At 41.6% G+C, this 144,179-nt stretch overlaps 5 protein-coding genes across 10 annotated transcripts in view; 2 read left to right on the forward strand and 3 right to left on the reverse strand.

The window, feature by feature from the left end:
- The first annotated feature begins 13,422 nt into the window (after positions 1 to 13,422).
- On the forward strand, positions 13,423 to 43,876 carry rint1 (RAD50 interactor 1). Of its 2 annotated transcripts, XR_009651012.1 has the most exons (14): positions 13,423 to 13,683; positions 16,308 to 16,549; positions 16,685 to 16,858; positions 19,092 to 19,232; positions 21,136 to 21,292; positions 24,438 to 24,548; positions 25,407 to 25,632; positions 25,725 to 25,862; positions 27,895 to 28,094; positions 28,195 to 28,412; positions 28,808 to 28,988; positions 30,425 to 30,543; positions 30,757 to 31,035; positions 43,627 to 43,876. XR_009651012.1 is itself a non-coding variant. In XM_060903237.1 (13 exons), the coding sequence occupies exons 1-13, from the start codon at positions 13,423 to 13,425 to the stop codon at positions 30,974 to 30,976; spliced, it is 2,388 nt and encodes a 795-aa protein (XP_060759220.1). In that variant the 3' UTR covers positions 30,977 to 31,304. The 2 variants fall into 2 exon arrangements, 1 of the variants encoding a protein (XP_060759220.1); XM_060903237.1 differs by lacking the exon at positions 43,627 to 43,876 and having other exon boundaries at positions 30,757 to 31,304.
- Positions 35,712 to 105,413, reverse strand: cfap54 (cilia and flagella associated protein 54). Its single transcript, XM_060903236.1, has 69 exons — positions 105,265 to 105,413; positions 105,005 to 105,110; positions 101,332 to 101,475; positions 101,050 to 101,218; positions 100,901 to 100,959; positions 100,659 to 100,802; positions 96,161 to 96,274; positions 95,630 to 95,731; positions 94,663 to 94,855; positions 94,479 to 94,577; positions 94,277 to 94,389; positions 93,000 to 93,126; positions 92,077 to 92,168; positions 91,834 to 91,971; positions 88,481 to 88,631; positions 88,269 to 88,321; positions 88,013 to 88,141; positions 85,977 to 86,124; positions 85,780 to 85,869; positions 85,501 to 85,622; positions 83,854 to 84,036; positions 82,959 to 83,051; positions 82,484 to 82,669; positions 82,265 to 82,410; positions 82,018 to 82,165; positions 81,693 to 81,848; positions 81,316 to 81,438; positions 78,352 to 78,453; positions 76,555 to 76,693; positions 75,414 to 75,512; positions 75,193 to 75,319; positions 75,018 to 75,114; positions 74,861 to 74,916; positions 74,586 to 74,780; positions 73,129 to 73,274; positions 72,566 to 72,750; positions 72,264 to 72,473; positions 71,971 to 72,149; positions 69,092 to 69,227; positions 68,898 to 68,997; positions 68,374 to 68,529; positions 64,866 to 65,066; positions 64,687 to 64,774; positions 64,401 to 64,571; positions 64,246 to 64,312; positions 62,648 to 62,833; positions 62,073 to 62,159; positions 61,521 to 61,640; positions 61,333 to 61,386; positions 61,097 to 61,244; positions 60,816 to 60,970; positions 58,982 to 59,133; positions 58,766 to 58,901; positions 55,905 to 56,061; positions 48,842 to 49,002; positions 48,579 to 48,725; positions 48,372 to 48,498; positions 47,905 to 48,069; positions 46,675 to 46,783; positions 46,406 to 46,520; positions 46,208 to 46,270; positions 45,990 to 46,116; positions 45,570 to 45,722; positions 44,463 to 44,632; positions 41,649 to 41,750; positions 41,380 to 41,489; positions 37,269 to 37,431; positions 36,114 to 36,197; positions 35,712 to 36,003 (listed from the first exon to the last, which is right to left on the reverse strand). Exons 1-69 carry the CDS (start codon positions 105,411 to 105,413, stop codon positions 35,884 to 35,886), a joined length of 9,042 nt encoding a protein of 3,013 aa, XP_060759219.1. The 3' UTR covers positions 35,712 to 35,883.
- A 9,852-nt stretch (positions 105,414 to 115,265) lies between these two features.
- bik (BCL2 interacting killer) lies at positions 115,266 to 118,916 on the forward strand. The gene is made up of 6 exons (XM_060903239.1): positions 115,266 to 115,342; positions 115,440 to 115,468; positions 117,571 to 117,674; positions 117,853 to 117,993; positions 118,126 to 118,240; positions 118,478 to 118,916. Exons 3-6 carry the CDS (start codon positions 117,580 to 117,582, stop codon positions 118,577 to 118,579), a joined length of 453 nt encoding a protein of 150 aa, XP_060759222.1. The 5' UTR covers positions 115,266 to 115,342; positions 115,440 to 115,468; positions 117,571 to 117,579; the 3' UTR covers positions 118,580 to 118,916.
- A 45-nt stretch (positions 118,917 to 118,961) lies between these two features.
- Positions 118,962 to 125,408, reverse strand: mcat (malonyl CoA:ACP acyltransferase (mitochondrial)). Its single transcript, XM_060903238.1, has 4 exons — positions 124,738 to 125,408; positions 120,272 to 120,359; positions 119,939 to 120,156; positions 118,962 to 119,834 (listed from the first exon to the last, which is right to left on the reverse strand). The coding sequence occupies exons 1-4, from the start codon at positions 125,170 to 125,172 to the stop codon at positions 119,421 to 119,423; spliced, it is 1,155 nt and encodes a 384-aa protein (XP_060759221.1). The 5' UTR covers positions 125,173 to 125,408; the 3' UTR covers positions 118,962 to 119,420.
- Positions 125,409 to 142,993: 17,585 nt separating this feature from the next.
- Positions 142,994 to 144,179, reverse strand: part of rap1b (RAP1B, member of RAS oncogene family) — a 441,802-nt gene continuing 440,616 nt past the window's right edge. For all 5 annotated transcript variants that reach the window (XM_060903253.1, XM_060903254.1, XM_060903251.1 and 2 more), the window contains exons 7-8: positions 143,933 to 144,048; positions 142,994 to 143,694 (exon numbers count right to left, since the gene is read on the reverse strand). In XM_060903253.1, coding sequence (XP_060759236.1) covers positions 143,962 to 144,048 — 87 coding nt within the window. In that variant the 3' untranslated portion in view covers positions 142,994 to 143,694; positions 143,933 to 143,961. The remainder of the gene's footprint in view (positions 143,695 to 143,932; positions 144,049 to 144,179) is intronic.

Here is a 144,179-nt window from a genome sequence, read left to right on the forward strand (position 1 = left end):
CAACCCTGTAGAAGGATAAAGCGGCTAGAGATAATGAGATGAGATGAGGTCCATACCATGACTGAGGTCAGTATTCAAGGCCGAGGTCATGGTATGTCACCATACGGACCGACCTTAAGCTGTTAAATAATATATTTATTTTTTTCTTTACCAAATTCTAACAGAAAACAAGCGTGCCCGAAAGGGAAAACCAAGCCGAGGCGAGCCGCCATTTTGAATCCTCATTCACGGCTGTAATGCAAATTTCTTCCTCCTCAGTATACAAGTGCACTTACATGGCAGGAAAAAACTACATTTTGCCGCCTATGTAGTCCCCTATTTATACAAAATTGAGTCGTTCAGGATTCAGCCATGTTTTTGCTCGGCGTTAGCAACAGTTGGAGGTTTTTAGCTTTCTCCTGAAATGTTTTCTTTTATTTCATCTTCATCAGGGTAGTAAAACTCGCTTTCACTGTGAACACTGTCGTTATCGCTATCCATGCTGTAAAATTAATGCTATTCTCCTGAGAAATGTGAAAATAAATGTTGACAAAAATTGCTACTATGTTTGTTGTTGTTGTGAATGTGCAAGTCACCAGAGGTTCATATCCGGGGTCTGTAACTGGGGTCCGTATCGTAGGATACGGACCCGCTCGCCAGCCAGAGCGCAGGATTTGATGGAAACCGGACCGTGAAAAAAATATATAATACATACGGGCCACTTTTTCCATGGAATAAAAACATTTCCATTCCCTTCTAGTGGGTTTATTGATAGCATGGAATGTTGTTATCATATCACTTATCCTCCATGTATTACGCCACTCTCCCCAATAGAGAATGAGAGTGCAATATTGTTATAATATTGCATGCTGTCAAAACAACACGATGTGACACATCAGCGCTCATGCGACTATCCAATGGTAAAACTTTTCTGCTGCGCATGCACACAATCATTTCTTTGTCGGCTGGAAAAGAGAGAAGACGAGGCTAATCCAGCGCTAGGTTTAAGCACTAAATAAATAAACTGAAAACTGTATGTACGGTGGGCAGCCATGCTAACAGTGCCCGGGGAGCAGTTGGGAGTTAGGTGCCTCGCTCAATTAACCTAACCTGCATGTCTTTGGATTGTGGGGGAAACCGGAGCACCCAGAGGAAACCCACGCAGATATAAAAACACAGATAGATACAAAGAACTTGTAAGAAAAAAAAAAACATGAAAGGCCCTCACCAGCCACTGGGCTCAAACCCAGAACCTTCTTGCTGTGAGGCAACTGTGCTAACCACTTACACCACTGTGCCGCCCACGATGATGGACAACAGATAACAGCTAATCAGTAAAAATCAATCAATCACTTATATGAAAGTAGCAGAAAAGCAAGAATGTGAGCCGATATAAAAACACAGATAGATACAAAGAACTATCAAAAGGAACAATCTTTTGAGAAATATGTAGCTATTTAAAAAAAAAAATTCTGGTGGTGCTGACAGATATTAAGCCATATTGCTGCAAAGTTTTTTGTACATTTCTTGTGACACTTTACTGCAGAAACTTATCTGATGATGGGGAATTTTGTGCTAATGTGGTTTTCACAGCCACTCATCTGAAAGACCAGCTCTACGCCCACATACAGCATGGGCGTATGCTAAGCATGCTCCTGACTGCTGCTGCTCTGAATGCACAGCATAAAGCCTCTGAACAAAGCATTATCATTGCTCAGGAACTCACGCTAGGAGAGGAAAATAATAAGATCAAGGCCATCATCATTCAGTGGCTGTTGTATAACAGACTCATTATTCATTGTTTTGACAGTTTTATGGTGCAAGCAGGTGAGAGAGGCAGAGAAGCTGTTGATATATTATGCAGCCCAAATGGCAGCCTGTTCGTAAAATCATCAGTGCATAGTGCTAAAGCAACAGGAAATAAAACCCTCCCTGAACTTGTGCACAAGACAAGGGAGCCTGTAATGTACCATTTTGGTTCTGCTGTGGACCCAAAGGGTGGGAGTATCATGGTGTGACAGCTTATGGATTTCTCTACAGCTGTTGCTGCAGACTAGGTTTACTTTGGCAAGCACACTATAAGCCAAACATCCTCCAGGACTTACATTCTTCTTCGTGCCATCCAAAGCAAGCAGAGCCCTGTAATATGCACATCAGCCAACCTGAAATCTGTTAGGTAGTCTACAGAGCAGGTAGGTAAGAAAGGAAGAAAACACAGCAAGTAATAAACACAAAGTGATGAATAAAATCAGAGAGAGAAAAATCTCCTAAATTTTGAAGTGTATATTTGTGCCTTGCACATCCCTTGCTCTCCCATTTCCCATCAAAAAGAAGATACAAACTTTCAGCAGTCATGATTCAGGGACAGTTTGTACCCGCAAGCCATAAAGTGTCTCAGTAACCTCATTAGGAACACTTTGAACACTTACTGTAGTGCAATATTAGATACTTTACCACTGTACACTTTCTAAACTGCACACTATACATGCTATTATATTTCCCCCTTTACAGTCACAGTACATGTCTTCTATGGATGCTGCATTGTTGTTGTTGTTTAAGTTTGTATATGGGACACAGTCAGTAAATATACCTATACTATGCATTAGTCCACACCACTTTTTAAAAAGTATACTTAAGCAGAAGTAAGCTGCATGTGTTAAAAAAAAAACCTACTTATTCATATATCTGCAATGACCTGGCGACTTGTCCAGGGTATACCACGCCTCTCACCCGTAATCAGCTGGGATAGGCTCCAGCTTGCCTGCAACCCTGTAGAACAGGATAAGCGGCTACATATAATGGATTTTATATATATATATATATATATATATATATATATATATATATATATATATATATATAAAAACCCAATTCCAAAAAAGTTGGGACAAAGTACAAATTGTAAATAAAAACGGAATGCAATAATTTACAAATCTCAAAAACTGATATTGTATTCATAATAGAACATAGACAACATATCAAATGTCGAAAGTGAGACATTTTGAAATTTCATGCCAAATATTGGCTCATTTGAAATTTCATGACAGCAACACATCTCAAAAAAGTTGGGACAGGGGCAATAAGAGGCTGGAAAAGTTAAAGGTACAAAAAAGGAACAGCTGGAGGACCAAATTGCAACTCATTAGGTCAATTGGCAATAGGTCATTAACATGACTGGGTATAAAAAGAGCATCTTGGAGTGGCAGCGGCTCTCAGAAGTAAAGATGGGAAGAGGATCACCAATCCCCCTAATTCTGCGCCAACAAATAGTGGAGCAATATCAGAAAGGAGTTCGACAGTGTAAAATTGCAAAGAGTTTGAACACATCATCATCATCTACAGTGCATAATATCATCAAAAGATTCAGAGAATCTGGAAGAATCTCTGTGCGTAAGGGTCAAGGCCAGAAAACCATACTGGGTGCCTGTGATCTTCAGGCCCTTAGATGGCACTGCATCACATACAGGCATGCTTCTGTATTGGAAATCACAAAATGGGCTCAGGAATATTTCCAGAGAACATTATCTGTGAACACAATTCACCGTGTCATCTGCCGTTGCCAGCTAAAACTCTATAGTTCAAAGAAGAAGCCGTATCTAAACATGATCCAGAAGCGCAGACATCTTCTCTGGGCCAAGGCTCATTTAAAATGGACTGTGGCAAAGTAGAAAACTGTTCTGTGGTCAGACGAATCAAAATTTGAAGTTCTTTATGGAAATCAGGGACGCCTGTCATTCGGACTAAAGAGGAGAAGGACGACCCAAGTTGTTATCGGCACTCAGTTCAGAAGCCTGCATCTCTGATGGTATGGGGTTGCGTTAGTGCGTGTGGCATGGGCAGCTTACACATCTGGAAAGACACCATCGATGCTGAAAGGTATATCCAGGTTCTAGAGCAACATATGCTCCCATCCAGACGACGTCTCTTTCAGGGAAGACCTTGCATTTTCCAACATGACAATGCCAAACCACATACTGCATCAATTACAGCATCATGGCTGCGTAGAAGAAGGGTCCGGGTACTGAACTGGCCAGCCTGCAGTCCAGATCTTTCACCCATAGAAAATATTTGGAGCATCATAAAATGGAAAATATGACAAAAAAGACCTAAGACAGTTGAGCAACTAGAATCCTACATTGGACAAGAATGGGTTAACATTCCTATCCCTAAACTTGAGCAACTTGTCTCCTCAGTCCCCAGACGTTTACAGACTGTTGTAAAGAGAAAAGGGGATGTCTCACAGTGGTAAACATGGCCTTGTCCCAACTTTTTTGAGATGTGTTGTTGTCATGAAATTTAAAAATCACCTAATTTTTATCTTTAAATTATACATTTTCTCAGTTTAAACATTTGATATGTTCTCTATGTTCTATTCTGAATAAAATATGGAATTTTGAAACTTCCACATCATTGCATTCTGTTTTTATTTACAATTTGTACTTTGTCCCAACTTTTTTGGAATCGGGGTTGTATATATATATATAGAGAGAGAGAGAGAGAGAGGCGGCACGGTGGTGTAGTGGTTAGCGCTGTCGCCTCACAGCAAGAAGGTCCTGGGTTTGAGCCCCGGGGCCGGCGAGGGCCTTTCTGTGTGGAGTTTGCATGTTCTCCGCGTGGGTTTCCTCCGGGTGCTCCGGTTTCCCCCACAGTCCAAAGACATGCAGGTTAGGTTAACTGGTGACTCTAAATTGACCGTAGGTGTGAATGGTTGTCTGTGTCTATGTGTCAGCCCTGTGATGACCTGGCGACTTGTCCAGGGTGTACCCCGCCTTTTGCCCGTAGTCAGCTGGGATAGGCTCCAGCTTGCCTGCAACCCTGTAGAAGGATAAAGCGGCTAGAGATAATGAGATGAGATATATATATATATACACACACACACAGGTAGTCGTCGACTTACGACTGCATTTGTTTACGACTGACCGGTCGTAAACCGATCTGGTCGTAAGTCGGCTTATGTTAAATGAACGTAAGTATATTGTGATGTGTAATGATATTGTAATCATCTTAAAGTCTTATTTCATCAACATTTTCTTATTTCATTACCTTGACTCATTATGTGGTTTAAGTCAAATACTGCATACTACACTGCGTACAGTACAATTCGTTTAATATGTGCAAAACAAAAAAATACAATATACAGGTGTGAAAAATAGAAAAAAATTACTTTGAAACATACCAAAATACAAATGTAAAACATAGCAAAATACAAAATTTAGTGACCGCTGGCATCACTGGTGCTTGGCTGTGGGTCGTCTACGTCATCATCAGCTGTTGCAACGCTCAGGCTGGCGGGAGCATTTGCTCGTTTCATAAACCAGGAGCTGGGGCGGAAACTGTATGACGGAGTGCACGAGGGAGCATGAGAGAGACTGCTAATATGCCTGGAGCTGGGGCGGAAACTGTATGACAGAGTGCGCGAGGGAGCGCAAGAGAGACTGCGAATGTGCCTGGAGCTGGGGCGGAAACTGTATGACGGCGCGTGCGATGGAGCGCAAGAGAGACTGAGAATGTGCCTGGAGCTGGGGCGGAAACTGTTGTACGCGGCGAGAGGCACTGCCGGGAGCTGGGGCGGAAACTGTCGTACGCTCAGCTAGCTCAGCTGGGAAACACTTGCCAGTCATAACCAGACGGTTGTAAAGTCGATCGGTCGTAAGTCGCATAGGTCGTAAGTCGACGACTACCTGTATATATATCTGCGATGACCTAGCAACTTGTCCGCCTCTTACCCATAGTCAGCTGGGATAGGCTCCAGCTTGCCTGAGACTACACAGGATAAGCAGTTACAGATAATGGGTGGAGATATATATATATATATATATATATATATATATATATATATATATATATATATATATATATATATATATATATATATATATATATATATATATATAGGCGGCACGGTGGTGTAGTGGTTAGCGCTGTCACCTCACAGCAAGAAGGTCCAGGTTTGAGCCCCGTGGCCAGCGAGGGCCTTTCTGTGCAGGGTTTGCATGTTCTGTCCGTGTGGGTTTGCGCCGGGTTCCCCCACAGTCCAAAGACATGCAGGTTAGGTTAACTGGTGACTCTAAATTGAACGTAGGTGTGAATGGTTGTCTGTGTCTATGTGTCAGCCCTGTGATGACCTGGCGACTTGTCCAGGGTGTACCCTGCCTTTTGCCCGTAGTCAGCTGGGATAGGCTCCAGCTTGCCTGCGACCCTGTAGAACAGGATAAAGCGGCTACAGATAATGAGATGAGACTTTTTGAAACCACGCAGGCTATGCATATGCATAGTGTCTAATTCAGCCATCATCAGTTCCAGTCCAAGAAGACCAGAGTCCAGCAAAGTTTAGTGATTTCTCTTCTCAAAACCACCTGATTCGCCTTACCTACCTGAATTAGTGCAAATAAAGGCATCTCAGTCTAGTCTTTAGGGACTATCCTCAAGTGAACACTTTCACTGTGTTTCACTTCCAGAGAAACCATGGGATTTTTTTTTTAAATAAATAATTGCTCACATGTATTAGTCACTACCAAATAGAAGTCCATGACCAAATTGCAGTTCCTCTTGCTTGGTAGTATAAGCAATTATTTTTAAACAATTATTTAACTAAAAAGTAGAAAGACATCTTGTCTGTACAGAATACTGTACACCATATACAGTGTATGGGATGGGGGGATACAAGAAACAAAAACAAATTCTGTAATAGAAAAGTGAATTTGATCATTTCCATCTTTTCTCTGTGGTTCCGGTAATATTTAATAATGTAGGAGGGAAATGATTTACTGAAAACCAATGTGTAATGAGCAGTCAGATAGGAAAATGTAAATCTGTCTCATGCAAATGCATGTTTTCTTACCTGTTTCCTTATAAGCTCAAGCCTTCCATAGAGATCATCCAAAAAATTAAATTAGGCACTCTGTACTGGAGTGCATGATTGCCAGTATGATATTCCTGCACACACTGTGCTGTTGGTACCTCTCAGACTGAGAACATTGACTGTGGCTCTTTTATGGTTTTGATTTATTTCAGTATCCCTGCTACCAGCTGCCAAAACACAGGCTGAGCTGGTCAAACTGGTAGACAAGCTGGTAAGTATTGGTAAATGGAAACAGCTTCTCAATTCATTCATTCATCTCCAGTACCTCATTTGCAGTGAATCAGGAGACTATCCCAGGAACACAGGGTCTGAGACAGGAATATACCCGGAATGGAACAGCAATCAATCACAGGGCATCATAAACACACACACACACACGCTGAGGGCCAATTAATCTGCCTACTTAGGAGATTGAAGAAAACCCAGAGGAAACCCACCAGGCTGTGAGGCAGCAACACGTCTGGCTACCACCATGACTCCCCCTAGACAAGTTTGTTTTTAAGAAAATAACACAAGCGTGAAGCAATCTCAAACATTTATTGATTAAATTAGTCAAGTTACAAGGAAGCCTGAAAATAAGTTTCAAGCTGCCAAAGGTGGTCTACCATAATTCAGATCAGTCTCCAGCTCAGCCTGTGTTCACAACAGGGAGCTGATTTTTCCAGCAGGAGATATTTAAATAATATTGCCTGGCTTTTTTTCCATGGTATATCAGATATATTCAGGCTTGTAGTACTCGAGTCCAGGACTTGGACTCGAGTCTGACTTGTGCCCTAATTTTAAGGACTCGTGACTCAACTCGGACTTGAGCACTGATGACTCGGACTTGTGCATTAACTGCATTAGGACTCGGAAAATGGAGACGAGGACTCTGATTTTTTCTTTATTTTTTTGGTAACATGCCATAATAATTTCATCTCATCTCATTATCTCTAGCCGCTTTATCCTTCTACAGGGTTGCAGGCAAGCTGGAGCCTATCCCAGCTGACTACGGGCGAAAGGCGGGGTACACCCTGGACAAGTCGCCAGGTCATCACAGGGCTGACACATAGACACAGACAACCATTCACACTCACATTCACACCTATGGTCAATTTAGAGTCACCAGTTAACCTAACCTGCATGTCTTTGGACTGTGGGGGAAACCGGAGCACCCAGAGGAAACCCACGCGGACACGGGGAGAACATGCAAACTCCACACGGAAAGGCCCTCGCCGGCCACGGGGCTCGAACCTGGACCTTCTTGCTGTGAGGTGACAGTGCTAACCACTACACCACCGTGCCGCCCGCCATAATAATTTGGCATAAAATATTTATATCGACTTTAATTTTGTACTAATTTAGTGTAAGAGTGCCACACCTGCGCGCCTTGGCGCCTGCATCAGATAGACTCTCAGGCGCACTCGGGACAGTGTGCATGCCAAGCAGACTCTCTCGCACGCCGTAAACGACTCGCACCTGAACAGGATTAAGGTGCAAACAGTGCACCCATATAAAAACTGTGAAAACACACTTACTTTGTAAAGTATTGAGTTGTATTGCTGACACATTACTGAGCCTTATTTCCTTGTTTGGTTTTCTGATCCCTGATTTCCTGTTTCTTGTCTTTGATTCTTCCGAGTCTATGATAGACTGTTTGTGCCTCGCTCGACCTATTGCCTGTTTCACAGTTTTACAATTTTGCCTGCCATTCTGCATGTTTACGTGTCTTCACTTGCACTGTAAAACCCAATAAGTTATTTTAACTCAATTTTTTTTAAACTGATTACATCAAAAATTTTGAGTAGTTGTATTTTAGTAAACTATGATTTTTTAAGTAATATTTTAAGTACGTGTTCAAGTACTTTTTACTCAATAATTTTAAGTGACAGTTACTCAATTTTTTAAATTACAATAACATTCTAAATTAAGTTACTTTTAGTAAGTATTTTTGTTTTCAGAGTACTAATAAAAATCAAGTACAGCTAACTGTAAAATTTAATTACCTTTAACAAAAAACACTTAATTTCAATAAACACACCTTATGGGGGTGGCACGGTGGTGTAGTGGTTAGCGCTGTCGCCTCACAGCAAGAAGGTCCGGGTTCGAGCCCCGTGCCCGACGAGGGCCTTTCTGTGCAGAGTTTGCATGTTGTCCGTGTGGGTTTCCTCCGGGTGCTCCGGTTTCCCCACAATCCAAAGACATGCAGGTTAGGTTAACTGGTGACTCTAAATTGACCGTAGGTGTGAATGTGAGTGTGAATGGTTGTCTGTGTCTATGTGTCAGCCCTGTGATGACCTGGCGACTTGTCCAGGGTGTACCCCGCCTTTCACCCGTAGTCAGCTGGGATAGGCTCGGGGAGAACATGCAAACTCCACACAGAAAGGCCCTCGCCGGCCCCAGGGCTCGAACCTAGACCTTCTTGCTGTGAGGCGACAGCGCTAACCACTATGCCGCCATAGTGCAAAATAAAAGCAAAAAAATCCCACCAGTATAGTACAAAATAAAGATAATGTAGTGCAAAATAGGCAGTATAAGACAAAAATAAGGCAATGATAGAATGTAGCAGCGAAAAAGGGGTGACATCTTGACAACCATGCAATATCATAAACCATATTCAACGCTCATTCTCCATTGGGTAGAGTGGCGTAATACATGTAGGATAAGTGATATGTTAAAAATATTGCATGCTATTAAACTAAAGGAATAAAACCTGCTAGAAGGGATTAGAATCCATGTTTTTATTCCATGGAGAAAAGTGTCTGTATGTATAATAATATTTGTTATTCTCTAACTGCTATTCATTTGACATCCAACTTGAATGTAATCAGAGGTGGACAGTAACGAAGTACATTTACTTGAGTACTGTACTTAAGTACACTTTTTGAGTATCTGCACTTTACTTGAGGTTTTCTTTTTTTTTGGAAACTTATGACTTTAACTTCACTACATTTGAAAGACAAATATCGTACTTTTCACTCCACTACATTTCTGTCAAGGTCCTTGTTACTTGTTACTATGAAGCAGCTTTGAAAGTGGATGGTTTTTGTTTTCTTTTCTAAAACATGATGGTTTTTTTCACAGGCGACACAGAGACAGTTTATCAGTAATCACTAGGGTCACATCACGTCCATAGACTGTATAAAATCAAGTTCAGTTTCTCAGCAGCATTATTTAACATGATCAATTGATGGCAGAATGGAAGGTGGCGGCTCTTCTGGAGAATGCACGCACTCATGGCTTTACCTAGAACCCATGTTTCAGTTTTCAGAAAGGATTAAAGATTTGTTTCATTTTAAATGTTTGCTTTGTTTGCCTAAAACGAACCACATCATGGCCTACAAAAACTCGCCGTCCAACCTGCAGAAGCATATTGAGGTCTGTAAATGTTTTATTCCAAGAGAAAGCTTGTAATGAAGTTGTCTGTGCTTTTAGAGCTAGTGATAATGTTGCAATAGCTATTCAGTCTGGTTAGTCAAATGACTTTCTATGGATTTGCCCGCCAAGTTGCTACAGCCTTGTCCACGGCTAACGTTAATACATAGCTAGTTAACTTGGACACTGTTAGCATGTAAAATCAGAGTTACACTAAACACAACTTTATTCATCACACACTTGTGAAATTTCCTCTCCGCATTTAACCCATCTGAAGCAGCGAACACACACACACACACAATGAGCACACATACATACCCAGAGCAGTTGGCAGCCATGCTAACAGCATCCGGGGAGCAGTTGGGAATTAGATGCCTTGCTCAAGGGCACCTCAGCCCAAGGCCGTCCCATGTTAACCTAACCGCATGTCTTTGGACTGTGGGGGAAACCGGAGTACCCAGAGGAAACCCACACAGACACGGGGAGAACATGCAAACTCCACACAGAAAGGCCCTCGCAGGTTGCTGGGCTCGAACCGTGCTAACCACTTACACCACTGTGCTGCCGGTGAATAACGTGAATAATGTTAACTTTAGCATAATCTTTCCAAATAAACAGAATGTAAAAATCTTTCTTTTCTAGTAACATTAGCTACCCAATATGATTTTGAGCTTGAAAAGAGTTTGCTAGCATGTCAGGTGGAACTTCAGCTCTACAGGTTCTACAAACTAGTCAGAAAATCCAGTCGGTTGCTTCACAGGCATTTGGTTTTGTAAGCGTTATGGCAATAATACAATGGTGCGTTGACAGAAAATGTACTTTTAATACTTAAGTTTTTTTAAAAGCAAATACTTCAATACTTAAGGGGCGGCACGGTGGTGTAAGTGGTTAGCACAGTCGCCTCACAGCAAGAAGGTTCTGGGTTTGAGCCCAGTGGCTGACGAGGGTCTTTCTGTGTGGAGTTTGCATGTGTCTGCGTGGGTTTCCCCCCAAGGACATGCGGTTAGGTTAATATGGGACGGCCTTGGGCTGAGTTGCCCTTGAGTGAGGCACCGAACTCCCAACTGCTTCCTGGGCGCTGTTAGCATGGCTGCCCACTGCTCTGGGTATGCATGTGTGTTCACTGCCAGGGCTGTAGCCAGTATTTTTAAATCACCGAGGTCTGTGATGCGCGCGCAAAGTGTGTGCTGAAAAATGTTCAACATATTTAAATGAGAGGGGTGAATTACACGTTACACAAGAGATCTATTCCTGAAATAACTTTTAATGGTGTTTGAACTGAATATCATCAGTTTTGAAAACAAAAAATCATGTACCGTATGTGGCAAGAGTAAGAATAATTTAAGCTTGTTTAATGGTTTGATCTGGCCCAAGCAATGAGGACAAAACTGTGCTGCTTCAAAAATGTAAATGTAACAGCTTGATGAAAGTGCGCTGATGGTTACCATGAAAAAAATGTGTCTACTGCACTGCGTTCCTTCCCCGAGTCATGCGCTCATTTGGTTTTGTGTTCTTGGTCTCAGAGCCGCACGAAACAGACACAGAAGACAGAATCAACATTTAACATGATTAACAATGCACCTTTTAGGGAGACGTTTTAATGTTATTCTTTATTTTTTTATCCAGATGAATATTTAGCGTACAAATGTATTTTCAGCTCTTAAAAATGACCGAGGTCTGGACCTCGGTGGCCTCATAGCTGGCTACGGCCATTTTCACTGCTTCAGATGGGTTAAATGCAGAGAGAATTTCAGAAGTGTGTGATGAATAAAGTTGTGCTTTCTTAAGTAAAAAATTTGACTGTACAACTTTCACTTGTATCGGAGGAACATTTGACCTGTGGGATCTGTACTTTGACTTAAGTAATAAACTTGGGATGGGCGGCACGGTGGTGTAGTGGTTAGCGCTGTCGCCTCACAGCAAGAAGGTTCGGGTTCGAGCCCAGTGCATACATGTCAACCTATACGGAATGTCCATATTTTATACGGATTTGATTCAATAAACGTAGTATACGGGCGTATAAATAAAGTTATACGGATTCTTTAAAAAAACTTCAATATTTATTTAGAGCTATAATCAATTCCCACGATAATAAAAGAACGCATAACATTTACAAACGTACTGTACACCACAGACAGCCAGTAAAGAGTCTTATGAAATCGCACGTCATCTTGCGGTAGCGAGACTTCGTTCCACTTTTGATCATGCGCACACCGCATTGCGAGAATCCCGCCCATAGACATATAAACATAGACGCCGCCTTCTGCGTAGAATCATACGTCATCCTCGCCGCCATATTGGATGTGGCAAAGTGGAGATCCTTCAGCCGTCTCTGGTATAGCGTCTAGACAGTAGCCGAGAATAAAGATGCCTCATTCATGTGCTGCGTTTAACTGTACCAACAGGTTTACCGTCCAAACGAGATCACATGGGATTACCTTTCACAGGTGAGACTGGAAAAATACTTTTCATTGTATTTGGTCATTATAACGTAATTTTACGAACAGATTTTCCTGACTTTGTGGCTAATATGAAGTCTCGTGCATAATAGCCGCTCGGTGAAACCTGTCTCCAAACAACGAAGTATTTCCTTCGTAACTATGCTGATAACACTTTGTGTTTTTGTCAAACATTGGAGCTTTGTATTCATTCTGAAGGTTTATTGTTATTAATATTGAATAAAAAGTAACTGGGATATATCATTGTTAATTATCATTCAAATTTTAGGTAAATTATTTTAATTGGCATCTTATACGGATTTTATAAGGGAAATACGGATTTTGGAGGTTGGTTATACAGGTTTGATTGACCAAAGGTTGACATGTATGCCAGTGGCCGGCGAGGGCCTTTCTGTGTGGAGTTTGCATGTTCTCCCCGTGTCCGCGTGGGTTTCCTCCGGGTGCTCCGGTTTCCCCCACAGTCCAAAGACATGCAGGTTAGGTTAACTGGTGACTCTAAATTGAGCGTAGGTGTGAATGTGAGTGTGAATGGTTGTCTGTGTCTCTGTGTCAGCCCTGTGATGACCTGGCGACTTGTCCAGGGTGTACCCCGCCTCTCGCCCGTAGTCAGCTGGGATAGGCTCCAGCTTGCCTGCAACCCTGTAGAACAGGATAAAGCGGCTAGAGATAATGAGATGAGATGAGATGAGACGAGGCGCTTAATTTGGAGCAGGAATACACTACGGCCTCATGGCCAGCAGAGGGCGCGCGTGGGCTTACTGTCAGCTGATGACGTGGCCCGTTAAGGGGGGAAAAAACATGGCGGCGCCCGTAAATGAGCACAATAACAGTAATAGCATTGACGTTTGTAAGCCCAGGTTAATAAATGATAATGATCCTGATACCGAACATGCATCAGAGCACAGAAGCTGTATGGATCATGTGGGTGAAGTGGTGGAGAAAGAAATTGGTGACGATCTGAAGTCACTGAGAAAAGTCAAGGGGCTTCTTGAGAAACTGACAGCAGAGAACAAAGTGTTAGAGGAGCAGGTAAGAGCAGGGTACAGTTCTTCTGCAGCACACTTGGCATGAAACGGTTGTGTATTTGTTTTAGAAGTTTAATTATTAAGCAATAAATCAATAAAATCTGTTATTTGTGCCTTTTTCGAGTCGTCTCACAATGTATTGCTCCATACTAATATATAGTGCACTAAGTAGGGTAGGCAGCATGATTTGGAACTATTACAGTATACTAGAGCTGTCTAATATACAGGTGTTCAATCATAATATATTGGCTTAACTTACCTGTTGTCAGTGCTGAGACTATTTTGATGAATTACAGAAATATAATCTGATTATTATCTCATCTCATTATCTCTAGCCGCTTTATCCTGTTCTACAGGGTCACGGGCAAGCTGGAGCCTATCCCAGCTGACTACGGGCGAAAGGCGGGGTACACCCTGGGCAAGTCACCAGGTCATCACAGGGCTGACACATAGACACAGACAACCATTCACACTCACATTCACACCTACGGTCAATTTAGAGTCACCAGTTAACCTAACCTGCATGTCTTTGGACTGTGGGGGAAACCGGAGCACCCGGAGGAAACCCACGCGGACACGGGGAGAACATGCAAACTCCGCACAGAAAGGCCCTCGCCGGCCACGGGGCTCGAACCCGGACCTTCTTGCTGTGAGGCGACAGCGCTAACGTCACATCCATAACGGAATTTCGTCACATCCATAACGCTGACTTTTCCTTCCGAAACTCTGCATGAAATACAAAATATTTTAAACAAAAATTTTTTAATATTCACCTTGGACCCCTCTATCAAATGGATATCTCCATTTCGACATTAGGTTTACAATTTCACAGAGTTTAATAAAAATGTACAGTAACCCAAGAAAAGTGATACTTTTTCTGTCACATCCATAACGCATCTTTTATTGGCATTTTCTGGCATGCCCTAGATGTACTATGGGAATTGTTCTTGTTCTATCACTTCTCCAGTATGGTACAGCCTTAAAATATGCAACACCTGTTTAAATACTGGGAGACAATAAAACATGCACTGGGTCATTTGTTGCCATTTTGAGTTCAAGTGTCACGTCCATAACGCTGGAATTGCTCCTAACCACTACACCACCGTGCCGCCCCTGATTATTATTATTATTATTACAATACACTGAGATCCTTGCACAGTGCCAGATCACCTCCACCGAGGTTCTACTCACTCGCACTTAGCTGCAATGGTGTGGTCATGTTGCTCGCATGGGAGAAGAACAACTTCCCAAAGCCCTTTTGGAGAACTGTGCAAAGGTAAGGGTTCCAAAGGTGGACAGCGGAAACACTATAAAGACGTTCCGAAGGCCACACTCAAGCAGTACGATATAAACCCAGACACTTGGGAGAGGACTGCTCAAGATCAGAGCCAATGGCACCACCTGTGCCACACTCGCTATCCGGCCTTTGAGGTACAGAGAGGCTTGTGGAGAAGTGGCAACGTAGGCATGCTGCCCAAACCTGGAACACCCAACCTCATGCACCACCATTCACCTGCAACAAGATCTTTTCATCTCGCATCAGACTCATCAGTCATCAACGCCATCGTCACTGAAGGCTCTGAGGAGGACGTTTGTCGCAAGGAGGAGGACATTGGTCGCATGCGACGAGTCAGACCATCATTATTATTATTATTATTTAACAATCAGTTATTCATCAGTGTGTTTTATTTGACTGTGAACTATATCACACAATCATGATCTGTATGGTTATATGTAATGATAAGTTTATTATCATGCATCCATTATCTGTAACCACTTATCCTGTGCAGGGTCGCGGGCAAGCTGGAGCCTATCCCAGAGACAAACAATCGTTCACATTCACGCGTACGGTCAATTTAGAGCCACCAATTAACTTAACCTGCATGTCTTTGGACTGTGGGGAAATCGGAGCACCCGGAGGAAACCCACACAGACACGGGAGAACATGCAAACTCTACACAGAAAGGTCCCCATCGACCACTTGGCTTGAACCCAGAACCTTCTTGCTGTGAGGCGACAGTGCTAACCACTACACCACTGTGCCGCTGAGTTCATTATCAGTAACTGCTTTATCCTGGTTAGGGTAACTATACATCTGGAGCCTATCCAAGGAGCACTGGGTATGAGGGAATACACCATGGCTGGGATGCCAGTCCATTGCAGCACTCCATGCACACACACACACACACACACACGCCTATTTACACCTGGGACCATGCAGATGCAGAGAGAACATGCAAAGCACCGAACAAACAGTAGCCCAAGCTCAGGAACTATCATACAGAAAATATGAATTAAATAAATCCAAAATGGGTTAAATTTAGGATTCAAATATTATTTACAGTCCAGAGAAATACAATGAGCCAGCACTGTGTCTGGTGTACACTGACTGTAGATGTACCATCTCGTACTGAGTATCAGATCAGACTTTATATATGGCATGAATGTGTGTTATGAGAGTTGATACAATACTGATTATGCAACTTGTTACAGATCAGTCAGTATTGAATTAGTATCTCATATCGCCTGACTCTCAAGTCTCTGATATCACGATCATATAAAAAAATGGGGGGAAAAAAGTAGAAATTGTGCATCTTTAATATTAGTGGTGCTTATCTGTACATGTAGGTGATGACTGTGTCCAGCTCAGTGCCTTTGCGTGTATCAGCTGCACTCGCTGCTGCAGAGGAGTCCCGGTCCAAACTGCAGACTTTACTTCAGGGAGAAAGAGTCCTGTCCAACACCCTGCAGCAGCATCTTCAGGGAGCACAGAGCTGGGCTGATCGCCTCAGACAAACCCTGGGAGAGCTAGACACGTTGGAGAGACACATGAAGTATCTCCAGTGTTTGTCTCGGATTGAAGAGCTCAGGTAAGAGGCTAGTATGTTTCCCAGAATTAGTCTACACTTTCTTCTGCATCACAATTTCAGCTGTCTGAATTGCATAGTTACCGTATGTGATTTTTTTTTGTGTGTGTGTGTGGTCTTTATTTGTGTTTAAAACAGTGACAGCATTCAGCAGTTCCTGATGACTAACAGTGTCTGGGAGGCAATCGGTGCAGTAGGCAACATGGCCACTCTGGACATGGGTCTAAAAGAGTCAGGTTGCACACACCTCCGAGCATTCCTCAGAGAAACATTGCACTTCTGGCATAAGATCCTGAAAGACAAACTCTCAAAGTATGAATAATTTTTTAAAATATCATAATAAATGTCAAATTTGTTTTAAAGCAGAATTTATGTTAAAGATATATTCCGCTTGGAATTTTTCTCCACTTTTGGACATTTTGACTAGCCTGGCAAGCCAGACTAAATGTGAATATTTAGTCTGGCCTCGATCCGTAGACATTTCCGACGGGGGTAGGAGGAACAAACCGCTGTCTTTCAAACTGTCTCTGTGCGTATAGGCCAACGCTCTGACCAATCAGCGCAACAGTGACTGTGACGTAGTCAGAGCGACAGAAAGCAGTGGGGGAGGCCTTGAAATAATTTTTCAAAATGCGTATTAATTAATAAACAGGTTCTAGATATTAAGAAGTTTGGAGATAATGACCACAAGTTTGGAGTCTGTACCACATACTTAACATACACTCTTATTTTTTTCAAGTGTTTTTCAAGGGTTTGCTTAAACTGTTTTTGAGAGTTTTTATTTAGTGGTGTTTGGTGAAATAATTTCCCTTAAATTTAAAATAACGGGAAAATAAGAAACAATCAAAAAGTATTGTTTCAAAGCTGTTTATTAATTCTTCGTACTGCACAAACTAGCCCCATCCTTTTGGCTACGAGCGGAGCCAGCTGGTAGATCAGACTTTTGCCATAGCCGGTCGGCAAAACAGCGAAAACGTCCTTCTTGAAAAGGAATGAGCGGAGAGCCTCTTCCTGCTCATGTTTCAACGAAAACTCCAAGTCTAATTCTTCTAAAACTGATTCCAAAGCGGAGTCAAACTAGCGCTGTTCACTAGCCGTAGCCATCTTTCCTGTTGTGCTTTCTCCAGCGTCGCGCAGCCTTGTCGTCACTCCTGCAAAAGCCCGCCCAAAGAATCCAAACAAAAACCTTGCGTTGTGATTGGCGGGCACGATTTGATGCCCGGGGTGTTTTTGTTTATATGGTGCGAGGCTAGACCCACTCGCTAGGCAAAAATATTTTTGGCCGCTAGGCGGGTGGGTCTAGTTTACTAGGCTACATTTTGACCCCAGGAAATTAGAAATGTGCTTTTGTCAAATGTTCCAGGTAAACTGATATGGTATTGTTGCTGATTGTATGTGCACATATTGTGTGGCAAAACCAGTGACTTATTTCTTTATTTATTTTTAAAACTCCCCACTCACAGCCAAATCCAAAACTTGCTCACTTTTTGTTGGGGGCATGGACATGACATGCTACATTAAAAACTTTATTATACCAGGACAATAAGGTCATGTACCTCTTCATTTTCCTTAGCCTATATTAATGCACTTTACTAAATTTAAAAAAAAAAAAACGAAATGCCATGTGTTATTATATTACTTTAACTATAACTTTTAGCCTGTGCATTTTCCGGGCAGCCAAACCAAGGGATTGGGCAGCACGTTGCAGCTTTTCCTTTTCTGGTGGATGAGCTACAGTAATAACTATATAATCTGTGCACATCTGGGGTCACTACTGCAATGGTTGTGCCATTCAGTACAACATTATGGCATTTCATTTCTCAACCTGCAAAAATGTTGAGATTTATTTGATTATATAAAAATGTACCAGGCCAAGCACTGATCTTTACAGTACAAACACAACCCAAATGAACAGATTTCCGTTCAAGTTCATTTAGGGTTTCAGAAAGTTCATGACAAATCAACATCACGGTGTTGATTTAAAACCGCAAGTTGGCCTAGTGGTTAGCGTGTCCGCCTCTCAACCGGGAGATCGCAAGTTCTACTCGCGGTCGGGTCATACCAAAGACCATCATAAAAATGGTACCTACTGCCATCTGGCAAGGCATGCTGCAATACGGATGTGAGTAGGGAAGTCAAACTCTCGTGGTTACCAGAGGACAAGCCCTCCACTGTAACCCTAGCTGTATAGGCGAGAGGCCGAGGGCTATCGAAATGGAGATCGGCGCCGCACCCATACATCTTAAAGAGTTGGTTAGTACTGGGACAGGAGACTGTCTGGGAAGACCAGATTCTGGCGTGAGAGGGACTTTGACTTGACTTGACGGTGTGGATTTGTGTTTGGTTGTTATTGCTGATAAAATTTAAAAACTCCAGTCAAACCAAGTTGAACTGAACAGTGTTGCTGAGTTCCATGAGGGTACAGTCAGTTGTACTTGAGTCACTGTGTCTGTTTAACAGAACCATAACTAGAGCGCTTGTTGTGTCCAGGGCCAGTTCTTGTTTTGCATTGGATGTCCTAACTCTCTGTTTCCCTTAATTTCAGTGATTTTGAGGAGGTGCTGACGCAGCTGCACTGGCCAACAGTGTCTCCCCCGATGCAGTCTCTCACTCCGCTGGCCAACGCTCAGGAGCTCAACAGCCAATTGGAGCTGCTTGTTTCTCAGCTCATCTCCCTGCAGACATCGTATCCTCTGTACTACATGTACACACACTCAACACACAGTCAGCATACCTATGCCACCAATTAGTCTACGGTCAGCTGTTCAGCGTTTTTGAATGTTAGCTAATTTTTAGACCAGGTGTTTTCATACTTTTGCAGCCAGGGGTTAGCCTGGCAAGCCAGACTAAATGTGAATATTTAGTCTGGCCTCGATCCGTAGACATTTCTGAAGGGTGGGGGAGGAACAAACCACTGTCTTTCAAACTGTCTCTGTGCGTATAGGCCAACGCTCTGACCAATCAGTGCAACAGTGACTGTGACGTAGTCAGAGCGCGCAGTGGGGGAGACCTTGAAATAAATAATTTTTCAAAATGCGTATTAATTAATAAACAGGTTCTAGATATTAAGAAGTTTGGAGTCTGTACCACATACTTAACATACACTCTTATTTTTTTTCAAGGGTTTGCTTAAACTGTTTGAGAGTTTTTATTTAGTGGTGTTTGGTGAAATAATTTCCCTTAAATTTAAAATAACGGGAAAATAAGAAACAATCAAAAAGTAATGTTTCAAAGCTGTTTATTAATTCTTCGTACTACACAAACTAGCCCCATCCTTTTGGCTACCAGCGGAGCCAGCTGGTAGATTAGACTTTTGCCATAGCCGGTCGGCAAAACAGCGAAAACGTCCTTCTTGAAAAGGAATGAGCGGAGAGCCTCTTCCTGCTTATGTTTCAACGAAAACTCCAAGTCTAATTCTTCTAAAACTGATTCCAAAGCGGAGTCAAACGCGCGCTGTTCACTAGCCGTAGCCATCTTTCCTGTTGTGCTTTCTCCAGCGTCGCGCAGCCTTGTCGTCACTCCTGCAAAAGCCCGGCCAAAGAATCCAAACAAAAACCTTGCGTTGTGATTGGCGGGCACGATTTGATGCCCGGGGTGTTTTTGTTTATATGGTGCGAGGCTAGACCCACTCGCTAGGCAAAAATATTTTTGGCCGCTAGGCGGGTGGGTCTAGTTTACTAGGCTAGCCAGGGGTGCCTTTAGCTATAAAAAAAAAATCCATGGTCCACAGCGTATTTTTTGTTTTACCGTAATCCAAAAATATTTGGCTCATTATTTGATGCTGTTTGGATTAAACACATTGAAGTGGCCAGACAAACATCTAATACCTTGTGGCAGTGGGGGCGTGGTCAAGCGTCGGTCTGTGACCGGAGGGTGTATGGCTAGGAGAGTGTACGTGTGTCACTGAAAAGTGCAAAAATAAAGAGTTTTTGGAACTCAGTTCTGGCCTGCCGTCCTTCTGTGCTCCACCCACCCACTCTGAAGTCTACAGTGGTGCCGAAACCCGGGAGCGGGTGGGTGGAGCACAGAAGGATGGCAGGCCAGAACGGAGTTCCAAAAACTCTTTATTTTTGCACTTTTCAGTGACACACGTACACTCTCCCAGCCACACGCATACACACGCATTAGACATCTGGTTCGGGAGAGAGCTCCCTTCCTCTGCCCTCTCTCTCCTTATATAGGGCGTGGTTGCTGGGAAGACACACAAACACAGGTTAATTCACATCAGGTGTAGTGATTCTGCCGCTTACCTTCCCTGACTCCGCCCTCCGGTCACAGACCGATGCTTGACCACGCCCCCACTGCCACATACCTTTAAAACCTCAATATAATAACTTGGATAATGGTGGGTTGTGATCTTTACCAACATAATTTTTAAAAATCCCATTCTGAGAACAGCTATCCAAGGAAATTTGACAATATGAATATATGTATCGATGAAGAAGAATGAGAAATAACTCATTTATTTTTCTTATGGAAATCAAAAGATGTACAGTATAAGTAATTGTGAAGACAAAGTAAAAACAATATTGAAATGTTCCAGACAAGGAGAAAGCGGTGTCAGTGTTATTGCCTTTAACCCATCACAGCGATGACCTTATATCAGAGAAGAAGGAGGCACCCAGTCGGCCTGGCCTGCCTCAGACCCCCCCACTCTCACTTCCTGTTCAGATCATGCTGCAGCCTCTCAGTAAGCGGTTTAGGTATCACTTCACTGGGAACCGGCAGACCAACTCGCTAAGCAAGGTGAGAATATGTACTCCTTTAAAACCTATGGTATGAATGTATAGTGGGACTGGACATCTCATCTTATCTCATTATCTCTAGCCGCTTTATCCTGTTCTACAGGGTCGCAGGCAAGCTGGAGCCTATCCCAGCTGACTACGGGCGAAAGGCGGGGTACACCCTGGACAAGTCGCCAGGTCATCACAGGGCTGGGACTGGACATGTGTTATGATATTGAATGTATTTAAAGTCTTATCATGTAAAACAGAATTTTTTCTAATAATTTACAGAGACTTTAAAATGAACTCGGTTTGTGATGTTAGGACAAGAGCGTCAGGGCTTCGAATAGAACGCATTTGATGTACGAATTATTAAAGGATGATCTGGTACCTGCAGAATCTGTGTACAAAGCTGAATAGTCAGTCTGAGATAACGTCATGGAAAAGTATGTATCAGGATTTGTATTTTAAAAAAAGAAGTCCTGAATTTTGAACATCCCACAGAGAAACATTTAAAGCTAGACTGCCTTTCAGATTTTTCAAGTGTAGGTCATAAAAAGAATTTTCCCTGACACCCAGTTATTTTTATTGAGTGGACCAAAAGCTACTGAATTCGAATCACAGACTTCCAATTTCATTAGTTTTTTTTAATAGAACAATTAATAAATTTAGGGCCACGTGACCCTAAATTCTCCGTTATTTTTTTCCTGCTTCACCATGATCCAGTTCAAGATACTACATCATGCATCGCATGGTGAGCTTTCCCCATTTGCACAAGGCATTGTGGGATACACATTTGAAACAGGACAGAACAATGGAGGATGCGAATGAAACGTGAAAGACCGACTACAGTAACGGAAAGCGAGAAGAAAAGACGTTATGTTGCGAAGGAAAGGAAACGCAGGACCAAACAAATAAATATCGGCGGTCAGCGAGCACCTCGGTGTGATCAGCTGTTCGTTTAGCAACAGAATGATGTAACTGTCAGTGCACGGTCAAAGTTAAACCTGTAGATGGCAGTAATGCAACACTGGATGCCAGCTGCCGTAAAACCCAAAAGAAGAAGAAGGTAAACCTGCGCATGTGCACACAGGCTTCCTCTGTCTGCTTGACTGCGCGAAGCAAGTGATTTCATGCACATTATTTGCTAGGGAGTCTCCTCAAATTAAATAATTTCCCAGCCACAGAATGGCCTGTTTTTTGAGACATTACAGAAATAAACAAATAATGACCAAATTTCAGAGGGAACTAAATTTCACCAATTTTATGAAATCGAAAGGCCGTCTAGTTTTAAATCCATTATTATTACATTGAAAGAATTTGGCACAAACACAAGCTCTGTTTAGAGCAGGCCAATGACCAAAAATCAGTGACTGGGTAAAGAGGGGGATTATTCAGAGTCGGAACAAAGAGCTAAATCATGGTTGTAATAGTAATATATTTTAACAGATTGTCTACTGGTTTATAAAGCGCTGAGAATACTACAGTGCAACTTCTAGCTATAGTTCTAATTTGTACATTATGGCTTTCTTTACGGCACGGTGGTGTAGTGGTTAGCGCTGTCGCCTCACAGCAAGAAGGTCCGGGTTCGAGCCCCGTGGCCGGCGAGGGCCTTTCTGCGTGGAGTTTGCATGTTCTCCCCGTGTCCGCGTGGGTTTCCTCCGGGTGCTCCGGTTTCCCCCACAGTCCAAAGACATGCAGGTTAGGTTAACTGGTGACTCTAAATTGACCGTAGGTGTGAATGTGAGTGTGAATGGTTGTCTGTGTCTATGTGTCAGCCCTGTGATGACCTGGCGACTTGTCCAGGGTGTACCCCGCCTTTCGCCCGTAGTCAGCTGGGATAGGCTCCAGCTTGCCTGCGACCATGTAGAAGGATAAAGCGGCTACAGATAATGAGATGAGATGGCTTTCTTTATAATGTTAAAGATGTAGGCCTTTACAAGCTTAAAAATAAAGCAGTTTATTATTATAGATACACTACCGTTCAAAAGTTTGGGGTCACCCAGACAATTTTGTGTTTTCCATGAAAAGTCACACTTTTATTTACCATCATAAGTTGTAAAATGAATAGAAAATATAGTCAAGACATTTTTCTGGCCATTTTGAGCATTTAATCGACCCCACAAATGTGATGCTCCAGAAACTCAATCTGCTCAAAGGAAGGTCAGTTTTGTAGCTTCTCTAAAGAGCTAAACTGTTTTCAGCTGTGCTAACATGATTGTACAAGGGTTTTCTAATCATCCATTAGCCTTCTGAGGCAATGAGCAAACACATTGTACCATTAGAACACTGGAGTGAGAGTTGCTGGAAATGGGCCTCTATACACCTATGGAGATATTGCACCAAAAACCAGACATTTGCAGCTAGAATAGTCATTTACCACATTAGCAATGTATAGAGTGGATTTCTGATTAGTTTAAAGTGATCTTCATTGAAAAGAACAGTGCTTTTCTTTCAAAAATAAGGACATTTCAAAGTGACCCCCAAACTTTTGAACGGTAGTGTATATTTTTTAATTATGGTGTACAGTGCTGTCCACAATTATTAGCACCCCTTGTAAAGATTAGTAAAAAGGGTTGGGGGAAAAATCCACAGTTTGGTCAAGTCACTTCCTTTCTCTTCATCATTCAGAGGATTTGGCCTCTGTGTCACCTCATGTTTGTTCTCCAGTTAATCAAGAAATCATGGATTATAGCTTGAAAGTTCGTATACACTCCAGTCAAGTCAAAAATGTACAATTTTAATGGGAAACATCCTTCAGTTACATTGTGTTCACTATAATTTCCAGGGGTGCCAATAAGAGTGGCACATATGTTTTTGTTGAAAATAATTATTTCTTGATAAGGGAGTTGTTTTTCTGTGAATAAATTTATTTCAATTAAAGATTGGATTTTTCTCAGTGTGAGATGAAGCTACTTTACGAAAAGGTGGCTTTTATTCTAACCCTTTTTACGAATCTTACCGTAACAAGGGGTGCCAATAATTGTAGAGGGCACTGTAAATTACACACGGAGAGATAAAGTAAGCACAATCTGAGTCACCTTATGTCCCCTGGTATTAGCCGCATTACCTGGATTGAAAATCGTTATACTTTTGCTCTGATAAAGAAAAGGAAAGACAAACATGGTGTGATAAAATATTAACTGTAGTCCTCTGTCCCCTTATAGCCAGAGTGGTATCTGACCCAGGTCCTCATGTGGATGGGCTACAATTCCAGCTTCATGGAGGAGAAGATTCAGCCCATTTTTGACCGTGCCGCTGCCAAAGTCAATGCAAAAGTAAGAAAGATTAGATTAGATTAGATTCAACTTTGTCATTACTCAGTATAAATACAGGGTAACGAAATGCAGTTAGCATCTAATCAGAAGTGCAAATAGCAGAAATGCAGTATAATACAAATAAATACAGTATGTGCAGATAAGCAATATGTATAGATGAATGCAGCTATGTACAGCTAGTGCAAATGAGACGGTTATAGTGAGTAGAGAATGTACAGATAAATAAATAAATAGGATGTTCAGTAGTTCTGTGCAGTATATGTACGGTAGTTAAGGGAGAAGTAACTACAGGTAGGGCTATAAAAAAGGGTGGTTATAATTATAATTATCCTTTAAAGCTGTATACAGAAGTAGCTAACTTGCTATGCAGATGTCTTGTGAATATAAAAGAATAAGAGTTGAATAGGCATACAGAATATACACATATACATCTGTGCAGTATATGTACAAAAGTTATGGGAGAAGTATGTACAGGTAGGGCTATAAAAAAGGGGTGGTTATAATTATCCTTAAGGCTATATACTGAAGAATTAACTTGCAATACAGATGTCTAGTGAATATACAAACAATAGAAGTTAAATAGGTATTCAGAATATACACACACACATACATACATACATACATACATACATACATATATACACCTATACATGCACACCTAAACTCAAGTGTGGATGTAAGCATATACATATATACACACATATGCAAGACTGGCTGTGTAAATAGATCCAACAGTAGAGAATATGTACAGCTATGGAACCAGATGTGCAGTTAAAAATCAAATACGTTATGTCTCACTCACCAGCATGGTACCCTGTGAGGGTCAGATACATGTGTAGTCCTGCCTGTGTTCATTAGGTCGAGCTGTGCAGAGGGCTTCTAACTCTGGCACATGAGAAACTGGCCCATGATGCCCCAAGGCTGCTCTATGATGACACTCTCTTCTGCCACCTGGTGGATGAAGTGCTGCAGTTTGAGAAGGAGCTGCGCTCTACACATGCCTACCCCAGCACCTACCCTGGAGCCCTGCACATACTGCTGGAGGAGAACGTGTTTCAGAAGTGGCTCAGTGTGGAGAGAAAGAGTGAGTCCTCGGAAAGCCAGGCTTAATTGTACTGGAGTAATTGGAGTATAAAAAAAAAAAAAAAGAGTAACTGAACGTGTGTTGGTATTTAGTGGCACTGGAGAAGGTGGACGCCATGTTGTCTACAGAGGGGGCCTGGAGCTCTCAGTACAAAGACATCACTGATATGGATGAACTGAAAGCACCAGACTGTGCAGAGACCTTTATGACTTTACTGCTGGTCATCACAGGTACAAGCCATTTATTTTTATTTACGTTATTGTGTTAAATATTATTGTTGTATTTAGGACAGCACGGTGGTGTAGTGGTTAGCACGGTCGCCTCACAGCAAGAAGGTTCTGGGTTCGAGCCCAGCGGCCGGCGAGGGCTTTTCTGTGTGGAGTTTGCATGTTCTCCCCGTGTCTGTGTGGATTTCCTCCGGGTGCTCTGGTTTCCCACATGCAGTTAGGTTAATATGGGACAGCCTTGAGCGAGGCACCTAACTCTCAACTGCTCCCTGGGCGCTGTTAGCATGGCTGCCCACTGCTCTAGGTATGTGTGTATGCTCATTGCTCACGTGTGTGTGTGTTCACTGCTTCAGATGGGTTAAATGCAGAGAGGAATTTCACAAGTGTGTGGTGAATAAAATTGTTGTTGTTCTAAAACCTCAAATAACAATTTATTCTGGTTTTAGGATGCTTTATCATTGAGGAATAAATTAAAATACACGTTAGTGCACCTTTGATTACAGTTTTCTGCCATGCAGAAATAAAGGCCCCTTCCAAAAAAATTCTGCGTAGAACCTTTCTAATAGGTAAATCCAGTATCGTAGGGTTCTACGCAGAACTGTTAAGTATAGCCATGAAACAAACTAAAGAATACTTTGTACTAGTTGGAGCCTTTTTCTAACACGATGCTGTTTTCCTCATGCTATGTATTAATTGTTTATTAAATAATTTATCTTTTATGTCGTGCATGCTTTTATTTGGCTATGTAAAGCACACTAAAGTATCTCTGTGTATCAAATAATACACAAACCTCATCTTGCCTTGTACAGTAGCACAAAATAATCTGAAGTGATATTAATGCCACTGCTTTAATTCTCATGCGTATACTATTTTATTTTTTGTGCTGCCTACACTTAATCTCTAAACCAAGCACACGTTCATTCATCTTCAGTAACTGTGGTCAGGACCTGGAGTACTGGAAGTGGGAATTCACCCTGGATGGGATGCTTGTCCATATAGGGGTATATTGTTTTTTATTCTATGCACATTCACTGGATATGAGCAGTTGCGTGCTCTGATTGGCTACTCTATTACGAGGCTATCAGCTCATAATACCGTGAATAGAGAGAAACAAAATGGCGGAGCGTGTTGCTGAACTAACCGAGGATGAAATAAAAACTCGCAAACAAAGCACCAGAAAGTACAAAAAAAGCAACAAAATATGGAATAAAAGTATTTGATGGTAAGAACGTATATTTTATTGGTTTTGTTTTTCAAGAATTATTATTATAGCATTTTTCACAAGTTGCTCCTGTTATTTCGCTGGCTTGTTTACATTCTATGCAGAAGTGATTTTGTCAGACGTGTTGTATAAAGTTTTTATTTATCGAATTTGCAAAAAATAAAAATGCTCTGTTTCTCAAAATCCAGTGAATGTGGATAGAATAAAACAGTTATTCCACTCAGTCTCGTCGTACATGGCTTTATAGCCAACTCGGTGCTACGCACTTCATCGGCTATCAGCTCATGTACGACTCGATTTCGTGGAATAACTATTTAATATAGCTTTAGCCTATGGGCATGTTTTTGGGAGGCCGGATAAAACTGGAGAACCCAGAGGAAACCCATGCAGATGCGGAGAACATGCAAAACTCTGCACTGACAGAAACCTGAGCTCAGGATCTACCTGGGGACCCTGAAGCTGTGAGGCAGCAACACTACCAGCCCTGCCATCATGACACCCTAAAACAAGAAATATATATATATATATATATATATATATATATATATATATATATATATATATATATATATATATAACTTTAAACATAAATATTGCTTTAAGGGCTATTAATCAAATAGTCTAGGTACCTGTATGTCTGTCTCATTATCTGTTCCTGTTTCATCATTAGGTTCTCACGCACACCCCACCTTTCTCCATTTTGGAAATGATACTGATATTTTAGTGGATTGGATCAGGAAACTCTGATCCAAGCTTGTCATGCCAGAATCAGTACATCAGTTTCTCTAACTCCTATGCATCTGTCTTTTTCAGATCGATATCGTTCCTTGCCATGCCCTCGAGCTCAGCTCAGCTTTCTGGCACTACAAAGAGAACTGGTCGATGATTTCCGCATCCGTCTCACTCAAGTGATGAAGGAAGAGTCCCGACAGCCATTGGGTGCCCGTTATTGTGCCATCCTGAATGCTGCCAACTATATATCTACAGTTCTGAGCGATTGGGCTGACAATGTGGTTAGTGTTTCTCATACCCGTTTTTGAAAAACGGAAAAAGACTCTGTAATGGAATAAGAAATTGGAATGTAAAATGGTTTAATTTCTGTTGCTTTCTCAGTTCTTCCTGCAGTTGCAGCAGGCAGCCGTGTCGGTCGGAGATGAGGTGCTGGGGCCTCTCGGGGCCACGGAGAGTGGGCGCCTGGCCTCCCTGGAGGGCTCCCTGTTTGAAGGGTTGCTTGCACTACTTGAGAGACTGAGAGGAGACATGTTAGGCCGTCTGCTGGATGCAGTTATGAGAGATGTGAAGGAGAAAGCCCAGCCTTATTGCAGGGACAGGTACTGTACAGCATACAGCTAGAACATGAGCAGAGGGGCTTTGGCTGAATATGAATAAATTATGTAATAAATAATCATTGAAAACCAAATCACATGTAGTGACCATTAAAACCATTTTGCACTGCGCTGCCCCCATTTACTACAAAAAGTATTATTAATATTCACTGAAACTCTTTCTTTCTTTCATAATGCTGATTCAGTTTTGTTGTGTTGTCACACCTTAGATTTGATTGTGAAATGTGAATGATTGACTAACTTGTTTGTATTACTATTGAGAGATCATCGCTATATCTAACTGTGGAGGCCTGAGAGTGCACAAAGTGATGACTGCCAAGTCTCTATATATAAATATCGAGCAGATATCCCAAGATGTATCGTGTGTGTGTGTGTTGCAGGTGGATTTCTTTGCCGTCGCAGTGTGACCAGGCTACCATGTCACTGTCCAGCTCTGCATGTCCCATGCTGCTGTGCCTGACTGATCACCTGTTCCAGCTGCAGCAGCTGCTATGCCTGCCTCTGTTCCAGATGTTCTGGCAGGGCCTGGCTGAAAGGCTTGACCTCTTCCTCTATCAGGATGTCAGTTTCACTCTGCAGCATCTCAGAATCTATATCAGCATGCTTTTTACGAACAGTTTAATGGCATAGGTCTGATTTATCTCGCATGCAAAAATTACAAATTTGGCCCCTGTTAGAGTCTGGGGCTTGTGACCAGTAGCACTCTGATAAAGAGGAGAAAGTGATTCTGGCTTTAGGATCATTTGGGGATGGCGACGACAGCTTTTTTTTTAACTCTGTGTACTTTTGGTTTTTTTTTTTCTCTCCAATAACTGTATCATAAAGTGTCAGAACGAATTAATTACGTTATGAAATTATTTAATTCAGGAAGTGTGTGTGTGTGTGGTCTAGGCGTGTGGTTTGCTGAAGTAGCAGCTATAAGCTTCCCTTGCTTCCCAGCAACGTCTGACATGCCGGCAATACAAAAGACACCTGAAAATTATGGGTTTCTGCTCCTGCTATGGTTTTCCTGCTACGGGCAGTGGAGCAGAACTTTAAAGACACACATTTGTTTCTAATAGAGTCTACTTTCACTTCAAACTCATGAGCACAAAGAGGCTTTGAGTTCTGCGTTGTCTTTCCCAGTAAAATGGAAGAGCTGCCGGTTATTAAGGAGTGGTCACACCACACTTTTACTTCGCTGTATACTTACTGTTGCCCGGCACATATCTGAACAGCACTTAGCCATTTTGTCCTCTGACATCAACTAGAATTTCTGTAATAATAATCTGGGGTTTTTTTCCCTCTCTGTCTCTCTGCTTGCAAGGTTTTTCTTGTTAGCAATACTGGTACCTCTGCTATATCAGCCTTATAACTGAACTAAAGAAAACTTTCAAATACCAGCCATATCTTAGAATTTGGAGTAAAAGGAAATTGTGTAAATTTCATGCTTGGCCAAGCTATTCCTCAAAACCTTCTGATGTAAAATATACTTAAGAATTTCTCATCTCATCTCATTATCTGTAGCCGCTTTATCCTGTTCTACAGGGTTGCAGGCAAGCTGGAGCCTATCCCAGCTGACTACGGGCGAAAGGCGGGGTACACCCTGGACAAGTCGCCAGGTCATCACAGGGCTGACACATAGACACAGACAACCATTCACACTCACATTCACACCTACGGTCAATTTAGAGTCACCAGTTAACCTAACCTGCATGTCTTTGGACTGTGGGGGAAACCAGAGCACCCGGAGGAAACCCACGCGGACACGGGGAGAACATGCAAACTCCACACAGAAAGGCCCTCGCCGGCCACGGGGCTTGAACCCGGACCTTCTTGCTGTGAGGCGACAGTGCTAACCACTACACCACCGTGCCGCCCACTACTTAAGAATTTATTTTATTTTTATTTTTTTGTCAAACTCTGACGCTGGAGGGCCTTGTGCATTGTATACCGTAGCAAAATAGTGCAGAAACTGTTATTTCCTCTTAAGAGTATACTTGTTTCTCTGTTCATAGGTGATCCTGTACAACCACTTCAATGAAGGTGGTGCTACACAGCTCCAGTTTGACATGACGAGAAATTTGTTTCCATTATTTGGACACTACTGCAAGAGACCTGAGAACTTCTTCAAACAGTGAGTGTGGCGTAACATGTAGGGGGGAATCACATTCTCTTTAATGAGAAGGAATGAGCACAGCGTTTTCAGAGTGCCTTTATAATTCAGGCAAAGAAGCCAATTTATTTAGTTATGTTTAAAATGTCAGTGGTCCAGTTTAGTTTGTATTAAAATAAACAAAGCCAGCTGTTTTACTGAAGACTCCTTACAAAAATAATCTCTTGCTGCCAGCGTGAAGGAGGCCTGCATCATCCTGAACCTGAAGGTCGGACCAGCTCTGTTGCTGTGTGACGTGCTGAAGCAGGAGGAGGAACCAGAAGAGGGAGAGGCTGCTCTGAGACCCCAGCAGCCCACGCCTGAGTCAGCTCTGAATGAGTTGGGAGTGTATAAACTGGCCCCAAGTGATGCACAGATCCTCCTGAATCTGCGCTCTGCCTGGCTTAACCACTGAGGGATGAATTCTGACTAAATCAGCATCACTGACCCGTCAGCGCTAAGACACACATCTGGGTAAACATCTTTCTTACATGCACTCTACTTCTGACGGTGCAGAATTCACATAAACTACAGTATGAAATGAAGCAGTTCTAATATGAATGGGGTGGCGCAGTGTTTGACAGAATGCTCCACCTTGATTGCATCTTTCCACCCAGTCTAATTATTAAAAAACTGGATATTTTGAGATTGCTGTTTTAAGCAATCCAAATAACCTGTAATCTGTATAGCTGTGTAATCAGAGTGTCTTTTGAAACGCTAATAAATTCAGTTGTTGTGAACAACTTCCTGTTTATTTGGCATTAGAAGCAGAACATTAAATTTCAGGGTATATTATGTGAGATTATTTTTAAAAGGAATACTCCAGAATTTTTTAAATGATATAAATGGTGGGCGGCACAGTGGTGTAGTGGTTAGCGCTGTCGCCTCACAGCAAGAAGGTCCTGGGTTCGAGCCCCGGGGCTGGCGAGGGCCTTTCTGTGCGGAGTTTGCATGTTCTCCCCGTGTCCGCGTGGGTTTCCTCTGGGTGCTCCGGTTTCCCCCACAGTCCAAAGACATGCAGGTTAGGTTAACTGGTGACTCTAAATTGACCGTAGGTGTGAATGTGAGTGTGAATGGTTGTGTCTATGTGTCAGCCCTGTGATGACCTGGCGACTTGTCCAGGGTGTACCCCGCCTTTCGCCCATAGTCAGCTGGGATAGGCTCCAGCTTGCCTGCAACCCTGTAGAAGGATAAAGCGGCTACAGATAATGAGATGAGATGAGATATAAATGGTGACCACATACAAAAATTTTGATGCCCCCCCCAGTGTAGGGAAATGTATTGAATATCTCTGATAAATCACACACATGCTACTGATCCAGTCGATGGAGACAGGGTTCCTACGCGTTTTCCATTTCAGAATTCTATACTTTTTCCATACTCAAATTCCCAGACTCCACAGTCCATTTTTCAGACCATATTTGACACCAGAGAACAAATAGCTAGATGTTTATTATTTGAATAAATGATTTTAAAAGCCAACTGTTAATATGTATGTTACATTGTGAGTATGTAAGCTAGTATGTTGTCAAATAATTGCCAGGAGTAAGCAAGTAATTGCTGATGATGTATTCTTTCACAGGGCCCAAAATTTCTAGCGGCTCCCTGTGGCATGGTACTGTCGCTCATACAGATCTATTAAAACCAAACCCAGACAAGTTTAATGCACAGCATTTTATTCAAGCTGCAATGTTAAAATAATGCAGTGTTCTTCTGTTTTTGCCGTGTAAATTTGAAATTTGAACATAGAACCGGGAATAAAATGTAAAATCGTTGGTCACAGAAAGTTTGGAACACTCCCCCTTTGTCTTTTTAGGTCTGTCCTTCTGTCAGAAGCATATACACACACCATCACTCAAGTACACACACACACGTACGTCAACCCTCAGAGAATTAAAAGTGGTAGGTCAGACTGTGGGATGCAGTTGTGTCCTTTTAGGGGGGGTCTGGGGGCATGCTCTCTCTGAAATTTTTGAGGAAGAAAAAAAAACTGTAAAATGGTGCATTCTGGGCGGCACGGTGGTGTAGTGGTTAGCGCTGTCGCCTCACAGCAAGAAGGTCCGGGTTCGAGCCCCGGGGCCGGCGAGGGCCTTTCTGTGTGGAGTTTGCATGTTCTCCCCGTGTCCGCGTGGGTTTCCTCCAGGTGCTCCGGTTTCCCCCACAGTCCAAAGACATGCAGGTTAGGTTAACTGGTGACTCTAAACTGACCGTAGGTGTGAATGTGAGTGTGTAAATGGTTGTCTGTGTCTATGTGTCAGCCCTGTGATGACCTGGCGACTTGTCCAGGGTGTACCCCGCCTTTCGCCCGTAGTCAGCTGAGATAGGCTCCAGCTTGCCTGCGACCCTGTAGAAGGATAAAGCGGCTAGAGATAATGAGATGAGATGAGATGGTGCATTCTCCTGCATTCCGAGTGCCATATTTGAAGAAAATTGATTGATTGGGAAGTCAGACTAACATACTTTACAAAATGCTTCTCACTGTGATGCTTTGATGCTGGATGATCCAACATCCAAGTTGCCTTGAACTTGTCGTAGCAGATCCCTTTTCTTTGGATAATTCATTATTCATGATCACCGAAGTGTTTTTTTTCTTTTTTTTTTTTTCTTCAACAAACACTGGCACAGTTTGTTGTAATATGTGACCTCATTGCCAATTGGCTAGAACCATAACGAGAACCAACAGAATGGCACAATAGAGCGATACGATTTAGATTCAACAGCCATTATCGCACCGTTCCATTGGCTCTCGGCTTCACTTAATATAACTGTTTGATGCTATATACTTATATCCCATGTGCTGAAAACAGCTGAAGCGAGATCAGAAGAGCAAATTCAGTAGTGTTCACAGATTATTTTGTAATGCGGTAGTTTTTAGAACTAAAAGCAGTCGATGATATTCACTGGTCAAAATCGGTAGACTACTGCGTGAATCTGTAGAGTTGGCAAGTATGTAAGCAATGGAAACACAGAGGAAGCCAGTTGCATCCTGCTGCAAAGACTGGTGGAGTGACAGAGACATCCATACACACATGTTCAAGTATGAAAATAAAGCATGGTCATAAGATAGATATCAGGATAAGAAGTCTTGTGCGAGTGCACCACACACAAATAAGTAAGGGCAACTGTGTTCTCACACACATCTGTTCTAACCCACACACACACACACACACGCACACACACACACAGAGCGAGAGAGAAAGCAAATGCATTGTCATGCAGATATACGCTTGTGTTCAAAATAATAGCAGTCCAACACGACTAACCAGATCAATCACTGGTTTTGGTGGAAATTATATTACTACATGGCAAATAATTTACCAGTAGGTGTAGTAGAGTCATAGAAAACCAACAGACCCAACATTCATGATATGCATGCTCCTGAGTCTGTGTAATCGAATAATTAAGTGAAAGGGACGTGTTCAAAATAATAGCAGTGTGGAGTTTAATTAGTGAGATCATTCATTCTGTGAAAAAACAGATGTCAGTCAGGTGGCCCTAATTTAAGGATGAAGCCAGCACATGTTGTACATCCATTTCTCTCTGAAAACCTGAGAAACATGGGTCATTCCAGACATTGTTCAGAAGAACAGCGTGCTTTGATTAAAACGTTGATTGGAGAGGTAAACCGTATACTGTAAAGAAGTGCAGAAAATGATGGGTTGCTCAGCTAAAATGATCTCCAGTGCTTTAAAATGGACAGCAAAGCCAGAGAGACGTGGAAGAAAACAGAAGACTACCATTCGAATGGATCGAAGAATAGCCAGAATGGCAAAGACTCAGCCAATGATCAGCTCCAGGGTGATCAAAGACGGTCTGAAGTTACCTGTGAGTACTGTGACAATTAGAAGATGCCTGTGTGAAGCTAATCTATCGGCAAGAAGCCCCCGCAAAGTTCCAGTGTTTAAAAAAAAAAAAAAGACGTGCTGAAGAGGATACAATTTGCCAAAGAACACATCGATTGGCCTAAAGAGAAATGGAAAAACATTTTGTGGACTGATGAAAGTAAAATTGTTCTTTTTGGGTCCAAGAGCCACAGACAGTTTTTCAGACGACCCCCAAACACTGAATTCAAGCCACAGTACACTCTGAAGACAGTGAAGCATGGTGGTGCAAGCATCATGATATGGGAATGTTTCTCTTACTATGGTGTTGGGCCCATTTATCGCATACCAGGGATCATGGATCAGTTTGCATATATCAAAATACTTGAAGAGGTCATGTTGCCTTATGCTGAAGAGGAAATGCCCTTGAAATGGGTGTTTCAACAAGACAACGACCCCAAACACACCAGTAAGCGAGCAGCATCAGGGTTCAAGACCAACAAAATGAAAGTTATGGAGTGGCCAGCCCAATCCCCGGACCTTAATCCGATAGAAAAGTTGTGGGGTGATATCAAAAATGCTGTTTCTGAGGCAAAACCAAGAAATGCAGAGGAATTGTGGAATGTTGTCAAATCATCCTGGGCTGGAATACCTGTTCACAGGTGCCAGAAGTTCTCAGAAACCGTTGTTATACAACTAAATATTAGTTTAGTGCTTCACAGGAATACTAAATCCTTAAGATTTTTTTCAGTTTATACAGTAAATATTTGGAGTTTGTAATGAAAAATGCAGACACTGCTATTTTTTTGAACAGCCCAATGTTCATTTTTCTTCATTTTCTGTAAAGTAATTAAAATATTGATACATTTTTCTTCATGTTTTGATGTAGAATATAATGTGCATTGTTCCCAATGCATGGAAATAAAAACTATTATAAGGATTTTGAGCTTTACTCACGTTTTTAAACACACTGCTATTATTTTGAACACAACTGTACAAATACACAGAGACACACACGATATTTGCTATGGTTCACACCTGGGGGTGGCCCCACAACACCAGCAAAACTTGCCAGCAATCAGAAAACTTGCAATTACCCATTTGTATTGTTGCAATGTGCGTTTTTTGTTTTTTTGCTAACGTCAGATCGTTCACTGATGACAGATGCTACAGAAATCACCTCAGACGTACCATACCTCAGACGTATCATACCTCAGACATGTCTTGCCTCGCTTAAATTCAATGACCTCAAACTCACACTGGTTTGAACATTTTGGCTTAATTTTATATTAAAAAAACAAAGTAGGGGCAGTAGTCTGGAAACAGAAGTATTTTTCCATACTTTATTTTCCTTTTTCCATACTTATCCAGACCTGGAAATGACTAAAGTCAAAGTCCATACTTTTCCATACTGCGTAGCAACCATGTGGAGATTAGTTTGAAAAACACTGGAGTATTCCTTTAAGACAGCTGCCTCTTTGGTGTTTTTGAGATGTTGTAGTCAGTTAAGAAGAGAGAAAAGCCAGCCGATAAGTGCTCTGTCCTCCAAAGTAGCTCCTGATGCAGGGTTAAAGCAGCGCTCGAGGTCACACAAGATCTGAGCACTTGGTTCAAAAGGTACCTGCCAAACACACAAAGACGCTTGTCAGGGCAAAGGCACACACTGCTGAGTCCAGTAACATGTGAGGTTCTCTGGTAGTACAGTATGTAGAAGATCCTGATGCTGCCTACCTTTGGTATAGGATTTGCTTTTAAATCAGGCTTCAGCAGATTTCTTATCTCAGTACAGATATTCCTGGTTTTCTCCAGCAGCATCTTGTAACAGAAACAACCACAAGCATGTTACTGACTGCAAACAAAAAGGGGCTGTCACACTTTAGTCTGATGCATTTTCCCATATTTGGCTAAGGAAGTGTTCTGTATTTTAACACTGGAGTCAGCTGGTACGAGTTATTCCTCCAAAATGTTCCAAAGAACAACAGTCATGAGCCAATCAACACATGAATCTTGAATAAAAGTTGTGTAGGTGTTTTAAAAGCTGATATTAACTAATGCCATCTGGAGGCCTCACCCACTTCCTCCATCTCACATTTGAGTTCATTAATGTGAAATTAAAGTGTGTGTTTGACTTAGACAATTAGTTAATCAGTTAACCGTATATGTCTCATCTCATCTCGTTATCTGTAGCTGCTTTATCCTGTTCTACAGGGTCGCAGGCAAGCTGGAGCCTATCCCATTACGGGTGAGAGGCGGGGTACACCCTGGACAAGTCACCAGGTCATCACAGGGCTGACACATAGACACAGACAACCATTCACACTCACATTCACACCTACGGTCAATTTAGAGTCACCAGTTAACCTAACCTGCATGTCTTTGGACTGTGGGGGAAACCAGAGCACCCGGAGGAAACCTACGCGGACACGGGGAGAACATGCAAACTCCGCACAGAAAGGCCCTCGCCGGCCACGGGGCTCGAACCCGGACCTTCTTGCTGTGAGGCGACAGCGCTAACCACTACACCACCATGCCGCCCTACTGCATATGTTAGGTGTCAAAATTTCAGGCAAAAGAACATAAGGGCAAAAACTGACCAAAAAAAATAAGATTAAACAGTGGAGAATGTCAGCCATTTCTTGGTTTCGACAACAAACGCAAGTAATTTGTGAAAGGAATATATCAAATGTGTTCTGTATGTTTTTGGGGCTGGTAGGTCTGTGACCGTTTAAGCCAGGTTTCTTAAATCTTATCCACAAATCAGATCTGTGTGCAGGTTTCCACACAAGGCAAGGAGAAGCCATACATGGTTCCTATTTGAATAGGAAGAATGGTGTGGTAAATGTGCTTATTAAGAACATATTGCATGGCTGGAATGAGGTTATTTACCTGTTGCTGTGTGCTGGCTTTAACAGGGGTCCTGCTCCCATGCTCACTCTCCTTTATAGAGCTGCCAGAAGTGGTCATGCTGGGTGCAGAAGATGCAAAAACATTCAAATCCACCTCAGCCTTCACACACGCTGAGATAAGCTGGCCATGGAGAGCTTTCAAACTGCAAGTGGGGAAAGAGAGCATGGGAAAGTAGACAATACTATAATACTGAAAACTTGGAATGGATGGTTTTAAAGGGATAGTTCGGGATTTTTGACATGAATCTGTATGGCATCCCCATCAATAGTGTCGTGCAAACACACTGACTTACCCCTGACAGCATCCTGTGAGTCCAGTTCTTGTCCAGTTTTGGTCCAGACGAAAGTAGTCCGGCAAGTTTGTTGGGGTCACGAAAGTAAAACGTTTTTCGTCTCAAAACAGTATGTGTTCAAAAGTGATATATTTGCATCACAAAACTGTTGCCAAATAAAAAGTCAGACCTCGAAATCGCTTGGCACTATTTTCTCTCCCGCGGTATCACTGCGCGCTGTCATGTTGACATCTGCGCAGGAATCAACACCTTTCCCATTGTTTGGCAGTGATTAGGAGTTCAGATCAGCGGCGCTAACAAGCTAATTTGAGAGCAAGAACAGCGACAAATTTATCACCTTCTATAACCTATACAATAATATATTTGTGAAAATGGTGCGCACTTGCGACTATCCAGGCTGTAGCAACAAAGATGTGGCTGAATCTCCGCACACATTTCACCGTCGTAGTCAGACCTGTTGTCGCTAACTTTGCTAGCAGTAAACAATGTAGTGATGTGTCGATCGCGAACGATCCGGTTCAAAGAGCCGGCTCTTTGAAGTGAACGACGGGAGCCGGCTCTTCGGTGGGAGCAGAGTTGGGGAGCCGAATTAGTTTTTTGTCCTTGGGTGCCTCAGAGAGAGAGAGAGAGAGAGAGACAGACAGAGTTCAGCTCAGCTGAAGGATGATTGTCTATTTGACAACCATGATCATTGTTTTGTTGCCGTGAATTCCTAAAGCTCATGATATAAATTGTCGCTCATAAATTGACAGGTTCAGTCGGCAACCGCCTTGGCACGGCCAGATTAATCTGCGGTATACAACGAGACAGCAGTCATTATAACAGGAGCAGCGGCTTCTCATTACTGGTGGAGCAGAGTGCGGCACTTTTTTCTCTTTTTACATGCGCTCAAGGTGCCACATATTTTGTTGCACATTGTTCTGTGTTTGTTAAAATAATTTCCAACTTTGCTTCATAGTTTCTTAGGCCTGATTTATACTTCATAATTTATTTTGTGGCATTTTGTTCAAGGTCGAGTGTGAAATAAAGCCATAAAGGATAAACAGTTGATGTCTTCTGTGTATTTTATATTGGTAATATAACACAGTTTTGCATTATGTTTGTGAAAAAATTATTTATTAATTGGTAAGTAAGTTTTATTTCTATAGCTAGAACATTGTTACACTGCTATACTTTACAAAGCTTTACAATGGCTACAAAAACTAAAAAATAAAATGGAAAACATCCTATTGATAAAATATAAAAATATAATTAATTAACTAGTTAATTGCAGCAATTAAATCAAAAATAAAATCTCAGGAGCCGTTTGGGAGCCGAAAGAGCCGGCTCCTTATAGTAAGAAGAGCCAAAAGAGCCGGCTCCCGAAAAAGAGCCGAAATTCCCATCACTAAAACAATGAATGAAACAGCCGTGGCTGTCACCTGGCGGCAGCGCGCAGTGATAAGAAGGGAGAGAAAATAGTGCCAAGCGATTTCAAGGTCTGACTTTTTATTTGGCAACGGTTTTGTGATGCAAATATATCACTTTTGAACACGTACTGTTTTGAGACGAAAAACGTTTTATTTTCGTGACCCCAACAAACTTGCCGGACTACTTTCGTCTGGACCAAAACTGGACAAGAACTGGACTCACAGGATGCTGTCAGAGGTAAGTCAGTGTGTTTGCACGACACTATTGATGGGGATGCCATACAGATTCATGTCAAAAATCCCGAACTATCCTTTTAAATACGACAGACATTGTAATACAGCTTTTTCTGATATTTCAGCGTGAACAAGATTCAGCCTTTAACTCAATAGTAGGTTAGAGGAGTTTTTTTTTTTTTTTAAATTCATGTACCCAACAGTAATTCCGTTTTGGAAGAAAAAAACAAAATGTTTACATTTTAAGCAACTGATACTGAGGGATGCACAATATGCCCAGGGATTAAGAAAGTTTGATTTCCCGTTGTTTTCAAACCCCGGAAGTCTATCCATCCATTATCTCTAGCCGCTTTATCCTGTCCTACAGGGTCGCAGGCAAGCTGGAGCCTATCCCAGCTGACTATGGGTGAGAGGCGGGGTACACCCTGGACAAGTCGCCAGGTTATCGCAGGGCTGACACAGAGACAAACAACCATTCACACTCACATTCACACCTACGGTCAATTTAGAGCCACCAATTAGCCTAACCTGCATGTCTTTGGACTGTGGGGGAAACCGGAGGAAACCCATGTGGACATGGGGAGAGCATGCAAACTCCACACAGAAAGGCCCTTGTCGGCCGCTGGGCTCGAATGCAGGACCTTCTTGCTGTGAGGCGACAGTGCTAACCACTACACCACCATACTGCCCACCCCTGAAGTCCTAAAGCATATTATTCATTAACTACACTGACACTAATGGTAAGAGGTGTGTATGTTACATTTACAGCCTTTAGCAGACACCCTAATCCAGAGGGATTTACAAAGTGCTTTACAGTGTTTTTATCAGAAACATCCTTATGTTAAAAAAATAATGTTTTAAACCTTCAGATTAAATAACAAAATCTCTTTTGTGAGAGAATTCTGGCCAAAATGCCCTCAACCAATTCACACAATAAAATATGCACCAAGATATACACATTAAGGGCGGCACAGTGGTGTAGTGGTTAGCACTGTCGCCTCACAGCAAGAAGGCCCTGGGTTCGAGCCCAGTGGCTGGCGAGGGCCTTTCTGTGCGGAGTTTGCATGTTCTCCCCGTGTCTGCGTGGGTTTCCTCCGGGTGCTCCGGTTTCCCCCACAGTCCAAAGACATGCAGGTTAGGCTCATTGGTGGCTCTAAATTGACCGTGAGAGTGAACGGTTGTTTGTCTCTGTGTCAGCCCTGTGATGACCTGGCAACTTGTCCAGGGTGTACCCCGCCTCTCGCCCATAGTCAGCTGGGATAGGCTCCAGCTTGCCTACGATCCTGTAGGACAGGATTAGCGGCTACAGATAATGGATGGATGGAGGGATGGATATACACATTAATAAGATCTCATCTCATCTCATTATCTCTAGCCGCTTTATCCTTCTACAGGGTCGCAGGCAAGCTGGAGCCTATCCCAGCTGACTACGGGCGAAAGGCGGGGTACACCCTGGACAAGTCGCCAGGTCATCACAGGGCTGACACATAGACACAGACAACCATTCACACTCACATTCACACCTACGGTCAATTTAGAGTCACCAGTTAACCTAACCTGCATGTCTTTGGACTGTGGGGGAAACCGGAGCACCCGGAGGAAACCCACGCGGACACGGGGAGAACATGCAAACTCCACACAGAAAGGCCCTCGCCGGACCCGGGGTTCGAACCCAGGACCTTCTTGCTGTGAGGCGACAGCGCTAACCACTACACCACCGTGCCGCCCATTAATAAGATATACAAAATAAAAACAATATACTGAGTACACACACACGATTTTAAAACAAAAAGGTGTAAATTGTTCAGGGAATGTACAAGGTTAAAGTGAAAAGCTGACATCGTACTAAAAGAATTATTAAAATATGTATGTTTTACAATAAAATTAAAATAAGTTAAATAAATTAGCTGAATAAAATGACATTAATTATCAGCAATATTTCTTTGCATGCAACCAGAAATGCAAAAGTTTGGGTTATTTGTGACATTTGAAAAAGTGACCTTTTGTTTAAAAAAAAAAAAAAAAAAAGCTGAAATTTTGATCCATCATCTCATATCCATCTTTTGATCTCAAACCCAAATGTCTTCAGTGTATAGCAAAAACCAAAGAATTGGCCTTGCCGTTCCAATACTTTTGGAGGGGACTGTGAACTAACCAGTCTGCAGAGACAAGTCTGTATCCAGCCTCTATATCAGCAGCAGCAGCCAGTATGTTGGGCTGAGTGTCAGATATTGGTGCTTTATTCAGCACAAAGACCAGCATGATCTATAGACAAATAGCATGAGTCAGAATTTTTTTCTAAGCTGTTTTTCATAATCCTCCTGTTATGCCTTATGAATTGATTTTATTTATTACATATGGATTGTACTATATATGGGTTATGCAGTCACTATACTCCTGTAGAAAAGGCTTACAGACTAGTACCATTTTGGCTGCTTGTCCACTGCTTTCCAGCATGGGTCGATGCCACTGAATGCAGAGCTGGTACGTGTTCAGTGTGGCCCATGGATACAGGTCTGACGTCGTCTGTTGAGGATGACAAACAGCGGTTAGATTTAGTTCATATTGTCAGTGTATGATGAAGCTAATTTACCGCAAAGACCTTTCTACCCATTGTTACCAAGGGTGCCAATAAATTTGGAGTTCACTGTATGCTTGTATTTGATTAACTACAGGAAATGGTGTGATCGGTGACATCATGTGGTTGTGGTCCTACATTGTGTCCAGTGTTCCTGGGATATTTTAGATAAACTGAAAGGCAGATGTAGTTATTTGAAAACTATTTAGACATCTATGAGCATGGATTCAACATACAACCAACCAATCACCAGTGTTGCCAAATACTTTAATTGGAAAGTAGCTAAAGCTTGCTTGAAAAAAAGTAGCTAAATGTCGATGGATGATATTATGCGCTAATTAGTATATTGGTGATCTCATCATGTCGTATTTGCATTGTGTCAAAGCTTTACATCTGTTTGTTTCTCTTCTATTCTCTGTGCTGCCATATACTGTGTTTTAATACAGCTGAATTCCAAATAAAGCTGTTCTCATTGACATAAGATGACATAATAACCAGCAGTCACTTCAAAGCCATTTTCAAGCTGCTGCTCTGTACTGCTAAATTTCTGATTTTATAACTGCAACATTGTCTGCATACATGTCAACCTATACGGAATGTCCATATTTTATACGGATTTGATTCAATAAACGTGGTATACGGGCGTATAAATAAAGTTATACGGATTCTTTAAAAAAACTTCAATATTTATTTAGAGCTATAATCAATTCCCACGATGATAAAAGAGCGCATAACATTTACAAACGTACTGTACACCACAGACAGCCAGTAGAGAGTCTTATGAAATCGCGCGTTATCTTGTGGTAGCGAGACTTCGTTCCACTTTTGACCATGCGCACACCGCATTGCGAGAATCCCGCCAACCGTGAAGTCATAGACATATAAACATAGACGCCACCTTCTGCGTAGAATCGTACGTCATCCTCGCCGCTATATTGGATGTGGCAAAGTGGAGATTCTTCAGCCGTCTCTGGTATAGCGTCTAGACAGTAGCCGAGAATAAAGATGCCTCATTCATGTGCTGCGTTTAACTGTACCAACAGGTTTACCGTCCAAACGAGATCACATGGGATTACCTTTCACAGGTGAGACTGGAAAAATACTTTTCATTGTATTTGGTCATTATAACGTAATTTTACGAACAGATTTTCCTGACTTTCCAAAGACATGCAGGTTAGGTTAACTGGTGACTCTAAATTGACCGTAGGTGTGAATGTGAGTGTGAATGGTTGTCTGTGTCTATGTGTCAGCCCTGTGATGACCTGGCGACTTGTCCAGGGTGTACCCCGCCTTTCGCCCGTAGTCAGCTGGGATAGGCTCCAGCTTGCCTGCGACCCTGTAGAACAGGATAAAGCGGCTAGAGATAATGAGATGAGATGAGATTTTCCTGACTTTGTGGCTAATATGAAGTCTCGTGCATAATAGCCGCTCGGTGAAACCTGTCTCCAAACAACAAAGTATTTCCTTCGTAACTATGCTGATAACACTGTTTTTGTCAAACATTGGAGCTTTGTATTCATTCTGAAGGTTCATTGTTATTAATATTGAATAAAAAGTAACTGGGATATATCATTGTTAATTATCATTCAAATTTTAGGTAAATTATTTTAATTTGCATCTTATACGGATTTTATAAGGGAAATACGGATTTTGGAGGTTGGTTATACAGGTTTGATTGACCAAAGGTTGACATGTATGTGTCTGACAAAATCACCATGCATATAATTTAAAGACAAGGGCTGTGCTGTGATTCTGACTATATTTACATGTAAAATGATAAAAGTTAAAAGCGACAGAATATCTTTTTTTTTTTCTTTCACACAGCACACAACCTCTGCCTGTCTGTGTAATGAACCACAAGAAGGATGTTTTCAGTCAGGGATGACTAGGCTGAATCTGCTTCCTAGTGGATAGACCTTTTGAATCCTCCAGATACAAAGATTTAAAAAAAAAAACTTTGACGAGTACCATCGACTCTTCTATGGAAAGTAGCTAAGGTTTGTCAAAAAATTCACTATATTTCTTGTTAGTCACTTTTTTGAAGATTAAAGGGGTTTAAAAAATTGCTAAATCTATCAACTAAGCCGATCGTGTTCTTTTTCACCCCACTAAAACTAGGTTTTAAAACTTTGACAACACACAAAGACTAACATTTGTTAGGGCGCCCCCTGGTGGCTGCAGTCCTCTAAGAAACTTTTTATATTGTTCATTAGACAGAACTAAGCTCTGTTCAAGCATAGCCATCCATCCATTATCTGTAGCCGCTGATCCTGTACAGGGTCGCAGGCAAGCTGGAGCCTATCCCAGCTGACTATGGGTGAGAGGCAGGGACAAGTCGCCAGGTCATCACAGGGCTGACACATAGACACAGACAACCATTCACACTCACATTCACACCTACGGTCAATTTAGAGCCACCAATGAGCCTAACCTGCATGCCTTTGGACTGTGGGGGAAACTGGAGCACCCGGAGGAAGCCCATGCAGACATGGGGAGAGCATGCAAAGTCCACACAGAAAGGCCCTCGTCGGCCACTAGGCTCGAACCCAGGACCTTCTTGCTGTGAAGCGACAGTGCAAACCACTGTGCCACCCTCAAACATAGCTAGACAATAAAAAACAAAACACACACCTCTCTCGTGTGTGTGTGTGTGTGTGTACCTGTATAATCTGAGGCTCCAGAAGGAGGGCAGAAGGAGGATCAGGTATAACACACTGCTCTTTGTAAGTTGCTAGGTGATCACTGAAGAAGGTGTGTAACTGAGTGAGTCTGAGAGTTAAATTCGAATCGCCAGCTGGAGACATAAACTCCTCCATACACTGCCCTGCAACTGGACAAAACACATGTGCACACACATGCTATCGAACAGTGTTCCAAAACAACTTATATACTGAACACTCATACTGAATTACTGTGAGATTATTTTGAGAAAAAAATAAAATCTCTGAAGACCCAGAAGCCGATAAGGATGATGCTGAAATCTAGGTAAATGGTGGGGCGAAAATTGATTTGGTTACAAATTCTGGACTGTGGTGACTCCTATGCTGATAGATATTGGAATTGTAAATAATCAATCAATGTATTTATTTATTGAAGACCTTTGACAGAGGAGGTTTACGATGGCAAGGTCATCACTAGGCTACCATCATGAACTCCCAACCCTCCCACAAAAAGCATTTCACCAACAAAGTCCCCATGAACTATAAGCCTACGGTAGTTGTCTCATCTCATCTCATCTCATTATCTCTAGCCGCTTTATCTTTCTACAGGGTCGCAGGCAAGCTGGAGCCTATCCCAGCTGACTACGGGCGAAAGGCAGGGTACACCCTGGACAAGTCACCAGGTCATCACAGGGCTGACATAGACACACAACCATTCACACTCACATTCACACCTACGGTCAATTTAGAGTCACCAGTTAACCTAACCTGCATGTCTTTGGACTGTGGGGGAAACCGGAGCACCCGGAGGAAACCCACGTGGACACAGGGAGAACATGCAAACTCCACACAGAAAGGCCCTCGCCGGCCACGGGGCTCGAACCCGGACCTTCTTGCTGTGAGGCGACAGCGCTAACCACTACACCACCGTGCCGCCCTACGGTAGTTGTATGGGCTTAAAAAAAAGCAATGTATGTAAGCTCTTACTTTTTGTAAAAAATCAATCAAAATCTCGATGCTGGATCACAATCATCAGTTTACAGTGGTGTTACAGTAAACAGAAATTTGAAGACATGAGAGTGGGACATGTGGACTGCTGTACTGTACTTGGTTGCATGGAGATGTGCCTTAGATTGAGCAGGTGTGTATAGTAGCAGGAAAGGTGCATCCAGGTGATCTCAGAGCATCGCTTGACTTTCAGTTCAATGTCCATATCTGGAGCAGAACTGGGGTGAACTAACATTGGCTCCTCCATCCCACCTGACAATCATGAAAACCACACACACACACATCCGAGTGACACATACATAAAGATTTCAAATGGAGCAATGAGTCATAAACAATTCCTTAGTTGTGTCAGAATTTAGTGTATACAATCTTTTTCTATAAATGATCACATGAACAGCAGATCCAGACTCGTACAGTTTTCAACAGCTGGTTCATCTACGGTTCCTCAGCTGTGGAAGTGTAGAAATGTCACATACGGTAAAGAGAAGACTATAAAGCTGATTGAACATGTGCATTTACCGCAAGGATTGAGTAGATCATTGGAGGCAAAATCAGCAAGAGCTTTGAGAGATATAGGAGGAAGTGGGCCTACTGTTGTTGCAGTGATGCCACACAACTGGCCATGATTTGTGAGCACGTCCATTGTCTATAAAACACACAAAATGATCATAGACCGAAATATAAAAGCGAACATGGCATCATTACAACAAAGTTAGTTGCATGGTTGGGTGTCTCACCTTTGCAGCAGCTCTCAGACAAACCCAGAAAAGAAGTAAGTGACTCCGAGTCCAGTCTGAGCACTAGGAACAATAAACATACAAACAGTACTTGCAATACTCATATTATAGTGCATTTCTTACATGAGTTTGAAATTTAATGACCAAAAGCAAAGACATGTCAATGATGAACTCCTGCATCATCATCATCATCATCACCTTGTTTGATTCAGCAGGTTCCAGAGGCGGTGGAGGTTCTGCAAGGTCAGTGGTGCTATTTTGCCACTGCTGCAGGTATATTAGCGCCATCTCCATATAGCACATGTGGATCAACCTTAAAGAAAACACATACAAACACACACGTGCAGAACGACATAAAACGTACTGCAGCTCGTGTTATGTCAGTGGAGAGCATTAATACATTCTGAATAGTACTGATTAACAACTGATAAAATTCAAAAGTTTTATAGCACACACTCATTACTCACTGCAGATTGTGGCTGCGAGAATGAGCCAGTGTGATGCTCTCCAGGAAGCTTTCTACCACTGTCTGATGTCTGAGTGTGCCCTGTGACATCAGGATCCTCCCTACAGTTCCTACAGGAACACCGCCATAATTAAAGACAGACAATCTTATACAATAGCATTCACAGTCGGGTTTATAAGTATTTGGACAGTGAAACAAGTTTTGTAATAATAATAACAAGGAAACAGGCCACACTGGGCCGCTTATCAGTCAGTTGTACAATTACTTTTGAGCCTGCGAAAATGGAGGGGCTGTCTATGTAAAAAATGGCTGTAATTCCTAAATGGTTAATGCAATGGTTTTTGTTAAACCTACCGAATTAAAGCTGAAAGTCTACACTTCATTCACATCTTGATTGCTTCATTTCAAATCCACAGGTAAAACTACACAAACTGTGTTGCTGTCCAAATACTTATGGACCAGACTGTATGTGCAATTGTTGATATGGTGATGTTTTTGTGATGAGAGGATAATTTATTTATTTTTTTGAAGGAGTCTCCAGTACCAGCACTTTGTAACAGTCATAAGAAAGCCATGTCCTAATGGTTAGAGAAGCAGCTTTAGGACCAAAAGGTCACCGGTTCAATTCCCTGGACCAGCAGTAATGGCTGAAGTGCCCTTGAGCAAGGCACCTAACCCCCAACTACTCCCCAGGTTGCTCTGGGTATGTTGTACGGTACGTCACTCTGGATAAGAGCGTCTGCTAAATGCCACTAATGTAATGTAATAAACAGAGCGTTCCTTTACAGTTTCTGACATGGGAAACTGTTTTCCCAGTAAATGACAGAGGGCTTTGTGGTTTTTCAGTAACATTGCAAAGTGCATTTTTTGTCTTGTTAACTTTGCAATCGAGGAAAAAAAAAAAAAAAAAAAGAGTCTGGTGATGGAACAACTGTTTACAGCTGTTATAATGTTATGATAACAGGAACACACTTGTTTCACTTACATTGCACAATAACGTTACTAGATAATGTAACAAGTCACTCTTTAATTCATTAAAGATGTAAGCATGGGCAAATTACTGTGGTGTGAGAGGAGCAAATGCTTCAGGATGTGCTCTTGCTTTGTGCTGGGCTGCAACACACCACCCCATCAATGATTATTTTCCTTTAAGTGCACACCCAGTTGTTTTATTCCTTACATAAACACAGTCTATAGCCCTCCTTACAAGCGCTAATCTGAATGTGCTTACCTTTAAGGTACAGAATATTAGCCTCCAGCTGGGGGTCCCTGCTAGCTGAGGCTTGTGCGATGATGAGTGCAGAATGGAGCTCCTCCTGAGCCAATAACCACAGATTTGGGTGTTGTTCATCCCCTTCCGATGAGCTCGCCATGGCCTGCAGGGCCAAACACTGACCTGGAATACAGGAGCAATCCAGAAATCAGCATGACGGATTATAAAAGTAAAAAAATTGTACTCGAATATATTTCTGTTGGTATTTATATTTCTGTATAGCCCTTGGAGATCCCGGTGTCATTCCATACTAGAATTTGAAGAATGCTCCATGCTATCCTCATGAGGACCTTTTTTCCCCCCCATTTAAACTACTTCCTGTTTAAACACATTCTTCAGTTTGCATATATAGTATTTGCAACCATTTACAAATAAGGAAAAATGAAAAATGCTACAGTTCAGGTCTTGTGAGAATGAGAGCTGACCCAAGCACATGGTTGTCCTGGCCAGTAGAGGGAGCTGTGGGTGGTAAATGTTCCTCCAAGCTGGCGTGGAGAGAGGCTCAAGTCCTCCCCCTGCCTTCTGCACAACACACTCCTCCATTGTATTCAGCTGTAAAAACAGAAAAAAATGGACACTCCAGATGCTGCTGATGTTGAACTTTGTGTAAGGGTCAGTAAGTGAAAGCTGACCTGCTGCACCAGTAGTTTCTGAGTGAGTAAGTAAAAGGGCTGACCATCTGAGCCCCTCCGTTCACTCAGCAGCAGAGTGGCCTTAGCAAGGCACAGACCAGAATGCAGAGAAAGGGTACTACGACCAGACAGCAGACTTACTACCTCCTAAAACATACAGACACACAAAATATTTCACTTAACTACTAGATAAATGCATGTATAATGATTATACATAAGGGTTTTTTCAGAAATCAGTAAGATATGGTGGATGGGTGACAAGCCTGCAGAATGGAGGTGCTCTCCTCCAGCGCTCTACCACAGTGTGTGTTCAGCATGACCCCCTGCAGGAGCAGCAGGGCCTGAGTGTCTGGGTCGCCCCAGGCCTCAGCCTCAGCCAGGCCTTGTTTCATCAACCGGTCAGCCTCCACACTGCTGTCCACACCTACACACACACACAGTTTGTGCACTCGCTTCAGAGCAACCAAATTAGATCAAAAGCCTGCCAAAAGTGTGTGGTGAAGCAACTCTTGTGTTTGCACTTATTGCACCACTGTTTTGGGACTAAATAATTAACCATGTTTTCCAGATCATATCTAGGAAGTTTATTGTTATGAATGAGAGGAAAAAAGGTGGGTATCACATACTAAACATCCATTATCTGTAGCCGCTTATCCTGTACAGGCTCGCAGGCAAGCTGGAGCCTATCCCAGCTGACTATGGGCGAGAGGCAGGGTACACCCTGGACAAGTCGCCAGGTCATCGCAGGGCTGACACACAAACAACCATTCACTCTCACAGTCAATTTAGAGTCACCAATTGGCCTAATCTGCATGCCTTTGGGGGAAACCGGAGCACCCGGAGGAAACCCATGTGGACAGCATGCAAACTCCGCACAGAAAGGCCCTCGTCGGCCGCTGGGCTCAAACCCAGGACCTTCTTGCTGTGAGGCGACAGTGCTAACCACTACACCACCGTGCCGCCTGCCACATACTAAACACTGCTCTGCAAATAACATTATTTGTATTATTATTATTACAATATTATTATTATATTACATTACAATATTATATTATTATTATTATTATTATTATATTATACAATATTATATTACAATATTATTATTGTATTATTATTATTATTACCAGGGTGCGATTTGTCAAAAAACCAGAAGGGGGGATGGTTGGTTTGTTTTTTTTAATCATGAAATGTCACAAAATTAAGGTAACAATAGGCTAACAGCTCAATAACATCCGATGATATCAAATGAATAACACTAAATAAAAACGAACACTAAATCAGAGATAGTAAATTCATCTTCCTATCTCTCTGACTAAATACACGAACACTAACACACAACAAAGTTCGCATTGCTTGTCGCGTTGCTGTGATGTTTCTCTCCCTCCGGATTAAATGGACAGTGACTCGAAAATCACTAAAATACATGAATGCTAAATGAACAGTTTGCTCTGATGGCGCAGTTCATGTGGCCTTTTCTGCTTTCCCGTCGGTGCGCTATCCGCCGCGTTTCGCCCTTCTTTAATCCACATTTCTGCGAATTTCTCAGCAGGGAAGGAACGCACGTCTGGCCCATTGACAGCAAGGAAAAGAAGGCTGTCAGTGTGGATACATTCATTCTGTTGCGCTCATCAGTAAGGATGTGATTCATGGCGCTAAATCCACGTTCACACTCTGGATATTGTTATTATCTACAATGTATCTATTTGCTGGGGACGTTCATGAACATCAAAGCTGCCACTTCAGGTCATTTTGAAAGTGAGTGCAATGTAGACCATAGAAAACTGTGTCACAACATGCCTGTCATGTCAACTTTTTTTTTGGTTTCTTTGTTTTATTGACGGGGTTGTCCCCGAGGATTTTTTTTCAGCAGAGATAAAAACCAGAGGGGGGGATGATCCCCACCATCCCCCCCAGCAAATCGCACCCAGATTATTACTATTAGAGCTGTCAGAAGTTAATACATTCATTCATTTTGACCATAATTTACTCCCATACTTTAGTATTCTCCAAGTTTGGTCAGGTCGTTTGCTCTCCCCTGTTATGCGACAGTTACACGTTTGTGAGTGTGGGGGCTAAACACATGAAGCCAGTTAGATTTCTTTAAACTATTGCTCCTGCTATTACCTTTTACTGTACACATTAGCTAACAGACCAGGGGTCATCGACTGGCAGAGCTGAGAAACATATGGAAAATAACTAGTTAAGCAACTCCAGTCTTCTAAACATGAACCAGCTTCTATATCAGAGATCCTCTGTTGTGGCTTTTCTAATGACATGCATTTATGTTAATAATTTAGCAAAAGGCAGCTCATCAGATCAGAGTCTAACTACAGGACTAAAAACGTGAGTTCACATATGGATGTTTTCACAGATTTTTAGTTTATTTGCCATTTCTGGTCTTAGGGGTGTTAGTGTAAAAGTGAGAGTAGTAGCAATACTCTGAAACAAAACACAACCACTTTGGTAACTGTCTTATAAGTATAAACTAACCACTAATGATTAAACATTACAATATAACTCTTGCCACCATGCAGTGACATTAGCTGCCTATATGGACTTTTGTAAGGAATTTTTAACGTAACTGGACCTTTACAAATTTTAGTTGAATACCCCTATCATGGTTATTGCCCAGAAAGCATCTTATTCTGTAACTATTTGAATACTAATTTAATTATTCAGCAACTACAATGAAACTAACAGAAAACTTACAAGAGCAAGAAATGTCTGGACAGGACTTGGAGTTTACTGGCAAGTAGCTACACCTCAGGGGTTACAGCTCTTTATATTGTTCAAAATTGGAAATTATATTCACATGTTCTGACAGTAACAATCAAAGTAATGAAACACTGAAAAAAATTTGCCAAGCACCGTTTGAACACCCTGGCTCACCCTTCCCAGAAGCCTCTGTGCCAAGTAGTGAGTTGCTATGATCACATCCATTAATAATCCACTGTTTGAAAAACAAACCAGCAATATCTCAAGCCATACAGTGGTGCCTGAAAGTTTGTGAACCCTTTAGAATTTTCTATATTTCTGCATAAATTTGACCTAAAACATCATCAGATTTTCACACAAGTCCTAAAAGTAGATAAAAGAGAACCCAGTTAAACAAATGAGACAAAAATATGATACTTGGTCATTTATTTATTGAGGAAAATGATCCAATATTACATATCTGTGAGCGGCAAAAGTATGTGAACCTCTAGGATTAGCAGTTAATTTGAAGGTGAGATTAGAGTCAGGTGTTTTCAATCAATGGGATGACAATCAGGTGTGAGTGGGCACCCTGTTTTATTTAAAGAACAGGGATCTGCCAAAATCTGATCTTCACAACACATTTGTGGAAGTGCATCATGGCACGAACAAAGGAGATTTCTGAGGACCTCAGAAAAAGCATTGTTGATACTCATCAGGCTGGAAAAGGTGACAAAACCATCTCTAAAGAGTTTGGACTCCACCAATCCACAGTCAGACAGATTGTGTACAAATGGAGGAAATTCAAGACCATTGTTACCCTGCCCAGGAGTGGCTGACCAACAAAGATCACTCCAAGAGCAAGGCGTGCAATAGTCGGCGAGGTCACAAAGGACCCCAGGGTAACTTCTAAGCAACTGAAGGCCTCTCTCACATTAACATTAGCCAATGTTCATGAGTCCACCATGAGGAGAACACTGAACAACAATGGTGTGCGTGGCAGGGTTGCAAGGAGAAAGCCACTGCTCTCCAAAAAGAACATTGCTGCTCATCTGCAGTTTGCTAAAGATCACGTGGACAAGCCAGAAGGCTATTGGAAAAATGTTTTGTGGACAGATGAGACCAAAATAGAATGTTTTGGTTTAAATGAGAAGTGTTATGTTTGGAGAAAGGAAAACACTGCATTCCAGCATAAGAACCTTATCCCATCTGTGAAACATGGTGGTGGTAGTATCATGGTTTGGGCCTGTTTTGCTGCTTCTGGGCCAGGACGGCTTGCCATCATTGATGGAACAATGAATTCTGAATTATACCAGCGAATTCTAAAGGAAAATATCAGGACATCTGTCCATGAACTGAATCTCAAGAGAAGGTGGGTCATGCAGCAAGACAACGACCCTAAGCACACAAGTCATTCTACCAAAGAATGGTTAAAGAAGAATAAAGTGAATGTTTTGGAATGGCCAAGTCAAAGTCCTGACCTTAATCCAATCGAAATGTTGTGGAAGGACCTGAAGCGAACAGTTCATGTGAGGAAACCCACCAACATCCCAGAGTTGAAGCTGTTCTGTATGGAGGAATGGGCTAAAATTCCTCCAAGCCGGTGTGCAGGACTGATCAACAGTTACCGGAAACGTTTAGTTGCAGTTATTGCTGCACAAGGGGGTCACACCAGATACTGAAAGCAAAGGTTCACATACTTTTGCCACTCACAGATATGTAATATTGGATCATTTTCCTCAATAAATAAATGACCAAGTATACTATTTTTGTCTCATTTGTTTAACTGGGTTCTCTTTATCTACTTTTAGGACTTGTGTGAAAATCTGATGTTGTTTTAGGTCATATTTATGCAGAAATAGAGAAAGGTTCACAAACTTTTTATTCTAAAAGGTTCACAAACTTTCAAGCACCACTGTAGATAATAAATTGTAATGTGAAACTGAAGATATTTTGTCAAAGTACCATAGTTATATTTTACATTCTTTCGACCGATCCATCCTGTTTTCGTATGGTTATAATACTAATGGACTAGAACCTGCCTCGGCCGTCTCTCGGACAGCCACAAAGGAAAGAAATATCAGGCATATCCTATTCAAATCTTCCATGTATGACACATAGATGAAGAAAAAGTTTGAAATGGATTTTGAAAGGATCACTAATACTGAATTTGCAGAGGGTTTGCTGCCCAGAAAGCTAGCAGAGTAATCATCACAAGATTTCAAAACAAACAAAAAAAAAAACGAACAGGATGCTGGGAAGGGTGAGTCAACCCCTTTAAACCTTCATAGACTAGGTCGATTTTCAGATAATGTGACACCCCCAGGCATTTTTGAGTAAAAGTTGGCAAACAAACTTTTCTAAAAGTATTTTTTGTGCTGAATCCATTTTTGCTGTTTGCCAAGCTGTATCTCTTATGTGGAAGTCTGTAGAGCACAAAATCTAAGACAACCTCTAAAATTTCAGTAAATTCCGTTTTGTTTTTTTTTATTTTACATCATGTACAACAATAATGATCAAGTCTAGGAGGTTTATTTGTAGTGAGAATTATGGTACTTGTATGTGACAAGGACAATTGCACTTTCATTTCTTATTGTTGTCCTGAATATGTCTTCTTTTATCCCTATATTTCAAGCAGACAAATAGAAAATCTTACATTCCTGAGTCATTTCATTGAGGATGCAAGGAAACTGTTGCCATCACATCAGAGTTTGTAAATTAACTTCAAACTTGTCCACAAGAACTTTAATTCAAAATAAAATCACTTTTTGCCATCATTTCTATTTCCATATAGTGTTTAAATATTGCTAATCATAGGGCTGGGCAATATATTGATATTTAAGATGTATCGAGATGGACAAGTATCTCGATATGGATTTTGAGATGTCGAATTAATCGAGAAAAAAAATTACTTTTTGGAATTACAGAGGTTTGGTCACCCTATCACTCTGTAACACCTCAAAACACTGTTAGTTGAAAGATAAGTAGCATTTAATATTGTGCAGTAGCATTTACTTGATTGCGTTTTCACATATTTCCACTGCATGCCTTCGGTTGGCTACTCCAGCGACTTCACTCGGACTGCCCGTGCTTCGATCGCCCATGCTGCAGTAGGCAAACATCTTACTGCGGAGCAGCAGCACAGACAGTTTTGTCCCACAGCAGTTTAAAAACTGATACAGTTCTGTCCCTACTAGCAGAAGTTTTACTTATTTTTTATTTATTTAGGGGGATTTGAAAATATCGAGATATATATCGTATATCGAGATATAGAAGAAATCGAGATATGTTTTTCCTCCATATCGCCCAGCCCTAGTTCATCACCATAAAACTCTATCCAAAGAGCTATATAAGCCAACATTTCTGGTAGCATTTGAAATATTTCTGTCGGTAAGATCATCCATGAAGTCTGTCAGATTGTAAGAACATCATTATGGAAGCTGTGTGTAGCTTGAAGCTAGACCAGTCAATACCATTGAGTCTGACCCAAGGTCATTTCCCGATCCTTCCCCATCTCTCTCTCCCAATCATTTCCTCTCGCCCTCTAAATGTCCTACATAAAGGCAAAAACGACCAAAAAAAAAAAAAAATATATATATATATATATATATATATATATATATATATATATATATATATATATATATATATATATAAAATGGATAAAAAGTTCAGTGTTCACCAAAAATATTCTGAGATAAATATTATGTATTTTAAATATTAGCCTATGTTTGTTTTCTGTACCCAATAAATCTTCTGTCGCAATTTAAGATTTTATTTTTGAGCCAGAGCTGAGCAATTTGTTTATTTTTTTAGCCTATGAGACTGCCACTCTACTGAGTTACAAATAAAAAGACTGCCTAAATGGATTCAGCAGAAAGAATTACCCTTTATATAGTCTATTATATAGTCTATAAACTCAAGACCACGAATTTTATAATTTAATATGGTAATTTGGACCACACACACACTACCTAAAGTCTGTTTTTGAGAGTTCCTTTCACCCAATTGAAGCCAAATTTGGTACTTATTTAGCCAAGAGGTATATGCAACTTTCTGCTATTTTACTTTTTTCATACTGTACAACATTGAAGAGTTTTATATTGAAATACTCGAAATATGCAAATTATATGCAAATGTGCCCTCTACTGGGCTCCACGTATGAGATACAGCTTGGCAAACAGCAAAAATGGATTCAGCGCAAAAAATACCTTTAGAAAAGTTTGTTTGCCAACTTTTACTCACAAATGCCTGCAACTCCTTATTTAAGCCCGTTTTTGCAATTCTGACCTAGTCTATCACCTCAAACACATTTATCACAGTGTCTACAGAACTGTGTTTGATGATGCCCTATAGCCAAACACTGAAAATTTTTGGTCTCTTCAAATGCAGTCCAAAAATGCTGCAGAATAAAGACAGCAGCAAGATGTAAATGTAGATATCCTTCTAAAATATCTTTTTACAGATTTTACAATTATTAAATTTATTTCATCAATTTAGAATCATATATTTAAGGCATCAAATCTGCAAAAAAAAAAAACTTTAAAAAATTACAGTACTGCATGTTCACTCTACACTCATATAACATTTGGCCATCATATAATGGTAAATATTTTGAGATTTCCTGCTGACCTGGGTAGATGACAGTGCCAGGAATGTGAGCAGTGAGGCTCTGGACCACAGCCAACATGCAGCGGAGCCATAGTGAGCGACCCATGCGCTCTACAGCTTCAACTTTAGCAGGCATGTCCTCTAGCTGAGGCCTGGTATCTGCCTCCGGCTCACACAGCTATACAGGAACAACCAAAAAAACATTATGAGCAAGTTAGACTTTTCCTTAAAAAGTCTGAAATGGCAACACTGCTGTATGAGGACTGTCAGGTTAGTGTCAGGTTGTGAGGAACGCATCCTTGTAGTTAAAAAAGAAAAGAAAACAGTAAGTATTTGGTTGACAAAAACTCTAAAACGGCAAATGTAACAATAAATTCAATAGGGAGGGAAAGTGAAACACAGCGATCCTAGTGGTAGCGTTCCTAAGCCGAGAGCCATACTACAGTATTGAAAATCCCATAGACCCGATTTTTAAAAAAATCCCACGAAGTTATGACGTGGAACTTGTACACTCCCCAAAAATATGTTGTATATGTTGGGATTATCTACTAACTGTGAAAGTATCAGGTGAAATTTCGCTGTCTTTTAAAAGATCAAAATTGCACCTAACCTGTCAGAAATGGACTACAACCAAACTGTCTAGTCAGAGTCGCTCATATTACATCAGCAGTAGGCTTAGCTATCCCACGACCGGGAAGATCTGTGTATTTTGATCATGCTATGTTTTGCGCCAGACTGCAACCACCGGTCAGAGACAAATGGTTGCAAATTTTTTACTTGATGCATTTCTTATTGGTACAGAAATACTCCGCCAACCACGCTATACAAATCGGCATGTTGATGTGGGCTACTCGCCGGCCGCTACCTGGTACAGATTTGGAAAGGCGCTAGACTTGCGGTGACGTCACATACGCGACGTCGGGTCCGTGTAGTCTTTGATCAGCTTATTAAAAAACATTCAAAACAATTCAAATCGGTGGAAAAAATAAAGTATGATCACCAGGCTCGATAGAGCTGCCCAACATGCACAACATATGGAAGCCATTGTCTTAATTTTGAAGTGTAACCCGAAATGTAATTTTTTGAAAAGATATTCCCATTCATTTTGCCATAGAGGTTGGAACGCATCCAGTAGGGGGCAATGAGATTACTTTCCCTCCCTATATATCAAAATACTAATTTGGTAAAGACCAGGTCTGAAAATTGCAAAAACAATTATCATTAAATGTTCGAGCGAGGTTTACACCAAACACTCTCTCAGCCATTTAACGGAGATACACAGAACCTTTATTTTTAAATAAATTTCTGAGTGGATAGTATCTCTATCCTTGACTCTTGTATGCTGCATAAATGGGAATTAAAAATATATATATTTTTGAGAGTTAAAATCGACGGCAAAGTTGGCATTCGAGCTGCCCCGCTGAGCCAGCCAGCCCTGAGTGTGTGACGTCACTGCAGGAACCGGTTTTAAGGCTGAGGCCTTTGACAGCTATAGACCAAAGTCATATAAATAAAAATTTATGGTGAAAATAACAAATACCGTTACCGACTTGCTCAACTAAGACTGATTTGACTTCATTGATTGTGGGTTGACCCTCATTAAAACAGGATGGGTGTTATAACTTATGCAACATACATGTGCATGCATGCATTTTCACTGATAAAACATAAAAGGCTAATTAAATAATCAGATGAACTGAGACAATCGCATTCTGAAGCAAATTAAATAATCTTATACCGGTAACTTAAACATGCAATACAAGTTACATGCATGAATCTAAATGCAGGTAAACAACGAGTGTTGTTGTTTTTGTTGTTTTATATCCAAATGAGAGTCGCAGCTTACCCGTCTGTGTTCTCACTTCTTGAAGACCGATCTTGTGACCGATTGTTTCAAAACAATCTGATTTTCAGTTATTCGTTCAGTTCTCCGTTCATTCGCTTCTTCCACGTAAGGGTGAGATACTGCTGCTGAGGCAAGCATATCCAGCGGAGAAATCAGACAGCTGGTCCACTCATTCTCCATTTTCTCCATACTGAGTACTCCGCCATTACTGCTCGGCTCAGGCAATTACTAAAACCCGGGATGGGACGTTACCGGTTTTAGCAATAACCGCAGGGAGGTCACTCCCCGAGCAATAATATGTCATGTCCTGTCCTGTTCAGTCCCAGGTTTTAGCAACAACCCTCGGCTCACACTCTGGGAGAACTGGTGCAACTGAACTGACTTGCCTTTTCTTGTAGTTTTCTTTTCTTTTAATTGTTGGTACTGCACCCTCTTTCAATACAGGCTTATAGCCAATGCTCCTCAACAGATCAGAGGTCTCGTACGAGTCTTCAGTAAAATGTGCAGAGCAGAGGAGAGACCACTTCATAGGTGCCCAATGTGCCCATGAACGTCTCGCAAAATGCGTCCAAATCTATGCAGTTTGAACATTCTTGGGCCATGAATGCAACGTAAATCCACCTTCTGTCGTGTTGCTGCACCCGCCAGCAACACATCTACGTGGCATGGCGATAAATTAGCTCAAAATGGAAGCTCAAAGTTGTAGTCAGCTCTGTGTTTTAGTATAGCGGAAATGGTGAGGAGACTGATAGCCTTCCTGCAGTGACGTCACAGATGTCAAGGTCATTCACTCAGACCACTACCTATATGAATCATTTTAATCGTAAAAATTACGGTATTAGATTTATTGTTAACGCTTAAAACTATGCCTATGCCATTCTTGAGGTCTCAAGGCATTTATAAACAAAAAGTGAGGCCATGGTTCTGCGTATCTCCTTTAAGGTGACTTTACAATGCTTTTGGGAAACTGAACCCAGACCAAGATTATGAGGGTGCAGCAACTTATACCTAATACTGTATATGTACTACTGAGTACCTGCTCATGTTTGACTCTAGTACTGGACTGCTTAAGCACAGAAGATGGGCGTCTGGGGGGCAGCTGTTGGATACTACCATTCTGGAGCAATGGAGAGTCCTGCAGTAACCTGAGAGCAGACGCTGCCTGATCTGCACTGCAGCAGAAGAACCGCATACTGGTTATATGCAAACACACATATACAGGCGCATATACACAATGAAACTTGTGTTTTACCTGGAGGCAGCTTTGCCCTGCTGCAGGTTGAGGCTGGACAGCAGTAGTCTGATCTCCACCGCCAGCTCCAGCTCCTCAGGGTCTGTATGGATGTGCTGAAGGGCAAACAGCTCGGAGTTGAGCTGGCTGAAGATCTCTCTCAGTAGCAGAGCCTGCAGAAGTACACAGGGTCATAAAAAATATATACTAAACTAATCAGATGCAGCTAAAAATGATAAAGACTGACATAATTCATGACCTGATTGATGTGTAATATACTTTATATGATCAAAAACCTAAACAGACCCCAATAGTTTTATATGATAGCAGAAATAGTGACCAAAAATAACTGAGCAATATGACAAATTATTATACATACAGGACACTTTTTCCATGGAATAAAAACACGTATTCTATTCCCTTCTAGCGGGTTTCATTCATTTGCTTTGATAGTATGCAATATGATTAGCATATTCCTTACCCTATGTGTATTACGTACGTCACTCTACCCAATGGAGAATGAGTGTTGAATATGGTTTACGATATTGCATGGTTGTCAAGACAACACGACATCACATGTCGGAGACGTAAAACTTCTGCCCTAGTGAGCGACTGTAACAATTTGGAAACAAACATGGCTGCCAGGTTTGCTTCGTGAAATATGGAAGATTTTGAGGGAATTTTGAAAGAGAAAGATGCATTGAACACCTGAAAGAAATGTATAATAATAATAATAATAATAATAATAATAATAATATTGGCTGGATTTTTTCGTGGTACATCAGATATATTCCATTCAGCTAGCATGATACTGAACTCATCTTCAACTCCTTCAATTTCATACTAGTCGAATGGAATATATCTGATATACCATGAAAAAAAGCCAGCCAATATTATTTAAATATCATATCATGATACTTGAAGACAATTCTACAATACCTGATATGCACTACGGTATATCCAGGTTTGCTAACAAACTGCTAGCAAAATGGCTGCATTATAAAAGGTAAAAAAGTGAATTTAATAGTACATTAATATCTCTAAAAATAAGTGACCAAAAAAAGGAACAAAGGAATTTTTTTTAATTTAAAAAAATGCAAAAAAAAAAATCAGCTATCTCTAATCAGAGAATTGCTCTTAAAGATAAAAAAGCCAACCCCCCCAACACACACACACTTTCTGAAAGTGACTAATACTCCTAGCACCATACAGTGTTATAGATTGCTCTTAAAAATATTGTCACTTTCAATGGAACATGAAAAGAGATATTATCTATAGTTTGTTGGTATAATTTCAAATGATACCAATAAGTTTGTGAAAGCTTAATATCAGCCAGGTTTTTTTTCAGCCAGAAAATTTATTGGTTGGACCGCAGCCATAAGCTAAAATAATTATATGATTGATAGCTTATTTTAAAAATCTGACTATTTTGAGAAAATAATAAGTGTTGACCGGGCAGCACGGTGGTGTAGTGGTTAGCGCTGTCGCCTCACAGCAAGAAGGTCCGGGTTCGAGCCCCGTGGCTGGCGAGGGCCTTTCTGTGTGGAGTTTGCATGTTCTCCCCGTGTCCGCGTGGGTTTCCTCCGGGTGCTCCGGTTTCCCCCACAGTCCAAAGACATGCAGGTTAGGTTAACTGGTGACTCTAAATTGACTGTAGGTGTGAATGTGAGTGTGAATGGTTGTCTGTGTCTATGTGTCAGCCCTGTGATGACCTGGCGACTTGTCCAGGGTGTACCCCGCCTTTCGCCCGTAGTCAGCTGGGATAGGCTCCAGCTTGCCTGCAACCCTGTAGAAGGATAAAGCGGCTAGAGATAATGAGATGAGATGAGATGAGATGAGATGAATAAGTGTTGACCTTGATTTGTCCTGGAGTAAGTGTGTCTTTCTGGAGCTGGAGCTGAAGGTTTTTGGGCTCCACACTCTTCATGGAGGGGCTGCTAGGAGACTCGTCACTGCTGGAGTTGCACGACCTGGGTGTACTGGAGCTCCTCACCTGTGTCTCTAAATCCTCTGTGTCAAAACACGTGTACACATAGGTTTCACTATACCTGTCTTTTATATATTTGAGTAAACTGGAAAACTACTAGCATACACTGAGAAAGCAAGTCTCCTTTGCATTGTTGCACAATTAAATACCTGTTAATGGCTCAGGCAGGTCATGAATCGTACTACACATGGCCAAAATGAGCTGAAGTCTGGCCAGACGGATTCGACAGATTACTTTGGTGCTGTATAAAGCTCTGATGTCTTTACTGAGTCTCTTGTTCACCAGCTCCTCCAAAACCTGCAGACAACAAACGAGCATGTTGCTTCTCTACAGAAAAGGCCTGTTTCTTCATTCACGATTTAAAAACGAACCAAAAGCTTGTTACCTCAAGATTACAAGGATCCATGAGAGGTTTACAATTACTGAACATCGTCCATGTCTGTGAACACAATGCAAAAGAGAAGAGGATATCATTCATGTATTCTACAGCTATAAGCATTCTGCTTTAGTCATTACTTTGCCCACAAGTGTGTAAATATGCACGAGTGCATTGTGTTATGAAAGGTGTTATACTGAAGCTTTGTGTGTTCTGGTGTAGCAGTTGTGAGGTAGGGGGACGTCCTGTCCATCACTGAGACTGTGTATCTCTTTCACTGCCTCAGCAAACAAGTGCAGCTCAGTCAATGTCTTTGCCTGTCCACAAAGAAACAGAGGACATGAGCTAAAACCAGCCGGATAGTCACATTACTGGCAGCACCCATATTTTTCATTCATTCATCAGTAACAGCTTCAACCTGCACAGATGTGAGGTGGGAATATACTTTGGATGGCATGCTAGTCCATCGCAAGGGACCATGCTATACACACACAAACAAACATTCACAGGGACTCCACACAGACAGGAAGCTCAGGATCGAAGCAGGAAGCTCAGAGGCAGCAAAACTACCCACTGGCCCTTTTTTAAAAAATTCAATATCATGAACTATAGTATACTAATCAATAGTCTAATAGTATAATGACAGAAAAAGCAATAAAAACACATCACTTTTTCCAAAGACTACCTTTGGTGTCCTCATTTCCCTCACTCCGTACAAGAGTTCTAGATCAGTATCCACTCTTACACACCTTCAGTATTCTGCATCCTGCAATGAGATGAGGGTGCTGACACACTTTGCTGGCTACATATTGGTAGAGAGCCAGAACAGGAAGTGCCTGACACAAATAGAGAAATGAACACATTGGCATATTAGGGAATGTTAAAAAGTTAACTAATTAAAGTAACATGACAGATCCAAAAAGAGCTTGGTACTTGAATAAGAAATGTCTAAAATAACTAATTACAATGACCTGTGAAATTTTACTCAAGGATTTACAGATTTACAGTGAACTCCAACAAAGTCAACGTACACTTCGTGAAATATTAAACATTTGTAAAATACGGACATGTGTAATCGGCTCTACACGCGACTGTGAGTGTGCACTTCCTTTCCCTGGTAAACTGACGTTTATTGGAAAATGATAGGCTCTTATACCGCATGACACAATAACACCTGATCATCAAAAATCAAAAATGCATGGAAAACGATGCAATGATGATAACATTCTGACGAGTCTAGCTCAAAAGGATTTCATCGTAAAAAAAATATTCAATAAGTTATAGAGTGGCTAAGTGTTAGTATGTAGTTGTGTTGCTTCAGTACTGAGAGGTGATGTCCTGAGGTATAGAGCCAGTGACACACAAAGCCCAGGCTGGCCACAGTGCTGCCAACAAGAGTTTGGTCCGACTCGGAGAAGATATTCACTCCAGGGATGAGCTCCATATTCAGTGTGTAAGAAGAGTATGCCAAATCATTTTCAGGATGAGGCAGGGATGCCCTCAACAGACACTGCACAGCACACAAATAAACTAAATCACACAAACAAACACAAGCAAATACTGATTTGCATGCATTACACAAGTCTTACATGTCTTCTTCTTTCGATTCAAGAATGTCCTCTAAAATGGAACAAAGTAATACTGAATATCAATCATCTTTATACCACAGGTCTTCTCAAATCTGATTAGTCAGAAGGTGTTGATTAATTTTCCATAGCAACAGCTCAGAACAACAGTACCAGCTGTTATTCAAATCACAGGTTTATTTTAATGCACTTGTTCTAATGTTTGTTTCTATAGTAACAACTCATTTCACAGGCTTGCTCTACATAATCTAAAGGTAATAATATACAGATTAAAGAACGCATTGTTATTTAAGAAAGAAATATATCTAATCATTGAAAAGCTGTCCTTTGATGCAGGTGCTTTGCAGATTCTCGTAAACAAGCTGCATTTTTTTTTGTATTAACTACAAAAGAAATTGTGGGAATGACCATTGATATAAGTGCTAACAGGAACTAATCTGTTTTGAAGTTAGTACGAAAGGAAAATGTATAACGAGACCGTCAATGACGGCATAGCTCACTCCAGCCCCGTCTAGTCCAGAAGGAACGATCTAAAGTGGGTCACCTTGCACAATAAATGTTGCAAGCTATATATACTATATACAGGCTATATATAGAAGCTATATACAACCTAGGAATACTGACCTATTTGCCAGAAAGAATTCAAAACGGCGAGAAATTGACCAAAAAGAAGCGATTTTTGTCAAACTGCTCATTAAGGCTTAAGTAGTCCATAACTTCATTAATAACTGTAATTAAGCAAAACTGGGTAGAAGCTATACGTACCCCAGGCAAACCTATCTTCCTGCCAAAAAGAATAAAAATTGGTGAAGAATTGAGGGAGAAGAAGCGATTTGTGTGGAAACTGCTCATTAGGGCTTAATTACTCCATATTTTCATTATTAACTACAATTATGCAAATTTGGGTAGAAGCTATATGCACCCCAGGCAGACCTACATTCCTGCCAAAAAGAATAAAAATTGGTGAAGAATTGAGACAGAAGAAGCAATTTTCGTGAAATGTGGACGACGACGGACAGACAACAGATGACGGATGAACGACAGACAACACATGATGGCATAAGATCATCGCCTGTCAGCCGGATGAGCTAATAATTGTATAATTAAAAAAAAAGATTAATTGCTGATAAATTTCTGTAGTATAAGAAGAATAAAATAGTTGTGACTATTACTGGGGGGGGACAACCTTGGGGTGGTAACAGTACCTTCTCTTCACAGTGGTTCACATCACACCCATTATTGATTATTTTTATACAACAGCATGTCCAAAGGTGTTTTATTCCTTACTATGCAAGCACTCATAATAAGTAGTGCATGGCAATTTTTTTTTTTTTACCTTAAAGAGCTTAGCAGAGAGAAGGCAGTAATTTGTTCGTTGGCTGATGTTAGATGCTAAGATATACCTGTAGACAAACGTAAAACCTATTACATCATCAAAACTTTACTAAAGTGAAAGTAAAGACAAATACTGTCACTGTTCGTTTTACATACTGAGCAATCTTAGCAGACAACAATGCCCCCTGGAGACAGCCCCATATGCCAGCATGCTTCAGGGGCTGTTGAGAGGAGTTATCACCCCATGAATCACCATCCCAGGATTCTAGCACATTTGTGGTCTGCAGGGAGCAGTCCAGAGCCTTGCTCCAATGTGAGTGAGCAGCCCTATGCACAGATTATACAAACATACAGTATACACCATTATTATCAACAAGATTCTCACTAACTCTATTAATTAGACAGCTAGGTATGTATAACTTATAACTATGATAGTATATACTTAGGATTTCCATTGTAGAAATGCAGGTTCCCAAGGTCATGCAGAGCTTGAACTTGCAGTGAGTTGTAATTATTTGCCTGAAGGTATTCTACATTAGTGGACAAGAAGTGTTTAGATTCAAGATCAACATTGTACGGTATGTATTAATAAGGATGCAAATTTCAGACTGAAATTCTCACTGAGAGAACTGTTGTAGGAGGACAGGACAATCTGGATGCGGGAGGGAGATAGGGGCGAGCTGTACACAGATCCCACAGAGTTGTAGTCTTCCTTGGACAGGTCTGGAGGACCGATGGATGGGGCAGTGCTGGCTGCTATGTTAAACTCCACTCTGCCCTGTGAGCCCTGACAGGACTCCTTACAGAACGGCACCTTGATTGCTAGATAAGACATATAAAAGAGATCACATTACTTACACAATGAATATGAAACATTAAGACCAGCTGTCCAAATTAGGCATACAGAGGTTCAACATTGTAGTGGGGTCAGTTTAGGAGAAGAGGAAAGCAGGTCAATTTGTTTATTGTAATTACAATGTGCCTCATCATCAGCAACAGAGGGCTCTAAAAACAAGAAGACAGAGTCATCTATATCCCCCACCCTACTATATACCAAATATATACCACGTTTCAAGATATTATTTGTCACATTTTTCAAGTTCTGCTTCAGGAAACCAACCCTACCTCTTTACACTGACCTCAGCACCCCATGGCATAAACCCACCGGACCTTTAGTCCAGGTGAGCTAAAAATTAAAATTTCTCACATTTTTAGTATCAAAAGGCACATATACATTACTTAATCAACACATAGACCAACTTTCAAGACCATACCACTCATAGTTTTTAAGTTCTGCTCTAGAAACAAAACCTACCCCTAAGACTAACCTGAGAAATTAAGTCTGAAATTGTTTCCATGGAAACATGAAAAATTAAAATTTCTCAAATATCTTAGTATGAAAAGGCACATCTACATCACCTTGTTAACATGCATACCAAGTTTCAAATCCGTATCATGAATAGTTTTGGATATATGCTCCGGAAATGAACATTGCTCTTAGAAACTAAGTCAAAATCTATTTTCTGTGTAAAAATTTGAAAAATTATATTTTGAAGAAGGAGTCCTATCGGGCCATGTTGACCTCCGGGACTCCTGAGGCAGCCGACGGGTATCGGCAGGCCAGGCGTGCTGCAGCTCGGGCAGTTGCGGAGGCAAAAACTCGGAACTGGGAGGAGTTCGGGGAGGCCATGGAGAAGGACTATCGGTCGGCCTCGAAGAAATTCTGGCAAACCGTCCGGCGCCTCAGGAGGGGGAAGCAGTACTCTGCCAACACTGTTTACAGTGCGGGTGGGGAGCTGTTGACCTCGACTGGGGACATTGTCGGGCGGTGGAAGGAATACTTTGAGGATCTCCTCAATCCCACCGTCATGTCTTCCACTGAGGAGACTGAGGCTGATGACTCAGAGGTGGACTCGTCCATTACCCAAGCCGAAGTCACTGAGGTGGTTTGCAAGCTCCTCGGTGGCAAGGCACCGGGGGTGGATGAGATCCGCCCTGAGTATCTCAAGTCTCTGGATGTTGTGGGGCTGTCTTGGTTGACACGCCTCTGCAACATCGCGTGGCGGTCGGGGACAGTGCCTCTGGAGTGGCAGACTGGGGTGGTGGTCCCTCTTTTTAAGAAAGGGGACCGGAGAGTGTGCTCCAATTATAGGGGAATCACACTTCTCAGCCTCCCAGGGAAAGTTTACTCCAGGGTACTGGAGAGGAGAATTCGACCGATAGTCGAACCTCGGATCCAGGAGGAACAATGCGGTTTTCGTCCTGGTCGCGGAACACTGGACCAGCTCTATACCCTTCATAGGGTGCTCGAGGGTTCATGGGAGTTTGCCCAACCAGTCCACATGTGCTTTGTGGATCTGGAGAAGGCATTCGACCATGTCCCCCGTGGTATTCTGTGGGGGGTGCTTCGGGAGTATGGGGTTCGGGGCTCTTTGCTAAGGGCTGTCCGGTCCCTGTACGAACGGAGCAGGAGTCTGGTTCGCATTGCCGGCAGTAAGTCAGACCTGTTCCCAGTGCATGTTGGACTCCGTCAGGGCTGCCCTTTGTCACCGGTTCTGTTCATAATTTTTATGGACAGAATTTCTAGGCGCAGCCAGGGGCCGGAAGGAATCCTGTTTGGGAACCACAGGATTTCATCTCTGCTTTTTGCGGATGATGTTGTCCTGTTGGCTTCTTCAAACCAGGACCTTCAGCATGCACTGGGGCGGTTTGCAGTCGAGTGTGAAGCGGCTGGGATGAGAATCAGCACCTCCAAGTCCGAGGCCATGGTTCTCGACCGGAAAAGGGTGGCTTGCCCTCTCCAGGTTGGTGGAGAAGTCCTGCCTCAAGTGGAGGAGTTTAAGTATCTCGGGATCTTGTTCACGAGTGAGGGAAGGATGGAGCGTGAGATCGACAGGCGGATCGGTGCAGCCTCCGCAGTGATGCGGTCGCTTTACCGGTCCGTCGTGGTGAAGAAGGAGCTGAGCCAAAAGGCGAAGCTCTCAATTTACCGGTCGATCTACGTTCCGACTCTCACCTATGGTCATGAGCTTTGGGTAATGACAGAAAGAACAAGATCGCGGATACAAGCGGCTGAAATGAGTTTCCTTCGCAGGGTGGCTGGGCGCTCCCTTAGAGATAGGGTGAGAAGCACAGTCACTCGGGAGGAGCTCGGAGTAGAGCCGCTGCTCCTCCACATCGAGAGGAACCAGCTGAGGTGGCTCGGGCATCTTTTTCGGATGCCTCCTGGACGCCTCCCTGGGGAGGTGTTCCAGGCATGTCCCCCCGGGAGGAGGCCCCGGGGAAGACCCAGGACACGCTGGAGGGACTATGTCTCTCGGCTGGCCTGGGAACGCCTCGGTGTTCTTCCCGAGGAGCTGGCCGAGGTGTCTGGGGAAAGGGAAGTTTGGGCTTCCATGCTTAGACTGCTGCCTCCGCGACCCGGTCCTGGATAAGCGGAAGAAGACGAGACGAGACGAGAAAATTTGAAAAATTATATTTTGGGTTTTTTTTTTTTTCAAAAATTCAAAATAGCAAATGGCACCAGTTCACATGTTGCTTGATATGTATACAAAGTTTCATGAAGATATCTTCAGTAGTTTTAAAGATATGGCCCGGAAACGAAAATGTGACCGGACGGACAGCTGGACGGAACCCGTTTCTATATCCCCCACCAAACTTCGTTTGGGCGGGGGATAAAACGGTACAGGAATAACAATTTATGTCCAAGCCTCCTTTGATTCAGTGGATACTCTTAAAGAACTGCTGTGTCCATACTGAACTATGTTCATACTGAACATCCTTTCAGCACGTTAACACTTAACAGTTCAACTTTACTCATCTACACCAATATACTGTGATGAAAACTGCGTGTTAATGTATGGGGCTGGTTCCTATGAAAGTTTCTTCTTCATGTCATCTCAGGGAGTTCTTCTTTGCCATTGTCGCCTCTGGCTTGCTCAGCAGGGATCTGAACCGACATATGGATTTCTATAAAGCTGCCTTGTGACAATGTTAAAAGCGCTATACGAATAAAATTAAATTGAACTCATGCTGAGCTTTACACTGATGCCATCAGAAGACTGACACCCAATGGATTGGAACCCTAGCTATAAAGCAGATCAAGTGCAGGACAAAGAGAGGGACTCACAGTGCTGTGTGTCGGCTAGAAGAAGCATGAGCAGTGTACGGCTGTGCTGGAAGGCACGAATTGTGTGACATCTCTTGGCCAGAGACTCTCTGAAGCAACGCAGTGTGTCATCAATGTCCAGCGGTACAGAGACCACACACATGGCTCTTTTCCTCTCTGCAGAGATGAAAAACAAGCATGTTTAGCACCATCTTGAACAAGTTAGACTCTACAAGTGATTAATAGCATTTTGCTATTAATATGGGGCCATGTTCAAACTCAATATCAAAATAGTGTACATTGGTATTCAGCCTTCATTATTCACTAAAGACTGAAGCACTGCTCAGACGGTTAAAGCAAAATGGGAATTTTCCCAAAATACTAGTGTCAGAACTGATCACGTATATTCTTAATAATTTGAATCAGCCCAGAAAATCAAGTCTGAATACAGCTAACGTCTCACATGTCTTTGCGTATAGTATGGCCCATACAGTACAACAAGTACATGAAGGAGTAAGAAAGCTTGGATCCATGTCAGTCTTTACCTGGAGGTTCTGAGGCAGCGCTGCTTGCAGTGTTCTCACGCCAACTCTCCACACTGGAACACAAGAGCAGCTGCTTGTGTGCGTAGTTCCTGCAGGTCACCTATGGGTGATTGTCAATTACACAGGATTATTCTAGTGCACAGAGAACAAATATTATCTTTCACAATTTAAAATGCCTGCAGCATTTAGTTCACCTTTTCTCCAGTGACTGTCTCTGTGTAGGTGAAGTGTGGCTGAGGGACTGAAGGGCCTCTAAATTCGTGTATTCTTTCCAGCAGTCTTCTCTGAGCATATACCAGCACAGGGGTGATCATATGAGTGTAGTGTTCCCTGGAATACAGGCCTCAAGACATTAGTTTCTCTTTTTATTTTTCTTTCTTTCTTTTTTATAGGTTTTCATTTTCTGCTGACGTTCTGTAACAATTTTTATTTTTTATTTCTAGAGTAATTTTATTGTATTTTTAAAATAGAACCAGCTCAAAGAAGGATTATGTACAATTTGCAATCATAAAATTATCCAAATAGATATTTCCCAGTGGTTTAAGAGCTTGTTTATAGTTAGTAACCTCAATCAACTTCCAAACAACCAACCAACAAGAATTATATAACCTGGTGTTTCACAAACTGAAGTGACCATAATTAATTCCCCCCCCCCCATTTACTCCCCTACGTATTTGGTCATTTGCCAAGTCCAACCGCCCAGCTAACTCTCCTTTATTGCACAACATGTAATGCCAGCCTTAGTATCTTTTCAAACTGTTGTTCATGCTGCATCACGGGGTAGTGTAACACAGGAAAGCCATATAAGATGAGAATTATAGGATATGCACTGCAATTTTTCTTGCTTGATCACCCAATATACAGTAAAAGAATAGAGTACGAAGCAGGGGCGTCACTAGGCCTTTTTTACTGGGGCACGTGCCCCAGTAAAAATCAGCTGTGCCCCAGTAAGAAAATGTTGAAAGATTTTCGTAACAAACTAGTTTCTTTGGCAGATCATTTATCTACTGTAAGTTGTAGGACAGAGTGTGTTTCAAACTTCTATCGCCTCTTCTTTCTAACTAATTTTCTGATCGGTCTGGGAGATTCTCACTGTAAACATAGCGTGCGTGCGGCGTGCCATGAGTCCATTTAGCCTACTGGAGAGATGAGTCTACTCTTTGGATGAGTCAGAGAACGGGCTCTGGATGAGTTAAGGTATGGTAGTGCGAAGTTTTTGCAACAAAACTAAGCAAACCATATTCTAACAAACCCATTAAACTACATCGAATTAAACGATATTAAATTACTTTTCCAGATGGATATCAGACAATTCTTCTCACGAAACAGAGACAGGGGCAGGGAAACAGGGAAACATTTACATGCACATAGAGAAAATCGAATTTCTGCCGTAGCTCGACTGAAATCGAAGTTCTAAATGCCATGGAAACACCTTAGCTCGGCTGAAATCGAACCGAACTGGATTTCTTGTAATTGAGCTACGCGACCTAGATTATGCGATTGTAGCCGAGCTACTTGGTGCATGTAAACCCTATCGAGCTACGTAGTCAAGCTACTTACTTCAGCACTGCCCCTTCCGGAAGTGACGAGTGACGAGACCACAAGCAGGAAACACAACAGCCTCGGTCGGCATGACAACAGTAGTAGAAACGTGCACTTCTGGAGCAATGAGGAGACAGAGTTCATGCTCATTCAGCTTAAGGAGTTGAATATATATATATCAATGTTGCTGTCCTCGTCGTCGTTCTTCTTGTGAACACGGAACTGATAACTTTGTTTATACTCTTGAATAGCTCTTCTTCATGACGACAACCGGAAGTGTACCAACACGATGGGGCGTGTAGCGCCACCTGTGGCTCGGGTGCACAATGTACCTCACACAATAGCTCGATTTCCTTGTGTGCATGTAGGATTGGATTTCTCTGGCACCCCTGCTGGGACCCTTAGCTCGATTACCGACAGTAGCTCGATTTGGATGTGCATGTAAACGCACTGAGTGACAGATGAGGAGGAGGGTGAGAGAGGTAAGATTAAGGTTGTAGGCTATGTGCTAGTCAGTCATAACTAACCAGCTAATTTCGTGAATCGTGAGAGTTGAGGTTGCATAATAGAAAACTTGAATCAAATACATAAAATTAGTTAGGTTACTCAGCTGTTTAGCTGTTCCATGAAATGTTTGGCAGGTTTACTGCATATGAATGACAATAGAGTATGTTTAAATAAGCATCTTCATGCATTCTTGAACAGACTCTCCCTTTTTAACTTTACCAGTAGATGTATATCAGGAACGTTAAGGTGCATTGTGCGGGGGGGCATTTTGTGTGTGTGTCGGGGGGGTGGGGGGGCAGTGCCCCAGTAAAGCTTAAGCTTAATTCCTAGTGACGCCCCTGGTACGAAGAGATTTTCTCCTACGTTTCCCAGCTTGTACTGCAACCAGGAAGCTGGGAAGCACGAGAGGTTTTATTTTTCTCTAGTAACTTTGTGACTTCTTCATCTTGGAATTTCTGACTTTTCAATCTCTGAATTTCTAATTTTTTTCTTGAAAAGTTATGACTTTATAATCTCCAAGAATATCCGAGGTTTTTTTCTCGTAAATGTTTGACTTTAATCTCAGAAATTCTGAGGGGTTTTTTTTCTCAGAATATCCCCCCAACTCTGTTTTTTTTTTTTTTTTAAACCTACAATTGCCCTAATACACCGTCTTAAGCTCCACACTACATCAGTTAGGGTTAAGGACTGTTGCCAGCTGAAACACTGTAATAATTAGTCAATCAAAAGCCCTTAAGTATTTGCTTATTTAAATCCAAATGGCAACTTTTTTCTTGGGCCAGGCAGTGTATTTCATCATGTATATCAACATAACACATATTCATAGTGTAAAATAAGTTAATACACGATAGCAATCCAGAATTGCAGATCAATATTGGGCGTGATATCAATGCTCAGCATTGATCTGGTAGATGTCGACACATTTATTATCGCTGGTTTAATAACTGGCCTGAAAATGTCCTCTCGTTGTCTCTTTTCGTCCATCTACTACCTATCCTCTACATTTCTCAGTGAGATGACTCACCGTGTATAAAAGTTGTATAGCAAGGCAAGGTGAGCAAGTGTTTCCCATTTGGCCTGGTAGAAGAGGAGCTCCAGTGTGTGCAACATCAAGTTCTTCATCCACTTCAGATCTCTCACCATGCCATCATTCAGAGGCCTGGCCTCCAGATCGTCACCTTCCTCATCATACACCTTCCACTGCTACACAAAGAAAGCTTTCAGCATGAAACACCAAACAGATTAGGTTATAACTGATTGTCTTAAAGTTTACAGTGAGAAGCTTATGGTGGATGAGTGTATACTGTCTGAAATGACCTGCAATTTCTCCATCATGTCCATGAGCAGCTCTGAAGCCAGAGCCAGCAGAGGTGTGAACACTGTGTAAAACTGCTCCAGCGTCAACGTGCTGGGAGTCTCAGCGCTCTGGCTACACTCCACCAGAAATGCAATTGTGTTGAACTGGTCCCAAAGGATCTCACACACCCACTGAAGAGATGTCCAAAGACTTCCCCGATAGGCTAGAACCTGAACAAATATTCAAAAAGCACAACAATATCATTAACATCCAAGCCAAAGAAAGAACACTGCTTTTGGATTAAGTGTGGGCTTATGTGTACCATGGCTCTCCTGAGGTGTACTGAGGCCTTATAGATTGTGTCCAATGGCTTAAACAGGATGCGATGTGGAGAAGTTTCGATTATTTCACTGGCTTCTGAGTCACTGGTCAGTTGTGTGCGTGGACTGTCCAGCTCACTCTCCACTTCACTTTCCCCTGCCCCCTTTCCACTGATGTTTCGTGCTCCTAACAAGAGATCTGCCATATAAGTACATGTTCGCGATGAATAAAGTCTAACAGACTGATGATAATACATGGACTGGTCAAGAATTCCAATATTCCAGAGGAATACACTGTATTTCAGAATTTTACATATTTATATTTTATATTAAATTAGTAAAGCATTAAGCTAAAAAGTTTTAAATTATAAAAACTTATCAATATATCAGAGAAAAGACTGAAACCTAACCTGTTTAACATGCAACGTTAACATTCATATTTTTAAGAATAGCTTGGTTTATCAAATGTTTTATACTTAGATTTTAACATGTGATAAGATGTGATGCATTATACAGAAATCCCTCCAAAATTCTCCCTCACCAGTCCTCAACAAGGATGCCCAACCCTGCCAATCTTGGGCTTTGTGAATGGTAGATTTGAGGATCGAAGGGCTCAACTCAGGAGATCTGGTGTGTTGGGAAATATGATTCCATTTCACCAGTGTTCCAGTTCGTGCGAAGGAGAAGAAGTGCAGTGACAACTTGCTATAACTGTAGTTTGTAAGCAGAAAGTGAAAGAAGTCACAATGGTGCTAACTGCAAGGATGAGAGAAAAAAGTCTCCATGTTCGCATGTCCAACATTTAAAATAAAACACAGTATATTAACTTTGCCACATAAATATGGAATAACACAACACTTCCACATTCCTCTGCTCTATTCATTCATTCATCCATTATCCGTAACTGCTTACCCTGTCTAAGGTCACGGGCAAGCTGGAGTCTATCCCAGCTGACTATGAGCGAGAGACGGGGTACACCCTGGACAAGTTGCCAGATCATCACAGGGCTGACACGTACAGACACACAACCATTCACACTCACAGTCAATTTAGAGCCACCAGTTAGCCTAACCTGCATGTCTTTGGACTGTCGGGCAAACCGGAGCACCCGGAAGGGTGCTCACCTGGAGGAAACCCATGTAGACATGGGGAAAACATGCAAACTCCACACAGAAAGGCTCCCTTCGGCCACTGGGCTCGAACCCAGAACTTTCTTGCTGTGAGCCAACAGTGCTAACCACTACACCACCGTGCCGCCCTCATTCATTCATTTTCCTATGGACCATCATGCAATCAATCTACTGACCTTCATTTTAGGATCACTTGCACTACAATCACTTTATTTATTCTTCATCTCATCTCATTATCTCTAGCCGCTTTATCCTTCTACAGGGTCGCAGGCAAGCTGGAGCCTATCCCAGCTGACTACGGGCGAAAGGCGGGGTACACCCTGGACAAGTCGCCAGGTCATCACAGGGCTGACACATAGACACAGACAACCATTCACACTCACATTCACACCTACGGTCAATTTAGAGTCACCAGTTAACCTAACCTGCATGTCTTTGGACTGTGGGGGAAACCGGAGCACCCGGAGGAAACCCACGCGGACACGGGGAGAACATGCAAACTCCACACAGAAAGGCCCTCACTGGCCCCGGGGCTCGAACCCAGGACCTTCTTGCTGTGAGGCGACAGTGCTAACCACTACACCATCGTGCCGCCTTTATTTATTCTTTCACTACTTATTTATATTTTTATTTACATTGTAATCTGTCTTCTATGCATTATTCTTTTTCTGTCCTTGTAATTTGTTGTGTATTGTACTGCTGAAACAAAATTTCCCTCAGCAATAAATCAATAAGGTACACACTCTCTCTCTCTCTCTCTCTCTCTCTCTCTTTAAAGATTCACTTTAGCGAATCTTCTTCAATGTACATTTTTCAACTACGGAGTTCTTGTTGGATACAAATGTGGATAAGTGCAAATGTAAAAATGATTCCTGTAACAATATGAGCATACCAGTGTTGGAGAGGTGTTACAGTGTGAAGTTGTAAGTTCTTGCTCAGCAGACCCAGGTGTGCTTGAGCCAGCATCAGGTTGATGCGGCATCGCCAGGGCAACTCGTCTGAGTGGATCTGTCTCATCACCTTCTCCTGCTGGTGCCTTTTCAGTGAACTCACCAATTTAATCAACGTCGCCATTGCCTTGAATTCTCTGCCAGACCATACAATGCATCAGCATACAGTACACATGACATCAAATAATCAGACCACAGGAATCCTATTAGAGCTTACTTCTCAGAGTCTTCTGAGCTGGAAACTGATTTCTTCTTTTTATAAACTCTGTTTATCTGGAAACAGACAAAAACAGTCAGAACTTGAAGGGTTCTTGAAGTGAAAGGTGTGTCAAGGAAGATGTGTATGTGTAAGTGTGTTTGTCCTCTTCATTTACTTTATTACAGTACTGTATGACAGACGCCGTGAACCTCTTCGGATCTTTCCTCAAGTTCCCGTAAGGCTCCTTTGACAACACCAAATGTACATCTCGGCTGTTAATAAAGAATACACTTTAGCCATGCAACCAGACAATCGCACAGATATGTCCACACCCATAAACACATACAGACCTCTTAATCCAGCTGAAGATTTTTTCCCCCCACTGTATTATCAGTTTCAATTGATCCTCTTGCAAAGCTTTCTGCAGCAGGAGTGCAGCAAACTCCATGAAGCAAGACGTCTGTTTAAACTTCATCACTTGTTGGGGAAAATACGCATATGTATATGCATTACAATTACTGTATCTGTGACAAAAAAAGTGTTCACTGCTGTATTATGGTGTCCAGCTTACCATTTTTGAAAGCATTCCTGAGGGAGCTGGAACCAATGACCTTGTGCAGAATTTTGGGGTCCTCTTTTCCACTGAGGTCATAATCCAAACAGTCTGCTGCTTAAAGAAAAGGCACTCACACTAGAAAACTCATCTCATCTCATTATCTCTAGCTGCTTTATCCTTCTACAGGGTCGCAGGCAAGCTGGATCCTATCCCAGCTGACTATGGGCGAAAGGCGGGGTACACCCTGGACAAGTCTCCAGCACATCACAGGGCTGACACATAGACACAGACAACCATTCACACTCACACCTACGGTCAATTTAGAGTCACCAGTTAACCTAACCTGCATGTCTTTGAACTGTGGGGGAAACCAGAGCACCCGAAGGAAACCCACGCGGACACGGGGAGAACATACAAACTCCGCACAGAAAGGCCCTCGCCGGCCGCGGGGCTCGAACCCGGACCTTCTTGCTGTGAGGCGACAGCGCTAACCACTACACCACCGTGCCACCCCACTAGAAAACTGATTTAAATATTTTTAACACAGAGCTTGTCTAAAGCCTCAGTCACAACCGGCCGTACGTGCTCCTACGGCCGGTCTACGTGCAAAAAACACAAGAAACGCACGGAGGGCGCGCATGTGACGTGCTGATTTTCGAGCCGTAGACTGGCCGCAGAGGTTCTTTGTCATGTGATGTCAAACAAACTCTACGGGCGCTTACGTTTTTTTCAGGTTGCAAGACAAACTTACGGCCAACGTGCGTCTTTCTCCACAAACAAACAAAAAAAAAAACGCAGCAATTTGGGAAACACCAAAAATCGCACGGCCAAAAAAATCGTACGTCCGGTTGTGACCTAGGCTTAAGGCCTCAGGGTCATTCTGTCGAAAAGACAAAAGTTAAAAGGCTACTTCACAAAGACTTCCGATGTTTTTTTTTTCCATAATAATACAGAGCAATACAAGTAAATAACTTCAAGACATGCTGTTATAGAAAATAATCAACAATGGGTTGGTATGATGCAGCCAGATGCAAAACAGAGTTACTGTTACCATCCCATCATGAACTATTTTCCATTTTTTAATCCTTCAGAGTTTAAAACATGATCTTATCGACCTGATTTGAGATAGGATGACCCTTCTTTGCGGGCTTTCTACCTTCTTTGCTCGAGGCTGGGCTGTCACAGTTTACAAGCGTGTTCATTTTTTCATGCTGCTTCAATGCAATAGACGTCAAAGCCTTCAACTCCTCACTAGGTTCACCCTCCTCTTCAGCCACTACCTTCTTTTGGGGTTTCTGTACCTAAGAAACAAAACACATCCGCTATAATTTACATTATATCACTATATAATCTTTAAAAAATCTTGATAAACTTCATGGCTTAAATTAGGACTATTGTATGGTTGTTTGTACCTGTTCAAGACTGGCACCAACATGATCCAATGATACTCAAGGATGGGACTAGGTACAGTAAGTGCTATTTTACTACTTATGCTGCATGAACAATTAAGTTGTTTATGGACAGTAAGTTAATCAAGCGCAATTAGTGATTGCGGTATCAATGCAGCACAAACAAAGTGAAGTAACTATCAGTTTTCTAACCTTTCATTTATTCGTTCTCATTCATTCATTCATTCATTCATTCATTCTGTTTAAAGTGAATTTAATGTCCTTAAACCCCACTTTTTTCCTTGTACAAAGCAACAATCATTATGTTGACTGACCATGTGTTTTCGAACCATAGCTGATCCAAAAGGCCATAAATTAATGGAAAATCAATAAGATCAGCTGATTTTCATGGACTCGGCTGAGACTGAACCGGAAGATCCCGAAGGGGTGCGGGACGTCACACGTGTAACAATCCAGATATCAATTTCGTTCATGTACACAGCAGTGGTTAGACCAGTCTTGATATGGAACCACGTTTTGGAGAGAATTCTGATAGTGATTGGGATTCTTATATGTCAGTTGAATGGGCAGATGATTGTCAAGGATATTCCGGAGTAAATGGTTATCTTTTCCAGCCCCCTAGACGAGAAACTGTCCTATGCCAGTTCACGACAGTCCCATTCACCGCCAATAGCGCACCACCAGCCAGAGAGGATTGGAAACACAGATTGGTTTGTGGATTTTTATTCTAAGCTGACCACTGCAAAATATAGGGAAAATATTTACATGTACCTCAATAAATGCAGAAATATTATATTTAAAACGTACACTTATTCAGTGTAATTATTGAAAGAAAATATGAAGTGGATGATAACAGTGGAATCGACGAACTGTCCAAATGTCAGCTCAAATGTCATTTATTAAATAAATAGGTTTCTTTTTTGCTCCAATAATTCCCATGTGGTCGTTCTAATGGTGATGAACATTTGATGAATCAGATTTATTATTAGTAGGCGACACGAAATCTGCCCGCTTCGTTTGCACAAATCTCACCCACTGTCGCTTTAGATTAGCGTCATTTCTTGGAAATTCGTGAACTGAATCTCCTGTTGTATATGGATTTGAACATCCAAACACAATGCAGCGCTTTCTCATCGTTATTTTTGTAAGATTCCAACAACAATATCCAATTTCAGCGAGTAAACAAGCACAGAGTCAGATTAACCGAAATGACCCATATAACCGGGGTTCCACACGTGACATCATGCGAGATTAGCCCTGGGCAAGGCTGCCTTTTTCCGGGATCTGGACGCTGTGATTTATCGATAGTTTTGTGCTTGATAATAAAATAACAAATAATTAATGTTATTTTCCTCCCTGCTTTATGAATTCATTTTGGTCGTTACTAATGATATATATTCATTTTAAAGCATTACAATAAGGCATTACATATACTTTAACTGTTTTATCCTGGCCAGGGTGGCAATGGATCTGGAGACCATCCTGGGAACACTGGGAATAAAGCAGGAAATTTTATATATTTAAAAAAGAGTACCGGTACTCACTCTATCACGCTGCTGGAGATTCTCATTTATTTCCAGTAGGAGCTGCTTGCCCTGTTCCATCACTGAAGATGCCATACAGTCCTCTTTCAAGGCTTGCAAGCCCTACACACATAAAAATACACACAATTTGTCTTTGCGATGCAGTCTCAGGTTACTATATTCCTGGATTTGATAAACAATGGAACAGAGTACAATCAGTGATTGCATGCAATAACATCCCAATGTCCTTGGGGTTATTTTGACAGAAAATAATTCATTTGGCAAAATTAATTGATAAAATTGGTAATCTGAAAAGCAGGGCTATGTAGTGTCTCGAAGGACTTGGACAAAAGAAAAAACACAAGAGCAAAAACATCTATTGTTTCCAATGGCAACCACAATTACAACAGAGGCTCTAGGAGCAAAGCCTATCAGTATCAAAAACTTTCATTAACTGATCCTTGTACACATTAGTAATAAAAACCCTTGAAAGACTTTAAACTCAGGAAATTATTAGGTGTAGCTAATTTGCATATGAGGTTCAAGGGTTTAGCACCGCGATTAAAAAAAGAGGACTGAAAAGTAGCAGTTTTACAAAAAGGTGTTTCTAAGTACTTAATTTCACTAGACTTGAATCATCACGTGTGACCATGACTTAGAGTAGAGTGGGGGAAAAAGCCCCCGTGGGGTAATACGCCCCCGTCCTGTTTTACCCAAAATAACCACCAGATGGCGTAAAGTTACATTTCTATTGTTGCTATGGACTAGCTTGACAACGGGGATATACAAATATCCACTGTGGATCGCATATCAGCAACGCAGCGGAGAGAAATCAAATTTCATGGTAAGTGATATAATTTTCAGATATCAGTAAAACTGTATTTAGATAGCTGCTATTTCGTCAGATATCACAGCTGTGTATGTGGTATGAGTAGACAAGTCAGTACGTAAAAAAAAAAATACATTAGGTATAAAAAGTTGAATCACATTTTGAAAGTAAGACCCTTTTTTGTAAAAGTGTAGTCTGTGGGGTAAAAACGCCCCCTTAATGGCGGGGTAAATGGCCCCCAGGGGGCATCGTTTCCTTTTATCATAATTACTGTATTTCATACATTTCTGAATAGCAGATACATAGTTTTTAATAACATCTCGCTTACCTGGTTGAGTAAAGCAAGTAATTTGAACTTAATATTAAAAATAATTGAAATTAAAAAAAAAATTGAAATTAAAATCTCATCTCATTATCTCTAGCCGCTTTATCCTTCTACAGGGTCGCAGGCAAGCTGGAGCCTATCCCAGCTGACTACGGGCAAAAGGCAGGGTACACCCTGGACAAGTCGCCAGGTCATCACAGGGCTGACACATAGACACAGACAACCATTCACACCTACGGTCAATTTAGAGTCACCAGTTAACCTAACCTGCATGTCTTTGGACTGTGGGGGAAACCGGAGCACCCGGAGGAAACCCACGCGGACACGGGGAGAACATGCAAACTCCACACAGAAAGGCCCTCGCCGGCCCCGGGGCTCGAACCCAGGACCTTCTTGCTGTGAGGCGACAGCGCTAACCACTACACCACCGTGCCGCCAAAGCAAAGGGGAGTTCCATATACAATTCGTACATTGGGGAGTGCCTGTTAGAGAGCGCACTTGTCCTGGGCCATCAGCATAGTGAGGTAGGGTGGCCAGTTCCTTTCCTCGCCGCCTTTAACTTCCCCGGTGTTTCCACCAGGTCCCCATTCACTGCTGGGTGGACAGGGAGCGAGCCCCAGATCCCCGTCGAGCCAAGGCTCGAACCAGGGACCGTTCGCTTAGCGGTCAAGCGCTCTAACCACTTGGCCACCTGCGCTCTGAAATTAAAATGTGAAATATAATAAAATAATGCATCTATTCATTAATTCAGGGATATTTTCTTGTTTCTTTCACATTATAGGCTTAAGTAAACACTTTTGCTGTCCAAACAGCTTTTTTTGAGTGAGGGGGCTTTTGCCCCACCTCAGGGGGCCTTTTACCCCACTGGGGGGGTAAAAGGCCCCCTTGGCACAATGTTTGTTTTTGTTAAAAAAAAAAAAAAAATTAAGTATTAACTTTAGGCAAACTTTAGGTGGCATTATTGTTCATGTCACTGTTGTCAAAACTATGATTAAAACTAAACACATGGTTCATTTCAACTTGGAGAAAAACTGAATTTTCCTTAAGGGGGGCTTTTTCCCCCAGTCTACTCTACATATTTTAAGAAACTAGTATCAGTGTCAACATGTCCATATAAAGAAAAACTAAGTCCTTGACTTCGCGGTCATAGGTAAAAGGTAACAGATCCAGTTGAATAAGTCTTTCTTGATATTACAGTTCTCCTTGCTTGACTTGTAGGACCCAATGTGTAGCGCTTCTCTGTATCCTTTCTGTTTCAAATGTGCAATGCCAGGGGACCACACTTCAGTGGCGTAGCACATCTGAGGTTTCCCCAGGGCAAGATATAATGTTCTCCTTACGTTCAAATCAGTCAGCATAGGACAAGTGCGTTGTAATAAACCAAGTAATTTGTTTGCTTTGGCAGTGACTGCATGCAGATGAGAGTCACATGTCATTTTGCTTCTTATGATTACCCGTAGGTCTTTCTCGTCTTTCATGTTTAATAGTTTCACATGTCCTAGATGGTGTACAAATCAAAATCAAAGTCCTTCCCATGCGGCGCATAGGGCAGCGCTGATCTCCGTAGCCCTCTCACATAGCTAGGGTTACAGTGGGGGGCTAGTCCTCTGATAACCGCGAGAGTTTGACTCCCCACTCGCATCTGCATTGCTAGATGGCAGTAGGTACCATTTTTATGATGGTCTTTGGTATGACCCGGCTGCGAGTAGAACTCGAGATCTCCCGCTCGAGAGGCGGACACGCTAACCACTAGGCCAACTCGCGGTGCAGATGGTGTACAAAATTCACCTGATATGCTGGTAATACCAAATGATATAAGAACACTTATTACCTTGGCTAGATAGTGTGTGATGCAGGCCACCATATGATATAGTGATTCAGTCGTAGCGAGAGGTCTTTTCTGTTTGAGTGCAGCTGGAATCTCCTGCAGCACCATCAGACACTTCAAAAGCACCTGAAACAAGCACAAAGGATAGTTTGTATGGTTTTGTAATTCGTAATTAAATAGTTAAAATGTCAGGAATGTAAAAACATTAGGTTCAAAGAGGTTACAAAGATTAGGTTCCAAAAATGCTACATAAACATCCTTTTACAGAAAACATTAGCAACGTTACAACAGAAACACGAACATTTTAAATGAGGATGGTATAGAAAATGAATCAATACCTTCTGACTAATCAAATTCAAGCTTTCAAGATTTCGACCCACCTGAATCACAGGGTCTGATGGAATCTGAAAGAAGATAAGAGGTACCAGGAGGCCGTAGCAGGTGACTACAGCCTGTAAAGCTGCACTACTGTCATTGAGATGTAGAGCCAGGTCTATGGCCACAAGTATCCTCTCACACTCTGCAAGTCTAGCCTCCTGAAGCAAACGTTATGTATGAGGACAGCATTAAAGAGAATTTATATTTTACTGGCCACGCAATATTCGATTTTTCATTCTGCTAGACAAAAGGTCTATGGACCAGTACTGCACAAAATCACTCATAAAGGAGACAGGAGAAAAACACTTGAGATATAATGACTCTAACCTGTCCCCAGATCAAAGGGTTTCCATCACTGAGGGAGTCACAGTATAGTGCTTTCTCCTGGATGTGGATGTCGGTTTGTATGAAGACTGAGGTGAGGAAAAGCTGCTGCAGTAGAGGAGAGGAGAGCTGCAATATCTCTGGACACAATCTTCAAGGATAAATATAAAACAAATAAGACACATAAATTCTCTGAGGGTGTATTCAAACATCATCAGGAAGATAATTGCCATTGATATGGTTGTCTGACTTTGTCTGGGCAAGTCCCTCAGGAGCTTCCTCATCCACCGGTTCCTGACAGGCTCCAGAATCTGCAACTGACGGAAGAGTAAAGTGGCTCCAAATCTCACTGCAGGCTTTCTTGGCTAGTGCATGCTGGCCTGTTCGATAGGCCACCTGGAGTAGACAGAGATCGAAATATTATTAGTGAAAGCCTTATGCCTTATACCTCAGGTCTATATGTACGTACTTGAGCCAGATGTGCCCAGGCTGACAACAGAGGCAAGGGGAGGGAGGCTAGGACCGGCCTGGAGGTATCTCCAATACTGTTTCCAATCAGGTTGCCCTGAGCATCATAAGCTGCCACAGCAAAGGTATACTTCTGGTTGGGCTCCAAGCCACTTATGCAAAACAAGCGTTCTCCTCGAGAAGGAATCTAATTGGATCGACAGATTTACTACTTGTATTTTGTAATATTTTGCACAGCAGAAAATCACAACTATATTCTGATATGTTGTACATAAACGACTCGGAAGACAGTTGCAGTACAATGTAATCCAAACAGCCTGGTACAAATACTATAGGTCAGAGCAAAAATATTAGTTTTATGTATGCATCAGCATTTTTAAAAATTGTTTGATTCTTTTATCTTTACATTTTATTAATAGCTTCAGTGTGTATGTTTTGAATTTACAACATTTTTCATAAACTAGCAAAAAACCTACCGTTTCACCAGTGCCAACCAGGTGGCAGTCTCCAATCCGCACTTTCAGTCTGACACCTTCGACTTCTCTACCATAAATACGGTACCAGCAAACCTGCGCCAAACCAAGATAAATATTTTTAAAGAAATATTTCGCAACTTGTAATTCTACTACACTAATGAAGCAAATATTGTCAGAATAAAAGTACTGTACATTTAAACATAGCTTTGTATATACAGTAGTAGTCCTGTTGTACCTACCATCAAAGTACATACTTTAAATTACTTTTGAAGGTACAGTATATTTACTTTCAAACAAGACATGCAGAAGATAGAAAGGCATATGGTGGAGAAAGTTTTGTATTGTCCCAATGAGGAATGTGTGTACCCTAAAATGAACCTGATTTTATTAACCAAGGACTAGGAAACTGGTCAGCGTGGAGATCAAGCTGGATGGAGCCAAATGCAGGGCAATCCAAGAAGAAAACATGTTCCAGTTTGCAAGAGACTTATAACCGAGGCGGGGGTTCACCTTCCAAGGACAACAACTGCTAAAGCTACATTGAAGTGGTTCAAAACCAAGAACCCAAATGTGTTATAATGGCCCAGTCAAAGCCCAGGCCTCAATCCAACCAAGAATCTGTGGCAAGACTTGAAAATTGCTATCCAGCAGTGGTCTCCATCCAATCTGACAGGGCTTGAGCAATTTTGCCAAAAAGACATATTGGATAAATCAAATAGTAAAAATCCTGAATAAATCCATTTCAATCACAGGTTATAACACTACAAACTGTTGAAAAGCTCAAGAGGGGGTAAATACTTCTGCAAGACTCTGTACTTAAGTAAAAGCAGACAACAAAGGAAACAAAAGGGGGGAAAAAAAAATCACTGAGTAGTGGTGTGCTGAGTGAGATCACCTGCTCTTCCAGCACATATGGCGCTGGTGTGAAAGTTAAAGATCGGTTACTGCGTGACAGCAGCACAGGAGGTGGAGGAGGTCGACACCCTTTTTCCACTCCTGATCCCATCTCTGCAGAAGTAGCAGCACCGACCAGCTGCTTCTCCTCAACACCTGCTTTCTCCAGTAATGCCAAAGCCTCCTGAACAAGAACGGCACCATAAGACAACTGTTACAAAGTTTTTTGCTTATAAACAGTTTAAAGGGCTGATGACACGAACATGACTCTATGCAATTTCTTAAATAAACTATACAACATGGCAAACATGTTAGATTTCTGTTATAATTACGTGAAAAGAAGCTGTTGTTACGCAAATATCCAACTTTTAATTGCACAGCGCAAGAAAACTGGGTCCGTGGCTCGCGGCCATGTTGTGACGTCAGCGGGAGAACACGCTGCGGTTCACTGGCTGTTCTACTCTGGTTCTACTCAATGGAAATGGCGCATGAAAACGCCGGTGAACTCTCTAGTGCTAGCTCTTCCTCTTCTGGGAGTCTAGAATTGTGTTGATCTCTTCCGAATAGAATCTATGATAGCCTACCCTCTTTACCCTTTGCCTCTCGTTGCTAGGCGGCAATTACATGAAAGCCGCAAGCTTTCACAAGCAAATACATGACTGATATCACGCCGACTTTATGATTACATTTATGATTATCATGTAGAATCTATAGCTCTACGTACCTTTATCTTACGTCGTTTCACAACACATGTTCTGCCAGGAGGACTGTCTTTGGATCTGGCATAGCTACTAGTAGACCCCCTCCGGAATACTGGCAGTGTTGCCAGATTGGGAGGAATCCTGCCCAGTTGGGCGGTTTCAAGTGCATTTTGGTGGGTTTTGAACATATTTTGGGCTGGAAAACTTCAGCAGTATCTGGCAACTGATACTGCTGACGTTTTCCAGCCCAAAATATGTTCAAAACCCACCAAAATGCACTTGAAACCGCTCAACTGGGCGGGAAACCTCCCAATCTGGCAACACTGTGTAGGCACTGCTGATGGTAGTAACACACGTTTGTGATGAACTGAACACCCAAGAGATTCTTTTAAGCTGGGAAGGGTGTCAAAACAATCCAAATTAAAGTGTTCAGAGCACAGGACGGATGTTGATGAGGGCTCCCACTTGTCACGAGTGCGCCTGACTTGCTTCACCCACTTCGCATGCAGCTCGGGATCTCTGGGAAACTTGAATAAACTTACCCCATCCTTGAAGGTTTTGGAGCAAAAGCCGGCAACACAACGCGAAGGCATAATAACTATATATATATATATATATATATATATATATATATATATATATATATATATATAAAATAATACTAATAATGACAAACTGAACACCTGTCGCATCAACAACAAACTGGTAAGTTAGGAGGAAGGTTCTTTCGCTGACGTCATATAGCTCCTCCTCCTCTTTCATCTCCTGGGTGCTGCAGCCCCGTCAAATTTGCCCAAATAGCCGCGTTTTTTATCATAACTTGTAAAATAGGCACCTTCGTGAATTAATATATGGATCATCGGGAATTACTTTTTATGTTATAAAACATCGCCAAAGATGTCAAAAACGTGTCATCAGCACTTTAAATAGTGATTTTACATACTGACCTCAAGTAGCTTTTTGGTGCCTCTGTTAGTAGCATCTTTTTTATAGGAGACTAAGGCCTTCTGCACCAGAAACAAAACTTTGGAGATTTTATTCTTCTTCATCTTCTCTTGCAGTGCACATTCTGTTACAAATAAACAAAGACACTGCAGCACTGCTCAGGCTGTATTCTGCATATACAAGATTCTGTTTACACTCTTGGACTTTTTTAACAGGAAATAAAAAAAAAGTCGTTCTCAAAGGTGTGAAAATAAAAGTGAGTAAGAGCAAGATGAATTTACCTGCTCTGGCTCTCTTTGAATGCACAGCAGTAGACTGCCCTTGTGCACTCTGCATAAGTGGCCTCTTTCTCTCTTCAGGATTCTCATCGTCTGAATTAGAAAACATACGGTAGCTGTCAAGTGATATTCAGAACGTGTCATTATTATTATTATTATTTACAAAGTTATGGGTGTGAGTGGGTAGTGGGGTGTCACACCTGGGTAAGTATCTAGGAGTTTGAGAGACACTCTGTGCTGGAAAGCCAATAGTTCCATATGCATATCCATTGCAAGAGATCTCATGCATGAACTGCTAGCGCTCTCAGTCTGTCCATCTCCAGGTCTCAAATGTTCTCTGCTAAACTTCTGAGGAAAAATCACGACAGCTCTTTTTTCCAGGACTTGCAGTTCAGTGCTTTATATCCACACTTAATTCTGCAAAATATGACTTTTTCATGATTAAGTTCTTTTTGGGGACTTAATTTCAGTGCATAGATTCCTCTTACCTGCAGTTCCAAACTACCCCGTGTTTTGGAAAATCAGAGCTGAACATATAACAGATAAGTTATTAAGTTATAAAAGCCTATCACATTCAAATATGGGGAAAGTGCTATGGGTGTAAGCTTGGGGTGTTTTAATCGGAGTCTTCATATAATCTTGAGGGTGATGAAGTGTCAGCAGCAATAGTATTTTAGCATGCTAGCTGTTAGCATGTTTGCCTTTGCATGTTAGCCACAGCATGTTAGCCATTAGCATGTTAGCATGCTAACAGTCAGTGAGGTAGCCGTTAGCATGCTAGCTGTTAGCATGTTTGCCTTGGCATGTTTGCATGGTAGCTGTTAGCCATTAGCTTATTAGCATGCTGCCTTTTAACATATTAGCTTTATCATGTTAGCATGCTAACAGTTAACATGTTAGCCGTTAGCATGTAATCCATTAGCATGCTAGCTGTTAACATATTAACCTTAAAGGAACAGTCCACTGTACTTCCATAATGAAATATGCTCTTATCCGAATTGAGACGAGCTGCTCCGTACCTCTCCGAGCTTTGCGCGACCTCCCAGTCAGTCAGACGCAGTCAGACGCGCTGTCACTCCTGTTAGCAATGTAGCTAGGCTCAGTATGGCCAATGGTATTTTTGGGGGCTGTAGTTAGATGCGACCAAACTCTTCCGCGTTTTTCCTGTTTACATAGGTTTATATGACCAGTGATATGAAACAAGTTCAGTTACACAAATTGAAACGTAGCGATTTTCTATGCTATGGAAAGTCCGCACTATAATGACAGGCGTACTAACACCTTCTGCGCGCTTCGGCAGCGCATTGATACGGAGCTCAGATATCAATGCGCTGCCGAAACGCGCAGAAGGTGTTAGTACGCCTGTCATTATAGTGCGGACTTTCCATAGCATAGAAAATCGCCACGTTTCAATTTGTGTAACTGAACTTGTTTCATATCACTGGTCATATAAACCTATGTAAACAGGAAAAACGTGGAAGAGTTTGGTCGCATCTAACTACAGCCCCAAAAAATACCATTGGCCATGCTGAGCCTAGCTACATTGCTAACAGGAGTGACAGCGCGTCTGACTGCGTCTGACTGACTGGGAGGTTGCGCAAAGCTCAGACAGGTACAGAGCAGCTCGTCTCAATTCAGATAAGAGCATATTTCATTATGGAAGTACGGTGGACTGTTCCTTTAACATGTTAACATGCTAACAGCTACCGTGGTATCCATTAGCATGTTAGCTGTTAGCATGTTTGCCTTGGCATGTTAACATGGTAGCTGTTATCCATTAACATATTAGCTGTTAGCATATTAGCGTTAGCATGCTAGCTGTTAGCATTTTAACATGCTAACTGTTAGCATGTTAGCATTCTAGCTGTGAACATGTTAGCACTAGCATGTTCATGTGTTAGCCTTAGCATATTAGCATGCTAGCTTTTAGAATGCTAGCAGTTAGAATGTTAGCCATAGAATTTTAACATGTTAGCATTAGCATGCTAGCACTTAGAATGCTAGCATGCTAGATGTTAATAGTTTGTTGCACCATCACAATCGCGCTGCGAACTCAGCCATTTAAACCCCTGCCAAACATGCTCTCTCTCGATCAAGCCCTTCTTCTACAGCTGAGCAAGAACACATTGCATTTTCTCTGCAGAAATGCATCCTATTTCGTTCTCTTCTCATTCTTATGTGAACTAGAGACTAATTGGAGATACTAGCTTCAGTGGACTGTGTGGTACAGTACTACCTGTAGGTACACAGTATCACAGATGGCAGAGGCATCACGAGGGAGACGTGCAGTCCTGCCTCTTGACACACACTCCAGGCCTTTCTCCAGCATAGTCCATGCCAGCTCAAGACGTTCTGTTTGCGAGTTCTGAAAACATGTACAGATACTAATTGTAATTAAGTCATGCTAAATCTCATTACTCAGTATCAGACCATTCAATTAGTACTTTCATGTGCATTTAATTAAGACACAAATCAGACTTGGATGAGCGTACCATACTCAGTGTGACTGTAGGTTTCTCTGCAGGGGTGGACTGTAGACTGCTGCCTTTATTCGAGTCTACACAGACAAAAGCAAAGTCATGTGATTTTATATATATAGTTTATCATAAATGAATGCAAATGATTTGGTCTAGCAAGTTATGGTTTCTCATATTAATCTAAAAAAGTGTCAATTCAGTCAGCAAAATAATGTGTAATTGCATGCCTTCTGTTGGGATGATCAGTGGAGGTGAGTCTGCATTGTCCTCCAGCACTGAGGTCAGTCTAAGAGTCATCTCAGCCACTGCCACCGGGTCTATATCAGCCAGCTGACACATATAGGCCACTTCACACAGAAGGAACAGAGTCTGGACCCACTGCATAATAAAGCCACAATTAACTGCATTCGTTAATAACAGTTCTCTTTGAGTTTAGGTGAATATTGACAGCAAACTTTATTTCTGAAGAGGTACTTTTTATATAAAGATAAGACAAATGGATCTCTTGCTGAAAATGTATCGCCTTTCTGTAGTCACGATTATCGAATGGTATATAAAGCGCATCTGTGATTTACAGACAGTGACTTATGAATGGGGGCAGCACGGTGGTGTAGTGGTTAGCGCTGTCGCCTCACAGCAAGAAGGTCCTGGGTTCGAGCCCCGGGGCCGGCGAGGGCCTTTCTGTGCGGAGTTTGCATGTTCTCCCCGTGTCCGCGTGGGTTTCCTCCGGGTGCTCCGGTTTCCCCCACAGTCCAAAGACATGCAGGTTAGGTTAACTGGTGACTCTAAATTGACCGTAGGTGTGAATGTGAGTGTGAATGGTTGTCTGTGTCTATGTGTCAGCCCTGTGATGACCTGGCGACTTGTCCAGGGTGTACCCCGCCTTTCGCCCGTAGTCAGCTGGGATAGGCTCCAGCTTGCCTGCGACCCTGTAGAAGGATAAAGCGGCTAGAGATAATATGAGAGACTTATGAATGCCTGTGTTGTTTCTCTGTCATATTTGTGTGACTGTTTGTAATAATGATATACGCAGTGTAATGTATGGGAGAGGTATATATCAGGATAGATGGACAGAAAGCTTCTTCGTATTCCTTAAAATTAAGTGCAGACCCAATAGGTGCAATAATATCAATTTTTGTGGTGCTTACTGTATGTGTTAATGCATATTTTAAGCATTTTACTGTTTTCACATTTATTTAGGTAGATTTTATAACAAATGAAATGCTAAGTATAGAGTTAATCAGAAGTTAAAGTTTTCACTGAACAATTGAAGTAAGCTATTTAGAAGTCAAAAGATCTGGCTCTTATTGTTAAGCTGCGCCTAGTGCTTCGATTCCGTTTCCATTTAACCATCAAGTAATATTAACTGGCGTTGAGTGGTATATCAGATAGACGAGTTCAATATCATGGTAGCTGAATGGAATATATCTGATATACCACGAAAAAAAGCCAGCTAATATTATTATTATAATATATACACATTCCTTTCGGGTGTTCAACATGTCTTTCTCTTTCAAAATTCTCTCAAAATCTTCCGTATTTAACTAAACAAACCTGGCGGCCATGTTTGTTTACAAATTGTCACAGTCACTCGCTAGTGCGGAACTTTTACATCTCCGACATGTCTCTTTTCTAGTTTTTCGATGTCCATTGATATGCTTTTCTCTTGTAAATATGTATGAAGAATATCTAATGAAGTTTTGGTAGCCTTTCGTTTGTTCAACGTGTCTTTCTCTTTCCCGCCGAACAAAGAAATGCTTCTGCGCATGCACAGCAGAAAACTCTCTCATTGGATATTCGCATCAGCTCCGACGTGTGATGTCATGTTGTCTTGATAACCATGCAATATCGTAAACCATATTCAATGCTCATTCTCCATTGGGTAGAGTGACATACTATACCGTATGTAGGATAAGCGATATGCAAACAATATTGCATGCTATCAAACCAAATGAATGAAACCCGCTAGAAGAGAATAGAATACATGGTTTTATTCCATGGAAAAAGTGTCCTGTATGTATAATAATTTACAATAACACATTTCCACATTCAGTATTCAATATGTTTGAACTGAATGCTGGTATGTTAACCCCCATAGTTATGTTTGCTGAAGCAGGTTCTAAAACAGCAACACACTAAAGTGAGCACCAAAATGACCAGACTAAAACTAAGAGTGAGTCTTGAGTCACTTCTTGAACCTGAGTTCAGACTTATGATTCAATTGTAGAGAGAGAGTACAGTTCAACCCTGATTCAACTGATCACCTGCAGCAGCGTACTATACATATTGTGGATATCCAGACCAAAGAACACAAAAAAATTCTGAATAAAGTTCATAACATACTAATCTTTATTTCTGTGATTTCTACTTGAACTTGGTTTTTATACATTTCCCATCAACATACAGTACCAGTCAAAAGTTTGGACACTCCTACTCATTCATAGGTTTCTCTGTATTTTGTACATTGTAGATTTTCTACATTATAGAATAATACTGAAGACATCAAAACTATGAAATAACATATGGAACATGTATGGAATTATGTGGTGAACAAAAGAGTGTTCAAAAAAATATGTTTCGTATTTTAGATTCTTCAAAGTAGCCACTGTTTACCTTGATGCCGTTTTGCACACTACTGGCATTATCTTAACCAGCTTCATGAGGTAGTCACCTGGAATGCGTTTCAGTTAACAGCTCTGCCTCGTCAAAAATTAATTAGCGCAATTTCTTGACTTCTTAATGTGTTTGAGATCAAACAGTAAATAATAAATAAAACAATAACAGTAAATAGCCCTATTCCACAACTGTAGTAATCCATATTGTGTCAAGAACCGCTCAGCTAAGTAAAGAGAAACGACATCCATCATTACTTTAAGACATGAAGTGTCTTTTAATTAATAAAAATAAAGAAAAACAATTGAATTAGAAGGTGTGTACAAACCTTTGACTGGTACTGTATTTCTGACCAATGAATGAAAAGTTCAGGCTGTTTCCAGACCTACCATGAAGTTCTTTTCTGATTCACTTAAATCTGTGCAATGTTAAACCAAATAAAAAAAAAAAAAAATCCAATTTGACTAATTCTTACTAGGTAACAAGACTAAAATATCCATCCATCCATTATCTGTAGCCGCTTATCCTGTTCTACAGGGTCGCAGGCAAGCTGGAGCCTATCCCAGCTGACTACGGGCGAAAGGCGGGGTACACCCTGGACAAGTCGCCAGGTCATCACAGGGCTGACACATAGACATAAACAACCATTCACACTCACGTTCACACTCACGGTCAATTTAGAGCCACCAATTAGCCTAACCTGCATGTCTTTGGACTGTGGGGGAAACCGGAGCACCCGGAGGAAACCCACCCAGACACGGGGAGAACATGCAAACTCCGCACAGAAAGGCCCTCGCCGGCCATTGGGCTCAAACCCAGGACCTTCTTGCTGTGAGGCGACAGTGCTAACCACTACACCACCCTGCCACCCAAGACTAAAATATGAGAAAGTTTATTGCCATTTTAAGATAAAATCGATTTAAGATATTGTCACGAAGTCAAAATAGCACATCAATCTGGCATATACCTTGACTGGGAAGGCCATTTTGGCCATGTAGCATGCTGGGTCAGAGTGTCCAGCCTGAGCTCTCTGAAACACAAGCTTACATTTCGTCCAGAGGAACAGTAAAATATCCAGGACCAGGTCCTCATCTGGTCTGATGTCCTGAACACAGATACACATAGTATACATGAACACAGTCGGCAGTCTTTCACCACTGAAATTACAAGTTGCATAAAATGGCAGAGATGTGTGTATCAGAGAGCTAACCTGGGCTGCTTCAGACACAGACACATGCAGCGTCTGGACCAGATTTAGGAGCGCATCTGTCATGCTAATTAGCTCTGAAGATTGGTCTTTATCTGTGAGTGAAAAATAAAGAAAGTGGTTTGGGTTGGATAATGCTAGTACAGAAGAATGTAGAAAACATTCACAGTACAATATGAAAAGACTGGTGCAAATTTATTTAAACTTGATAACTTAGTCGTACAGTGTACCAATATTTCCACGAACACCCTTATGATCACAGCATAGTTTTAGTCTATGTATATACTCTATAGATTGTTCTGGTATACAAAAATAATAAAAAAAAAAAAAAAAACAGGTGGTGTGAGTCAGCCTGACATGAAGCAGTTAATTATTTTCCAATGACAGCATATCCATTAAGTTTTATTCTTCTCATACCACAACAATCTGTCAATGTGAGCAATTTATAGTTCTTAAAGAAGAAGACATACTTTTTTTATCAGATTGTAAATAGATTTAATGTTTTGGAACACCCAGGAAACAAGATCGTTCCTGTTATCATTTAAATTATACACTATATGGCCAAAAGTTTGTGGACACCTGACCATAACCCCTACGTGTGAAGGAATAAGGAAAGGTACACATATGGGTGTGCGGGTCAGGTGTCCACAAAGTTTTGGCTATATAGTGTAGAAGAATTTCATAGGGGATTTATAGTAATCCCCTCAGCAAGTTCTCTGCTTTCTCTCTCTATGTTCATAAGATTAAAAAAAAAAAAAAATACAGCTTGTCATGTTACCAAGAAAATGCAAATCAAAATACCTCCATCCTGATTCAGAAAATATATGACTCAGAACATATCTGTGCTGATGTTGGAGAATAAAACCATAAATGTTAATTCAACATCCCCTCACAGAAAAGTTCAACACTTTAACAGATATTGATACCAGTTTGAATGTCAGCCATGTGGTCTTTAATCCCCAGCTGGACCCTTTGAGTAGACACAAGACGCTCCATGGCCTCCAGTAGAGTAAGCTCCAGCTCAGCTTTCCGGAAGACATTACCCTCCAGGCTCTACCAAAATTAAAAAAAAAAAAAAAATCAATACACTGCAAAATGCAAAACAGTTCATTTTGAAACACGTCCAGGGGCGTAGCTTGGGGGGGGCTGGGGTGCCCGTGACCCCCCCGGACCATAAATTTTTTCAATAGCCGCATAAGAATATTAAAAAAGCGCCCACTGTAATTTTTCTAACATTTTTTTAAAACTAGATTGTCACCTCAGCCTCATTAGGGTTTCTATAACCTTGTATGGACTTCCTGTGGTTTGGGTGCGAAAACCCAGTTTGTCAGAGTGTGTGCGGGAGAGGTGGATGCAAGTGCAGATATGTTAAATAATACACAGTGCGATATGAGCATAAAGTGCATGGAACACACACAACAGGCAAACAGCAGGCAAAGTCGTAATCGAGGAAACAGGCAGGAGGTCGATCGAGGCACGGACAGAATATCAGAGGCAAAACTATACAAGATCAAGGGACGAGAAACAGGAGTCGAAAAACCAGGAGGTCGACAGAGACAGGAAACAAGGCTCAGTAAGGCACACTAGACGCGGGATAATACTTCGCATTGTCCTTGCATGGGCGCAGTCCTTAAATAGCCCAAACATAGTTCATTGATTAAAGACAGGTGTTCTTTGTTAACGGCGCATGTGCCGGCACTCGTTAGGTGCGTGCGCAGCCCGAGGCGCGCCTTCAGGTGCACGAGCCAAGGTGCGCAGGACTGAAACAGTTCTGTGCAAATGCAACACGAGTGCACAAGAAAGCATGCTCAAGCTGCCAGTGTAGCCGCAGTCTTTTTAGTTGCGAATTACGAGTATTTCCTCTTGTGTTAATAATTCGCCATGTCAAAACAAGCGTAACTTTCTTCCTTCTTTCGACGTGAAGAGAGGTAAGCAATTTATTATATATTTTTTTCCATCAAAGTTGCATTTTGTGGCTTCGAAGCTAAGTTTTAGTGTGCTGTTTCTAGAACACGGCATCAAGAAAACATGGAAGAAACAGCAATAATGGAAGAGCCGGTTTCTAAGCTACCTAAAACTAGCAATGGTAATTATTTTTTTTTACATAATGTACTCAGGCTGCCAGTCAGTGTGTGCCCCCCCCCCCCCCTTTGAAAAATCCTAGCTACGCCCCTGATGTCTATCATTTAACCAGCTGACTTACAGACAGTACTGTCACAAGGTTGTCTGAAAGGTTGCAAAACATGTCCCACTGTTCATATCTAAACAGGAGCTTCACAAACTTCACTGCAGCATCCACTGAAATTTGATTTTTCCCTGTGGTAAAAGTCAGAATAGCCATGAGTTATGCATCAGATCCAGTTAAAATACAGAACATCTAAAAAATGAAGAAGTTTAAGATTCACCAGCTACTGCCATCTCCATGAGGCTGCAATTAGGAGCGAGGGCATTCAAAGACAAAGGCAAGCTTTCATTGCGGACTCGGTCAGAGGAACCAGCATTTCCTAAACCATAAATGAAAGTTAAAACCACAAGCTAAATCAAACAGTGGTTCATTTCTATACAGGCTGGATGAGACAGGAGGGATACCGGATAGTAAGCTGATGCCAGCGGACATGAGCTCGAATGCCACCTTCTGTATATCGGGGTCATCCGGTATGCCAGTCTGCAGGGGTCTGCGGGAACTGTCCGACAGAGCCGCCAATACTGCAAGGAACTGAGCAGCATTTCCGTCAAACAGCTCCATCAAGATGCGCTCAGTTGTTGTACGAGGCCATGGGTTCTGGAGTGAAACCAGAATAATCAAAATAGAAAGAACAGCAGACATGTTAAAACAAAACAAAACAAAAATTATTAGCAGTGTGCAGTATCTATAAATATAAAGCATACTTATAAAATACTTAGTATCATATATATTTAGTATATGTCTATATATTTAAGAGTTATTCCATGAAATCGAGTCGTACATGAGCTGATAGCGCCTCGTCGGCTATAAGCCATGTACAACGAGATTGAGTGGAATAACTTTTATTCTATCCACATTCACTGGATTGTGAAAAACAGAGCATTGGTATTTTCATTTTTTGCAAATTCGATAAATAAAAACTTTATACAAAACGTCCGACAAAATCATTTCCGCTAAGAATGTAAACAAACCGGCGAAATCACAGTAGCAATTTGTGAAAAATGCTATAATAATAATTCTTGAAAAATTAAAAAAAGACTTGTTCTTACCATCAAATATTTTTATTCCATATTTTGTTACTTTTTTGTATTTTTGGTGGTTTTGTTTTCGAGTAGAGTTTTTATTTCGTCCTTGGTTGGTTCAGCAACACGCGCTGCCATTTTATTTTTCTCTACTCACGGCATATGAGCTGATAGCCTAGTAGTAGAGTCGCCAATCAGAGTGTGCAATTGCTCGTATCCAGTGAATGTGGGTAGAATATGAAATAAAATGTGTATATATATATATATATATATATAAATAAATAAAAAAGTATAATGTTCTTGCTATACATACTAGAGGGTGTAACCCTGGCATAAAAAGGATACTCACATGCTGATCATCCCTGAGACTGCCCTTCTGTTTCAACCTGAAAAATCCTTTAGGTTTTCTCCGAGATTCATACACTGAGCGTTTAAACACCATGACTGCAACCTACACGCCAACACAGCAGCATTACAAAAGCTTGGATAAACACACATTCACCATAGCATAACAATAAATCAGGTACCATAAAGAATCCAATTTAATATCATAAAGCTATAGTCAGTGATATTGGTGGACGTTAACTGAATCCAAACAAATATAGCTCCTCTCATCACTGTTCCCTAAGAACATGCGATCAGAAGTAATAAATGTTGGTTTAAGCTAGACAAAGGACCTGACAGTACGAAGAAACAAATGCCTCTTTGCCATGTCTGGTTGTATGTTGATTTTTTCCCCTTCCATTTACAGAGACTAGGGCATCACAGAGACCAGGTTACTGACCGCTTCCAAAAATAACTTTAAAAAAAAAAAAAGAGTTCTGAAATGTCTGATCCTGTTTTTAGCAGAAATCCTTTTCAAAGATGAGTTCATCCATACTTTGATGGTGGCGTCTTTAAAGGCTTGTTTTGTGTCTGGTGATGATGGAACCCCACTCAACTTCTCCAACTTCCCTAGTTCATCTATTTTACCAAGAGCTCGTCGAGCAAACACCTGGCCAAAATAAAAGACACAATGTAGTGAATAAGAGAAGCCTAAACTAAGCCTATAGCCTCGCAGATTATGATGGTTACACATGCAGATTCCTCATCTCTCTTTGTAGCCATATTATATTATAGTTACATGGGTGATTCCATGATTGAGGTAATTTTCTCTTGCAAATCTTAAATAAGCTTTTAAAAATCATTTTTCAACACTCAATCTAAGAAAGCATGCGTTTAATCATTTACAAAACATGATAACCCTGCTCACGCAACATTTTCTCAATATTTTTGCTGACTATGCCTGAATTTTGCTCTTAAATCAGTAACAGGGTTGAAATTTTTTTTTGCATAGAATTACCAAATACACAAGGTGGTTAACTAGCACCCATGCAAATAAAATGATAACATTAAGGTCATTCTATTTATTCACTTCAACCTTATTTTAATTATATTTTTTACTTTCAATCTATAATTGCACTTTTCCTTTTCTTCCTATGATCTTGATGCAGTCTGAATGATGCACCTTCCTTTTGAATATGTGACGCTTGGAATATTTAATTTCATGAGTGGATTAATGTTATGGAACACAATTAAAATGTACATTTTTCATAACCTATATTGCATGACTCATTGAAAATAACATTTCAATATGATATCTTAAATGGTTTCACACATGAATGCAAAATATAATATTGTTTTCATTATTATATCTCAAGGTAAAGTGGAATAATACTGGGCTAGAACAGGCAAAAATGACCATTCATAGGTTTTATTATTGATTTTAAGTTATTTTTGTGAAAAAGGACATAGTTTATAGAGAAGGTGTCTGAAATGTATTTTACCTTTCGTTTACATACCTATATACTGGATTTGTGTACAGTGGTGCTTGAAAGTTTGTGAACCCTTTAGAATGTTCTATATTTCTGCATAAATATGACCTAAAACATCTTCAGATTTTCACACAAGTCCTAAAAGTAGATAAAGAGAACCCGGTTAAACCAATGAAACAAAAATATTATACTTGGTCATTTATTTATTGAGGAAAATGATCCAATATTACATATCTGTGAGTGGAAAAAAGTATGTGAACCTTTGCGTTCAGTATCTGGTGTGACCCCCCTTGTGCAGCAATAACTGCAACTAAACGTTTCCGGTAACTGTTGACAGGGGTTAAATTGGGATTGGTTATGTGGGGGGGGGGCTCTGCCTCGTACCCGCCCCTGCCCCCGCCACCCTGCCCCAATATACTTTTTGGAAAATAACCCTCTAATTTGATAACCATATCATATTGCACAGAGATATACACCTTATCTGTGTGTTGTAGGCCTATGTGTGTCTTGTAGTGCCCCCCTACACATTATGGCAGTTTGAATGTAGATTGGTTGGCCAATGTAACAGATTGTACAGGTTGTTGTACATTGGTTTGAAGGAAATGATTAGTGGGGGGTCTGGGGGTCCTCCCCCAGAAGCTTTTTATTATCATACATGTTATTTGCTGAATTCTGGTGCATTTTAATAAGTTGTTAGCTGACTTTACAGAGGTAGGTTGAGCAATATCATGTTAAATCTTGTCACATGCCTACAGGTGAAAAATGTGAAGGAGAAATGTTCAGTGAGAAAATTTGAAGGCTTGCACAATCTTAAACCAAAACAGTTGATTTATTTTGGAGGATAAATGTTAAATATGCCAAAACACTGTCAGTCAAATTGTCAATCAAATATATTCATGCAGTGAATGCAACCAAATACAAACAACACTATAACATTGGAAGCATTTAATATTATTGTTATTATTATGTATTCAATTATTTATTTGGCATGTGGTGCTTTTTGTATTGTCTAGAACATACATAAGATGAGCATATTATAGCAGCAAAATAGATGCACAATCATTTGAATGCAGCAAGTTTTGCTGCATTCAAATGATTGTGCTTCTATTTTGCTGCTATAATATGCTCATCTTATGTATGTTCTAGACAATACAAAAAGCACCACATGCCAAATAAATAATTGAATACATAATAATAACAATAATTACACTAATAATACACTAATATTAACAATAAATAATAATAAATTAACATTAAATTAAATATTAACAATAAATAATAAAACACTAATAATATTAACAATACAATGGACATAATCATTATCATATTTTTTATTATTAAAACAAAATATCAAATAATACTGAAGAGGGGAAAAAATAATACTGATCTAAATATGTTGTGTTTTTATTTTTAGACAGTATGTGTTTTGCTAAACACATACTGTCTAAAAATAAAAACAACATATTTAGATAAGTATTATTTTTTCCCCTCTTCAGTATTATTTGATATTTTTTATTATTAAAAACAAAATATGATAATGATTGGATCGTATGCAGGTAAAAGGGGAGACGGTGTACGGAGAAAATTATAAACAAGTCACAACGCTGAAACACAAGCCCAAAAACCCGCAAACCACGACTTCTGATTTTTTTTAAAGCGAGCTCACAAAAAAAGAAACCCCAAAGTCGCTTATAAAAAGCGGAATTGGCAACCCACGCAGTGTTCCAGAAACCAGAATCTCTGATCGCAAGTTCTGTTCTAAATAGCTTTGACAGGTCGTCTTGTTATCAGGAAAACTATGATCTATCTCATAAAAGTCATGGGTTTATTGATTAATAAAACGATATTTAATTATTCAGAACTGAAAATCGTGAAAAGGGTTTGTTGCTTTTGATGTGTGCGTGATCATATGCCATCCGCTCCGAGCTTATGTGCCGGGGCTCAGCCCCGGACAGCCCCGGCCCAATTTAACCCCTGACTGTTGATCAGTCCTGCACACCGGCTTGGAGGAATTTTAGCCCATTCCTCCGTACGGAACAGCTTCAACTCTGGGATGTTGGTGGATTTCCTCACATGAACTGCTCGCTTCAGGTCCTTCCACAACATTTCGATTGGATTAAGGTCAGGACTTTGACTTGGCCATTCCAAAACATTAACTTTATTCTTCTTTAACCATTCTTTGGTACAGTAGAACGACTTGTGTGCTTAGGGTCGTTGTCTTGCTGCATGACCCACCTTCTCTTGAGATTCAGTTCATGGACAGATGTCCTGACATTTTCCTTTAGAATTCATTGGTATAATTCAGAATTCATTGTTCCATCAATGATGGCAAGCCGTCCTGGCCCAGATGCAGCAAAACAGGCCCAAACCATGATACTACTACCACCATGTTTCACAGATGGGATAAGGTTCTTATGCTGGAATGCAGTCTTTTCCTTTCTCCAAACATAATGTTTCTCATTTTTCCAATAGCCTTCTGGCTTGTCCACATGATCTTTAGCAAACTGCAGACAAGCAGCAATGTTCTTTTTGGAGAGCTGTGGCTTTCTCCTTGCAACCCTGCCATGCACACCATTGTTGTTCAGTGTTCTCCTCATGGTGGACTCATGAACATTAACATTAGCCAATGTGAGAGAGGCCTTCAGTTGCTTAGAAGTTACCCTGGGGTCCTTTGTGACCTCGCCGACTATTACATGCCTTGCTCTTGGAGTGATCTTTGTTGGTCGACCACTCCTGGGGAGGGTAACAATGGTCTTGAATTTCCTCCATTTGTACACAATCTGTCTGACTGTGGATTGGTGGAGTCCAAACTCTTTAGAGATGGTTTTGTAACCTTTTCCAGCCTGATGAGCATCAACAACAATTTTTCTGAGGTCCTCAGAAATCTCCTTTGTTCATGCCATGATGCACTTCCACAAACATGTTGTGAAGATCAGACTTTGATCGATCCCTGTTCTTTAAATAAAACAGGGTGCCCACTCACACCTGATTGTCATCCCATTGATTGAAAACACCTGACTAATTTCACCTTCAAATTAACTGCTAATCCTAGAGGTTCACATACTTTTGCCACTCACAGATATGTAATATTGGATCATTTTCCTCAATAAATAAATGACCAAGTATAATATTTTGGTCTCATTTGTTTAACTGGGTTCTCTTTATCTACTTTTAGGACTTGTGTGAAAATCTGATGATGTTTTAGGTCATATTTATGCAGAAATATAGAAAATTCTAAAGGGTTCACAAACTTTCAAGCACCACTGTATGTATTATCAGTAGGAAACAAATGGCAACTTAATCATGGATTCACCCATTTAACTTAAGGCATACTGTTTATTTACTGCTATAAAATATTCAGTAAATACAGTACAACTAACGTGAACAGGAAAGCTATGTAGGTATTAAAGGGAGGAATATACGCTTAAAGGATTGAAAATTTTAAGAGGGGAAACATAGTTCCATGCTCTTCCATCAGCTTTATAACAATCAGGACAGCATCGTCATCATTTTAGCATTACAGAGACAGCAGCGTGGTTTTGATCATTAAAGTGGGAAACTGACCTCTGCCTGCACAGCAGCCTGGCCATCATAGTAACATTCACAAACACTACAGTACAGTGTAGCCCTCCAGGACAGGAAACTTGGAGTTTGCAGTGGGATGGATGTCTCCAGACACACACATGCCCATAGTAAATACTGCAGAGCCTAAGAGAAAGAAACACAGTGGATTGTTTAAAATGGTTTAGAATCCACAATGCTGCATGACGTGCTATTCGTGAAAACATGCATGGTTGGTTGGTTACCTGTGCAGAGTGACTCATGGACATCAAGAACCTACATATGTTATAGATGTACAAAGAACCTGGGGGAGAGAACTGAAATACTTACAACCACATTATGGAACTATTTTACATCACTTTACTTCGGTGAGAAGAGCTGTGATATTACGTACCATTGTACAACAGCCAGCACAGACTCTCATGGGGCAGGATGGCTTGCATAATGATGCGCAAAAATGCTAGAATGCTGAACAGTTTCTGCATCCCGATGTAATCTGGCTGCTTGCACTTCTCGCGTTCCAAGTAAAAAGTACACAAGCATTCCCCATACAGAGCACGGAGCTAACAAACACACAGGCAAGCAGTTAACAGACTTAACAGAACACATCTCTTTGGTCCAGTAGAAGCTACTGAGTAGCTTTTACAAACACATTGGTAGTTCAAATATGCCTAACTGTAAACTTTGCTCCTGCAGTTTGAAAGCCATGTGGGAAGAAGCCCTGCTTGAGTTGCTCCACATCGCTGACGTTCTCCAAACTAGCAGGGGAGAACCGGTATAGGTAGCGTGTGTATCCTTGCCACAGCGCCAATCTGTAAAACTACACACAACAACATAGCAAATGATCTTTATACTCCAGATCTACTTAATAAAGAATCCACATCATCACTGATATGTTTACAACATACACTCAGAGGTCACTGTAACAATAGTACTATGCCAGTCACCAAAGAGAATCCATAATTACCAGTGCCACTCAGTGCATGGTATGTTATATTTATATCCCTCATCAAAAAAATTCCCGTGCAGGGATTGGCCAAGGATGGCTCATGGGACATGAAATAGTCTCACCAGTGATTAAGAAATGTATCTCATGACGTCAAAAATTGAAAAAAAAAAAAAAAAGGATATGGTGTGAGTCAGTCATGGTATATCCTGGATATACCATGAACTGACGTCATAATTTCAAGCTATACTGCCGACTTGAGTCACAGCTGTGGCTCCACAAGCATTTCTGTGTGTGTAGATCTACGTATCATGATCATGCCTAGCAAGGCAGGTGACAGCATAGTACATTGCACATGCACAGGTCGAAGGTCACTCCGACATAAACACAATATGGCTGCCTCCAGTGTGTTTATGTCAAGATTCAATCTTAACAGTTTGGAATTTTTTGATGAAGGATATAAATCAAATATACCATGCACTGAGAGGCACCGGGAATTATGGATTCTCTTCAGTGACTGGCACAGTACTATTTTCTTCAGGGCTGTGCCCCTTACAAAATACTACTATGCCAGTCACCATCCATAATTCATAAATCAGAGAATAAACATGGTTCGTTTAAACAAACACTTAACTGTTCAAATGTTCTATGTTTTAATTAGGAGTATAAGTCTGAATATTGATCTTTTACATTATTTTTAATGTTAACAATTGTATTTTGTAATGTCACAACATCAATTCAGCCCTAGGGCTGCGACTGTGTGATATGAAGTTGTATTCTTAATAAAAAACATTACTACTAATTTCAACCGGAGCCTCTCAGTGCATGCGTCCAATCTCTAGTCACATTTTCAAAACTCTAAACACAATTAGCGCAACACAACATCAGTCTGTTGTGGACCGTACCATTAACATAATGAATGTTGTTTTCACAGACTATGCACCCAATTAGGGCGGCACGGTGGTGTAGTGGTTAGCGCTGTCGCCTCACAGCAAGAAGGTCTGGGTTCGAGCCCCGTGGCCGGCGAGGGCCTTTCTGTGTGGAGTTTGCATGTTCTCCCCGTGTCCGCGTGGGTTTCCTCCGGGTGCTCCGGTTTCCCCCACAGTCCAAAGACATGCAGGTTAGGTTAACTGGTGACTCTAAATTGACCGTAGGTGTGAATGTGAGTGTGAATGGTTGTCTATGTGTCAGCCCTGTGATGACCTGGCGACTTGTCCAGGGTGTACCCCGCCTTTCGCCCGTAGTCAGCTGGGATAGGCTCCAGCTTGCCTGCGACCCTGTAGAAGGATAAAGCGGCTAGAGATAATGAGATGAGATGTTCAAAGCCATGAATATAGTGTAAATCTTTTACTTCTGCAACAAAAGCAGGTCATATTGAAACAGCTGATAAGCATGTTTGAATGAACAGGGGTGGTTTTCCCAAAAGCATTGTAGCACAAAGATCATCATTAAATGGTAGAGCGAGCATCGCAATGAACACTTTCTCTCCTAGTTAAGATGCTCTTAGCGTTAAGAGGCTTTTGGGAAACCCACCCTGGATCATTGAAACACTAAGAAACAGCTGATTTACTGTAAGTTGTGTAAAACAGACCAACTTCAGCTGATTCCAATCTCAAACAAAGACATAATCAGATCTTGAAGTTCTTTCACTTACATGGACATATTTAATAAAAGAAAGGGACATTCTGGTTTGAGTTTGTTTAATGTGGATACACAACAACACAGAGGTGCAGAGAGAGGAAAAAATAATGTCTGGACAAGGAAGAGGAAGATGACCAGGCAGAGGAACAGCTGGACCAGGACATGGGAGAAGAGTAAGAATGCATGGTGCTCAAAGGAGTAAGAACTTTTGTTACTGATGTAATATAGAACAGGACTGGGGTGGGTTTCCCAAAAGCCTCTTAACGCTAAGAGCATCTTAACTAGGAGAGACAGTGTTCGTTGTGATGGATACAGGAAACAGGATAGGTGTTATAACTTATGCAGCATACATGTACATGCATGCATTTTCACTGATAAAACGTAAAAGGCTAATCAAATAATCAGATGAACTGAGACGATCACATTCTGAAGCAAATTAAATAATCTTATACCAGTAACTTAAACACACAATACAAGTTACATGTATTAATCTAAATGCAGGTAAACAACATGGGTCGTTTTTGTTGTTTTTTATCCAAATACGAGTTGGAGCTTACCTGTCTTTGTTCTCGCTTCTTGAAAGCCGATCTTGTGGCCGATTGTTTTGAAACGATCTGACTTTCAGTTGTTTGTTCAGTTCTCCATTCATTCGTTTCTTCCACATAAGGGCGAGATGGCAGCAATATCCAGTTTAGAAATAAGACGGCTGCTCCACTCATTCTCTATTTTGTCCATACGGAGTACCCCGCCATTACTGCTTGGCTCAGGCAATTACTAAAACCTGGGACAGAATGGGACGTCACTGGTTTTAGCAACAACCGCGGGGAGGTCACTGCCCGAGCGATATGTCCCATCCTGTTCCATCCCGGGTTTTACCAACACTCCGGGAGAACTGGTGCAACTGAACTTTGCTTTTTTTAAAAATAAATAAATACTTTTCTTGTAGTTTTCTTTTCCTTTAATTGTTGGGACTGCACCCTCTTTTCAATACGGGCTTATAGCCAACGCTCCTCAACAGATCAGAGGTCTCGTACGAGTCTTCAGTAAAATGTGCAGAGCAGAGGAGAGACCGCTTCGTAGGTGCCCAATGTGCCCGTGAACTTCTCGCAAAACGCGTCTAAATCTTTGCAATTTGAATATTCTTGGGCCATGAATGCAACGTAAATCCACCTTCTCTCATGTTGTTGCACCCGCCAGCAACACATCTACGTGGCATGGCGATAAATTAGCTCAAAATGGAGGATCGGAGTTTCAGTCAGCTCTGTGTTTTAGTATAGCAGAAATGGAGATGAGACCGATAGACTTCCTGCGGTGACGTTACAGACGTCAAGGTCATTCACTCACACCGCTACCTATATAAATCACTTTAATCGTAAAAATTACGGTATTAGATTTATTGTTAACGCTTAAAACTATTCCTGTGCCATTCTTGAGGTCTCAAGGCATTTATAAAAGAAAGTGAGGCCATGGTTCTGCGTATATGCTTTAACGATGATCTTTGTGCTATGATGCTTTTGGGAAACCCACCCCTGTAGAATTTTGTTAGGGGTTATCTCTTTTGTTCTGTTTTTTTTTTTTTTTACTGGATTTGTGTATTTTAATTTTTACACATTGAGAACTCAGAACCAAACTCAGAACTCGGCCATTACACATTTAGAACTAAGAAGTTATAATACAGGTGTGTCTAATAAGGGATAGTCTGACATGCATGATCTATAAAATTGTGGGATAAACTGGGAATAGAGGAAATAAAAGGTCTTACTTTATTCTCGAAAAGAAAATCTGCAATGTCCAGCAGATGCTCCTCATAATAAAGGCTTGGGAGACAAGGTTCATATTTCTTCCAGATCTCAAACAGTTTCAAAGACCTGTCAAAAACAAGTTTCATCAAATCATCAACTAAATGAACATTAAATGTAAACGAAGGCATGACATTCGGACTAAATAAAGGTAAATCAGGATGATGTCAACACGTATATATTTTATACAGATACTATACTGAGTTAGACCCCATGTTTTTACCCTCTTGAATGAGAGAAGTGGTCGAAGGTTGGCGAATCATGAACTCTTTTCATATACAACTTAAACTCTTTTAAATCCTTCTCAAAAGCGGAAATAACAGGGTTAGATTTATCTAAGGCTCCATAATATGAAGCTGGTAAAGGCTCCATTTTAAACCCGAGTAATTATCAATGTGAACCGGGGAGCAAAAGTTTATTAACGTTGCTATGGAGACGCACGGGCTCAGAGCACTGAGGGTTACGTCAAAAATATCTGCATGCTGATTGGCCAATACGCAAGTGACGCGTCCAAGCCGCCATTTTACCACGCACATCCTGTGTACTTGGCTTACACATACGTCATATCCGATCAAATTTGCCCCAAGAAAAGTATTTTCTGACTTTTTCCCCCTTTCATTACCTCCTCTTATTGTCTCAACTTTACCCCCATTATTTACATATCTATATAGCTTTCCCCTTCATTGTTACTGTTTTTTTCCCCTTTTCCAGTCCATCCATCCATCCATCCATTATCTCTAGCCGCTTTATCCTGTCCTACAGGGCCGCAGGTAAGCTTGGAGCCTATCCCAGCTGACTACGGGTGAAAGGCGGGGTACACCCTGGACAAGTCGCCAGGTCATCACAGGGCTGACACATAGACACAGACAACCATTCACACTCACATTCACACCTACGGTCAATTTAGAGTCGCCAGTTAACCTAACCTGCATGTCTTTGGACTGTGGGGGAAACCGGAGCACCCGGAGGAAACCCACGCGGACACGGGGAGAACATGCAAACTCCACACAGAAAGGCCCTCGCCGGCCACTCGGCTTGAACCCGGACCTTCTTGCTGTGAGGCGACAGCGCTAACCACGACACCACCATGCCGCCCCTTTTCCAGTTCAGTATCTGATTTTTTTTTTGAACAGCTCTTTTACTACTATAATTATTTTTACGGAGATTATTTCACTTTTTCTCTTATTTTCTGTGCATCAGTGAGAATGGGGATGAGAGTGTAGTGAAGATGCAAGGAGTAGATGTAAGAAAGTTGGTGAATTCAAGTACCCGGGGTCAACTTTGCAGACAAAAGGGAAACAATCCCTGAACAAAATACAGTATGCCTAATGAGTGTAACGTCCGTGTAAAGTTTAAAGTCCGGCGCACACGGGTGATCGTGCAACTTTTTGACGCAAGCGAAAAATTGCTTTGTGTGCAGATATTTGCGATGGTGATTTTTTTGTTGCTTGCGACAGATCGCAGGCATCAAACTTGCTTGATATTCTGCGACAAAAACATCGCCAGTTGCTGACTTGTTGCAGAGATATCGCCACAGGTGCGTGTCTTTGCGATAACGAAGCGATCACCTCCAAAGGCTAAGCCAATCCCTGCCCGCGAAGTAGTCACATGATTTTCTTTACTCAAGATGGCGACTTCCACGGAAGCGGTATGGACAAAAAAAAAGTCATTTGATTTCCACGTGACTTGCATTCCCCTCCCCAAATCGCCCACTGGTCGCAGATAACACACACATGCAGCTACCCCGAGAGAAGGAACTTGCGTCCAAAAATCGCAATACGCTTGCGACGGTGTGCGCTGGGCTTAACCTCCACTGCACAAACATCAGTGAACACCCCAGTACACACACAGTGGTGTGTTTTCTAACTGCTCAGTGTTGCCCTTACTGTGATTATGAGAGCAAACCCGCGCCACTGTCCTGCTCACATGACTGTAGTTTTTCTCCTATAATAACAGCACTCTTCCCACATTTTTGACACCCATGAAAAAGGAGCCTAAGTCTTCCTTAATTTTTAATCCCAATGTAACCCCTACCTAGAGTTACGCTGTCCAAAGTTATCCAAGTTCTCCAGTTAATACATGAGAATTAAAGAAACGCACAAAACGGGGGCTGCGATAGTGAGGTGAGAAAGAGAGTGCAGGCAGGGTGGAGCAGTTGGAGAAGGATTTCAGGAGTCATTTGTGATAGGAAAGTCCCAGCAAAAGTGAAAGGTCAGATGTACAAGACAGTAGTGAGACCAGCTGTGATGCATGGATTGGAGACCGTACCCTTAACGAAGAGACAGGAGGAAAAGTTGGAGGTGGCGGAGTTGAGGATGTTAAGGTTTGCGATGGGAGTGACAAGGTTGGACAGGATAAGGAACGAGCACATCAGAGGGACAGCACATGTGGAGAGCTTGGGAATTAAGCTAAGAGAGATGAGACTGAGATGGTATGGGCACATCCTGAGAAGAGATGCAGAGCATGTTGGAAGGAGAATGTTGAGGATGGTGCTGCCAGGCACACAAAAATGAGGAAGGCCAAAGAGGAGATACATGGATGGGGTGGGAGAGGACATGAAAGTGGCAGGTGTGGTAGAGAAGGATGCGGAGGACAGGGAGCAATGGAGATGAAAGATCCGCTGTGGCGACCCCTAATCGGGAGCAGCCAAAAGAAGAAGATTTCACTTTCTCGTATACAGTGTATATTTCTCTTTTGTTTATTTCTTCCTCCTTTCTATTTAGGACAGTTGTTGAACCAGGATTATTTTCTCATGTTATTTGCCATTTTCACTTCATTCTCACAGTTACAGTGGGGCAAAAAAGTATTTAGTCAGTCACCAATTGTGCAAGTTCTCCCACTTAAAAAGATGAGAGAGGCCTGTAATTTTCATCATAGGTATACCTCAACTATGAGAGACAAAATGAGAAAAAAAATCCAGAAAATCACATTGTCTGATTTTTAAAGAATTTATTTGTAAATTCTCATCTCATCATTATCTCTAGCCGCTTTATCCTGTTCTACAGGGTCGCAGGCAAGCTGGAGCCTATCCCAGCTGACTACGGGCGAAAGGCAGGGTACACCCTGGACAAGTCGCCAGGTCATCACAGGGCTTTATTTGTAAATTATGGTGGAAAATAAGTATTTGGTCAATAACAAAAGTTCATCTCAATGCTTTGTTATATACCCTTTGTTGGCAATGACAGAGGTCAAATGTTTTCTGTAAGTCTTCACAAGGTTTTCACACACTGTTGCTGGTATTTTGGCCCATTCCTCCATGCAGATCTCCTCTAGAGCAGTGATGTTTTGGGACTGTCGCTGGGCAACACGGACTTTCAACTCCCTCCAAAGATTTTCTATGGGGTTGAGATCTGGAGACTGGCTAGGCCACTCCAGGACCTTGAAATGCTTCTTACGAAGCCACTCCTTCGTTGCCCGGGCGGTGTGTTTGGGATCATTGTCATGCTGAAAGACCCGGCCACGTTTCATCTTCAATGCCCTTGCTGATGGAAGGAGGTTTTCACTCAAAATCTCATAATACATGGCCCCATTCATTCTTTCCTTTACACGGATCAGTCGTCCTGGTCCCTTTGCAGAAAAACAGCCCCAAAGCATGATGTTTCCACCCCCATGCTTCACAGTAGGTATGGTGTTCTTTGGATGCAACTCAGCATTCTTTTTCCTCCAAACACGACAAGTTGAGTTTTTACCAAAAAGTTCTATTTTGGTTTCGTCTGACCATATGACATTCTCCCAATCCTCTTCTGGATCATCCAAATGCTCTCTAGCAAACTTCAGACGGGCCTGGACATGTACTGGCTTAACCCTTTGATGCAAAACATGGGTCAAAAGTGACCCGGCTGAGTTTTTATCTTTTATATCTTTGCAATAAATTAATTCCATCATTCAGTATTCAAGGTATTCCTCAATTAACTTGTTTTTGATCATCATACATCCTTATTTTATTTTTTCCTTTCTTACTTTTTGAATAAAAACCCTTTTTGTATCACTACCCTTCTAATGCACAACATGGGTCAAAAACGACCTGCATTCATTTTTTTTTCCAGGTTATTTCATGTATGGCTGAGTGTTTCTATGATATACTTTTGAAATAAATTCATTTTGTCATTTACTTTTCCAAATATGCAGTAAATGTCTTGTTTTTGTTTAGCACAAATCATCATTTTTATTTTTCCTTTCTTAAGTTATGAACAAGCACAGCTTTTGTAATTCTACATCAAGTTTACACACATGGGTCAGAACCGACCCGCATGCATTTACTACAGCGTTTGGTGGGAACTGTGAATTGTGCTTGTGTCAGACATTTCACAGCTCAGCACAGCGCCCTTTGCCCATCTAATACATGTAAGTAATGTTTTTCAATTGTTCTAACATTACCTTAGAAAAAAATTGATTATGTTTAGGTTACCTTGAGAGTGAGTAGATTACTTGTCAGAAAGTTACAAGTAATTACTATTAGCTACCGAGCTGTTGACATATTCTATTTTAGTTAGCTAATTTTATTGTAGTTGGCTTAGCTAACTACATAGTTAATAAATAAATAAATAACTGGCCCCATTCACTGCTAAAGTAATTACTTGAAACAAATTATTATTATAGTATTAAGACATTTAATTTTAAATCACACTTGGATGACCCATGTGTAGTAATAAAAAGTATTTTTGGTCATAAAGTAGGAAAGAAAAAATTAAATTAATGATGTGGTAATTAAAAACAAGATATTTAAAGAATACTTGGAATATTCAATCATAAAATAAATTGATTTCAAAAGATAGAGCAAAGAAAAACTCAGTCAGCATGAAATAACCTGGAAAATTAATGCGGGTCATTTTTGACCCATGTTGTGCATTAGAAGGGGTGTGCATATGTTTTGCATCAAAGGGTTAAGCAGGGGGACACGTCTGGCACTGCAGGATTTGAGTCCCTGGCGGCGTAGTGTGTTACTGATGATAGCCTTTGTTACTTTGGTCCCAGCTCTCTGCAGGTCATTCACTAGGTCTCCCCGTGTGGTTCTGGGAATTTGCTCACCGTTCTTGTGATCATTTTGACCCCACGGGGTGAGATCTTGCGTGGAGCCCCAGATCGAGGTTGATTATCAGTGATCTTGTATGTCTTCCATTTTCTAATAATTGCTCCCACAGTTGATTTCTTCACACCAAGCTGCTTACCTATTGCAGATTCAGTCTTCCCAGCCTGGTGCAGGTCTACAATTTTGTTTCTGGTGTCCTTTGACAGTTCTTTGGTCTTGGCTATAGTGGAGTTTGGAGTGTGACTGTTTGAGGTTGTGGACAGGTGACTTTTATACTGATAACGAGTTCAAACAGGTGCCATTAGTACAGGTAACGAGTGGAGGACAGAGGAGCCTCTTAAAGAAGTTGTTACAGGTCTGTGAGAGCCAGAAATCTTGCTTGTTTGTAGGTGACCAAATACTTATTTTACCGAGGAATTTACCAATTAATTCATTAAAAATCCTACAATGTGATTTCCTGGATTCTTTCCCCCCATTCTGTCTCTCATAGTTGAAGTGAAAATTACAGGCCTCTCTCATCTTTTTAAGTGGGACAACTTGCACAATTGGTGGCTGACTAAATACTTTTTTGCCCCACTGTATGTCTTAACAGGATTTATTGGTCACATAATTCACATCACACATGAACCAATCCAAAGGCATGTATACTACAGGGTGGTGTAGTGGTTAGCACTGTTGCCTCACAGCAAGAAGGTTCTGGGTTCAAGTCCAGCGGCTGACAGGAGCCTTTCTGTGTGGAGTTTGCATGTTCTCCCCATGTCTGCGTGGGTTTCCTCTGGGTGTTTTGGTTTGCCCCAAAGACATGCAGGTTAGGCTAATTGGTGGCTCTAAATTGACCATGAGTGTGAATGGTTGTTTGTCTCTGTATCAGCCCTGTGATGATCCGATGACTTGTCCAGGGTGTTCCCTGCCTCTCACCCATAGTCAGCTGGGATAGGCTCCAGTTTGCCCATGATCTGCACAGGATAAGCGGTTACGGATAATGGATGGACATGAATCAATCCTGATAGAGTTCCATAACTTATAGATTATTCCTCAGTGCTCACACTAATATCTCACATCTCATTTTATTTAATACACATTGGCTTTTTATACTATTGAATTGTTATACTGATCTTTTTTTGTTTGATACGGTTATAAATAAATACTGCCTGATGTTATTTAGGTTTTCTTGAACTTTGTCAAAAAATTTGTAATGTTTTGGAAATATTAATTTGTATGGAAATATTTTCTAATAAATAGAGTATTAGAATAATTTGTTTTGTTATAGTTATGCAGTAAATTGTAATTAATTTAGGACTTGTTTAATCAAACCCAATTCCAAAAAAGTTAGGATACTGTGTAAAACATACATAAAAACAGAATGTGAAGATTTGCAAATCTAGGAAACCTTGTAATATTTCACTGAGAATCAGATTCAGGTTTATTGGCTGAGTTTGTTGACACAAGAAATTTGGTTCTGGCAGTTGGTGTCTCTGTAGTGATATAGACGGAGGAAAAAAAGTGTGAATGTGTATATATGTAGTTTATGTATATGTAATGTACAATACAGACAATATAGACATTACACAATATAATATGCAGTCTACAACAACTATTACGATTATTATTTACAATATACATATAGAATACCTATATTATACACAATATATCTAAAATATCTGTATTATACAATCTATAAACTAAATATCTAGAATATATCCATCAATGATAATATAGTGTTTATGCATAAAAAATCTACAATATCAATAATATACAATATCTATAATACACAGTATACATTATAAATATGTATGCTGCCAACAATATAAACAGTACATCATATACAGACAATATGCAGGATATTTAAAGACAAGACACAATATACTAAAAATACACGACAGTCAGAGTGCACAGAGTGCAGCAAGGAAGTGCAAACAGGAGTATACAGGGAGGTACGTGATACAATAGTATAATGGATCAGGTCAGATATTTATGATGTTGATGGCACGGGGAAAGAAGCTGCTCTTCTGTCTGGTGGTTCTGGTTCGCAGTGCTCTATAGCGCCTGCTGGAGGGGAGGAGTTGGAAAAAGCTGTGACCAGGGTGTGAGGAGTCCTTAATGATTTTCTCTGCCCACTTCCTGGTTTGTAAAATGTACAAATCCTGGAGGCTGGGCAGGGGAGCACCGATGATTCATTCTGCTGACCTTACTGTTCGCTGCAGTCTGTTCCTGTCCTTTTTTGTGGCTGCTCCGAATCAGACTGTGATTGATATGGACAGGATGGATTTAATGATAGCGGTGCAGAACTGTGTCAGCAGCTCCTGTGACAAACCATACTTCCTGAGTTGCCACAGAAAGTATATCCACTGCTGGGCTTTTTTAAGGATGGAGTTGATGTTGGAGTCCCATTTCAAGTCTTGTGAGATGATAGTTCCCAGGAACTTGAAGGTCTCCACAGTTGACAGAGGGCTGTTGGATATTGTGAGGGGGAGCATCACAGAGGGGTGTCTCCTGAAGTCCACTACCATCTTCACTGTCGTGAGCGTGTTTAGCTCCAGGTTATTCTGACTGCACCAGAGCACCAACTGTTCAACCTCCTACCTGTATGCAGACTTGTCACCATCTCGGATGAGGCCTATGACCGGAGTGTCATCTGCAAATTTCAGGAGTTTTACAGTTGGGTCCATGGAGGTGCAGTTGTTGGTGTAAAGGGAGATGAACAGTGGGGAGAGGACACATCCCTGAGGAGCACCAATGCTGATTGACCACATGCCAGAAGAGACTGCCCCCAGTCTTACTTGCTGTTCCCTGCCTGTCAGGAAGCTGGTGAGCCACTGATATATGACAGGTGAGACACTGAGCTGGGACAGTTTGAAGGAGAGGATTTCTGGAATTATGGTTTTGACCGCTGAGCTGAAGTCTATGAACAGGATTCTTGCGTAGGTCCTTGTGCAGTCAAGATGTTGCATGGTGTAGTGCAGTCCCATGTTGACTGCATCATCCACTGACCTGTTTGCCCTGTAAGCAAACTTCAGGGGATCTAGCAGGTGACCTGTAATGCTCTTCAGGTGGGCCAACACTAGTCATTCAAAGGACTTCATGACCACAGATGTCAGAGCAACAGGCCTGTAGTCATTTAGTGATGGAGGGTTTCTTGGGGACTGGAATGATGGAGCTCTTGAAGCAGAAGGGGACTTGACACAGCTCAAGGGATCTGTTGAAGATCTATGTAAAGATTGAAGCCAGTTGATCAGCACAGGTTTTAAGACAGGCGTGAGAGGCTCCATCTGGGCTTGGTGCTTCCCTGATTTTCTGACTCTGGAAGAGCCGTCTCAAGTCCTCTTCACACACCTCGAGTGCAGCCTTAGCATCAGGGGAAGGGGGTAGGGGGTTGCCAAGGGTGTGATAAGGGCTGTTGTTGATGGGCTGGGATGGGTGAGGTGTGTTAATGTGTTATCCTCAAACCTGCAGTACAAGGCATTCAGGTCGTCAGCCAGGTTTTTGTTTTCCTCAGCAGGGGGGTGGTCTCCTGTAGATGGTGATGCCTTGCAGGCCTCTCCACACTGATACAACATCATCAGCTGAACCCCTGTTTTTCAGCTTTTCAGTGTAGCTTCTCTTAGCTACTCTGATTTCCTTAGTCAGTGTGTTTCTGGCCTGCATGTACAGGGCCCTGTCCCCACTTCTATAGGCATTCTTCTTGGCTTAACAGAGTTGCCTTAGCCTGGATGTGAACCCATCCATCAATCTATTATCTGTAGCCGCTTATCCTGTTCTACAGGGCCGCGGGCAAGCTGGAGCCTATCCCAGCTGACTATTGGCAAGGTACACCCTGTACAAGTCCCCAGGTCATCGCAGGGTTGACACAGAGACAAACAACCATTCACACTCATATCTACAGTCAATTTAGAGCCACCAATTAACCTAACCTGCATGTCTTTGGACTGTGGGGGAAACCGGAGCACCCAGAGGAAACCCACGCAGACACAGAGAGAACATGCAAACTCCACACAGAAAGGCCCTCGCCAGTTGCTGGGCTCGAACCCAGGACCTTCTTGCTGTGAGATGACAGTGTTAACCACTACACCACCGTGCCGCCCCCTGGATGTAAACCATTGTTTATTATTGTTGTAAGTGCAGTAGGTCTTGGCTGGTACACATATCTTCACGACAGCTGACAAAGGATGTCACAGTGTCTGTCACTTCATCCAAGTTGTCAGCTGTAGCTTCAAAAAAACTTCAATCAGTACAGTCAAAACAGTCTTGCAGTTTGTGTTTTTCCTTGCTGGTCCATTTCTTCACAGTTTTCACCACAGGCTTTGCAGATTTTACATTTCTGCCTGTAGGCTGGAATAAGATGGACTAAGACAACTATACTATAAAATAGCACAAAGACAACATATCAAATGTTGAAACTGATACATTTTTAATATATACTCATTTTGAATATGATGTCAACAAATGCTGGTTGTCTACCAAAACTTTGTAGTCAAACTACCCTGATGATTGTCTGCGGCAGGGCAGATGACACTCTATGATGAGAAGACTGAGGACAGATGGTTTATTGTTTTCAGCATGACTTAAACACAACACAAAGTCACATGTTTTTCTGTACCCAGAAGTTCTGTGCATGTGAATAGGTTCAGGAAACACAAGCTGCTGGCTCTCCGATGCCAAAAAGCTAAAAAAAAAAAAAAAAGCGTAGCTGTAAAATATTAACCAACTTGTTTATGATGTCAGAAACTTAAAATATAAAGCATTTATTAAAAATCAAAGCAGCTTTGAAATTTCACGAGTTACGTTAATACAGCACTAAGCACTTCATAGGCACAACATTTCTTTGGATGGATTATGGTTCTCGCTTTCTAAAGAGGTTCTATGTGGAAATGCAGTTAAAACCTACTCACGTCTGGAGGAAATCAGAACGTAAATCAGAACATAACGAAGGAAATCAGATATCTAAATATTTTGGAACAATTATGTTGTATTCATTTATATGCATGTTTTAACAGGGACCTCAATGTGAGATGGAAGGGTTCATGTTAATCTGCTTTGCTGAACAGGAGCTATCCGAGTATCAGTACTTTGGCTTTATCAAAAGGACAACTAAGCATGAACCATGGACTGTGAGAAGAAAAGTTAATACCGAGGACATGGAGAGTGTCCTCTAGTGGATGCAGTTCAAAATGAATGCCTGTCTCTTCTTTCCAGGAAGGAAAACTCCTAAAGGCGTGGCTTTATCATTGCTGAAACAAACACCTGTAACCGAAAACCATTAAAGGACGCTGCTGTAAGTGACTCTGCAAATATTATTTATTTGAGTGGAAAATGTTAAAAATGAATATAATAGATTACTTTCCATTTTATAACGGATATTTGTGTTACAGGGCGGCGTCCATTCTAATCTACAATTGAGGTACGTGTTTATGTTGTTTCTCCCTTTGTTACCTGTCCTTTGTTAGATAAGGGAAACATGGCTACTGTCACACTATAAGCTGTTGGTTCATTTAAAACATCCTACTGCATATAAAATTAGTGTGTTTAATTAATACGAGGCTGGAGTAAAAAAAATAGTATGTTTAATATGAAGATGGAAAACCAATATCGAGTCTTGAATACTGTTTGAAGATTATCATTTTGAAAATGATCTTTGTTTCGTGTTTATAGCAGATTGTGTGGGGTAGGTAAACAAATAAACCAATTTCAAAAACAATTCCGGTTGTAAATGACAGTGCGCATGGGACAAAGCATATTATGACAATATTCACATTACTGTATTAGGTGGTAAAAAGAACATGATGTACAAATGTGTTTATTTCATTTGCTCAGCTCTGAGCAGTTTGGCTGATTTGAATATATTTGCCTTAACCTTTTATCTAGGAACACACACGAACAAAAGGGTTGCATACACACCATTCCTCAATGCATTTACACTCTCCAAATATTTTATCAGGAATACTATACTAAAACTGGGTAGGATGGCCCTTTGCTCACAAACCAGTATCAATTCTTTGTGGCATGGATTCCCCAGGATGTTGGGAGCATTCCTTTGAAATTCTGGTCCATGTTGACATGATTGCATCATGCGGTTCCTGAAGATCTTTCAGGTGCACTTTCATGCTGCAAATTTCCCATTCGACCACATCCCAAAGGTGTTCCATTGGATTCTTGTGACTGGGAAGTCCATTGAAGTCAATGTTGTGTTCAAGAAACCAGTTTGAGATTACTCTTGCTTTGTGACATGATGTATTATCTCTGGAAGTAGCCATTAGGCAATGGTAAATTGTGGCCATGAAGGGACACACATGGTCAGCAACAATACTGTAGCATTCAAGCGATGATTGGTATTAACAGGCCTAAAGTGTGCCAAGAAAACATTCCCCACACCGTTACACCACCACCACCAGCCTGGACTGTTGACACAAGGCAGGTTGGGTCCATGAATTCATGCTTTCGGCACCAAATTCTGACCCTACCAATCGTGTACCTTAGCAGAGACAGATTCTTCAGACCAGGCTACATTTTTAGAGTCTTCACCCATCCAGTTTTGGTGAGCCTGTACCCCTGCAGCCTCAGCTGCCTGTTTACATCTGACAGAAGTGGAAACCAACATGGTCTTCTGCTGTTGTAGCCTGTCTGCCTCAAGGTTCGACATGTGCATTCTGAAATGCTTTTCCGCTCACCACGACTGTACAGAGTAATGACCCGAGTTACTGTAGCCTTTATATCAGCTCAAACCAGTCTGCCCAGTCTCCACCGACATCTCGCATCAACAAGGCATTTACATCAGCAGAACTGGTGCTCGCAGGATGTTTTTTTTTTCTTTATTTTGCCCTTCTGAGTACACTCCAGAGAATGTTGTGTGTGTGAAAATCCCATATCAACAATTATGTGAACATTACCTGAAGCTGCCGGCCAGTAGCTGCATGATTTTATACATTAAACCGCTGGTACATGTTTGGCTGATCAGATAATGCCATGAATATGTAAGTGTACAGCTGTTATAAAATGCTCAGTGAGTGTATATTGCATAGAGTTATAATTTAACAGCATTTTATTATTTTGTATTAGTTCCACTTCCTCATCATTCAGCTCTCGTATCGACAGACTAAATCTGATTATAAGTGGCGTATTTCTGATTTGTTATGGCACACGGCCTGAAAAGTTATTTACTGGAAAAGGGAAAGTAATATGAACGGCGAATAAGGTGTAAAACTGGAAACTACCGTGGATGAGCTCATCTTTTCACTCTCCACTAGCAACACAATGGAACACACCCAGTATGCAGACGAGTCATGTGACTGTGTTTACATGACAGTACAAGTTCGGTGAAAGCCATAAAAAAAGGCAACCACAAAGAGCACAGTGAAACCCAGCACGGCTCTTAAACAAATAACCACTTAAAGCAAGTTAAAAAGAAATCGAGGAGAAAGATATTGAACTGATATACAGATTCAAGGATACATAGATGTTCAAATATAAATATAATAGACTCTATAAAATATTCTCTCTGTTCAGGATTACAAAATGGTGGAACAAGCACTAGTAGCGAACAGTGCCGTTTCCCCTCAGGCTGGACCTGGCGAGGTGGAAAACTACATTCCCTCCAATATCAACATGAGGTAGAAATTAAATATTATATATACACATTTCCAAATCCATGTATAAGCTTTTACACAGTTATCCCAATGTGCTAATACTCTGCTTTCTTTCATCCATCAACAGATGCATCATTTTGCTGAGCAGATTATTGTGTAGATCGAAATTAAGCTCTGATGATGATAAAAATGTTTGTTCTAGGAGAGCTACTCAAATAATTGGCCATCAGCTGGCTCAGATCGGAGATGAACTGAACAGTAGGTGGAGGGAGAAGCTCCCCCAGCAACAACTCCTACACTGGCAGGTTTATCCAAACATACTGATTTGGAGAGCCATCAACAGGTAAGTGAAATGTTTTAACCATGCATTACCTAGTGAGGAAAAGGGAGAAACAAAGCAATCTATCTGTGGTTCATCGATGGAGAAGCAAAGTGAAACTGTAATAACAAAGTAATATGTAAATATGTAATACAGGAGGATCATAGGCAGCCTTCAGTGGTCTAAGATCATGCCGATGGTAAGAGCATCCAGGCTGGTTCCAGAGCTGCACACACAAGCTTGCCAAGCAACTATGAAATGGATCAATTGGGTAAGAGAGAATTCTTTCTGAATTATTTATTTAGAGAATAATAATGGGATAAGGCAGAATGTACAGGATAAAGCCAATGTACTGCACATGAATATTTTATATGACCTCTTAAGAAAAAGGCTGCATCTAGACCATAGATAGAACAGTGATGGGCTACCCAAGAATGAGACTGCATTCGGATTGCCTCAGCTTTTTGTTGTTTCTTGCATTCTGGAATTTTTTCTTCTCTTCACACAGGTGAAGCCACACTTTCCTCATTGGTCCTGGAAGACAAAATACGTTCTCGCTTCTGCTGCCCTGCTGGTAGCTGCAACTGTCTTTAGCGCAACCAAGATTTAAACCAACATTCAGAAAAAGGGCCAAGAGCAGGTCTTTGGTGGATCTACGAGTGGGTCAAGAAGGATAAAACGTGTTCATTTTTATATAATTTTGTATGATTGTTTTCTACCTGATTGCAACTTGAGTGCTGGTTCACATGATTTTTGTAAGTTGTCGGATGCCGTTGTTGGTTTACAGTAGGGTCTGTTGCTGGTTAATTGGGCCATATTCATTCTCTTACCTCTTCCTGTAAAAGAACTGCTCAACTATTATAGGAAGCTGGACTTTCAATTTGATGTCTTCACTGCAAAGCTAATAATAATAATAATTATAATAATAAAAATGTTATTGGATTGAATATTCACTTGTGGGTTTTTTCTTTCATCATTTGGAAAACAGGATATAAAACGATGTCTTGACATTTATTCTTGGCTTACATTACATGACATTACAGGCATTTAGCAGACGCTCTTATCCAGAGTGACATACAACATACCTAGAGCAGCCTGGGGAGCAGTTGGGGGTTAGGTGCCTTGCTTAAGGGCACTTCAGCCATTCCTGCTGGTTCAGGGAATCAAACCAGCAACCTTTTGGTCCCAAAGCTGCTTCTCTAACCATTAGGCCATGGCTTCCTCCGTTATTTTTTTATCCAAGTTAAACAGTTCACACAATTTTGCCACAAATGCAGAACCACTAAACGCAATGTCGTCATAACATTAATCTGATAAGACTACAAGAAATGTAGCAAGCTAACTGACACAACCTCAGTGAATTCTGGAAACCTAGCAATATCATAACTCATTTAAGAGAGTGTGGTAATTTAGAAAATCTCATTGTGCTGCCATTTCTTAAACATCATCTCTCAATCATCGTGTGGCAGTGCCACATCAATGTGTGTGTAGTTCTTAAATGCCTTCATGTTGCACTTCTGTAGCGTAGCCCCCAGTTGTCTCCCAGGTCCCACCTCGTATGTGTTAGGAAACTCCTGGCCCCGAGTCCGCTCATAAATCTCATGCAGCGTCTGCTCCCACTTCACCGGTGACACCAGCTGCTTGGCCAGCTGCCGCCGCACATGTTTTTCTTGCATGTAACGCTTTCCATCGACATTGGAGTGGACAGCAATCTCTGTCCGGCGCACCTCTAATTGGCGCAGCGCGTCGCTCAGAGGCTGCACGGCCAGCTCCATCAGCTCTGTATGGAAAGCCCCGCTTACCGGCAGCAGCCTCGTCCGAGCAAAGTGCAGCCGCTTTGAGTTTTTCTGGAGGAAATCCAGTGCCTGAGGAAAGCAGGAACAGTCAGTTGTGTGATAAACACTTGAATCCCATTGGATTGCAATACTTCACTTCAAATTGTTCCAGCTCATGAAGGACTTATTCTTACCTCAAGATGTCCAGCGATGACCCTCCCATCTGGAAACAGGTAGTTTGCGATGGAGCAAACAGGATTCTGTATACCCACAGACAGACAGTGATCTCTAGCTTGAAGGCAGGCGTGTTTGTAATTGGCTTGAGGTCTACCGATTACAGATAACATTCCACTCGGGGTTACATCAGAGGCTTTCTGCATGGCTTCTGCTCTAATTTTCACTGCAAAAAGGGCTACACAAAATTCTGCCATTAGTCTAAACTTGCAAGCACGATGCAGGTCGGATTTACATAGAACAGCAGGATTTTATTTTCCTGAATCTACAGAATAAATAAGCACGAGTCTTACCTTCGGCAAAATCCATTGCACCAGAGAAGACCAAAGCAGCAAACTCCCCAACACTGAAACCAGCAGCAGCAACACAGTTCTCTATCGCCTGAGGAAGGGCAGGTATGGTTACACCTGACTGACTTTTTCCTCCATCTGGATTCAGATAAATCCAACCTCCCGATAAGGAGATAAGACTGACTAATGGCCTGATTCGTCCTCATACTCAAGATTTCCACCAGTTCAACAGCGGACTTCATCCAAAATTACATAATTTTGTTCTAACTATTATATTCTATGTTTAATATGAATATTTTCCACCAAGAGTTCATTAATTCTTGACCATGATGGCTTACCAGACACAGACAATTCAATACTTTTATTAGTTGTGCCACTGGTGAATTTACATTGCAACTTGCTCTAACATTACGACATATTTTTGACTGCCTTAAACTCCTTCTCTGAGCTTTATTACATTATTTTTAATTTAACTGCCACAAGTTAAAATATTCTGGGAATCAGTTTAATGGCCGCAAGTGAATTACACTGGAACACAAAAGCATGACTGTGTTTTATATCAGATTATTACATTATGGTATACCCACTGTAAACTGATTTTTTTTCCCTTTAAATATTTCTAATTTGTAACGCTCGACTCAGTTAAAGCCATGTTTCATACAAAAGCCAAACATGGTAAAGAGAAAAGTTATAACTGAAAACATTAAACTGTTGGTTTGGTCATCTGTAAATAAGCCACCTTGTTTACAAAAATCACACCCAGGACTATATTTGACGTGCACCTTCTCACTGTAGATGGCATGCAGAGGCTAAAACAAATCAGCTCAAAGAAAAATCAAACCTCCAGGTTTCATTCTGCATCATCACCTGATATGAACGTCAGCTAAAAAGGTATGAAAGCTACATGAACCTATAGCCTAGGCTAGAAAGAAGTCAGCCCCAGCCTCACGTCTTCATACTAATCTGTGTAACAGAAAATCATCTGTTTAAAATGAACACCTTATACTTATGTATTTTTATCTTTCAAATATAGAAAGGGGTGTGTGTGTGGTGGGCTTAGTCCTGGAGTTCCTTTATATCAGCTTCCCCAGGTATAGTGTACAGTATATACTGTTGCATTATTTAGTAGAAATGCAATTTTCAAACTCAGGGTGTTTCACAATGTCAAGGAAGGGTCCTTAAAGGAACAGTCCACCGTACTTCCATAATGAAATATGCTCTTATCTGAATTGAGACGAGCTGCTCCGTACCTGTCCGAGCTTTGCGCGACCTCCCAGTCAGTCAGACGCGCTGTCACTCCTCTTAGCAATGTAGCTAGACTCAGCATGGCCAATGGTATTTTTTGGGGCTGTAGTTAGATGCGACCAAACTCTTCCGCGTTTTTCCTGTTTACATAGGTTTATATGACCAGTGACATGAAACAAGTTCAGTTACACAAATTGAAACGTAGCGATTTTCTATGCTATGGAAAGTCCGCGGGCGGCACGGTGGTGTAGTGGTTAGCGCTGTCGCCTCACAGCAAGAAGGTCCTGGGTTCGAGCCCCGTGGCCGGCAAGGGCCTTTCTGTGCGGAGTTTGCATGTTCTCCCCGTGTCCGCGTGGGTTTCCTCCGGGTGCTCCGGTTTCCCCCACAGTCCAAAGACATGCAGGTTAGGTTAACTGGTGACTCTAAATTGACCGTAGGTGTGAATGTGAGTGTGAATGGTTGTCTGTGTCTATGTGTCAGCCCTGTGATGACCTGGCGACTTGTCCAGGGTGTACCCTGCCTTTCGCCCGTAGTCAGCTGGGATAGGCTCCAGCTTGTCTGCGACCCCGTAGAAGGATAAAGCGGCTAGAGATAATGAGATGAGATGAGATGGAAAGTCCGCACTATAATGACAGGCGTACTAACACCTTCTGCGCGCTTCGGCAGCGCATTGATATCTGAGCTCCGTATCAATGCGCTGCTGAAGCGCGCAGAAGGTGTTAGTACGCCTGTCATTATAGTGCAGACTTTCCATAGCATAGAAAATCGCTACGTTTCAATTTGTGTAACTGAACTTGTTTCATATCACTGGTCATATAAACCTATGTAAACAGGAAAAACGCGGAAGAGTTTGGTCGCATCTAACTACAGCCCCAAAAAATACCATTGGCCATACTGAGCCTAGCTACATTGCTAACAGGAGTGACAGCGCGTCTGACTGCGTCTGACTGACTGGGAGGTCGCGCAAAGCTCGCAGAGGTACGGAGCAGCTCGTCTCAATTCAGATAAGAGCATATTTAATTATGGAAGTACGGTGGACTGTTCCTTTAAAGGCTGCATTTCAAGGATGCCACGTTATTCAATATCGTCACAGGATTGCTCCGATGTCAAAGATCTTTTGAATTTTATCAAGTACCAAGTCCTTCATTCTGAGAATTTTCATTGATGCATGCATGTATCCTCGGTGTTCTTAAAAGCACCAGCAATCCTATGTCTGTGTACAAAATGGGAACTTTTCAATAACACACACCTGCCTAGCCTCTGAAGGACCTGGCTTGGAAAGAGCCGTCCTATTACATACAGTGGTGCTTGAAAATTTGTGAACCCTTTAGAATTTTCTATATTTCTGCATAAATATGACCTAAAACATCATCAGATTTTCACACAAGTCCTAAAAGTAGATAAAGAGAACCCAGTTAAACAAATGAGACAAAAATATTAGACTAGGTCATTTATTTATTGAGGAAAATTATCCAATATTGCATCTCTGTCAGTGGCAAAAGTATGTGAACCTCTAGGATTAGCAGTTAATTTGAAAGTGAAATTAGAGTCAGGTGTTTTCAATCAATGGGATGACAATCAGGTGTGAGTGGACACCCTGTTTTATTTAAAGAACAGGGATCTATCAAAGTCTAATCTTCACAACACATGTTTGTGGAAGTGTATCATGGCATGAACAAAGGAGATTTCTGAGGACCTCAGAAAAAGCGTTGTTGATGCTCATCAGGCTGGAAAAGGTTACAAAACCATCTCTAAAGAGTTTGGACTCCACCAATCCACAGTCAGACAGATTGTGTACAAATGGAGGAAATTCAAGACCATTGTTACCCTCCCTAGGAGTGGTCGACCAACAAAGATCACTCCAAGAGCAAGGCGTGTAACCGTTGGCAAGGTCACAAAGGACCCCAGGGTAACTTCGAAGCAACTGAAGGCCTCTCTCACATTGACTAATGTTAATGTTCATGAGTCCACCACCAGGAGAACACTGAACAACAATGGTGTGCATGGCAGGGTTGCAAGGAGAAAGCCACTGCTCTCCAAAAAGAACATTGCTGCTCGTCTGCAGTTTGCTAAAAATCACATGGACAAGCCAGAAGGCTGTTGGAAAAATGTTTTGTGGATGGATGAGACCAAAATAGAACTTTTTGGTTTGAATGAGAACTGTTATGTTTGGAGAAAGGAAAACACTGCATTCCAGCATAAGAACCTTATCCCATCTGTGAAACATGGTGGTGGTAATATCATGGTTTGGGCCTGTTTTGCTGCATCTAAGCCAGGACGGCTTGCCATCATTGATGGAACAATGAATTCTGAATTATACCAGTGAATTCTAAAGGAAAATGTCAGGACATCTGTCCATGAACTGAATCTCAAGAGAAGGTGGGTCATGCAGCAAGACAACGACCCTAAGCACACAAGTCGTTCTACCAAAGAACGGTTAAAGAAGAATAAAGTTAATGTTTTGGAATGGCCAAGTCAAAGTCCTGACCTTAATCCAATGGAAATGTTGTGGAAGGACCTGAAGCGAGCAGTTCATGTGAGGAAACCCACCAACATCCCAGAGGTGAAGCTGTTCTGTACGGAGGAATGGGCTAAAATTCCTCCAAGCCGGTGTGCAGGACTGATCAACAGTTACCGGAAACGTTTAGTTGCAGTTATTGCTGCACAAGGGGGTCACACCAGAGACTGAAAGCAAAGGTTCACATACGTTTGCCACTCACAGATATGTAACATTTGGATCATTTTAATCAATAAATAAATGACCGAGTATAATATTTTTGTCTCATTTGTTTAACTGGGTTCTCTTTATCTACTTTTAGGACTTGTGTGAAAATCTGATGATGTTTTAGGTCATATTTATGCAGAAATATAGAACATTCTAAAGGGTTCACAAACTTTCAAGCACCACTGTAAACATCCTTGACCTTGAGAAACACCCATTGTCACAGTGTTCAACTTGTAGATCAGAGGTTCCCAACCCACCCTATGTTGTGCATGTTTTAATCTTTTCACTGCTCTAGAACACACTTCAACTGATGGTGAGTCTGGTGTTGTGAAAGTACCCGGATGTTTTACTACCTCATCCAAAGGGGCGTGGCTTCAGTTGGTTGTAGGTGGTACCCAAAAGCACGTGATTATTATACATTATGTTTGGCTTACTTTGTACAGAAGAGAAACGTGGATATAAAGTGATTTTGACTCCACCAGTGTGATTGAACACTTACAGCAGGGTTTTCATGATTCAGTCTTTCCACAGCAGCTAAAGAGGTGACAAACACCGCCGGCTGGCAGTGTACAGTCTTCATCAGGTCCTCCTCGGGTCCGTTTAAGCACAGGGACAGAAGATCATAACCCAGAACTTTCTCAGCCACAGTGAACATGTCCTTCACGGTGCTGTACTTGAGCAGTCCTCTGCCCATGCCCACAAACTGACTCCCCTGCCCAGGGAACAGCAGCACGGACACCTGCCCCGGAGGTTTCCTCGCCCTTTGTCTCTTCTCCTCCTCCTCCTCCTCCTCCTCTTCTCCTCCTCCTGACACCTGAGTTTCCTCCGGATTCTGAACATGATCACTGAGTTCTCCGCGATGAATAACAGCAGCCCTGCTGCAGAAACCCCGAACTATTCCAGTCCTACACTTAACTACAGCCATCAAACTCATTTCAGCACACGACCCGATTAACTCTATACAGACCTTTGCTAAAAATCCATGTTCAACTCTGGAGATTATATTTCTTGACAATTTTATTCTCGTAGCAAGAAATGCATCATTTTTATAAATTATAAATAAGTACTTGTACCCATTAGTATCACATTGAACTATTTAAACACCATGCTTCCGCTTTCTCTTCTTCTATCGTAGCACTAAACAGCACACTTATCGCCCTCTGCTGGCCTGGAGCTTCTTCCTGTTCTTTACGTAGCCGTGTTGAGTTTTAAATAATATTTATGCCTAATAAGATTAACATGGATTAATTTTGTATCAAATTTAAAAAAAAAAATCTCCGTCTCCAGTTTGCAGGAAATAAAAATGATGCTGAGATACGCCTTTTTCAGGAATACAAGAAAATCCCACAGGTTCAGAGTGGCTCTGATTTGTATTTCCAAGCACACGGCCTCGATGATTCAGATTCATTTACTCATTTTCTTGATGGTTCAGATTCAGAGACTCACTGACTCGATAACACACATGAGATATTCACTGGCTCTGTGACTGAGATTCAGAAACCCACTGGATATGCGATTGAGACTTGGAGACTCGGTGACTATGATTCAGAAACCCACTGGATATGCGATTGAGACTTGGAGACTCGGTGACTATGATTCAGAAACCCACTGGATATGCGATTGAGACTTTGGAGACTCGGTGACTATGATTCAGAAACCCACTGGATATGCGATTGAGACTTGGAGACTCGGTGACTATGATTCAGAAACCCACTGGATATGTGACTGAGACTTTGGAGACTCGGTGAATCTATGATTCAGAAACCCACTGGATATGCGATTGAGACTTGGAGACTCGGTGACTATGATTCAGAAACCCACTGGATATGTGATTGAGACTTGGAGACTCGGTGACTATGATTCAGAAACCCACTGGATATGTGACTGAGACTTTGGAGACTCGGTGAATCTATGATTCAGAAACCCACTGGATATGCGATTGAGACTTGGAGACTCGGTGACTATGATTCAGAAACCCACTGGATATGTGATTGAGACTTATAGACTCGGTGACTCTATGATTCAGAAACCCACTGGATATGCGATTGAGACTTATGCCGCTTTTCCACTACCAACGCGGCTGAGTTGGGCTGAGCCGTGCCGTGCTGAGTCGAGCTGAGCGGGGCTGTTGGAGTTGCATTTCGACTACAACCGCGCTGAACCGTGCTGGCTGGAAGTGGGTGGACACATTGGGTGGAGTTAGCGAAAGTGGGTGGACGTCACGTGATGTCGTTAAGCAGCGCAAACAGTGACATCAGTGACCTTTTAAGCGGTAGTCTCACGACCCGAATAGTAAACAATAAACATGGAGGACATGGAGTCGTTAGTGGTGCTGGTCTTGGTGCTGTGGCTTGTTGTCACCGACAACGCCAACAGATACTGGCAAGAGCATATAGATGAGGCGAGGCGCATAAGGCTTCATAATTCTCGTAATTCTCCTTCTTCCGGGTTTACGGTGTTTACAGATCCCAGCGTGCTCGCGGGGCGTGTGTGGGCATGTGAGGACACTCCTCCTCACCAATCAGTGCACAGGGGAGTGTCTGCTCATGCCCCTAGCCTCACTCGGCACGGTTTGGCTCGCTTCAGCCCTACTCCAAAACCGTGCGAGTTTTAGGGGCTAAGCAGGGCTTAAGCGAGCCGAGTCGTGCTGTTTTTTGGTAGTCGAAACGCGAGCCGTGTCGGGCTGAAATGAGCTGAAGCGAGCTGAAAAAGGGTAGTGGAAAAGGGCCATTAGAGACTCGGTGACTATGATTCAGAAACCCACTGGATATGTGATTGAGACTTTGGAGACTCAGTGAATCTATGATTCAGAAACCCACTGGATATGCGATTGAGACCTACTTCAGCCCTACTCCAAAACCGTGCGAGTTTTAGGGGCTAAGCAGGGCTTAAGCGAGCCGAGTCGTGCTGTTTTTTGGTAGTCGAAACGCGAGCCGTGTCGGGCTGAAATGAGCTGAAGCGAGCTGAAAAAGGGTAGTGGAAAAGGGCCATTAGAGACTCGGTGACTATGATTCAGAAACCCACTGGATATGTGATTGAGACTTGGGGACTCGGTGACTCTGTGATTCAGAAACCCATTGGATATGCGATTGAGACTTGGGGACTCGGTGACTCTGTGATTCAGAAACCCACTGGATATGCGATTGAGACTTGGGGACTCGGTGACTCTGCGATTCAGAAACCCACTGGATATGCGATTGAGACTTGGAGACTCGGTGACTCTGTGATTCAGAAACCCACTGGATATACGATTGAGACTTGGAGACTCGGTGACTCTATGATTCAGAAACCCACTGGATATGCGATTGAGACTTGGAGACTCTGTGACTCTGTGATTCAGAAACCCACTGGATATGCGATTGAGACTTGGAGACTCGGTGACTATGATTCAGAAACCCACTGGATATGCGATTGAGACTTGGAGACTCTGTGACTCTGTGATTCAGAAACCCACTGGATATGCGATTGAGACTTGGAGACTCGGTGACTATGATTCAGAAACCCACTGGATATGCGATTGAGACTTGGAGACTCGGTGACTATGATTCAGAAACCCACTGGATGTGCGATTGAGACTTGGAGACTCGGTGACTATGATTCAGAAACCCACTGGATGTGCGATTGAGACTTTGGAGACTCGGTGAATCTATGATTCAGAAACCCACTGGATATGTGATTGAGACTTGGAGACTCCGTGACTATGATTCAGAAACCCACTGGATATGTGACTGAGACTTTGGAGACTCGGTGAATCTATGATTCAGAAACCCACTGGATATACGATTGAGACTTGGAGACTCGGTGACTATGATTCAGAAACCCACTGGATATGTGATTGAGACTTGGAGACTCGGTGACTATGATTCAGAAACCCACTGGATATGTGATTGAGACTTGGAGACTCGGTGACTCTATGATTCAGAAACCCACTGGATATGTGATTGAGACTTGGAGACTCGGTGACTCTATGATTCAGAAACCCACTGGATATGCGATTGAGACTTATGCCGCTTTTCCACTACCAACGTGGCTGAGTTGGGCTGAGCCGTGCCGTGCTGAGTCGAGCTGAGTGGGGCTGTTGGAGTTGCATTTCGACTACAACCGTGCTGAACCGTGCTGGCTGGAAGTGGGTGGACACATTGGGTGGAGTTAGCGAAAGTGGGTGGACGTCACGTGATGTCGTTAAGCAGCGCAAACAGTGACATCAGTGAGCTTTTAAGCGGAAGTCTCACAACCCGAATAGTAAACAATAAACATGGAGTCGTTAGTGTTGCTGGTCTTGGTGCTGTGGCTTGTTGTCACCGACAACGCCAACAGATACTGGCAAGAGCGTATAGATGAGGCGAGGCGCATAAGGCTTCATAATTCTCGTAATTCTCCTTCTTCCGGGTTTACGGTGTTTACAGATCCCAGCGTGCTCGCGGGGCGTGTGTGGGCATGTGAGGACACTCCTCCTCACCAATCAGTGCACAGGGGAGTGTCTGCTCACGCCCCTAGCCTCACTCGGCACGGTTTGGCTTGCTTCAGCCCTACTCCAAAACCGTGCGAGTTTTAAGGGCTAAGCAGGGCTGAAGCGAGCCGAGTCGTGCTGTTTTTTGGTAGTCAAAACGCGAGCCATGTCGGGCTGAAATGAGCTGAAGCGAGCTGAAGTGAGCTGAAAAAGGGTAGTGGAAAAGGGCCATTAGAGACTTGGTGACTAGGATTCAGAAACCCACTGGATGTGATTGAGACTTTGGAGACTCAGTGAATCTATGATTCAGAAACCCACTGGATATGCGATTGAGACTTGGAGACTCGGTGACTATGATTCAGAAACCCACTGGATATGCGATTGAGACTTGGAGACTCGGTGACTATGATTCAGAAACCCACTGGATATGCGATTGAGACTTTGGAGATTCGGTGAATCTATGATTCAGAAACCCACTGGATATGTGATTGAGACTTGGAGACTCGGTGACTATGATTCAGAAACCCACTGGATATGCGATTGAGACTTTGGAGATTCGGTGACTCTATGATTCAGAAACCCACTGGATATGCGATTGAGACTTGGAGACTCTATGACTCTGTGATTCAGAAACCCACTGGATATGCGATTGAGACTTGGAGACTCGGTGACTATGATTCAGAAACCCACTGGATATGCGATTGAGACTTGGAGACTCGGTGACTATGATTCAGAAACCCACTGGATGTGCGATTGAGACTTGGAGACTCGGTGACTATGATTCAGAAACCCACTGGATATGCGATTGAGACTTGGAGACTCGGTGACTATGATTCAGAAACCCACTGGATATGCGATTGAGACTTGGAGACTCGGTGACTATGATTCAGAAACCCACTGGATATGCGATTGAGACTTTGGAGATTCGGTGAATCTATGATTCAGAAACCCACTGGATATGTGATTGAGACTTGGAGACTCGGTGACTATGATTCAGAAACCCACTGGATATGCGATTGAGACTTGGAGACTCGGTGACTATGATTCAGAAACCCACTGGATATGCGATTGAGACTTGGAGACTCGGTGACTATGATTCAGAAACCCACTGGATATGCGATTGAGACTTGGAGACTCGGTGACTATGATTCAGAAACCCACTGGATATGCGATTGAGACTTTGGAGATTCGGTGAATCTATGATTCAGAAACCCACTGGATATGTGATTGAGACTTGGAGACTCGGTGACTATGATTCAGAAACCCACTGGATATGCGATTGAGACTTGGAGACTCGGTGACTATGATTCAGAAACCCACTGGATATGCGATTGAGACTTGGAGACTATGATTCAGAAACCCACGAGATATGCGATTGAGACTTGGAGACTATGATTCAGAAACCCACTGGATATGCGATTGAGACTTGGAGACTCGGTGACTATGATTCAGAAACCCACTGGATATGCGATTGAGACTTGGAGACTCGGTGACTCTATGATTCAGAAACCCACTGGATATACGATTGAGACTTTGGAGACTCGGTGAATCTATGATTCAGAAACCCACTGGATATGTGATTGAGACTTGGAGACTCGGTGACTATGATTCAGAAACCCACTGGATATGCGATTGAGACTTGGAGACTCGGTGACTCAGATTCAGAAACCCACTGGATATGCGATTGAGACTTGGAGACTCGGTGACTATGATTCAGAAACCCACTGGATATGTGATTGAGACTTGGAGACTCGGTGACTCTGTGATTCAGAAACCCACTGGATATGCGATTGAGACTTGGAGACTCGGTGACTATGATTCAGAAACCCACTGGATATGCGATTGAGACTTGGAGACTCAGTGACTATGATTCAGAAAAACACTGGATATACAATTGAGATTTGGAGACTCTGTGATTCAGATTCCCATTGGATATACGATTGAGACTTGGAGAGTCCGTGACTCTGATTCAGATTTGGAGACCCAATGAGTCTATAATTCAGAATCTCACTGACTCTCAGTGAGTGTGAAAAGACTGCTGAGTGGTATCGCACTGTCTCAACAGCCTGAGCTCCTGCTCAAGTTTTCAGCTTAACAGAAATTAACTGTAACTTCAGTGTTAGTAAGATTTAATTAACTTTATTCCATTTCACATCCACATGGGATTGTTTAGAGGGACCCATTCCTGAGAAACAAGTCCATCCTCAACAAGGCCATTTATGACACCTTCTCCATCTTTAGAAAGATCATGTCATGCAATGTTTGAGCTCTGTGCTATTTGAATCTTGAATTTATGTCTTAAATTCGCCCTTGTTGACATAAATTCAGTGTTGATAGATGTGCTTCTCCTGAAGGTGGTGTGTGAATGAAATACATCTAAAGAACTGTGTGTACTTTCAGACTCCCAAGGCCACAGAAAGCCATCAACAAACAATGTCATGTTGTTGAAAGTTGCAACATGCAAGCCAGGTGTAAATTACTACAATTTACCAGTCTGATTAGATGTTCTACTGAATGTTGATCTTTTGGGTTTTGTTTTGTATAAATCAACATGAAGTTGTCATTTTGGTGACTATTCAATGTACATCTTAATACAATAACATTATGAACACAAGAAATATGTTAAAGATACATTTAAAGCAGCCAACAATCTGACATTGTCGATGTAATGCATTCCATCCATCCATAACCACTTATCCTGTGCCAAGCTGGAGCCTATCCCAGCTGACTATGGGCAAGAGGCGGGGTACATCCTGGACAAGTCACCAAATCATCGCAGGGCTGACACAGAGACAAACAACCATTCACACTCACATTCACACCTACGGTCAATTTAGTGCTACCAATTAACCTAACCTGCATGTCTTTGGACAGTGGGGGAAACCGGAGCACCTGGAGGAAACCCACGCCGACTCCACACAGAAAGGCCCCCGTCAGCCACTGGGCTTAAATCCAGAACCTTCTTGCTGTGAGGCGACAGTGCTAACCACTACATCACTGTGCTGCCCAATGTAATGCAGTATGGTGCAATTTAACAGAACTTAATAGGAAAAAGGCTACATCTCTTTGAGACTGACTGGTTCAGTGGCCATGTCTACTTCATTTTTGACTCTTTGTTTACATCCTAATAAGTGTCTCAGTTGTGTTATGGGTTTTTTTGTGCACACCCTAGGTCCTGTCAGGAGCATGAGGCTGAGCCAGACACCCACCCTAAAGGCTTCACCACTGTCTATATCATATCATAACTGTTGGTGAGGACATAGGGGACAAGAAGCTGAAAGTGTTCAAGTTCTGTAAGAATCTCTAAAAGAGATGGTTTGAGTAATACACATGATCTCTAAACCACCAAGGATAAAATTCAATGAACACTTGAGCAAGTCTGTTTAGAACACAGTGTATTCTCGAGTCAAGTTCCCAATGGTTAGCCCAGTGAGCATGTTTATCACAATGTGTCTCCTAGCTGTCTACTACAGGTGATGTTGGATGGCCACGCCCCACTCTCAGAAAATAAAAGTACATTACTGTACCTTTAGCGGTACAATGGCTCGTCACTGGAACAGTACCCTTTATATACCGCTTGGGAACATACATGTCCCTTTTTGGCCCTATAAAGATACACAGTTACGTTGAGGTCCAATAATGAGCCCTAGGGGGTACATTAGTGTAGACTGTACCTTGTGGGACAGAAATGGCCTCCTACTGTACCCCTATTTCTGACAGTACAGGGAGTTTGGGTTCATGTGTGTCACCTCTTTGGAGGGAGCCTTGAAGGCCATGAGACAACTAAACAGTGGTGGGTTTCCCAAAAGCCTCTTAACGTTAACATCTTAACTAGGAGAGAGTGAGTGTTCATTGTGCTGCTCACGCTACCATTTTGGGAAACTCGACACAGAAGGTGCTGTATGTTGCTCTGGCTTAACACAAAGAGAAGTATCATGCTTACCTCAGCTGTCAGGGGATGGTGAGCATGCAGGCTGTACCCAGCCCTGTACAACCCACACCACCATCCAGCTACATCATGCATGCAGTTTCTCACAGACACACTAAAATGTCTTTAAAATCTTTAATTTCCATGTCATCAGATTGCAGCTAGTGTCGATCTTTTTCTCTTAAGCTATTCCAGCTAGCTAAAGTTAGAACAAAATATATTTGCTAGTTTAACAAAGTGCCATCTGTGATTCTGATCCAGGAGAAATAAAGTGTGTTATAAGTGTTACAGGCTCAGAGCCCAGCTCCAAGTCTAACATACGGATGAGAAAAGCAGCAGAACAAAAGACACCACTGGAGGACAAAACTCACAGGAGTCCCACTGAAGCCAGAATATGAACAAACACAATAATGGGGGAAGCCATGGCCAAATGGTTAGAGAAACAGCTTTGGGACCAAAAGGTCTGGTTCAATTCCCTGAACCAGCAGGACTGGCTCAAGCACCCTTGAGCAAGGCACCTAACCTCCAACTGCTCTGGCAACCATGGTGGCATACCTTGCATCTGATTAGCCAAAGAAAAAACAATGATGTGATTGTCAGTTCAGGAAAGAACCCAGCCATAACATAATATTCTGTATGTTTAATGTAAGCAATAGTGCAGTTGTACTAAATATCAGCACAGCAGTGCTTTGGGGCGGCACGGTGGTGTAGTGGTTAGCGCTGTCGCCTCACAGCAAGAAGGTCCGGGTTCGAGCCTTGTGAAAGGCGAGGGCCTTTCTGTGTGGAGTTTGCATGTTCTCCCCGTGTCCACGTGGGTTTCCTCTGGGTGCTCCGGTTTCCCCCACAGTCCAAAGACATGCAGGTTAGGCCAATTGGTGGCTCTAAATTGACCGTAGGTGTGAATGTGAATGTGAATGGTTGTCTGTGTCTATGTGTCAGCCCTGTGATGACCTGGTGACTTGTCCAGGGTGTACCCCGCCTTTCGCCCGTAGTCAGCTGGGATAGGCTCCAGCTTGCCTGCGACCCTGTAGAAGGATAAAGCGGCTAGAGATAATGAGATGAGATGAGATGAGATGAGCAGTGCTTTGGCCATAGACAAAGGCCTTGGGAGTCCAGACAGCACACTTTTCTTACTAGTGTGACTTTAGCACTTAAATAATTCATAGTAGTTGCTAAGAGGTGGCACGGTGGTGTAGTGGTTAGCACTGTCGCCTCACAGCAAGAAGGTCCTGGGCTCGAGCCCAGGGACTGGCAAGGGCCTTCCTGTGTGGAGTTTGCATGTTCTCCCCGTGTCTGCGTGGGTTTCCTCCAGGTGCTCCGGTTTCCCCCACAGTCCAAAAGGTATGCAGGTTAGGTTAACTGGTGGCTCTAAATTGACCGTAGGTGTGAATGAGAGTGTGAACGGTTGTCTGTGTCTCTGGCTCAGCCCTGCGATAACCTGGCAACTTGTCCAGGGTGTACCCCGCCTTTCGCCCATAGTCAGCTGGGATAGGCTCCAGCTTGCCTGCGACCCTGTAGAACAGGATAAGCGGCTACAGATAATGGATGGATGGATAGTAGTTACTGAATAATATACTTTCAAGGTTTTCTGTTTAATTAGTCAAGGTTTTAAAGAGTTAAATTACAAATAGACAATCAAGCATCCAGCCAGAGCAGGTCATGATATATTTTTTACCATATTAACATGCCATTGTGTGTTATGCCTGATGTAAAGACTCTCGTCTCTGCGAGCCTACCACACAGATTTAATACTTGTCATTTTTAGGGCATACCTAACAACGTGTTTTCTTTCTCTCTCTCTTTCCCCCCCCCATCTGTCCCTCTGAGTTACATGTTGATCCTGGGATTGAGATGCTGGCCTCTTCTGCCCCTCGGACCTGCTTGATCCATCCTGGTGCCCTGTGTCTGGTCGGAGTTTTATCGCACCGCTCCTGTGAAGGACGGCCCCATGAGGACAGTTGAGGGTTATACCTGTTAAAACTGTTAATATTATAGTCAGGCTGTCTGTTGTTGCCCAAATGAGGATGGGTTCCCTTTTGAGTCTGGTTCCTCTCGAGGTTTCTTCCTCATGTCGTCTGAGGGAGTTTTTCCTTGCCACCGTCGCCACAGGCTTGCTCATTGGGGATAGATTAGGGATAAAATTAGCTCATGTTTTAAGTCGTTCAAATTCTGTAAAGCTGCTTTGCGACAATGTTTATTGTTAAAAGCGCTGTACAAATAAACTTGATTTGATTTGAATAGACATTCATCCCTTCCACTGTTCCTCTCACCATGAAGACCGTTGTCAGTCAGAACAGTAAAATAAAAATGTTTGCTACAAAACGGCAAATACTCCTACATGTTAAATCATGTTATTTAAACAGTGACAAGTCTATCCACTCTGTTTTCAGTGAACAGAATTATCACGGCCTTATGTCTTCTGATGGGGCAGAATATATTTTGCCACTAGATAAGTGTTGAAATTTTTAATGCACTAATAATTTCTAATAGTGCAATAATGATTATTCACTAATGTGATATAAATCATGATAAACTGTTTGGCAGTTATAATTAAATACATATAATAATCAGCGCATGCCTGGATTCATCTTAAATTAAAAAACAAACAAACACCAATATAGTAAATTTATTAATTATTTACTAATATTACATTATTAAAACCTCAGTTGTTAACGGAGAATAATATTTTTATAATAATAATAATAATAATAATAATAATAATTACATAGTCGTTTGCTTCAGGCAATGTCTGAGTGATGAGTAAGAATTTATGTTTCCTGAAAACGGAGAACATTAATCACAAAGTAAAGTCATGAGATCAATTTGTTTCTGTTAAGGACATTAATTGGTAAATGGGTGTGTTAGTAAGTGAAAGAAGAAAACCCTGCCATTAAAGTTATACTGTGGTCAAACAGAATCTCCTGTTTTGATTCCTTTGCGGCTTTATCAAGAAAAAGGAATGGTCTTTAAGTAGAGAGTAACTTCTGGAATAGAAAACGGTTCAAGTTACAGGTACGAGTTTCAGTATGATCCGATTAGTCATCCCTGAAACGGACAGAGGGAGGTCCAGGTCGTTTATTGTATTTGGAGACGTACACTATATAGCCAGAGGTTTGTGACCATCACACCAATGTGTTTCTAACCCCAAATTGTTGCTAGAAAGTTGGAAGCACAGAATTGTCTCGAATGTCCAGCATGACAAGGTCACTGTGCACAAAGCAAGCTCCATGAAGACATGGTGCGTCAAGGTTGGAAAGGAAGAACTCAAGTGTCCTGCAGGTGAACACAACAAAAATGCCAGAATATTTTAGGAATCTGAGGACCTCCTGATTATATAGCTTTCCCAGAATAACTTCTTATTCTATACACTCACCCTGCACTTATTAGGAACGCATGTACACTACCATTCAAAAGTTTGGGGTCGCCCAGACAATTTTGTGTTTTCCATGAAAAGTCACACTTTTATTTACCACCATAAGTTGTAAAATGAATAGAAAATATGGTCAAGACATTTTTCTGGCCATTTTGAGCATTTAATCGACCCCACAAATGTGATGCTCCAGAAACTCAATCTGCTCAAAGGAAGGTCAGTTTTATAGCTTCTCTAAAGAGCTAAACTGTGTTCAGCTGTGCTAACATGATTGTACAAGGGTTTTCTAATCATCCATTAGCCTTCTGAGGCAATGAGCAAACACATTGTACCATTAGAACACTGGAGTGAGAGTTGCTGGAAATGGGCCTCTATACACCTATGGAGATGTTGCACCAAAAACCAGACATTTGCAGCTAGAATAGTCATTTACCACATTAGCAATGTATAGAGTGGATTTCTGATTAGTTTAAAGTGATCTTCATTGAAAAGAACAGTGCTTTTCTTTCAAAAATAAGGACATTTCAAAGTGACCCCAAACTTTTGAACGGTAGTGTACGTGATTGGCCAACCATGTGGTCATGGTGCAATGCAAAACATGATGCAGATGTATTAAGAGCTTCAGTTAATGTCAACATCAAACATCAGAATGGGGGGGGGGAGTGTAATCTCTGTGACCAACAGTGACATGGTTGCTGATTGATAGGATGGTGAGTATTTCAGAAACTGCTGATCTAGGATTTTTCACACACACACACACACACACCAGTCTCTGGAGTTTACAGAAAATGGTGCATAAAAAAAAACCCCACCCCAAGTGAGTGATGGTACTGTGGGTGAAAACGCTTTGTTGAGCGAGATCAGAGGAAAATGGCCAGACTGATTCAAGCTGTCAGAAAGGATATAAAAACCCAAATAATTGTTCTTTACAACTGTGGTGAGCAGAAAAGCATCTCTGTATGCACAAAACATCAAACCTTGAGGTGGATGAACAGCAGCAGCAAATAAACCACACTGGGTTCCACTCCTGTTAGCCAAGGCTATGGGCACAGACTCACCCAAACTGGGCAGTTGAAGATCAAAGGAAATCTCACCTGGTCTTTTTCCCGGTCTTCAGCCGTCCACTCTGCATTCTGAGACGCTTTTCCGTTCGTCGTAGTTGTAGAGTGCGCTTATCTGAGTTACTATAGACTTCCTGTCAGTCTTCCTATAGATTCAGACCAGTCTAAATAGCCTCCGCTCTGGTCTCTCATCAACCCTCCACTCATGTGATGCATTTTTTTTTTTTGGGGGGGGGTGTCATAATTGAGATCATACTTTGTCCTCATTCTGATAAACATTAACTGAAGCTCTTTACCTGTATTGGCATTATTTTTTTTCCCTTCATTGTGCTGCTATCACATGATTGGCGGCTGATACAAGTGCATTTGTAGATTTACAGATCTCATCTCATCGCTAGCCACTTTATCCTGTTCTACAGGGTCGCAGGCAAGCTGGAGTCTATCCCAGCTGACTACGGGCGAAAGGCGGGGTACACCCTGGACAAGTCGCCAGGTCATCACAGGGCTGACACATAGACACAGACAACCATTCACACTCACATTCACACCTACGGTCAATTTAGAGTCACCAGTTAACCTAACCTGCATGTCTTTGGACTGTGGGGGAAACCGGAGCACCCGGAGGAAACCCACGCGGACACGGGGAGAACATGCAAACTCCACACAGAAAGGCCCTCGCCGGCCGCTGGGCTCGAACCCAGACCTTCTTGCTGTGAGGCGACAGCGCTAACCACTACACCACCGTGCCGCGAGTATAAATGTATTGGAACAAAAAAAAAAAAACAGCAACACACATGAAACAGAAAATCTTTTAAAAGGTTCTTAGCTTCATAATAAAGTGATACTCTCTGCTCCAGTTAAACACAGAACGTTCAGTATATCCTCCAAAGAGACACCCAAACAACGGCTCTAGAGGTGTGTGTGTGGTTTTTTTTTAAAGATGCTCTAGAAACTAAAAAAAAAAAATTACCTTTGAAGAAAATCTGATTGCTCTGTGAACAAACCTCCTAAATCCACATAAAACAGCCTGGTTATGTGCTCTGCCCCAGTAAAAAGTGATCCATTAGGACTTTCAGGGCTAGAACAAAATGAACATAAATCTAGCTACCTAACCAATAAATCCTGCTTCATCAGAGGCGCCACAGGATGGCTGTAATTCTCCCCAACTGTTGTTTTTGTTTGTTTATTCAGAGAAAGATGCAATTTCTCAGAACACAATCATGTATTAAGCTAAATCAAATTTCTGTTCCGTGAGTCAGATTGTTATTCATGCATGAAGTTTAACAAATCTGAGTTGACCTACCTTCATGCATCACAAATATCGTGAACGCGCGTGCACACAGGCAAATTATAATGGAGAAGCCATCACTGTGGCACACCCACTACATTCCTACTCCTTTCAAGCTTCTTAGCTCTTTAAATGAACTCGTCACTTTCATGTACACTCGTAGCTAGAAATATAATCTTAAAACAAGTATCGTTAGAGCAAATGTTAAACTGATTTTATTGACAGAAGAACTGTGAAACAACACACAATCAAGTGGCAGAACTGGATTCTTGCAAGCCCTTGCATGGCAATCCAATTTATTGAACTACAGATGCTCAATTATACAAAATTGCACCACTTCAATTAAGGCTTTTTAGTTTACATTTGGCCATCCATCCACCCTCCCACCCTCTTCCCAAACTCGACTGTTATTCATACGTTTCATTCCCAATACTGTGGCTCTCTCACTGGTTCAGCCTCACCAAGATTTCCAACAAGGCATTTGTTGACAGAATCCGCAGAACATAACCTCCATGTTAATCTTCATCACTGGATCAACATTGCCTAATAGGTTTTTTTTTTAAATTAGTCACATTTTTACTGAGTGAACCTCTATAACGCATACATAAAGCATCCATGGTGCAAATACGTTACAGTATATTGAGTCAAAAAAAAAAAAAAACATTTTAATGCTGGGTAAGATACAGAGGCTTGGTGCAGGATGTGCTGCAGCTCAACTAGTGCCGTTGTGATGCACAGTTCATCCAAATCTCATGAATGCTTTATGGATGCTTCATAGGATTGCACTTGTTACAATATGGTCTTTTTTTCTTTTAAACTATCGTTCCCTTTTCTACGCGCTCAGAAACACACCGTCCCCACCCCAACATTCACTACACCGATTCCCAAAGGAATGCAGACAAAACAGTTCAAACCAAGTTTTACAAAAGTGAAACAGTCACTAACAGGCAAGTTTTTTTTTTGCTTTTTTTTTTTTTTTATCTTTACTGACAGGATCCAAAACGATCAGTTGCATTCGCAGGCAAAAGGAAGGTCAAGGTGTGAATTAAATGTAGAGAACACCAGTAAACACAGTGCAGACACTGATATTACTGGATGTTTTTCTATTAAAAACTCACTTTTGATGAAGCCCATTTTTATAAATCGTAATAAGAGCTTATAATTCTTTGTAAGTTGGGAAGGATTCCCTGTAAGCATTTGTATAAACTAATAATGCCCTATAAAACTCGAATAATGCTCTCAAAGTAATTCATTGAGAATTTATAATCAATCAATCATGTTGTAAAACAAGAGTGGCTATTCATTATAATACCATGTAGTGTACTGCACAACCTTTATAACTAGCAAAGATCTGTGAATAATATTTATTCAAGAGTATGGAACTCAACTCTGTTTGAGTGGTTCTGAGTCAACAGACTTTTACATTTCAGCAAAACAGAATTTATATTGTTTGGCTCAAAAAGGCGGTTAAGCACTGTTAATACACTAAATGTGAGGTGTTGTGGAAATGATGTTGTATTAAGGAGTGAGGTAACATATTTAGGCGCAACTTTAGATCAGTCATCATCAGAGGATGCCATTGCATCAAAAATACTTTCCAAAAGCTCAAATAAACTAAAATTTCTCGACAGAAATATCAGGAAATTTGACCTTCGAACCAAGAAACGTCTGTCTTGACACAGGGTCACTTCAATTACATTTGTTCAGCTTGGTATAGTGGTCTCTCTAAAGAGGTACAACGGGAGGATGCAGGCCATGCAGAAGAATATTATTACATACTTGCTCAATGCTCCTCCAAGAACACACACTGGATATGAACAATTTAGTATGGTTAGCCTATTAGCTGCTGAATACAGAGTTGAACAACTGAAGCTAGGTCATATACAGTGGTGTTTGAAAGTTTGTGAACCCTTTAGGATTTTCTATATTTCTGCATAAATATGACCTAAAACATCATCAGATTTTCACACAAGTCCTAAAAGTAGATAAAGAGAACCCAGTTAAACAAATGACACAAAAATATTATACTTGGTCATTTATTTATTGAGGAAAATGATCCAATATTACATATCTGTGAGTGGCAAAAGTATGTGACCCTCTAGGATTAGTAGTTAATTTGAAGGTGAAATTAGAGTCAGGTGTTTTCAATCAATGGGATGTCAATCAGGTGTGAGTGGGCACCCTGTTTTATTTAAAGAACAGGGATCTATCAAAGTCCCATCTTCACAACACGTTTGTGGAAGTGTATCATGGCACAAACAAAGGAGATTTCTGAGGACCTCAGAAAAAGCGTTGTTGATGCTCATCAGGCTGGAAAAGGTTACAAAACCATCTCTAAAGAGTTTGGACTCCACCAATCCACAGTCAGACAGATTGTGTACAAATGGAGGAAATTCAAGATCATTGTTACCCTGCCCAGGAGTGGTCGACCAACAAAGATCACTCCAAGAGCAAGGCATGTAATAGTCGGCGAGGTCACAAAGGACCCTGGAGTAACTTCTAAGCAACTGAAAGCCTCTCTCACATTGGCTAATGTTAATGTTCATGAGTCCACCATGAGGAGAACACTGAACAACAATGGTGTGCATACAGGGTTGCAAGGAGAAAGCCACTGCTCTCCAAAAAGAACATTGCTGCTCATCTGCAGTTTGCTAAAGATCACGTGGACAAGCCAGAAGGCTATTGGAAAAATGTTTTGTGGACGGATGAGACCAAAATAGAACTTTCTGGTTTAAATGAGAAGTGTTATGTTTGGAGGAAGGAAAACACTGCATTCCAGCATAAGAACCTTATCCCATCTGTGACACATGGTGGTGGTAGTATCATGGTTTGGGCCTGTTTTGCTGCATCTGGGTCAGGACGGCTTGCCATCATTGATGGAACAATGAATTCTGAATTATACCAGTGAATTCTAAAGGAAAATGTCAGGACATCTGTCCATGAACTGAATCTCAAGAGAAGGTGGGTCATGCAGCAAGACAACGACCCTAAGCACACAAGTCGTTCTACCAAAGAATGGTTAAAGAAGAATAAAGTTAATGTTTTGGAATGGCCAAGTCAAAGTCCTGACCTTAATCCAATCGAAATGTTGTGGAAGGACCTGAAGCGAGCAGTTCATGTGAGGAAACCCACCAACATCCCAGAGTTGAAGCTGTTCTGTACGGAGGAATGGGCTAAAATTCCTCCAAGCCGGTGTGCAGGACTGATCAACAGTTACCGGAAACCTTTAGTTGCAGTTATTGCTGCACAAGGGGGTCACACCAGATACTGAAAGCAAAGGTTCACATACTTTTGCAACTCACAGTTATGTAATATTGGGTCATTTTCCTCAATAAACAAATGACCAAGTATAATATTTTTGTCTCATTTGTTTAACTGGGTTCTCTTTATCTACTTTTAGGACTTGTGTGAAAATCTGATGTTGTTTTAGGTCATATTTATGCAGAAACAGAAAATTCTAAAGGGTTCACAAACTTTCAAGCACCACTGTATATAATAATGTAAATGGTTGTGCTCCAGTATCAAGTGTAATGTACATATGGTTCAAAACCAGCATGGTTACAGTACAAGAGCAGGCGATCCCTCGTGTATAGTACCCAGAATAAATGGTTTTGGAAAGAGTTTTTCATGTATACAGGATTTGTTTGTGGAATAGCCTACCTCGATTAGTGCAGTCTAGTCAAACGAGATAATTTTAAGAAACTTGTAAAACAGTTTATATGGAGTAAATCCCAAATCCAATCTTATGACGTGTATAAAACAAATTTTTAATGTTCATGCAGGTGCTATTATTGTAATCTAGTCACTTTTCTGAGATTGTGCAGTCATTTCTCTACTAGTTATTTTTCTACACTCTTCAGTATTATTGTTAAATTTATACATATTATTGTCTTTTATATGTTTATTGTTGCCTGCTGTCAAGAGGACCACACTGGAAATGTGTATTTATACTTTTTTTTTTTTACATGCATGTCTTTACCAAATAAATCCATACCATACCAAAGACGTTATAAACGCTTAAAGTCATTACTCATGTGAATGTTAAGATTCCTTCCCGAAGTACTAACAGTTGTTTTTAAATAATTGTTAATAAATGTTCCAGTAGTTTAACTACTCACAATCTTTAGTTATAAAAAGTTGTGCAGTATACCACACTGCATTATAATGAATAGCGGCATTTGTGTCCCATGTTCAGAAGTTATCAAGGAATTATTTATTGCACAGTATGAGCTTTATGAGGTTTTAGAGTTTATAAAAAGTCATTACCAACTTACAGATGATTAGAAGCACAGTTATCATTTATGAATATGGGCTTCATCGAAAGTGTTACCCTCAGGTCTTTAAATATTCTTCCTGTAGTAATTAAGGGGAATTCTGTGAAAGGGATTGGACAGTTTATATTCTATCAATGAGATCACAAGATGCAAAGCTGATTTATTACTTTTCACTCGTTCAAGGTGAAGCGTGAACGTCCCTTTCAACAGTGCCCCCTTGTGAGCACCCCAAACTGTACAAATGTCTCTGTAAACAAGACAAGAAACCTGGGATGAGCGATGGATTAAGTTTTTTTTTTTTTTTAAAGTTGGATTCAGCTGGAAGGGGAAAAAAAAAAAAAGATCTAAATACATAATTGAAGGCATTTGAGGCTAAGAACAATATAATAGTGACAGAAATTATAATTTTAATTTTTACACATACATGTATCCACAGGTTTTCCTAAAGATAAAACTTATATCAATAGTTCATGTGATATACCATCTTGGCAGAGCAAAAACTAGTAACTTTTTAAAAGAGAAAATGCATGAAGGAGGAAAATTAGGATGGAAAAAAAAACAAAAGTTACAAAAGACAATCTACAGAAAGAAATGCACAGAAACCAAGGAGCAAAGTTAGCTGTATGAAATGGACTATATAGGTGTCTTTGGACTTCCTCTCATCTCTGGCTAAAATAGTGGTGCTTATAAATATCGCATCATTGTAATTGCCATGGCAACGTGCACAGTCAGGTTCAACACACGCTCCTTACTTTTCCAACGGTGACTGACTCCGTTAGCAATAACACTGTGTGTAGGCTCTGGGTTTTTAAAATTGTTTTAGGATTTTATTCATTTATCCACGTAATTATTGGTGTATTTTAGTTGCATACAGTTAGAATATATATATTTAGAAGTAAAAATCTTTCTTGCAACTCTGGAAAGTGTTGATGGTTATCTATGTGCAAAAAATATGATACTGTAGCCTTGAATCTGTCGGTTGGTTTCTTTAAAGGGGCATCACCACACAGGAAAGTCCATTCGATGTTAGGTTTTAGTAACGTCGGAATGCTGGCACTGCTGACAGACACAGCAGTAAATCAGACCTAGAGAGAGAGAGAGAGAGAGAGAGAGAGAGAGAAAGAAAATGCAAGAACAGACAGCACAGAGAAAATCACATCTCAGAATTCAAGTTTAATCAGACCCAAGCCTCTACATATTCTAATCTTGTATTCTCCTGATTACTGGGTTTATTCAAATGATTAACTTAAGCAGGCAGAACTGATCCTGAATCAGCCAGGAATTCACACACCCACTCAGTCCAATCTGTTCTTCGGTTCTCACCTGGCTCAGAGCAACAGAACAGCTGTGTATTAGAGCAGCTGACAGTTGGACTTTTTGCGTGCCTTCCCAGGTACTGGGGTTTTCCTGTTGATTTGTCGGACCAGGTCATAGAAGATCTACAAAAGCAGACAGCACAGGTCATTACGCTAGAAACGCTGAATTGAATACAACACACACCGAGCTCCATTCACATTTACTATAGAGTGCCTTGCATACATGGTCACCCCTAGCTCTGTGGGCAGAAATG

The sequence above is a fragment of the Neoarius graeffei genome, chromosome 21 (genome assembly GCF_027579695.1).
Source record: "Neoarius graeffei isolate fNeoGra1 chromosome 21, fNeoGra1.pri, whole genome shotgun sequence".
NCBI classification, from domain to species: domain Eukaryota; kingdom Metazoa; phylum Chordata; class Actinopteri; order Siluriformes; family Ariidae; genus Neoarius; species Neoarius graeffei.

Bases quoted from the DNA above. Each gene is read 5' to 3' on its own strand.
- cfap54 (XM_060903236.1), bottom strand. From the start codon at position 105,413: ATGGAGCCTTTACCAGCTTCATATTATGGAGCCTTAGATAAATCTAAC. The intron at 61,245-61,332 runs GTAACAAGCTTT...TGTTGTCTGCAG, and splicing joins TGGATCCTTGTAATCTTGAG to GTTTTGGAGGAGCTGGTGAA. The intron at 41,751-44,462 runs GTACACACACAC...CATCCTCAACAG, and splicing joins TGGAGCCTCAGATTATACAG to ACGACGTCAGACCTGTATCC.
- rint1 (XM_060903237.1), top strand. From the start codon at position 13,423: ATGACGTGGCCCGTTAAGGGGGGAAAAAACATGGCGGCGCCCGTAAAT. The intron at 28,989-30,424 runs GTCAGTTTCACT...CTCTGTTCATAG, and splicing joins ACCTCTTCCTCTATCAGGAT to GTGATCCTGTACAACCACTT. The intron at 30,544-30,756 runs GTGAGTGTGGCG...TCTTGCTGCCAG, and splicing joins CCTGAGAACTTCTTCAAACA to CGTGAAGGAGGCCTGCATCA.
- mcat (XM_060903238.1), bottom strand. From the start codon at position 125,172: ATGAGTTTGATGGCTGTAGTTAAGTGTAGGACTGGAATAGTTCGGGGT. The intron at 120,360-124,737 runs GTAAGTGTTCAA...GCCCTTCCTCAG, and splicing joins TGAATCATGAAAACCCTGCT to GCGATAGAGAACTGTGTTGC. The intron at 120,157-120,271 runs GTAAGACTCGTG...AATTTTGTGTAG, and splicing joins TGCAATGGATTTTGCCGAAG to CCCTTTTTGCAGTGAAAATT.
- bik (XM_060903239.1), top strand. From the start codon at position 117,580: ATGGTGGAACAAGCACTAGTAGCGAACAGTGCCGTTTCCCCTCAGGCT. The intron at 117,675-117,852 runs GTAGAAATTAAA...TGTTTGTTCTAG, and splicing joins CCCTCCAATATCAACATGAG to GAGAGCTACTCAAATAATTG. The intron at 118,241-118,477 runs GTAAGAGAGAAT...CTCTTCACACAG, and splicing joins CTATGAAATGGATCAATTGG to GTGAAGCCACACTTTCCTCA.